We start from the raw sequence: 107,172 nt of genomic DNA, 5'->3' as shown, positions 1-107,172 counted from the left end.
GGATGGAATAGTTTGCTGCCAAATGGAGTTGACAGATATTTTTAGTTTTGTCAGGAGGAGGCTGCCCAAATTCAAAAAAGGATAGTAAAAGCTGAGGTGCCTGCTCTCCATTATTTTACTATAAATGTATGTTGAACTGAACTTCAAGAAAGTTTTCCTTTGAGACAATTCAAAGACAAACCTATATTTATAAATAATTGCAATTACTAGCTAACTACTCTCATCTACACATTTGTTAAATACTCTTTAATAAAGATAATTGCTACTATACAAAGGTTAGTGAAAAACATATCCCAAAATAAGCAGGTCCTAAAATTTTGATCCCTGCTTCTGATAATGCTACAGGGTCACCAAAGAAGAGATAGGATTAGATTGATACAAATCCTGGAGTTCTTAGGCTACTCTCTCTTATTCTGACATAATCACAGAATTTAAATGTCCTTTACTACAAAAGAAAAAAAAAAAAAAGTTTTTCCTCTTCTTTAAATTTAGCTTTCATAGAATACTAAGGCTATACTTGATTAAAAAAAAAAAAAATCATTTAAAATGGAGTGATACTATATAGAAATGTGTTCTTCATACTGATTTTTCTGAAGTCAGAAAGAACTTAACCTCAAACACTGAATTTTACATATTTTTGTTTAATTTTGGCTTTAATGGAAGTTAACACTTCCATTATCTCAATCATGGCTAAGGATTCGCCAAGCGCAATCATACAATTCTCTGTGGTTTTATTTGAGTGAGCTGGCTGCTTGATTTGTTAGCACTGATTCACCATATTCAGGGCACACTCAAGTTGTCTTGGCAGCCAGGGAAAACAACTATTGACTGCTTGCCATGTGAACTTTTGTCTAGTAAGATTTTTATAGCTTAGAGCAATGCAAGAGCCTGTCTGTCTGACCAAAACAGCTTCAGAGATACAATCAGACAAAGGATTATTCTCTTAAGAACCATAAAATGAGTAAAATAATAAAAAGATGCCATTGTAAATTACTGTCTGCCAGCAGATGGGAGTCTACCCAGGGTAATGGTGAGCCAAGCACGTCAACAAGAAGAAAGAACTGGGCTCAGATGAAATCATCACACAGGTCTGACTGGGACACAAGAGACTGTTTTACGAGCAGTTCTCTTTACCATAAGCACTGAATTTAACATTCCAACAACCAAAAAAAATCTTTCAGCTGTCATGAATCCTGATCTCTCTTTAAAGCATTGCAGGAAAATATTATCCAACTGAATGGCCAAAAAAAGCCTTTGCACTAAGGCAATGGCAATGCTGGTGGTGTTGCTAAAGGAAGACAAGGGTAAGAAATGACATTCAACCTCTTCTAGTTGTAATCCACCCACTCGTAAAAGTAAGATTTTTTCTTAGTCCTTGACATTTGAATTAAGCACTTGTTTTAGTTTTTTTCTCTGGTACACACAGCAGTCTCTACTGAATTACTTTTTTACAGGCAGCAAAGCTGTTAATCAATCCTGCACAGATGAAGTGAGCCAAGATCAGGTGAGGGCTACGGTGTGGTTTGGAACATTTCAAGTATTGACCAGATCAGCAGTGAAATTCACCTGCACCTCGGCATGCTTGCAGCATGATACAGAATGAACGTGAATGGAGTTAGAGTGTGTACACGCCAGGACATGGTACGTTAGAAAGAAGTCTTTCCTAGCTGCTGACCACTTTTTCAAGGTTGTCCTTAGGCTTCTATAAACCATCTGTGATCTGAACTGATACAATCAACAGTGGGGTTTTGTTTGTTTGTTTTCAAGCAAGCTGGAGCAATTATCTTTTCTAGCACTAACTTCAAGAAATCAAAGTGATTTGGACTTCCTTCCCAGTTTTTCTCTATCACAGCCCTGGTCAGAACAGCTGGGCTTTCAATAGTGTATTTTTGCTATCAGGGATAGCTCCAGGCTTTGGCTGCTCTCTAGATCCCTTCCATAAAGCTTTAAGCTGGTCTGTGAATAAAGTAAGTTGTATCCGTAAATTTGTATATTTGTGCATACACACAAACATATATATAATATACAATATTATATACAATATACAATAACATTGAATAGTTTTCTCCCTTTCATTGTAGTCCATTAATATTAGTAATTTTATTTATATATTTGTTCAAATAAAGGGTGTATTTATTTGTGTGTGGAGTGAGAAGAATAGATGAACTTACCCTAACTGAGAAAATATATTGCATAAACTCCTATGAGCTTATCAGTGCCTGGCAATTTTGTGGTCTTTAGCACTGGTTCCAAGTACAATAAGACATTTCTAGCACTTGATAAGGAATAAGCATTTATTTCAAGTACATCTTTTAAATATAGTGGGGAAACAGAAATCAGGAACTAGGAAATTGTTCTGTGAATAGGAAAGCAGGAATGGAAACCAGGGACTTTGAGGTGTATGAAACGGTGCTGGGTCTGTCTGGGATGGAAGTCATTTTTTTGTAGCAGCCCATGTGGTGCTGTGCTTTAGATCTGTGACCACAGCAAGGCTGATAACACACCAGTTTTAGCTACTAGTGAGCAGTGCTTGCACAGCGTTAAGGTTTAGCTGTTTCTCATTCTGCCCCCAACCACGAGGAGGCTGGTGGTGCACAAGACATCAGGAGAGGACACGGCCAGGACAGCTGACCCCAACTGACCCACTGATATTCCATACCATTTAAATGCCATCCTATGCCATAAAACTGGAGAGGGCTCTTTCCAGCGTAGCTACTGCTTGGAAAGCGTCTGGGCATCAGCCTGCTTCTGAGGGGTAGAGAGTGACTGTCTTTGCATTACTTGGTGGTTTTCTTTTCCTCTTTCCTTCATTACATTGTGCTTATCTTGCCCCTCAAGTTTTTCTTGCTTTTGCTCTTTCATTTCTCTCCCCATCCCACTGCGGTAAGGAAAGTAGGCTGGTAGCAGTAGGTGCTTAGCTCCTGGCTGGGTCTCCGTCCACCACAGAGACTTCAATCCTGCAAATACGTAACAAAATTTTTGATTTCAGTGGACTTCAGCTGGAAAGGAATTGACAGAGAGTTCACTCCAAGTGCAGAACTTCTCCTGACTAAAAATATGATGGTAAAGTCATGCTGATAGTGCCCTGGCTCCATGCCTCTAAACCACCACAGTTACATCAGCAGGGACAGTGATAAGATACAGTCACAGTTGCAGTTGTGACAATTCCTTTTTTGATTTAGATTACTGTATTTGAAGAAATTATTTTAGCTATGTGGAGAAAGTGTTCTTGGGCTAACACAAGCAATGCCTCCACAAACACATCTCTCTGAAAGCATTTATAAGGGAAAAAGGGAATGGACAAGTCTTCTTTTAAATCTTTCTGTTTCTTTGTACTGAGATCAGGATGTTTGGATATATAGCAAATAGAGGCTAACAACAAATAATTTTTTTTTTTTTTTACCCATTTTTCCAAGGCCTAGTGTAACCTGTATGGTTAGCAAAAGCTAAAAGGACACATCCCTCAGCATTTTTGATAGATTTAGGGCTTGCTCAGTTAACTGAGAGAAGATATGACATCTCTGATGATGCTGTTCTTGAAAAGCTTGTTTTTCTTGGATCATTTTTAACTCTACAGCTCCTCCATGTGGAGATCATTTACAAACAAGAAATGAATAATCCTAAATACTAGGTATTATTAATACTTTATTATTATTATTAATTGGTTTTGCAAAGGATTAGCAGTATTCTAAATATTTAGGACATTTTAAAGAGAAATTTAACACTTTTAGCCAGACTGAAGTCAAACCATTTTCTGAAAACAGATGACAGGACATCAGAATACCAAAGCTAATGCCGTGGTGTTACAATTATAGTGTTACAATTCCAATTAACATTAAAACTACCCTTTTCCCCCCCGGTTGTCATATGAAATACTGGAATTAACTTTTTACTCATGCTTAATTCTATTTGTTCTTGTGTGGCTGCATGGGAATCTCACATCTACATTTTACCTCATGCTGTCAGGGAATTTGGTGATTTTCTCCTCTGTGTTGGTGAAGAGGATCGTTATCCTAGTTAGCTAACCTGGGTGGGAAGAGGGCTGACGGCTGTATCTAGTAGAGAACAGTCTTCATATAACTGCTTCCCACACTGCCTATCCACAGCTTTCATATACTGAGTCCGATATTATTTCATGCAATATTTAAAACAATTATTTATGACACCATCCTCTCATCGTTTCAGGAGGAACAAGTGCAACATGAAGAGAAACTGTTTGTCCCCTGTCCATTCTCACAGCTGAACTGGAAACCAGCAGTGTTCTCAAAGAGACTCCAGATATCTCTCATTCCTCACAAGAACATCTGGCACGTGCCTGTAACTCAGAAAAGGTTATCTTTTAACAATTTTGACTGAATGTTTGAGGCTCAGTAGAAAATAGAATAAAATATAGAAAGGAGACAGACTTCAGATACTGCTAGATTTGGCCTGAAAGCCACCTTATTAATGTCTGATGGTCTGAACTCACTTCCACTACTGATGGTAAAAGTGTCTTTCCTGGTGCTTTTGCAAATTTTTTTCTTTAAGCTAGTCCTCAGAATAGGTAGGTGTTAGGATTCATGCTGTTAACTGTGGTCATGTTTTGACCACAGATTTTAAAACAAACGGAGCTAGCCAATTCCTTCTGAGAACAGAATTTTATAGCCTTCTGAGGTACAGCTGAGCTCAGCAAAGAAACCCTAGTCCTTCCACATTTCAGCACCATTAAAAACCCAAAGCTGCCCCAAAGCAGGGTAAGATGCTCACTGAAACATTCTCCATAACTATGGTCTATTGAACAAAAGGGCTCTATGGTTGCTCCATCAGTATGGTAGGGAGTGAGATAGGGTGCATCAGACAGGCTTCTTTCACTCCAGCATTAAGCTAAAGGAGTAATGGTTTTAATTAAATATAAACATAACCACACCAGAGAAACACTGCTGCATTCAGATGGGAGATTTACATTAAACTGTGCTGGCACACATCGGCCAGTCTGAATTCACTGGGCACACTGTATATATTAATCTGTACTTAGCAGCATGACTGTTTTACAGCTGGAAGAATTAATGAGATGCAGACAAACAGATATGCATGCAGATACAATTATAAGCAGCAAGACCTGAGAAAGAGAAGGAGCCTGTGGTGCAGAATTTGATTATATTATCTAATACACTTAGCCTATTGATTACAAAAACAGTAAAACTGTGAAAGCTTATTCATTTCCAGAGTGTTCCCACAGAACAGCAGCAAGGTATCTTTGAAAGCAGTGGAAGTGTATTAAGGAGACAATCAGAAATAACTTTTCCAGGGGAGAACTGCAGAGGGATACCTGATAGAAGACTTGCCCTTCTATCTCAGTTTGACAATCTCCCCAGCTTGCCAATGCCTGACACCTAATGCCTCAGAAGGTCCAGGTCAAAGACTGATATGTTGAAATGAGGAAATCTGTTCCCTGTCTTAACTACAGATCAGAATTAGATTGTTTATGGTTCTTCCAAAGGTTCCACTGGCAAAAACTTGATCCAGGCCAAACATAGTGGCAAAACTGCCACTGTGCAATGAGAAGAGGCTTTAGGCACTGCTGTGATCCTAGTTGCTTTAAGAGCTAACTCAGGTGCAAAATTAGCAGACTGACTATGTTGCTTTTGCTGTTGGTGGAGCTGAGGGAGGGTATAGACGTATTGGGCTTGCACTGTTCATTTTCCATCCCTCTTCGCACCCCCTCAGGATCTTCACAAAGCACCAGGACTCAGCTGTGCTTTGCTGGCCTCTCCTATCAGCCTGTCCCCTTCGCCAACACAGATCGCTTTCAGCTCCCTCATAAACTCTCAGGACTCTGGGAACGAACAGACCTGATGCTTCACGTTGGCATCACCCAGGGCCCTATTTGCCACCAGACAGCATCTATCCTATCCACATAGAAGTTAAAAGCTCACTCTATCTATGGCCAACTTTATCCAGCAAAAACATGTGTGTGTATTAATTTATTTGTTGAATACTGACACAGGCACACACATACAGGTAAAGGGTGGCTCTGCTTGAGAACACGTTCAAGTTCTGAAGCTGGGGCCTGTGACGGATTGACTTTATTTTCCTATGTACACCCAGCTAGCAGAGTTACAAAAATGTGTTAAATTTTCATTTTTGCTTAAATACACATGCAGTACTATTTAATATACTAGCTTCTGTCTAAATGCCGGCTCTCAGAGGCCCCCTTATATGTCTCTGTGTTTCCTAACCTTGTAAAGGTGGATAATAATACTTGTCTACGTCAGAGAGATGTAAGGAAGTTAATTTTGTATTTCTTTCTTTTTTTTTTTTTTTTTTTTTTTTTTTTTTAATATCCTGAAATATATGAATAGCAGGCAATGCAGAAATAAAATGCATTACAATTTTAAACAATTTATACAACTGAGAAACTAACTTCTTGTTGAATTCAGTATCCTGCTGTGTTGTTTCCCTTCCCAGTTCTACAGGCCAATAAGTGATATGCTTATAGAGAATTGTAGATAGCACCCTAGTAATTATCTTGTTATATGTCTCTTTAAATAGCCACAATTATTTTAGTTTTGAATAACTTCAGACAATACAGGGGAAAACACAGGAACGATGATGACAGAAAATTAATTACCTGAGAATTTCCTTTTCCGATGGATTTCTTTCTCTGAGATGTTTACAGTGTGCCTTTCTTCTCACAGATACTCAAAGCACACTTCTACACAGGTTTCTAGTCCTTGACAGTATATTTTCTCTGGTTATTGAAATCCTGTGGAAACTGTAAAGTAGTTGAACTCTGCTCTTTGCTATCTGAGTTCAACCAAGTATGTGGATGTTTAAGAAGGACCATTATATATGCAGAAGAATAATGTGTCTGATGATAAGGATATAAGGTGATCTTCCATTTTGGATCCTGGGTTTTCCCTGAGCCAGAAACATTAACATTGCAATCCTCTACAAAAAAAATAAATAATAATAATCATTAATAGCAAGGAAGAAAAATGAGTTTGCCCACTGCATCAAATCACTGTGATTGGTTTATTGTAATTCAGATGAAGTGTGTCCTGCCAAAGGACACTGCTGCTGCTGAGGTGAAATAAGTGCTATATAAAAAGTTATCTCCACTGAAGGAAAACAGTGTTTTTGATTTCTTTCTGTTGCTGGCTCACTCTGAATAAAGATCATGCAATTAGGATAAAGCAAAACCCAAAGCTATTGAATTGATTCTGACTATTTAAAAGATTTCAGGCCCAAGAAGGCAGGGGAAAGCAGATGGCTACAGATGATGTCCATTGTCAGTACTCATGAATGGCTCTTACCTCTTATCTTATTGTAAAAAACATCACCTGCCGCCCTGGTATAGCTTACCAGCACAGCAGATGTGGTCTGGATTTCTACAGAGGGGTTTCAATGGCTGGTCTTGAGACATCTTTCTGAAGAGGGAAAGCAGTGCAGGAGGGGTCATGGGGCATAGGGGAGCTTGAGGCAGGCTCAGGGGAAGATAGAGAACTTGTCCTGACATACCACATCTCCACAGCCTGCTCAGGCACATACTCTCAGGGTAAACCACCACTCACCTCACAACCCAAGTTCATCAGCACATCTCCTGCTCTGGCCTCCAGCCCCTGGCAGGGTCCCACGAGCCAGACCTGCCCCAAGCACCACTGCTCCCAGCCAGACCCTGCAGAACAGCCCAAATGGCTTCATCAGCAGGCAAACCGTCGTTCTCACTGGTGCTTGGGACCCCAGAGCCCCAACCTAGCCCTCAACCCCACAAATTGGCAACATGGCCCCGCAGCACCACAGAGGCCTCAGACCCGCGCCATGGAGGGTTCAGTCAGGAGATAACCCTCATGGAGGCCATGCCACTTTTTGCCCACACAAGAATGGGTGCTGTTCAACACCTGAGCTCCAGCTTCTCTTGTGTCTGAGAGCAGGTAATGCTTCCTTCACATACGTATGGAAACCCTACTTTGTGCTTCCCTGCTGTGATCTTCCAACACTGACCAAGCCTCCTGCGCAATTGTATGGGCATCAAATAACATTTCGAGCCTGCAAACACTAATATTGGGATTCTCACATTAAGTTTCTGGGATACACAAGACAGGGGATCAGCTCAGTACCTCACTGACGGCACCTGTGTGGTCTGCATCTGCTCTAAGAGCAGGGCGAGAGAAAAGGGTGGTCGGCTGCTCTCCTGCCCCACTGCTGGGCTGTTTCGACAGAGCAGTCTGCAAGACTGAGCCTGGGTTTTGCTAACCATTTCCTTCAGCGGGAAGTTTCCAGCCCACTTCAGGTCCTAGGTGAATTCCTAATTTTATTACCACCACGTTTCTGGAGAGGGCCTCCTCACACCACGTAGGCCAGTAAGACAAATAAAGGGGGTAACAAATTTCACAATTTGCACATTAATTTTTAGGGGTGGCAGCAGCAGTGACAGAGTAATGCAGTTCCTTCAGCTCAGCAGCCAGCAGACCTAACAGGACGCCTCTGTTTTCTCTCCTGACTACAATCATTGTAAGCCTGCAGGCACTGGAAGCATACCACAGCACAGACACCCATGGCAAGTAGCTGGCTGTGCAAACACTTTTATAACATGGTTGAGGAGAGGGAAGCAGGGAGGGGAACCTGAACTTCCGCTATAGCTCAGGCATCGGCTTCATTTTTTTCTTGCTCTTGGAAGTACTGCAGTGGAGCTATCCTGAAAATTCAGTCACTGGCCTCCCGCCAAGTATTTATGGAGTCAACTTTGTACACAAGATGTGAAAACTAAATAAATAAATCCTCAGGATGTCGGATATATGTTCATGAGATAACGTCTTGTCATCAAACTGACTGCAGCTCTTCTGATTTATTTTTTTATTCTTGTTTTTATACGCATATCACAGACTTTTTGTCACTGTAAAATGATCTGCGAAGTCTGATGAGAGCAATCTTCTTGTTTGTAAAGGCAGAAGCAGCCAAATGAAATCTCTCATACTGCATCTGACTCATCTTCAGAGCAAAAAAGGAGAGACTAGAAGTAACACAGCAGGAGAAACAACAACAATGAGATCAGTAGCCATTAAGTTCCTAAAGAAGCAGAAATGGCAACAGGCATTTCTGGGAAATTTTTAGTATTTCCTTTATCTTCTTATTCTTGTGGAATATCTTGTTCCCTAAAATCCATGCCATATCAACCAAGACACTGAAAAATCAACAATGCAAAACATACGACTACAAACAACACAAGAATGACCAAAGCAAACAAAACAATTCTCTCAGAAAACACCAGAGTGCACTACTGCATAGTTAAGATAATCTACAGGCAGACTGAGGAACAACATTATTGAGGTGTGGTTTGGTTTACTTCAGCACAAATGACCCATACACCGCAAATGAGCATCTCCTTAGTTTCAGATACTTGATTTTAAGTCAAACAGATTGGATGTTTGGTATTCCTTAATACCTGAATCCCTTGGTGATTTTCTCTGGGGTCAAAATCAAGCTAAATGAAAACATACACCACAAGAGGTTTGAAGTCCAGCCTCCTGTTCAAAGCAGGGTCATGGTGAATTCAGACGATGTTGCTTAGACTTTGTCCAATTGGTCTTGAAGAACTCCAAGGAGAGAGGTTGCACAGCCTCTCTGGGAAACCTGCTCCCTTTCTCACAATGAATGTTTTTCCTCATGCCAGGTCAGAACCTCACCTGTATCAATTTATGACTATCTCTTTGTCTCCTATCACACAAGTCAAAGAGCCTAGTTCCATATTTTTATAGCCTCCTCACAGGTATTGGAGGGCAGCTATTGGGTCGCCCTAAAAGCCTTCTCTTCCCCAGGCTAAACCAGCCCCATTCCCTCAGCCTCTCCTCACAGGAGTGTGCTTCAGCCCTAACCATCATGGTGGATCTTCATTAGACTCACTCCAGTTTATCAATGTCTCTCTTCAATCTTAATCGTATGTGCTAAATACACATCCTTTTACATACAAATTTTCTGAATGCATCTTGCTTTGCTTTTCTGGAGGCTTACCTTGTTCAAGCAGGGAGTATTCATGAAGTTTCTACAGAAGCCTAAATGAGAGGATCCTGAGGCAGGTGCACCACACGGCCTCACATTGCATTAGCAGCTGCAGAAGTAGGCCTGGATTTCAAGGGTCTTCCTGGCTGCAGGAATCCAGACAAACATTTTAGTGTGATGTCCTCTCTCAAGAAATTAAAGACGAATTGCACCTCCAGTTGAGCAATTTCCTTTGGCACTTACATATACGGGGAGTAACAGGTTAAACCTGCAATGAATGAAACAGCAGGTTTCATTCATTCACAAGGTAATAGAAAATTGCCCTGAACTCACCACAAACGCTTCTCAATTCATTCTTTCATTAATGAATAGCACTTTCATACCAAAACGGTAAACTGAAATGTCATGACTGTACATTTATAATGTTAAACACAGTTAAGTGGCAATGTAGCCAATACAATCACAGAGCTGTTAGACTAAGGAGGGGTATTTCAGTTAACATCCCATTTTTGTATCTACTGAAAGTACTATAATTATAGTTAACTGACTTGCTGAGGGTGCATAGCATTGCCCAATTAAATGTAATCCAAACCACACATCACCTTGGTAGCAAAATCTTCATGCTTAACTATGTATTTTTGATCCTGGATAATTTACAGAAAGCATCTGATGAGAGGTGCCTTTGTTGCACAGATCTTTGATTTCTAGTTCCTACAGTTTCAACAGTGAAGCTTCAAGAAGCTATTCCAGACAATACAATGCCAAGCATGGATCCCCATGCAGCCAAGCTCTGCTCTACTGAAATGAGATATGAGTTCCCAAGGAAATTGTGCACTAGCATATATACGTGACTTTCATCCTCTACTAAACAAAATTAATGATGGCCATGTTTTTTAGACTGTATCATCAGGAGTTATATAAAGTGTCAGATAACTCTGCTCTGTTGCCTTCTGTGTTCAATGCACATAGATAGAAGAGGGCACAGGGGGAGAGTTTTCTTTCAATGAACTGCTGAAACCTCATCTTCTCTCCTGCTGTCAGGATGGTGGCACTGGTTCCCTTTCCCTTACATGCCTCTCAGTGAAAGACATCATCTCATCTTTGAGGTCATTTATTGTTGTAATGGACACTATCACAAAACTTTCAGTCTGTTGGGTGGACTTTGTATCACAAAAACAAATTTTAAGATATTTAAAAGCAACATCTTAAGAAAACCCCCACTCTCCACTTAAGACTTCCAAATAGTTCCCAAGTATCAATCACTTTGAAGCACTGTAACAGCTTGCAAATTAAACAATTAATTTCTATGACAGAAATAATGAATAGATGTACTGCTACATTTTTTCCTCACAATACAAGAGCCTATAAAGGATAATTGAAAATACAAAATGAAGATTAACCATATTAGATTTATGGGCGACAGAAATATACACTTGAGCTTGCATTTTACCAGAATTCAAGCTGTATTTCTGCCTTGCATGTACAACCTCCTGCACTAGTCCTGCACTATTTTACTGAGTAGCAAAAAATTATTACTTGCTTTTCCTTTCCATATAATATTTTAAGAGTCTTGGGGACAGAAATGTTATTTATGTACTTGGTACAAGGCAAAAAGTTCAGTGATTGGGTAGGCAAGCTCTGGAATTATGGATTTTCAGGCAAGAATTGCAAATCTGTGAGTGAAGCTGGATAAGTACCTAAGCATAACTTTGCATTGCATTAATTGTTGAACAGCAATATAGAGTACCCTGTAGTACCAAGTTTTTCTGGTTGTATCCTTGCTGAGAAGCTCGCTTAGGAACAGAAGTTAAAAAATAGTCAGAGTATAATGCTTTGTAAATTCAACAATAGGCTATTAGGTCTCACTTTACTGTTTTGATGAGATTTGTATTGAGTGAGATATAATTTCGTAAGTGCATAGACATGAGTTACCTTTCAGAATACTTACTGAACCTAAGTGTTAATATTACTACCAACAGATCCTGACAATATGGAATTCTACAGACACGAGATTAACACCTCTAAACTGCTATGTTCAGAAGTGTACTTTTACCATAGTCTTCTATTTCTTCATTCTTTATTTTTTTTTCTTTTTTTTTTCCTGCTGGCTGAAACTTATCATTGTAACATAAATGTAATAACATTGAAAATATTAATATTCATGAAAACATGTTAACAGTGGAAAAATTACTCAGGTCTGTAATTTCTTACATATTCTACCAACAATCTCTTAAGAAACAGGTATCATCATGACTTTACACAAGTAGCACCATTTATTCAATATTGTAAGAAAGCACAGCAAACATGTTTTCAAAATTCTTATCTTTATTGTTTGCCTTAACTGTAGCATCATGTACAGCTTTCACTTCTAACAAAGCCAAGCAGCAGAACACACACAAAAACCTGCTCAAGATCATCATGAGTGGAACCTTGGTTACATAAATGCAGTACACACGAGTTAGCTTATCGTAGTATTTCAAGTACAGGTCACTCCAGTTTCATGCAGCTTTCAGGGATATTAAAAAGCTCAATTTTGGGGGTAGACAGAGAAAACAGCTACAACATTTATAGAGATGACTCATTTTTACATCAAATTCTTAAGTCTAAATTCTTAAACTACAGCAGGGACCCTTCTTCAGCAGAAAATTTTTTGCTCTGCAAAACAAAAAGAAAAAAAATTAGTCACTTTGCTGCATTAAGTACAACCAAGATCATTAGCAGACTAAGCACTTAGAGTGGCTCACGCTGCATATATTCCCATTTCTGTCAACAGTTTTCAGGTTTAGATGCCAGCTCCTGGCAGGCTACCTGAGGTGAAACGTAAGTAGGTATAAAACCAATTACTTCTGTGAGGGCTTTGCCACTTCATATCCTGGCTAAAAACCTGAGACTTACCAGACTAGCCTGTGTGGGATCACCTAGCATGGCTACAGAAACAGATGTGGAAACCAAGACAGTTTGGTTTCATATCTACATATCTAATATGAATAGAATAATACCTATAATATCTATAGATATTATATCTACAAGTTGTTTATGAACTACTTTTAAAATGTAAATGGTTAAATATCAACTAGCAGTTTTGATGAACATGGTTTATCCTGTCACAGTCTAAATACAATTCTCTAAATTGCACTTTTTATATGGGTCTAATGTGTTTGTTATTTATCACATTTTGCTGGCTTACATCCAAAAAAAAAAAAAAGCCCAAGATGGAAGGAAGGACAGAAGGGAGGAACAAGCCCAATTCAAACAGTTAAACCATAGGATTCAGACACACATTCTAACAGGAAAAATACAAGCGATGTTCACTATTTATCAACAGATATAACCACCATCTCAGTATGTACTGAGCACCTCATATGAGGCTGCGAGGGAGTCCTGACCTATTGGATATCAATGGGAGTTTAGGCTCTCCAGACACTCAGAAGTTATAATACAACTGACTTTCCTATTTTAGATTTTAGTTAGTGACCCTAAAGCCTCCTTGTCCACCCCCTTGAGAGATCCCCAGGATTAAAACAAAGATAAACAGAACTACAATAGGATTACATTTCGGTATGCTCTCCTGTGCTTCAAGACAGAGTTTTACCTGAAGCAAATCCTTAACCTCTAAAGATGCCAATAATGTAGGAGCAGAAACCATGCAGGGATTCCCAGCAATGTTCCCGTGCCAGTTTCATTGCTTCAGTTTCATTTTCAGACCCTTGACCATGTTGGGTTGGTTTTATAAGAGGTAGTATTGCAGGCTTCCCTATTTTCTTAACAGAGCTTTTCCCTGCTCCCCTCACAGAGGCTGAAGTTTTCTGGACTGACTTGTCCTGATTGGCTAGGTCTTCCGGCTCCATACCAGCAGCTATTTGCTTCATGAGAGCATCTGCAGGAGCCTTTTGGCACATGGTGGCCTTCAACACTTGTGTGGATTCGCAAGCATGAGGGAGCTTTCTAAGTTCCACGGCAATCTGATTCCAGTAGAGTTTGGGATTGTTTCGGAAAGGACGACAGACTGATGGCTTGCCAGTGTATTCACACCAGTAGGACTTGCCTTGGCTTTTGCATTCAATTCTTAGTTTCATCTCCTCATCCCCACTCATGCTCATGGTGCAGACGTCTTTGGTTTTAGTCCGAAAATTGATTTCTTCACCATTGCTTCTCTTCTTTGGCTTCAGTTTCTGTCCCCATCCTGCCACGCCACAGATCACTACTAGGAAAAGAAGGGCAACGCTCTTCATGGCGAGATCCTTGAGCAAAATGATCCAAGAAAGTGGAAGTTGTAAGTACCTGGCTGCTCACAATTTAAAGGCTCAGTGCACAAAGAAGCCTCTTTCCAGCTAGATGTAGGATGTAAATTTTTTTTATTTAAATAATAAATCACCCTTCAGTAGGCATGTGCCCATAATTTATAGCCCAAGGGAGTGTCAAATAACCTGTGAACTCCCAAGAAGGTAACAAGACAAATCTTGTAAACGCAGTTAAATACAGAACGATAGTTGTATAACCGAGAAGCACATTCCTGTCCAGGATGAACATGTCATATTTGATTTTTAACAGGTATTTTCCATTCTTCAGCTGTTTTAGAGCTATCTTCATGCCTGAACTTGTAAAGCCATGTTGAAGTAAAAAAGATAAAAGTGCCAAAACTATCTATGCAGATACGTCTGGATGATTATAAACATGTCCTGCTAATAAAAGCTGATTTGTGCAGTGGCTCTTCTGTGGATTTGCACAGTAAGGATGCAATTTTAGTACTTCATTTTGTCAGCACTTGACATACACTGTGGACACAGGGAAGAATCAACTGCACAATCTTTAAGTCACGAAAGATTTTTAGACTTGCAATATTTAAATACTTGCACGATTTAAAAATATATAGGGAATAAGGCTTTAGCAAAATAATGTAGGCCTAAACATAAGGCAGATGTTTGGAAATTTTATAATTACTGTTAATCCTTGGGTTATTTTCAGCCAACAGAACAAGAACTAGCTTATCACAGCTCTCAGCACCAGGGAATACACCCTAGGAGATGTCAAATTTACTTATTTGTGCTTTAACACATATTTGTGCTTTATCAGATTTTACTTCCACACTCCCTCCCTTTTATTTATTTATTTATTTTTAATATTTCCCTGTTTATAATAAATGAGACATAGGTAGGTCATAAAGCAAATACAAGAGAATATAAATATTTTTGTGCAGTTCTGTACTAACAGTTTCTGCAGTAGCTAAAAGCAGCAGAGCTATGGAAAGTCGTGGTAAGTCCCTTGGTGTTCAGTTGGTCACAAGGAACCCCCCTCTTGTGCTGCTGCACGACCCAGGACTTTTCTAGCTCATAAGACCCTGTCTTCTCACCTGACATCCAGCCAGCCAGAAGAATCTTGTTGCCTATCTCACACTTCATTCCAAGGATTTCGAAGTGGTACTGGAAGCACTCAAAGACCTCTTGAACGAATAAATGCATTGTGTTTACACTTTCTTATGCACAATAGTACTGAGAATTCCTGGAAACTAAAGACATTCGTCTCTTGTTCTCACTAATAATTGATGGAGTTCAAAATTACTTAAAAAATACTTTATACCAGTTTCAGATCTCTAGTTCTGAAAAGTTCTCAGGTGCAATCATGATGACAAATCAGCCTACAAGGACAAGGAGAAATATTGAAGCTTGGACTCAAGAGCTCTGGTGTACTTAAGTACTGCAGTTAATATGTTAACTGCAAACCGTTTGTCTCATTCCCATCCAACTTTTATGTCCTGCCTGCCTATGCTTCAGATGAAATAGCCCATGGTCTGTAATATCACTGGAAAACACTTGTCCTTTTATAGGTCGGGCTAGATTGCCAGCAGTGAACTGTGGGAACTGAAGGCCTAGAAAATAATTAATTCTGCTATCAGCACAACACAAACAAAGATAAGCACTAACAACTTGAGCATTTGCAGGATATGTAGGTGTTCCCCACAACTCATTAGCTCAAATCCTACATCTCTGCATAAATCACACCCTTTGTGGAATTCAGAAGCTCTCTCACACAGAGTCAATATTCTTTCAGTCCTTCCTGCTCCAGTTCTTGGTCTTTTATCTTGCATAAGCTAAAGTCATCAATAAAAGTAAGATATAGGATAAGTTTTTAGTCAGGGTAAAAATAACTCATTTTTGTAAGATTTTAACTGCAAATCTGAGACAGGTCTGCGTAGCAAAACAATTGAGAATCAAACATCAGTTAGTTAAGCAAGTTCTTTTTTATTTAAGTGAACTGGCAACATTTTCTCAAATTAAAAATAGAAGCTTTTAAAAATCTACAGTTCTGAACATTACATATACACATTATGCTACATACTGTCAATTAGAAATGTCTTCGTTTATGACCTAAAAATGAAAAAAATAAGGTTATTCCAGATTAAAGACTGGTATGACTTTCCAACATTTCTTTAAAATTATTTGAATGATTTTCAGGATTATCCCTATTTCAAGCTAGTGAACTTCACTGGAAACAGTTAAGAATACTGATATGCAAAGAGACACTATTTGAGATCAATATGCCCAATTATTTCACACTTTGTAATGTTTTACACTAGTACAATAAATACTTGTGGCTCTTTTGATTAATTCTGCTGTTAACTAATTCAGCAACACAACCGTATGCCAAAATTCAAAGCAATAATGCCAGAATAGAAATTCTAACTCCAGTTGCTGAACGTGTCTGAATTTCAATATTGGAAATCCTATTTTGAAATTATTTAACAAAAATAGTATCACTGCCCCTCAAAGAGGCACAGCTTAACAGTGACACTGTTAAGGATGTTACAGAAGTGGGTGTGAATGGGGAAAAGGGAGTCAGTGAATGTAAAGCATTCTGAAAATCACCAACATTGACATCTTTCATGCTCTTTTTGGGTACTACTGAACTCTAGAAAGCTTAGCTTTTTGCTGTATTAAGCATTACACATACTCCCAACCCTCCCACCCAAACACAGTTTCAAAACAGAAGTCTCCCTTTTAGGTCTATGCTGCAAAAAAACACTATAAATTAAATCATAATTAGAAAAAAAAAAAAAAAAAAGGAAGAAAAAAATGCAACTGAACTTTCAGAGACACAAAGAGACACTGTGCATCCCATTACAATTAAAATTTAGTCCAAATTATTCGTTCAAGAGCACCAAATAGCAACACTGATCATGCTGGTAAATTCATTTGTGAAATGTATTATACAATATTAAAATCTTAACTAAACACTCATAAGTTTTAAGAAAAACATATATACAAAAGTCTCTGTATACAAAATGTATTTTTATGTAAACGTGTATGTACTGTATTTAACGCATCTCAACAATTTAAAATAAGAACTTGACCAATTGTCAAAGGACTAAGCAAAGTCAGTTAATCTAATTAATTTATATCCTGTGATGTAAGATAGAAAGCCCAGTGTAAAAAAGTAAAAAACAAAAAACCGTTTTAATTCAAGCCTTGAACAGTGGTATTTGAGTGGCAGTGTCCTGGTCACAAAAGATCCTGTACAGTAGTTTATGGCATAACATTCAATAGTACATTTGTGATTTGCAGTGCGGGTCACATAAAACAAGTGGCTCAGTATTTTGAAGATGAATGTAAATGCCAATACGCTTGGTAGAGTAACGATACAGTCCCATAGAAGAATCTTGAGCCTCATTTCTGTAGCCTGGAAATAATTACAAAAACAAGTCAGGAAAACTTGATGAAGACACAATTCTAACGTAATTTAACCAGAACAAAGGCATAGATTTTCATAGGAACACAAATATGGTTCAATACGTTTTTAAAATTATTTTTAAATCTTACAACATTCACATTACTGAAAGCAGAATAGTCTTAAAAATAGGAAAGTAGGTCTGGAATTGACTTTAAAAGCTTATTGCTTACCCCTTAAAGTTTCCAGTATCTGTTACCACTGTTCCACAGAGCTATAAAAAAAAAAAAAAAGCAAACAAACAAGCAACACAAATCAGAATCGTAACTTTCTTTTGTCCGCAGACAGAACAGAAACAGATTGTCTAGCTATAAGGCTCATTTGGTACCAAATCTTTCTCAAACTTCCACTTATTTAATGAAGAACTTTTCAAGAAAGAGAAAATAGTTTTCTTGTTTACTCCACCAACCTCTCCTCTTACCTTTGTTTTAGGATAGAAAGAAATGTTTGGGTTACCAATTCAACACCAATCTTCTTTGAAGAGCCTAATCCAGCCTCCAATTTTATTCTCCCAAAGTGGTGTCTGCATTTGAGGTTATTTATATCTTTAACACTTGTTTTAACATGTATATCACCTCTATGTGAGGTATCTATATAAATGTAAACACACCTCATGGATCTCCTACTTGTATTTACATATCTCGTATTTATAAAGAGAGAGATTTGCATCTCTTTTTAGCAAAACAACTCAGCTGGTTTCCAAGGACAAAGAAAACTATGCAAAAGTGCAGGTGTACAGAGACCTATTCACAGTCAGATCTCCCAAAGTGTCTAAAATCCTTGTAGGAAAAGCAAGGATCATTTAAAAATAAAGAGCTTGCTCAAATAAAAATGAAGAATAAGACCCTACTCATACGAGAATCCTGGACTAAGGAACCCAATGCATGTATCTAACATAATCAGCAGTTTTTTAAATGATTTCAGTTAACTTTTCAGAAGAAAGTATTGCTTCAAACAGAATTCTTATGCCATCTTACAGAAGGCAATTTTGAGTAACTATTAAAATTTAGAAAAAGGAAGTCAGAATTGAACTAGTGGCTTTAAAAGATTATTTTATGTTAATTTTTAGCTTATTCAGGAACACTGTATTAACTATTAATCAATTCCTGAAATACCATGAAAAACATGCTCTAAACTTCAAGATTATTAACATTCATATTAAAGATTCAAAGATCAGAAAGGGACTTCTAAGGCCTGAGCAATTATTAGTTTCCTCTTATGTAAAATATCAAAAGTCCTGAAACAGTTCTTAGATGTGCCAGTGGAGATTAGTTTTGAATTAGATACCTTCTAGATTTATTTAGGGAATCTTTAAACTGCAGCACAGACAATGACAATCCTGATCAGATCACTGAAAACACTGTTATATATAAATATTTACTTTAGAAGGAAATGCGGAATCCAGATTTGGTCACTAATAAGGACTGTAAAATACACTTCTAACAAACAGTAACATGCAGCTGATGCAGCCATAAGATCTGGCAAGATTTGCAAACTTTCCATTTTCTTGGTGTTTAATCATCATTGAAAGAACAATGCTATCTTATTCGTCTGCCAGCTCTCGACCTGTATTTTTTCATTCATAAAGTTGTAAATTAAGGCACAGGGAGCTATGTACTTTAATTACAGATTACAGCCTTCCTTAAGCAACTCGTATCTTGCAAAATATACTATTAAAGTTGAGGGACACCCTATGTTATCTATAAAAAACTGAAAGTCTCACAACTAGCTAAGGTCTTACAGCACAAGAGTTGGAGACAGAAAAGAACACAAGTCTCCTGCCTTTTAAATCTAACTTAAATTTCTTGTTTTGTGATGTTACACTAACTCTACCCATGCGGAAACACCCATTTAATCTCTTCATGTTTTCTGCATATCCTGGATCATCTGCCTTTTGCACAGCAAAAGCTCTTCACTGCATCATCTAAAAAAATGTAATATAAGCACACTTACTCTGGTGACAGAGCAAATGAGCAATTAAATGCTATGCTTATTTGCAGAGTCTCTACAGCTCCTCATTAGAATTCAGGATGATCAGAAGAAAAAGCTGATTTTATAAAATTTGGCTTTTGTGTTTCATGCATTGCACAGGAAGAACACACACAAATTAATCAGTTTGTAAAGTTGCACCTGCTTCAGTCCTAGATAATATATAAAAAGATACGCTCATTACAGACAAAAAAAAAAAAGGAGCAAGAATGCATTCCACCCTATCACTTTCACCTGCCATCAAAATATTTTAATGTTTACCAATTATTTAGGGCAACCCATTGTGCTAGATAAATACCTAATTATCTGGATTTTATGTCCAAATGTAGGCAATTCCTTCGTTACGTTGCTGGAGATTATTACAATATTAATTGTTATGTAATGAAAATTTAAGAAATATAAATCATACAGCATTTTTTGTAATGAATAATCATGCAAGAAACAAATTATTAAGTGATTCACTTTAAAACGTGCAGGAAACTGGATAGGTGATTAATAGAGTAGATTAAGAAAGGACATGAAGGCATGCAGTTTCAGACTTGGTTTACCTTGTAATAACAGGATTGTGTATACCATATAAATGCTCTTTATGATAACCATTATTACCATTTTCCGTACTGTAATAAAATAAATACACCAAAAAAGACCATGTTAACTACAAGATGCACTATGTACAGTATGGCTTCCAAGACATGTACATGGATGATGGTCTTATATGCAAAGATAAACTGTTTCTGTACAGTAGAAGATAACTTTTCCTTTGTAACAATTAGGAGCTATGGAATAAGTATAACTTTACATTTTTTATATTTTAATATTCTCCATAAACTATTTATTAAGATATTCCAGTTGAGTTGGATACTCTAATATAAAGTCTGGTGAAACAAAACGTGTTACCTCTGTTGAAGTAACAAGTTATATTAAAAATATAAACCCTCCCACCTGAATAAAATAATTTTACCAAATACCAGCAAAAATGTCTTACTTTTTCATGGGTATAGTTTCGACACTAAAAAACATAAAAAAGGAGGAGTCATTAACCAGACAGTAAAATAAGTGATTAACTTTAGCTGTACATGCCTGTTTCTGCTCTACTGATTTCTGAATGTGTAATGAAGAATTATCAGTGTGAAATTTGAGAAATGCAGTGCACAGGCCAACTGAAGAATGAGTAAAACGAAGAGCAGAAAAGAAAATAGTAAAACCAAAACTGATGGGAAAATAAGTAAGAACAGTTATCATAAAGTAAAATGCCAAGTCCCTGAGACAGAGGAACTGCAATTGAAAAAGGAAAGACTGGTTAGGAATAACTAAGACAGTAAGGAAGCAAATAGTTAATTCAAGGAGATTAAAAAGCACAGTTCACCTAAACAGATAACTTAGCAAAGCTTAATCGGTTGCACATTGGAAGATATTTATATAAAGGCTGCACATAAAGCTCTGAAGACCTCATTCTGAAGTCATCTCTTGAAGCCAGAGCTAGAAATATCTACAATCATGGCAATTTAAATTCACCAAAGTCTACCTGCACGAAGCACTTTGCAGGCACCAACCCAAACCTGCAGTATTTCTCAAGAACATGCATTGCTCATCTGACAGCACAGAAGATTTAAAGATTATAGCACCTTCATGTGAGACACCAGAAAAAAACATTTAAACCCATTTGCCCTTTAGTTTGACTAGGAGTATATACTTACTCGTCATACACATCCTCTGTATCCATTCTACGATAGTATTTGGAGAGTTTTACAGCAAAAATTATGGCAGGGATTAAAAATATTGAAGAGCCTCCCAAACCAAACCAGAAGGTATTCTGAAAAGAAACAAAATCCAGAGAAAAAAAAAAAAGATCACAGCACAGTTACTAAAAGAACTCATTAGAAACTACTGTCAGTGGTCTGTGCACTGAAGCTCCTTATACTAGCATGGAACAGGACAAGCTAAGCAACCTCCACAGTCACTAAAGTAAAGAACACTTCTAAAGTGTTCTTTCTAAAGACACCACTATCTTACAGATGTAACCAAACACAAGACTGTCCAGAGATGCTCAAATTCTCAAATTCACACATGTATAATGTCTTAAGTAGTTATTTCAACTTAGTCAGCCTTGGGCTAGAAAGTGATTTTGTCTCTCAGCATTTACTAGTGTCATTTTTTCACTTTTCTCGCTATTTTAAATTAGTATCTGAGGTTCTTGCAAAAATCTGAGTTTCCAGCACTTTCTCAATGTGCTTTCTAACTTGTTAGCTGCAACCTGCTTGCATAACTAATTGTATTATCACACAGATGAGCTGAGTTATCATCAGATGTTAGAATGATGGTTTTTCAAATTTGGTTTGTATCGCCTGGAGGCATTCTGACTTGTATGTGACTCAGATAGGTTCTATCATCAAAAAAAAACACGATTCATCTACCGCTGGATGCTTAGTTGCTACTCAAAACTCAGAAGCTCTGTAATTTATGAGATGATCCACATGTACAACATGGTTCTGGTAGGTTAGAAAATTTTATGACATTATCAAGGTCAGAGTGTCTTTGACTGGTTACATACATTTACTGTTAGTGTGACTGTTACCCAGCTCAAATTGTGATACAAATAATAGCTAGATGTTTCAGGTCATTTCCATGCATGTGGTTGCTTATTTTATTTTTAATATATGCTGCCCCATCTCCAAGCTCTTTTGCAAGACAAAAGGGCCAACACTGCCCTTGCATACTGATGCAAGTCATGCTCAGTCTCCAATGTACAAGAATGATTCAGTCTGCTACAAGTCAAGTGATAAAAAAATCCATTTACCTCATTCAGGTAAATTCTAGATTCCCGAAAAGATACTTGAGAAAGTTTTTCCTCAATATTTCTTTATCTCTCCCTCCAACTTAAGTTAGAAGTGGTTACTGTTAGAAACTTCAGATTTTTATGTTTTTTCTATTTCAAGGAGGTTCTGAATCATGCAAGCTGAAAACCATCCTTTCCAAAACTTAGATTCCAAATTAGTAGTAGTGTATTTATTTCACAATACAACTTTGAAAAATATTTGCTAAGACAAGTTGATTTTACAGGATTTATTTTACAGGATTCTTGCTAACAGAAGCCGAAGTTTAATGAAAACTGAAAACAAGTCCAGCACTGGTTGATCCAGGTCCTTGAATAACTTTGGATGCGATCCTTTACTGTCACACTTCTGAATAGTCTAGCCAGAATAACTGAATGCAGAGTTATGTTCAAAGAATTTCTCACTTGATGCCCTAATTTTGAGAAACAGATAAGATTTCTTACCACAGAATCAGTTACATAGCTGCATAAAAATATATCTACTGCTGTATCTATCACATTGGCAATAGGCTTGCATGCTGCTACCTCCATGGCAATCTGAAAGACATTAAAGAAAACAGTTTGAGTTATCTAACAGATTAAAAATGAGAACCTCAAAACTTGCTTACAGCTACTTTGTTCGCAGATGACACCAAGTTAGGTGCGTGTGTCGATCTGCTTGAGGGTAGGAAAGCTCTGCAGGAGGATCTGGATAGGCTGCACCGATGGGCTGAGGTCAACTGCATGAAGTTTAACAAGGCCAAGTGCCGGGTCCTGCACCTGGGGCGCAATAACCCCAAGCAGAGCTACAGGCTGGGAGAGGAATGGTTGGAGAGCTGCCAGGCAGAGAAGGACCTGGGAGTGATGGTGGATAGTCGGCTGAATATGAGCCAGCAGTGTGCTCAGGTGGCCAAGAAGGCCAACGGCATCCTGGCTTGTATCAGGAACAGCGTGACCAGCAGGGCTAGGGAGGTGATCGTCCCCCTGTACTCAGCTCTGGTGAGGCCGCACCTCGAGTACTGTGTTCAGTTTTGGGCCCCTCGCTACAAGAAGGACATCGAGGTGCTTGAGCGGGTGCAGAGAAGGGCAACGAAGCTGGTGAGGGGCCTGGAGAACAAGTCCTACGAGGAGCGGCTGAGGGAGCTGGGCTTGTTCAGCCTGGAGAAGAGGAGGCTCAGGGGCGACCTTATCGCTCTTTTTAGGTACCTCAAGGGAGGCTGTAGCGAGGTGGGGGTTGGCCTGTTCTCCCACGTGCCTGGTGACAGGACGAGGGGGAATGGGCTTAAGTTGAGCCAGGGGAGTTTTAGGTTAGATGTTAGGAAGAACTTTTTCACTGAAAGGGTTGTGAGGCACTGGAACAGGCTGCCCAGGGAAGTGGTGGAGTCACCATCCCTGGAAGCCTTCAAAAGACGTTTAGATGTAGAGCTTAGGGATATGGTTTAGTGGAGGGCTGTTAGCGTTAGGTTGGAGGTTGGACTCGATGACCTTGAGGTCTCTTCCAACCTAGAAAATTCTGTGATTCTGTGATACTGTTTACTAAATTGTTCTCTCTCTCCCTTTCCAAATTCACAATAAATTCCAATGGGATATGCTATCAATTGAACTTAAATCTTTAAAACATCAACTCAATTTCTCAATGACTTAAGCTACAGAAAGAAGAACAAAACAAGATGCTAATGATATAATTTTGAACTAAGCAGTCTCAGTACAATTTTAGCACAAATGGTAGTTTTCAGGCTAGCCCTGGACAAAAAAACAAACTGTACTAAATTGGTATTTTATTCCAATCAATACTACTCATCCTTTCAATTCTACTTCATACAAAATTATTTTGAGAAGACAAGTTTTCTCCTTCCCATTGAGCACAAATATCTTACAAATTGAAATTACAAAACATACAATCAACGTAACTTTTCTGTTACTACTATTTAGCTCCTTTACGTTTTTAAAAGCAGCTTCTCTCAATAAAGCAAATGCACCTTACCGACTCCTTCACCCAATCAATGTATTGCTCGAAGTAGCCAACTATGGTGTCCATGTACTTTTTTGTTTCCTAAAAACAGACAAAAGTAAGTGAACCTCTATCTCCATGATAGGTTAAACAAATGTAATTAAATCAGATAAAACTTACCTGGACAATAACTAGAGAAGCATTGTTGTTTATGAGAAGCTGGGCAGCATTAACAGCGCTAATGACGTTTTTCACCTTAACCTGGAGGGGAAGAGAAGGTGTTTAATATAAATAAATCCCTTTCAAGCTGTTACAGTTCTTCTGCAGCCACTATAGATGATAAATTATTCTCTTGATACATCCATAACATCGTCTTGTGAACACCTGACAAAATATGCAATTACACTCTGCCTAAGGATCATGACCATCTGACAAAAACCTTTAACTACTAAAAGAGAAAAGTAGCAGTAGGTACGAACGGCAACTTTTCCTGGAACCTACGTAATTAGTTTATATACTAGACCACCTTTCTCTTCTGTTCTTGTTGTCTTAAGAGTAGAGATACTTTCATCTCTTGAGAAATCCAATCTTTGGGTCCTACGATAGTGGTCAAAATCACACACAAAAAAAAAAAAAAGGTACCAGAGCCAAAGGCAGGCTGGAAGCGATAGAAAACTTTGCTGACAAAAGTAACCATCTCGTTGCTTATCCTCCTCACACCTGCAGAGCCCAAAGGCAGCTGGTCTCACTATGGTGCAGGCACTAGCTGCTATTTGAATGGGACACTGGACACCCTGGAGAAGCTTCTACACAGTCACAGGCTCCCAGTGTTTGGCTGATGCTGCAGAAGCAGAAGGGTAATGACTACAATGCCAAAGAGATGGGGCCCAGTGGGAGCTGGACATTGGACAAGAGCTGGTCAAGAATGTGAATCACAAAGCTCTTGTCTCAATTGTATTTTTGGGTTTTCTTTCTTGGTTGTTCCCCATCTCCAAGTTTAGCTTTCAAGGATTCTAGAAAATAAAAAGGCTACATTTTTACTAGCATTATTAGCACCATACACGGAACTTTACTCTAGTCTATTTTATCACCTGATAATTAAGTTTGTAATTCATATTTAAAAAAAAGATTCTTTCCTTCTCTCCCCCTCCTCTAAAAGGAAGGGAATGGCAACATAGAAGAAGCTGTGCAGAGATATCTAAAAGCTTTTTACTACCTCACTGCACTACAATCTCTTCCTAATAACAGAACAACCAGAAATAGTCAAACCTGTATTGAAAATATGTCCTGTATATGGGGTAAATGGATTTAATACACAGTAAAATGCTCCTGCTGCCAGAAAAAAAAACTTACCATAAGTTCAGATGATGTCCTCTTCAGAAGCCTAATGCTCTGATTTAAAGTGCTCTAGTACAAAAGAGCGGAAAAAAAAAAGGTAAGTCATCACTAGAGGTAAGAGCCTACTTGTTGCAACACTGTATGTGTGCTTCAATTTTGTACAGATTATTTTGTTTGCAATATAACGTACCACATTTTATACAGTAACAGCAGTTATATTAACTTAAAACTAATAAATATATTGTGTTATTAACCATTCATGTTGGTGATTCAGTTACAGCACTAAGTCGTTAAAAGCTGTGTACTTGAAGACTTCAAATTAACTCAAATTAGTAACAATAAACTAGGAAAGATTTATTTGGGGGAAGAAAGAGAGAACAGTTGAAATTGGAACTGGGTGTCCAGAGTACAGCTTTGTATTTTGTGGTATTATTGTATATACAAATATACAGTATTTGTATATTGTGCAGTGTCAGAAGGGAAGAAGCACTTACCCTAGCTTTAACATATTTCTTGACAGTCAGTTTTGTAAAAGGAAAAAGAGATGAGAATAATTAGGAGTTAATTAGAAAGAACAGCATAGAATCAGAGGCCTAGTGCTTTTTTAGGAGGGCTTTGACAGGGGCAGAAATACTTTATCTGATGCTAAGATAAAATAAAAGTCTTCAAGTTATGTAGAGGAAAAAACAACAGCTAGCACGTATGAAATTCACAGCTTGATACAAATCAGTGTCTGGAAAAAAAAACATTCAGAAGGAGCCTTTTCACATCTTTAACAGCATCAACAGAAAATATTTTCCTTTGGCTCTAACTACGACTGTCAGAGCTTCAATTCCAGCACTGTTAAGTGCTTGTTAACTTCATGAAATGTGTGAAAGTCAAAACTACTTTTATTACTGAAGACAAATGGTAAGGAAAAAAGAAAATGGGTGATTTAAGATTAGAATTTTGGAAAGTTCTTCCCCGTTTCCTCTTTTATCCATATATAACCAAAAATATAAATAGGGAAAAAATGGGGCCATGATCTTAGGCAGTATTTTAAAGGCAGTATTATAAAGTAGTAGTATCCCACGTATGAGAAATGTTTATTAAATACAGACTTTAACCAGTTTAATCTTCAGTGACAATACAAATGCAACTTGTGCTTATATACTAGCAAGTTCAGCTTTCTAAATTGCATTCAAGATTCAGAGAACCATTTTTTTTTACATATATGTTTTAATATTGCTTTAATATTTTACCATAGCTTGCTCTAGTGGAACAACTTGCTGGTTATGAATCATCCGAATATTGTTTGCATGTCCTTTTAAGGCATTTTCCAGTGCTCCTTTTGGCTGCAAAAAATGAAATTATTCAGTATTGTTCAATACTCCCAAAGCTTTCAAATAAAAGCAAAAAAAAAAAAAAAAGTGAACCACAATGAAAGTTACACATTATAAACTGCATGGCTGCTAATGCTAACAACAGGCTATGACAAATGGAAATCCTCAACACAAAGGGAAAAAAAATTGCCATATTAATAATTCAAACCTCAGAAACCAAAACATATATATATTAAACTGCTTGTCTGGCTGTAACATTATCATCAGATTTAATAGAAAATTTTCACAGAGCCCACTAAGTTAGTTTAAATACAGAAGAGGAAGCACACCCCTTGCTACTCTCCTCTTCTCTGGCCCGTCCCTGGTGCAGGGGTGCCCTCCTCTGGAACGAGCATTTCTCATTCACAGATGCTCAAATACTTTTGCTGTGTGCGGCATGGACATAGCCACTAGTCATCTGCTTTCTGAAGGGCAGTGAAGTCTCAACCCTTTCAGTTGGAAATGACTCTGTGAGGGATATTTTTCCTTTTAGTGGCTTCCACTTTTCAGTCAAAAGATGAGCTTGTGCCCTGATTTTAAAGCCTGGATACCCACCTGGAGCTCACACTTGTTGCAAAACGCCATCAAAATTAAATGTATTTAGGAGAATTAAATCATTTCATCCACTTCTTTCTTCATTTTTGTCACCTCTTGGTGGCAAAAACAACTGGCTCCCTGAATACACATTTAACTCAATTTCAGAAGTAGAAGAATTTTAGTCCAAGACAAAACATAGACCTAAACCTGTTTTCTCAAAGGAAATCAGATTTCTCTGTTTTCACATCATACAATCCACTGGTACCCCAACACCACTTTTGGTTAGCAGGCTTGCTTGCCTTTCCTCCTCTGAAACTTCTTTTCCCATTTTGAGACCGCAGCCCTTGGGGAACTTAGGTACCTACAGCAGGTAACTACAGGCCCATTTCCATAGGACACAGTTTTAAGGACTCAAAAACTGCTGGATTTGCAAGAAGAGCTACCCTAAATGCAAGCCCTGGCTTGTGTAGAGATGAGCCCTCACTCAGGAAAAGGGGTTTCAAGATGTTTCATCTGGGGTACCCTAACAGTGCAGCTTTCTACTGAGAAAAACTTCTGCTGATACTCTTTACTGTACTGGCAAATAGAGAATAGGAAGAGCTATCATTTCATTTTGTGGAAAATTTACTTTTTGTCAAAATTAGATTATTTCATGAAAAGACATGCTAGTCAAATAGCAGAAGGAACAAATGACAATGCGAATGGCTGTATGAATTTTGCTTCTCTGCTTCTGTACAGTGGAAATTACTTTTTCTGCAATGCCTATTACAGCAGCGTCTACACTGGAAAAGAGAATAAATCCCAAGGCAGCACTGTAATTGAGAATGGCAATGCATCTCTCACAGTACTTGTTCTTCTCCACTGCTGCCATCCAATCTGAGAGAACCAGCCTGGTGAAAAGTAGCAAAACGTTTTCCTAGTTAGACTTATGCCTTTTTAAAGCCAGTTTTATCTTTGGGGTACATACTTCTGCAACGTTTTTCTAAGGCCCCCCTGCAGCTTTTTCCAGCTTTGCCTATTCTTTCGATAGCAGTCTGCCAGGGATGCTGCTCTGTCTTGTGATCCTCTTTCCAAATGAGAAGGAAACAAACCCTCGCCCCCTTTACCCAGTTTACAGGTATAATGGCTAAATACTAAGAAATATACCTATTGTAAAGCCAAACAGCAAAAGACCATCATTTTTAGCTGTATGGCCAGCAGGCTTTGATGCTCAGACATGCGTTCATTTCCTGAGAAGTGCTTGTGTGAGCAGTCATTTCATGTTTTCTGTTCCGAGAGATAAGGGTGCTCAATACTGTCCGTAAGGCTACAGAGCAGCTTCAGTACACTTTGTGCTGACAAGCTGGATCCACTTACCTAATAATATCTGTGGGCAATATTGCTCCTTTCTTCATAGCATGACCCCTTGGTTTGATACAATTTTTTTTTACTGTTTGCTTTTTCCAGTGTTAAAATGTACATTTAATTTTGTGCAAGGTGCCAGAAAATGCAATCTATACACTCAAAGTTAATTAATTCCAAAAGTTTTTAATGTATTCTTTAATTGATTGTTCCTGTAAGCTGTAAGAGCTATCACAATAATAAAGTAGAATTATAAAATACCCTTGGAAACCACCATCCATTTTGTAACAATCTAATATGTTGTATTGTGTTGGTTTTTTGTTTAGTCACTTTACAGATTACACTATATAGCAAGAATACACTCACTTACATACACTCTGAGAGAGAACACATTTAATATTGTATTTTTCTTTGTCTTTTATATGAAGAAATTACTTAGCCTTATCTATTCGCACTTCCAATGCTCCCTTTAGATTCTGCTACAAAAAAAAAAAAAAAAAAGAAAACCCAATCTACCTGCACAATAGATTTTCTTTTATGGAGCTATGTAAAATGTACCTTTAAAGAGACATCTCAGAGGCAATTCTATTAAGATATAACATGTTGAAGAACCTCAGCTTTCACTTTAGAAAACAGCCCCCAAAACAAAAAGTCTCCATCTGTACAACCTTCAAAATGGTAGAGAAAAAATTGAAAATGGAAGTGAAGTGTGGCCAAAGCTATTGGTGTCTGTCCAAGTCAGCAGACAACCTAAATGAGCAAGCATACAAAGTATGACTCACCCACTGTGCTTAAAGAGGATGATAGACACCATACAAAAAAAAAAAAAAAAAAAACAAACATGGGCAGACTAATCCCCATGTGAGTACAGGTCTGGCATTTAAAAAAAAAAAAAAAAAAAAAAAAGGAACAGGTGTGATCAATTTTTGCAAAAAGCTGGATTAAACATACCAGCCACTTCTACCAGTGCTGCCCTCTCCCTGGAGGAAGGATGAAAATTTGATAAATTCCAACCAGCATGGTCTCACTCTGCTGCTGTGTCTTTTTGTGATACAAATGACTGTAGTACATGTGCAGCATAACTCTCTCCCATGCCACAATGCAGCAATTTGTCTTATGTGACTGCAAAGCAATCTAGTGTCCAAACTGTCTCCCACTTTGAAATTAAATAGAATGTGACCTTGACATACATCCAAACGTATCACTTGAATATTTAGTTAGTTTAGGTGTTAACACAGCTGTGTCATTCTGCAGATTCATTCATTTGTTGTAGTTCTAGCCTTTGAGCAGTGTCAGTGTGTCTACATTGAACAAGCCCTACAAAGCAGATAGGATCTCTTTTGTGCATTCTTCCCCCTCAGTGGAGCCCCAGCTCCTAACAGAGGCCTTATGAGCTGCCTCAGTATTCATTTCATTGCTAATTGCAAAATCTTCTGAGCACTAAGTGAAAGAAAACCCACTGAAATCCATCATGATCCAAGCAACTTTTCTTCTAACTAGGACCCTAAAACGTAGACAGCGTCAGAGGAAACACTACAATGGAGTTAGCAGGCACTCTGATTTCTTAATCTGCAGTTTAACAAAGTATGCTTCCAAAGCAGAGGCTGTAAAACTGCTAACATATAAAAATCAATATTGAGCACTCTCTAAAACATAGCTCACATACAACATTGTTTTTTTAATTTTTTCCTTATGCGACAATGCACCTTCTATGTGTCTGAAGTACAAGAACTTTCCAACAGAAAGTCTAAATATTTGGCTATACATACTTATATAATATTAAAATGCCAAATTTTATGTATTATTATATTGATAAGTTAAACTTACCAGCTGGTCTGCTCTTGCTTCTAAGTCATTAGCAAATGACAACAGATCAACCTTGGTTACACTTTTATTGATCTAAAACAAGATATGAACAGTTCAGAAAGAAAAGAGTATGTTGTTATTGCGCAAACAGACTGCAATTAATCACACCACCTACTCTGTCCATCCTTTATTTCTTCAAATGCTTACTGAAGTGCTTAACTTCTGAAGTACTTTTGCTCCACTTCCCCTTCCCCACAAAAGCGGATTTTTCCTCTAGTTTTCCCATTGCTGAAGAAACATTTCATTTTAAGCTGTTCCAGTGGTGCCCCTAGATTACTACAGTCTCACCTCTGTTAAATATGCTCCAAAGTTTATCCCATCTATTCCTGAAGAGCTGAAATTCAGAAGATTTTCCTTCCCTATTTCATCCAGCAGAATGATTTTGCTGAGATTTATCTGAATATGTTCGATTCGAAGTGCTACATCTTCTGTATACTGAGAATAGAAACAAATTAGAACACAAAAGTAGTTTGCATCCAGGGCAGAGTCCTCCATACCCCTCCCCTCACATAACAGCATCTTCCTTTCAGTGGCTCATCACTTCTGTGAAGAAGCATACGAAGGGTTGCAGTAACGCAGGTCAGGATTACAGGTAACCAAAACATTAGTACAGTCGTACAGTGACAGTACAGTTGTGTGTTATTACAGCTTAACTGAAAGGATTTTATCTATGATTTTATCCCTCTCTTTTTACCTCCATAATTGGAAACATTCTTAGGAGCATAGCACATTGTATACAAGATCAACATCATTCTGATTAGAATCGGAAGAAAACAGAGCACGAAAGGCATTTATATAAAGAACAAGACCCTCATTATACACCATAAGCAGCCTTTGGTAAATGCTAGACCTTCTATGCAAGTTTCAAAATTAAAAACATTATCATCTGCACCCATAAAAAAGCACATCACAAAACCTTCCAAGGTTTTTGATTAAGACTGATAAAGAACATCTTATTTGCAAATATATTTCTTTCTTTCAAATTAGTTTGGACAGCTTGTGCCTCCTTGCAGAATGTACCAGCCTTCAAAAATATTCACGAACCCACTCATACTTTCTTTACTTACCATACTGATATTCAGAAATTCATTGATGTTGAACAGATGCTCTAGGTGAAGGGAAGTATAAATTCCTTTGTTTTCCTTGCAATCACTGTAAAAATAAAAATACATTCATCAGCCTGAAAACCACCTTGGAGACAAAGCATTAAGAGAATGATTAATGATGTTTTCATATATTAGGAAAATCAGCCTTTTAAAAAAGTTCTGGCTACATTCTTTGAAGCTTCATCTATGTAAGTAATAACTTCTCATGGTCTCAAAGATCACAGAATCACAGAATTAAGATAAGCTTTGCAAAGAGCTCAATTGCTAGCGTTCTGCCATATTATGTTAAAACTATCCCTAGTAACTCACTGATATAAGAAAATCATTTTTACTAGTGATTTGCCAGAAAATCAATGTTGTCTTCATGAATATGTGAGATTTCTGTGTATGCTTGAAATATGAAGCCTGGAAGATAACACAAAAACTATGTATAAATGGAATTCAATCTTGACCATAACTTTGCATACCTGTACACTTTTTCAAAAGTCAAATTAATATTTGGATTTTTAAAGAGCATGCCAGAAAGATAGTTTTTCCATTGCTGATTTAGTAAGTAGGGAGTATCCAAAACCTAGGAGACAAAATTCAGCAATGTTACCATAAGCCCATGTTTTCAATTCATGAATATATTCATGTGTGATCTTTTGACACATACCCACATCTAAGCTTATCACGCACTGATGGAAAAACAAGCAGAGCAGTAGATTCAACCTCTCTGGTGTAGAAAGTGAATATTAAAGCTCCATGTCCCCAAGAAATGCTGAACTGCAGAAAAAATTATCTCCAAAGGAAGACAGGCATGCAGTATTTACACTGCAAAGCCAATTAAACTAAGAAAGGATCAACGTCTCTATTCAATGTGCAAATGGAAAGTAAAAACAGATCCAAACTCACTTGAGGTGTCCCATAAGAAATAATAAGTCACGAATAACTGACAAGACCATTAAGACTCACAGGGATTCTATTCATTGTTTAATAACTTGAATTTGAATAACTTCACCTTGAATAACGTTTTATCTTCAAAGGGCTCACAGACCAGTTTTTCTACATTTCCACCTGTGACAAAAGTGAGCACCACTACAATCATCAGCACCCAGGAGAAAAGAAAACTGAATCCGACGCCACTGAAAAAGAAATATTAGGTTAAGTTTTCAAGAAGAAAATATACATACTTTGGGTAACAGTGAAAGCAACAACTAGCAGCTATAGCATTTGCAGAGACAGTAGATGGCGAAATGATGACCTAGTAGATGGCCAAAATACTTCAATTTTACAGCAATGTTCTTGCAGTCTGAAATCTCTTAAATGTTTAGGTTCTGTAAAGTTTTCAGTTTTTACAGATAAAGTTCAGCTAAAGCGGGGAGACACATTTACAGTTGGCATGCAAACTCCTTTAAGAGTTAGAAGCCACAAAAGCACACAACATTCTTTTATAAATTCAAATCTCCAGTTTTGTATTCTCAAAAAAGTTTTAGACAGATTACAGATGCAATCTTCTCCTGCATACAACAGAAATTATATTAAACCCCCACTGGGAACTTCAAAGAGCATCCCCAAAGCTGAGAAAACCTGGTCTGAGAAAATCATGTGTTCCTTGCCTCCTTGTACATCTTTTTTCTTTTGAGCAATATGTAAATATATTTAATAATAATAATAATAATAATAATAATAAAAAAAAGACCTACGAATTCAATTTACCCTTCCAATTATTTGACCCAGTTCTCATATTCTGAAGTTTCCAAATAGGTTTACACTGATACAATAACTACAACACTCATTTTACAAGACTAGATTCAGAGCTTTTACCTTCAGCTATAATCCTCAACGAAAGCACAATCCAAAACCTAAGTGCCTCAGTGGAAGTATGTTAAGTAAATATTTATGCTCTTTTTTTTTTCAGCACATTAAATTTGTAACAAAAATTCTCTTCATACATATGTTCTTCAAAATCAATTAAAAACAAAACCAAAAACCTTCTACAGGTATCTGTTTGCATATTGTTTTTCACAAATAAGTGAAACTTACGCCATAAGAAAGTTTCCTCCAGTGTTGGAAATGCAGCCCCTGGTTGTTGGAGAAGCATGTTTATCATAACCACAAGTTCCACATAGCAATCCAAGATAGTAGAAAACCACAATCAAGACCACCATGCAGCAGAGAATGAGACAACCCAGCCACCTAAGGAATAAAGCCGAAGTGCTTGGTTAGCGTGCAAACAATGTACTAGAGACCTGCAGAACACTTCAGGCCATACTATATTCTTAACAGTGCATTTGTGATTCTGGCTGAGCAACAAATGTCAGCTATGAAAAAAATGTTTTTTTTCTACACCAGCATGTATTTTGAGCCAGAACCCAATCACTATTGGATTACAGACAACTGCTACGGAAGGGTTGGGGAATAAACAAACATTACATTACAGTATTCCAAGGTCCAGCTATTGCAGGTGGCCCATACTGAAGCTTTAAGGACTCCACGTGGAGCAAACAACGAATCAAACTCCAAACTCCACTGAGCCAAAAAGCAATTTGCTCAAGAAGCAACTGCATTTTTGAACTGAATGGCTCAATTGAATTTTCAAAATGTAGAGAGAACTTGATGAGCTGGAGGACTGCAATAAAAACTAGACAAAGTAAACAGTATGAAATAAAAAGCTTTGTGCTGCAAAATGAGATTACTATTCAATTACAGAAGTCAGATAGGTCTCAATTATAAAGAATAAGTAATAGAAAGAATACATTTTCTCAAAGTGTAATTGACCCATGCATTCGCAAGGACAATTATTACATCAGTAGGAACAGGCGTAAGTGCACAAAGATTTACCAGGTGTGAAGCAAAATCTCTGCTATTACTACTCCGCATTGCAAAGGCCTGCAATAAAAAGGCATTGGCTCCAGGGCCCCTGTGTCCCTATGCTCTCACAACTTACCTGCAACTCAACAAAAAGAAGCCCCAAATAAAGAAGTCACCACAGCGTTGGGGGTAAACTGTTTTCCTTATGCATTACATCTTCTGACATCTACCCTTTCTGGAAAAGATTTGAAGGCCTGCAGTGTAGAAACCACCACTTGCTCCGTACAGGAACAGCACCCTGCTTGGTTAGCTGTGATTTTGAACAGGGCTTACAGAACATTAAAATATTACACAGAATTAACAGTAGGTAGGACTTCACTCCTGCCTTATTTCTTATATAACACGTTCATACCTGTAGAAATCGTATTGCTCCACTAATGGGAAGTAATCTTGAACATATGCTTCACTCTGTGTAAGATATATTGTCAGATCTGCTAAGATCTTCTGAACAGGGAGAGTTTTTGTGAAGCTGCTGATATTCGAACCAATGGATTCCAGCACATTTTTGATATCTAAAAAAATAAACGTGTTACATTATTACAGATTAGTAGAATAAATTTACATTCCATCTATGCATTATAAAATGCTATTAAGCCTTTTTGCACATGTAACAAGGCAAGCCATGAAGACAAGCGTGAAGAAAAGACAAGCAAGCAACAAAAGCATTTAGCTTCAAAGTAACGCAATGGCATTTTAAACACACACTTTATTTTTAGCATTCAGTTTAATGATGAAAGATGTAGATGTCGAGCAGAGTTTTCTTTCCTTTTGTTACAATGAATGTGCCACTTATCTAGCCAGCTTAAATCTTGCTTTTCGTGCAATATTGCTAGTGGTAACACTGAGTGAGACAATTAGCCACTAGGTTTATGAAGGAGAAGATCAAAATCTATTTAAACTTCATCCCTTGGGAATACAACACTGTGAAAGAAATTAGACTGCCTATATTGATAATCTATAATAGTTACCTTCAGTCTTATTAAAAAAGATTACTTAAATTCATTCCAATTAGTTAGCTACATTCGAGATAATGATCAGTTAAGCCAATTTTTTTCTCAAATTATGAACAAATCTTGTGCTCACAATTTAGATACACATTATTTAGATACACAGAGACGATTCATTGACTTATTATTCTTTATTTGTAAAATGCAGTTTCTGTCTATTCTTCCCCTTTCTTTGAACTTGGAACATGCTGAAAACATCAAGACGTACAACTATAGGTTGCGACTTGGTAGTAGGCAGCACCCTCATCTTTCTCTGACAACTGGACAAGATCTGTGTTTTGATGTTTACTCTTCCAATTAAGCTCAACCAGGTACCAAAATGTTCTTTTTTAGAAAAATTTACAAACTAACATGAAATTTCTGTAGTAGAAGTATTGTTTTTGTTTGTTCTGTAACTCAAATTCATTTGTTATAAAAACAAAAAAGTACAGATTTAATAAATGGATACATTAAGATGACCTGTCCGTGTTTATGGATATCAGCAGTTATGGTAAATGAACAAATCTGCATTAGGTTTCCTAATGAAAAGCATCACATCACACTCTTAGAAAACAGGCTCATTTTCGGCAAGTTCACACAGTATACTATGCTTGTATACATACTGTGTTTCATGTTGCCAAAAAGAAAAAAAAAAACAGAATGAAAAACTTACAAGGAACAGCTGTATATTTATGCAGAACAGGTCCACAATGCAAGAACAAAAATTAAAACAGATTAGTATACATACATTATATACTATATTTCAGTCAGTGTCAAGTGTCCAGGTACTGTCAAAATCCACAATTTAAAGTCAGAATAACAAAGTAGTTAAGACAGGCATTTAAATTAAGGCACATCTTTTACCTCCCCTTTGTCATTTGCTACATTTTAGTAAAACAGCAGGTAGGATCAGGGTTTTTTTATTCATTTGTTTGTTTGTTTTTTTAAAAAAAGCATCACATTCCTGAATATAGCATAGACATATTAGTCAAGCAAAATTAGGCTTGCAACCAAGCAAAGGTAAAGCATAAGTTTCCAGTTGGGACCTCATGATTTCTCATTATTTGAGGAGTAAAAAGCCCAACAAATAGAACCCCTACATAAAACACCATATGGACTATTTTTAGATTTTATTTTGGGTCTTCATTCAGACATACTTGCTCTTTATGCTATTTGTGGCACCAAATCTTAAAAGAAGTTAAATTTTGCATTTCATTTTTAATGATCTTTAGCCCGGGAAATACATCATCAAAAGAAAACAAATGATCAGTAATTGATGTAAAAACATCAGTATTAAACAGCTAAAGTGAAAAGACAGTTTCCATTGTCCTCACCTGATAAGATGTTCTTAGTTTGATTCACCACTAAGTCTGGAGTATCATTAAATGCTGCATAGCCCTAAGAATAAAAATTGGAAAAATTATAATTATGTTTCTCATTGTCAAATTACTTGCAATTTTTTTCCTTTTATACAAGGATTGAAAGTTTATACATGGTTAAAATGTATGTGGTAATACTATGAAAAAATATATTTTATTACTGCACATTAAAGCAAATTATGAAGTCAGGTGCATTCCAGATTTGGTTTGGACTCCATCATATTCCTTATAAATTATCTGAATTTATATACACATGCATTTGTCACAATCATATCGAATTTTATAGTACTTTTGCCTGTCAGATCTAATTCATGCAGAACTGAGAATGCACATGAAATACCTTCTCCCTGCAAGTCTATACCTTCCTAACATGAAACGTGTTTTACAAACAATGAAATCCATCTATCTCTGTAATCCATTTTCCTCAGTGAGAAGGGGAGAGAAAAGATAAAAAAAAAAAAGCTGTGGGGACCAAGCTCAGTAGCTCAGCTGGACAGAAAGGAGAAGCCACTGCAGTGGACACCTGAAGCCTTTTCCTGCAGGCCTGATTAATTCAGCAGCTTGCAGGGGTCTAGGCCTCCAACACGTAGCCTTTGGTTCAAGAAAGTGCCCTTCTGTTACTCACAAATGTTTTCAAATTGCTAGTTTATAAACTGCTCAAACTATGCTATTTCTGATAGGTGAAAGGATAGGTGAAAGTCACAGTATTTTGTAGACTTGCAAAAATACCAATAGTAATTGCCTTAGATCTGTTGCACCAGACTTAAGATCAAATACACACATAAAAAATTAAAAAATATATATTTCAAGATAGTTGGGATTCCAATACATCCAATTAGGAGACCAATTAGGAGTTTTATTTTTTTAATGTAAACTAAAAATATAAAGTCTGCAACCAGATCCACATTTCTGCCTTTTTGCTTTTTAAGGGCTCTTCTTTCAAGCAGACAATTAGCATAACAATTTTGAAGTGTAGTATCCTGGGGATGTAAAGCACCACAGTCATATATTTAAATATTAAATCTTGGTCAAACAATGGAATAATGAGAGGTATCTACCATGAGGCAAGATAAAGTGGGAACAAGAGAATTCTGCTTGAGAAAGCCAAGGGAAAACAGGTGATTTGTAAGTATCCCGGTTTATTTATTAAGCACTAACAAGCTTGTCAGGAAACATACCTTCTGAACCAGACTAGAAAGGTCTATTTTAAGGACATCGTTGACCTTGGCTAGCTGTGAGCTCACTCCCGGCAACTAGGAAACAAAAAGCATTCTTCAGTCACATCAAAGTAGTAGTCTTGCTACTTTACTAATATTTCAAATATAGCAGTGAGGGTAAAGAAACTAGAAAGCCCATTTATAACAGAATCTTTCTAGCACACCCCTGAAACCTTTGTTGTACAAAAGTAAAGTTTAACTTGAGCATTTTCAGGAAGAACAGATTATTTTGCAGCCCATAGCAGCACTTTAACGTAGCTGCTTGATACACATTTTATTCTCTTCTTCAGAGAAGATGAAAACAGTAACTGGAATTACCCAGAAACACGGAATAAGTGAAGTTCACGTATCTCACAAGTGACAGCACACTGAACCATCAATTTGCAGAGATATTAGTGGGCTTATTCAAGGCAATCACTCTGCAAGTCTGAAAAATATTCTCTTACCCCACTAAAATTGGCATTAATGTTCAGCTGATTTAATGAATTCCTGATGATATTGCAAGTTGAGGCGGCCTGTGCTGCAGAGCATGCAGAATCATTGAGGGTGTTGCTCAGGTGCATTTTAACATCTGTCAAATTTGCATGAAGTCTCTCGGTGCCTTCCTGCAAAACCTCAACAGAGACGCTCACATTTTCCAGTGCCTCCTTCGTTTCTCTGATTGCTGCAAGGATGAGATACAGTTTTTAAAAAATCTTAAGTTAGAAACTAGATACAGGTAGAGAAAGTATACATGAACGTATAAGCACTATGAGCTTCTTAAAAATACTGATTTAAATAACCTTTCCATCCCTCCCAGAAGAACCCTCTAGCACAGAATACATATTTCTTGCAGATAAAAATAAATCACTTATATTTTCCTACAAACAAATTAATGAGCTCAAGCTACTTTTATTGAGACTCTACCCACTTCTCAGATTATTCTTTTCTCCTCTTTCCCTCATTTTTCTAAACCAGAGGATTTTGATAAAGAACTTTAATGCTTGGTTATTAGAAATCAAAAGAAAGCCCATATCCACGTGACAGTGTTTTCAACATGGCGGTTGTAATCCAACTCAAGAAATTATGTAGCTGCAAGAGGAAAGGAAAAGAGATCATGTTGTAATGGCCAAGCATTAACCCATGTTAACACTGTATGCTTTCAGATTTTGTCCCAACCACACAAAACAAAAAGAACACTAAACAGGTGTTTTAAGACAAAAACCACAAAGATACAACTAAAAATGCACAAGTGTACAAAAATAAAGCACATTTCACACAACACAATCTTTTTTTTTTTTTTTTTTTTTTACCTTTGATAGCCCTTTCCACTTTGACTTCAAGACAAATAAGAGAAATAAAGCAAAAAAGGAAAATGGTGACGAATGAATGAGAAAGAACTCAATAAAGAATTTATGAGTTAAAAAAAAAAAAAAACAAACACTAAGTGACTCAAGTTTAAGGATGCCTTTCACTTTTCTCTCTGAAGTGTGCCTGATTCCTGAAAAAAAAATAAAACCTTAAATAGGGGAAAAAAAAAAAAAGTATTTTCTTTAAAGGAGACAGAACTAAGCACAAGCAATGCTAAACTTAGAGGTACGATCAAGAAACTGTTGGCACTCTCATAGTAGGCTTGGCAGTGATGAGGCCAACGTTTGTTCATTCACTGACCTGTCAAAGGCTAACCTGCAAAGACCTACAGAGAGATCTTAGAGCACAGCTCTCCTAGTCTCCCTTAAAATCAATGGAAAGGGACAACCACCTGAATAGGGAATACAGATTTCATCTGTCTTCAGTGACTGCTGAAACTAGGTATCAACAATGGCACCTGATTTACTTTTTAAATACATTTATAAATCTTAGAACATCAGATATCCTCAGTCTAAAAGCAACATGACATGTAGAAAAATGGTAAGTAGAATCATAGTACTGCATAAAGCCATCCCATGCTGTGAACTGGAAAGATGACGCCTGTCTTGCCATGGCAACTGAACATTAATACAAGAATATGCACATCTTTACCTCCTGCCATTGTCAAAGCTGCATCAAGTGCGGGACGCACTTCTTTCCCCAGCTGTTCTTGAACTCTGCTACCAAGCAAAGGTCCAACATCTGTGGCACGGAGAGATGAAAAAACGTTACATACTAGTTCAGTTTAAACTACCTCACAGGTGCTATCAGACTGAACAAAGGATAGATAAAGTATTAAAATTTCTCGAAGGCCTGACAGTCAAAATTCAGTGACAGAAGGATCACACAAAAACTCAACTGTCCTTTAGTTAGCTATAGGCTTATAAAGGACAGCATTACATCAAAATACAGTGGAAAATATTCAGTAGCACTTGACCATATACATAAAGACCCATACAAGTCTTACGAAGTGTGGCTGAGGGAGCTGGGGTTGTTCAGCTTGGAGAAAAGAAGGCTCGAGGGAGACTTTATTATACTTTACAATTACCTTAAAGGAGGTTGTATCAAGGTGGGGATCGGGCTTTTCTCTCGAGTACCAAGTGGTAAGATGAAGTGGAAACGGGCTCCAGTTGTGTGAGGAGAGGTTTAGAATGGATTTTAGGAGAAATTTCTTTACTGAAAGGGTTGTGCAGCATTGGAACAGGCTGCCCAGGGAAGTGCTCACCATCCCTGGAGGTCTTCAAGAAATGTGTAGATGTAGAACTTAGTTGCATGGTTTAGTGGTGGACTTGTCAGTACTAGGTTGGACTAGATGACCTGGGGGTCTTTTCCAACCTGAATGATTCCATGAATATTCCAATAGACTACAGAATCTGTATTACATTACATTTACTACTTTTTTTGGAAACAGACTTTTTCCACAAGCTACCTTAACACAGTCTCACATCTGGAAAGGAATTTTGTGGCATACTCATTCACTACAAGCTACGGTTTTGTAGTGCAAGAGAAAGAAGTAAACAGATTCTTTTCCTTACTCGTTCCTCATGCGTCAAGGTCACCCAAAGCCTGGACCTGCCAAACACCTCTGCTGAAATCCCTTAAGCACGTTATGCACGTCTGCCAGTCACTGCTCCTCACATGCTGCATTCAGCTCTGGTGCTCATGGCACCAGCTTCAAGCTCACCCAGCACTATCCCCACCCTCCAAACCCTCCTGCCTCACTGCCCGCAAACACCAATGAATCTTAGTTCAGCAGAAATGAGAATGGGTGTGTGTGGAAGACAGACAAGTGCAAGAGCAGAGATTGGTGAAGCATCTTAACACAACATATCCTGTAGGTGGCTGCTGGGTCTTCTCCATTTTCAGGTTACAGTAAACAGCTTTTTTGGCTTTTGCTCTCGATGAGATGGGAATAGTGAGTGGTACAGAAGCATCCATTACTGTCAAGACTGTCATTTCTAGCTTGGGATGAGCTTTTTATCGAGCAGAAAAGACTTTTCAGCATTTCCTTAGGGTGGGCAAACTGAACTCATCTACATTTCTCTCGAGGTTTATGCTGCTGTTGATTCCCTTTGAATGAAACCCTTTTGTCCCCACGTATCACACACTTAATTCTGGTATCCCAGTACTATACAAGAAAATAAAAGCTATCTTTATTTATTGATGAGCACTCTTATCACAGAACCAGCTATGTTCCTGTTAACTAACGCATTAAACAGGCATTGAGAGTAAATAAATATTTAATTGGAATTTTCAGTTTGCAGTGCCCGGGAAGCTACAAGCTAGTATTTGAAGTGCAGATGTCAATTTATTTTTAAATTATTATTATTATTTTTAAAGACTTAAACATGTCACACAGCTTTTTAGACTAGAGTGTTCTTGGCTAGAGTTAGTTAGGGAGATGTGCAACTACCACTTCGGCTACCATGCTTTAGTAGCCTTTCACAGCAGAGACACTTTGACCTGAAGGTATGCCAAGCTGCCTGCATTGAAAACTATTTTTAAAATGGACTTTAAACCTACACTGAAGGATAGATTCTAGGAATGATAAATCAATACATTTGCTTCCAGCAGTCCTGTTTCAAATTAGTTTTGGTATTTTAGTATTGCATTTCAGTCTGAAACGCAGACCTGTACCCAAGTTGCCATGTTTATTAACACATGCTAACAATATGTACTGAATTCTAATCTGTACTGAATATGATCACCCTTTTCTATTATCATTGTTTTTGGAAAGTGATGCTTAAGTTCTAAAAAACATCAGAGGTTTGGTTGTTTCTGTTTATTGAGGCATATAAAAAGGTGATGCTGTGTATCATGACTGCACTGAAGGAGAAGGTGAAGCAGTTGTATGTCAAGTTTTATCTCTCGCTCTTCAAGTGCTCATCCTGAAATGCCAAATACACTAAGCAGCTTTGGGAAGAAGATAAACGCATATCTCAACTTCGAGCTGAGTAGAGGACAAAGCATAACAACAAAAATAAACAAATGCAGAGATCTATCAGTCATTGTAACTGTGGCAACAGCTAGCAGCTCTCCTCTTTCACATTTGGCTCCACAGTCAAAAACCGAGGAATAATACTCTAAAAAAGCATTAGGTATTAGTGGTTACTGAACTATAAAAAGGAAAATAAAATCTTAGTCTGACTTACTGTATAAGTGATTTAACAAAAGAATTATTTCAGAAAATAATGTGCATTACAGCAGCTCCAAGACAATTTATATGAAAAGAATCTTAGGTTTTAGCCTCATTTACGATTAAGAACAGTAATTATGTTTGCAAACTATATTCTTACAACTAAAATTTCACTTTGCATTATGAACTGTTTACATTATCTTATCGAAGGCTTTAAATACACATCACTAACTCCCTTTAAATCAAAAGTACTTACTATTTAGGTCAGAGAGTGCTTTATCCTTGGTTGTGTTGTACTGGCTCACCAAGTAGTCAATTTGCTGAAAAAAGATAATATGGAAAACTATTAAAGTAATTGGAAAAAAAAGTAATGTTTTCAAATGAGTCAGAAATTGCCACACTGAAACAATCCAAATATTTGTGCAAACCTCCCAAATCCTAGAGCTCTGTTTTCAGTTAACTAAATATTTTAAAACCCTGCTTAGCAGAAGTGCACATAAAAAAGATGCAGTTAATCGGGAAGTCTACGCAACTGGAACATCTCTGGGGAAAAAGATTCAGCTTAAAAGTGTTAAGTACCAGGAACGGTGGCCATATGAAGGTTTCAAGTCAGGCAGGCACGGTAAGTTTGTGCATGTCTTCACCTCTCTTACTTGATTTTTCTAGTGAAAGAGAAAATTTCTCTGGAAATGAGAGACATGCAACAAATTGATGGGATGGTAGCTTTGAAGAAAATTCACAGTCCTGACTGGCTTTTACCTGGGCAGCTTCTCAGAGCTTCTCTTACAGAAAGGAGCTGGTCATTCTGCCTTAATGCAAATGTTTTTCATTATCCACAAATGGATTTGGCCCAGTCTCAAGCTTTCAGTGGAGTAAAGAAAAAAAAAAAGACACAAACAAAACACCACCCCCAAAACAACCCACACATCATACAGCAGTGCATGTAATTAAACAACAAAGTATCACACAGGCTTTTTTTTCACCAAAGAAGAAAAAAAAATCATAGCAAGAAGGCTTTAGTTTTTTAAGTGGGACAGCATTAGGCTGGGCTGCTTTCCTAAGCTAACTCGAGAACTAAAATTTTGGAGGTCTACAAGTTTTACACCATCTCCAGCAATGTCACAGACAAAATGTGATTCAGTGTAACTACCAGCGGTATCACTCAGTACTCATGCTGTCTGCTAATCTTTCAGGCAAGAACTCTTTACACATGACTTCATTTTTCAAATCCTCTTATGTTATACACCTCCTAATCATGAGGCAAGGACATCAGTTAGGATTTCAGAGTTCTATAGCCAATGAATTGAATTCCACAACCTTTTCAGCAAACTGCAGTCCTTCTCTTTTCCTCACGAAATTCTTACGTGTACTTACCTATACATGATACCATTGTACCTTCTCTGTCAAAATGACTTTTGAGATATATCTGATGATTACATAATTAAGTGCTATCAAGTCTAAGAAAGAAAAATTAGTAATCCCACATATTAACTAAAAACCTGCTACATATCTGAGACTTTGACAAACTCCTGGCATGAATGTTCAAGTCCTGACATTTAAATTCAGTAATTCAGGTGTTTTTTATTAACTTTTAAACTAGTGTCTATTTTTTTCTCTATTAAGATAGCTTCTTCTATGTAACAAGATTGTCTACGCTCACAGTGTCATGGGCACTAATCACTCTGTGAAGAGACCAGTGGGTTCTGAAGCAGCTGGGTTACATCTTTGAGTGCAAACCTTCTTTTGGCACCTCCAGGCTCACGAAAGGCCCTCTGTCTCAAGAGAGATATGAGATGTGACCTCTGCTTCCTACCATATACCTGCATCACCCTCCTGTCACACCACTATGCACAAATTAATAATTGTATACAGAACAACTCCAGATACGGAAAAATTTAAATGTCACTCCTCAGATGTCTCCTGTTCTCATGTAGTCCTGCCAGCAGACAAGCAGTTTGTGGGGTATGGAAGCCCAGAATTACTGTAATTGGGATGCTCCCACACCCACAGTGTGAATACCAGCTATTTCAACTTTAACAGCCACATGGAAGAAAAATGGATATACTAGTAAATTAAATAAAGGCAAGATACTACAGCTGTAGGACATTTTTCCTCCCAAAACATAAAGAATTGAAATTTGTATAGGGGGAAGTTTACAAGTCTAAGCATTTATTTTATTCTTTTAGTGCAAAAAGCTACTGCTTTTGCAATGTCAAGGGAAGCTTGACAGCAGAAAAGAGATAAACTTTTCAATACAGCACAGTACCACATTGGTTTAAAGAAAAAAAAACAGTCAAAAATAATTCTGGAATAAAGTTACCACAGTTCATTCCCAGAGCACACATGCCCAAAAGACAAGCAAACAGGAAACAACACAGAATCCAAGCTTTCATGTAATACATTTTTTTTTTATTAATGTGTGTTGCTTTTAAAATCACATTTTGTCAAGGATTTCACCTGCTAGCAGTCTACACTAGTTCAGGGAGAGGAAAAGAGGTTCACTGAACAAGCATCACTCTAATAGCCTCCAGCAGTCCAGCTCAAAAATTGCTCACAGAATGTTTGCTCCCAAACATTAACAGTTACGTGAAAACTTCTTACCTCACATAATTTACTCCGTGAGACTGACACACAAAGAACAGACACCACACTGCAGGTGTAATTTATACCCAACAGAAAGAAACAATAATTATACTTCTTCCCTCCCACCCTCATTTCCCATAAAGAAAAAATTCTTTACCGCTGGGGTGTCGTTTAGGAAAACTTTCAGATCTTTAAAATTACTGTTAACCAGTTTCTTTGCTCCTCGGACTTGACTAGTTAAGTGTTGGTTGGCGGCATATGCACAAAGTACTCCAATGCTACAAAAAATACAGTTAACAGATATTTATTACTGTGAATGCCCATTATGACATTTTAAAACAGAATAAATATACAGGAAAAGAAAATATAATCAAAATAATGGTCTCCTCCCTATGTTTACATCATCTTTTTCTTGCTATAAAGTTCTCACATCCACCACTCAGTGGAGCAGAGGAATTAGCCTTAAGGGCAGATATGGTACTACTAACTCAAATATAGAAAGGGTAAAGCAATGTTAACCCGAAGTCTCAAGAAGTTTTTAATTTATAGCCACTTACCATTTGCATTGATACTGTCAGAAACTGCGAAAGTGTGCATAGCCTAGGTAAATTGTATGAGACTTATAAATGTTGCACTTCCACAAGTACCATTAATGCTGACATGGCTACAAGCAAATGTTCATAAAATAGCTACGAAAAAGAATATTTTACATTTGGAAACTTCAGCAATTTTTACTCCTAATGGCCCTATTTATTTACATAATTACATACATCTTTTAAAAGGACATGAATAGACCCTATTAACTCTAAATATATATATAAACATTTCCTGATGATAAAACAAAAGGTGGAAAGCAAGCTGCTATATATATATAAATAATTAGCACTGCTGCTAATTATTTCCTATTTGATCATTCCCACTGTAAAATCCTAACCATAACACAATAGATTTGCACAAACATTAAGTAAAAAGGCAATTAAAAATCCCATGAGAGGCTCCAAAAGCTTTCTTAGCATACATAATACTTAGGGGTTTAGTCTAGTTTATGTGTAAAATAAACAGAAGGATGAATTTTGGTTTTAAACGTCTCATATCCACAACAGCTATCCTGCCAGTTGGAAAAGCATCTTCTGCAGTCATAAGCAGCAGAAGATGAATACAGCAGCCTGAGGTAGGAGTGCAGTAGTTACAGGCTAAATACAAACCCACTCGATGGCTTTAGCACTAACTTGGTGTGGGCTTTAACTGGTGGACAGCACAGAACCCCTCAGCGCAGGCATGGCACATCCCCAGAGGGGCAGCACTGCTGCATCACAGGCTTTTCTGGACAGCATGTTTGTTCAGTCTCTTAGCTTGCACTGCAGTGTGACAGCTCAATCCTAGCGATTAGAGAGGCAGGATCATGAGAAAAACACATGATGGACATCCCAGTGACAGAAGGCACTAACACCGATGGCACTGTACTCCTCACAAACCGACAAACTTCATGTGCTGGCATCAAGAAGACCTAGTATTTTTAAATAGGTCTTATAGAAAATCCATACTAAGCTCCCTAATGGGCAAAGTTAAGAATAAGTAAGAACAGTTCTTCATCCAAACAACTTACGTTCAAAGGAAGCCATAACATAGGCACTCAAATGAGAAGGGGATGGTGGAGAGAAAATGAGTACCTAAAACAACGTGATGCATAAATCCTGGCAAGACAGGATCAAACACACTGATGAGGCTCATCTCCTCATTTTATCCTAGGTCCAAACCCAAAACTTTATCTTGGTTTTCCTCTTTTAGCTTTCCCTGGCAAGGTAGAGGCTTGTTCTCCCAGCAAGGCCGCTCTCAAGTGCAAGACCTTTTGCTGCACTGACAAATGCTCAGAAGGCAAATTCAGGTTTCAGAGCGTGATGCAAGAAGAGATGGCAAGGCTACACGCAGGCAAGACAGCTTCTGCCTGTTAGAATTCCTTCGCTGATGTTTCTCTCAAGATCCACAAGAAAAATTCAGAACAGGCTGACAGAGTCTGACATAAAGGGAGAGCCCAGTTTCACAGCTCTGTCCTTAAAGCTGGCTATCAGCTCTCCTCCGAGAAGAAGTCACTAACCAAGGGCCACCGACATTCACCTGACTACTTAACTAACAGCAAGTGGCACTGTTACATTTCCAACAGGGCCAAACACTCCAGCAGCCTTTAGTTACCACCTGTGGAAAGCGAATTTAGGAAGCGTAAAATGCCGTGAAACCGAGCAACTTGCAGCGTAAGCAGAAGAAACAGCAGCAAGCGCTCTGCAGTGCGGACACACACCATTTATCATTTCTCTTCATTCTCCAGGGATGGCAATTGTCTCAAAAACGTTCTAGAAAGATAGTCAAAGATGGTTTTCCCCTTTATTTTTCCTCTCCCCCAGATCTGAAGAAAAACGACCTGAAGCTATCAGGAAAAGTAAACATTTGTGTATCGCTCTGCGGTCCGGGTTTATAATGTCATCTTTGTTCTTCGGCCAGGCAGCGTTTTTATGCCTTTTCACTGTTATGCTCGCAGACCAGAAAGGTCAATTTCAAGCTAACAAAACAGTACTTTGTGAGATTTGAGCACGATCATTTTTCTCTTCAGTCTCCTACATAGAAGGAGTGGGAGGACACCAGACGGGGGAGATGCTTTAAATAACTAAACAACTGTAACTAAACAAATACCCAACACGGGAGAGGAAAAATCTATCTGTGCTATAACTGAACCTTGAGTCAACATTCAATAAGCAGCTATAAGGAGAAAGGCATAAAGAAGCAATAAAGCGGACATGCCTTTCCTACAGCAGATTAGAGAATCGTTTGAGCAGGCTCCTTGGGAGTCAGACCTTCCGTGATCAGCCTCTTGTCAGGTGTCACCAGGGGACATAAGTTACTAACCCAGTTGTTGGGGGGAACCAAGCTTTTTCTTTAGCTGTGGCTCCTAAAAAACTTTCAAGTCACAGAACGGAAACACTGGATTGATTTACATCTTGGGTAAGTGCCACCTTCCTCACTACTAAAACTGAATACAAGGAAATAATGGGGAGAGATTTCTGTACCAACCTGCTCCCCAATTCTGTCGATTAACGTTGATTTCTGGGTTATGAGCAATGTGCATGACCAATCCCAGAGACCTTCAATACAGCCCGAAAAAGGTACTTGTCAAGGTACTAAATACCACCTCCATTCCTTTGGACTTAGCTTCCCCTAGCACATCAGATGTGACAGCATCCATGACTTCAAAACGAACTTACGCCGCCACCACCTCTCTTGGAAGGACAGAAAAGGGACCATCTAGTAGGCAAACCACCATCTGGGACTGACACATTTGATATTGGTACCAATACCTTGTCTTTATGAGGTAGAGGAATTAATGGAATTACATTCTTTCCCTCAGAAAATGTGTTTGCCTAAGCTTGCTGACTACTAGGAAATAAAATTAAATAGCAAACCTGTTCCTAATTTCTGTGCAACAGAATCCTACTTTGTATGACAATATCCATACATGAAAACCAAATTACCAAAAAGCATAGCACGTATTTCTGACTCAAACTACCGAAAGAGGTATTTCAAATGTAGAATGCCTCTACTGGAGAATGACACATGTAAGTTTATTTACTTCAAGATAAACAACTGTATACATAATCATGACTTCTGACTTGCCTCTGTTCCTTGAAGAAACCCCACTTCAAGAAGTACACCTTGCCTTCAGAAAGCAATGCCAGCTTTTTGTTTGCTTTATTTTAAAAGAGAGCTGGCATCTTTGCCCTTCCTTTGCACAACTTCTCAGTAGTCTTAAAACCTTATCGTAATAACCAGAGCACTGTCAGTGGAAAAGTGAGAAGAAATAATGTTCCTCGTGAATAAAATCTACTAGCTGAAATCTCCTAAATATCTACATTAACAGCATGCACAGGGCAGTATGAACTTGCATGCTGACTCATAAAAAAGACTTCTTCATATTTCCAGTATTCAGGAGTTGTTGCCTGTAAATACACCAACTATTGCGAGCTCAGTGTTCAGCATCTTTCCCCTACTCATACTCTCCTACTGTGCATTTGACCTGACCTCACCAGCTAAGGAAAGACAGTTTGGATCTGTCTTTCAGACCAAAGACTGAAAAAATAAAGAGGAAAAAAAAGAAGAAAAAAAGAAAAAGAAAAAAGAAAAATGGCTCCTGCTTCCTATTGTTCTTCTGTGCTTTGATCCTTTGAATGAGAGAATCCCAGCATGGCTGGCACTGCAAGAGAGAGGGAATGGAGAGGAAGATGCAGCCAATACATTTGGGCAGTACATCCTGAACAAGCCCATGCCCTAGAAAGCCCTCTCTTTCCCTCCAGCATCCACGTGTTCATTCCACCGTGGGTCCTTTAAAGCAGAGCTCCACTGGCGGAGGTGTGGTTTCAGAGCACCACAAGGGATGGCTGCCTTCCTAAACACATCTCTGGGAGAAATATTTCAAAGGGAGACCTCCAATGCTGCATGAACTTCATATTCGAACGAGAGGACACATCTTAGTGATTTCATGGCACAGCTTGATGTACCAGTAACAGTGGAGATTATTTAAGCTCTTGTTCCTTTGGCTATGTCTGCAAGTAGCCATAAGCATTTGACTTGCACAGGACTGAACTCTTTTATATTAATGTCACAGCTTATGCATGAAGCCATGGCACAGCTCTTGAGATGTGTGGCTTTGGGAAAAACAGGTAAATCTTCCAACTAAGCTGAAACTGCAACTTGGGGGAAAAGTAGAAAATACATCCACGTGGAGAGGGTGGGGAGGGAACGGCTACCAACAAGTCCTTTTGTCTTTCAGAACAATGGCAAGGAAGCTGACATGGTTTTAAATAGATCCAGGCATGGCATCTTCTCTTCCCTTGCTAAAGAAGATCTAGGAAGGGCATCAGCCTCCTGCTTTGTGCAGGTGTGTAGTGGAAATCTGAGGGCTAGACCTGCCTCAGCCGGGCTGGGGTCATTGATATTACCTGTGTAAAGCCTGTCTTGCCTTGCGCAGCACTCACAGCATTAGAGACTTAGCTGGGGAGTCGTATGGGATTATCTCTGCCTGTGGAAACCTGCAAACAGAGCTCAGGCCAAGCCCTCCCTTAGGGTAGGCATCTCACACTCCTGATGTCTGATACAGAAGAAAAATAAACAAGGATGAGTTAAAGGAGCAGCTTCCCTAGTCCTGGAAAGCGTGTTACTGGGGATCACCAATCACCCATTCGTGACATGGGGAGATGCAGTTGCCATCCTGGGTGTGCTTAACAGGAATAACTGGCAGCAAATGTTGGAGAGACTGACGGGGAGATTCAGTTGTCAGGCAGCAGCCCTCAGGCATCATAACCAGAACACAGTGTCCTGAGACATGACACAAAGACATCCCTGCAGCTCCAGCATGCTGGTAGGTAACTCATAACATTTTCTTTGAAGCACCACTGCACTAAGAAGAACTCTCCTCCTGTCATCATGGCAAGGATGTATTTATCTCCTGCTTCACCTGCTACCTACCATTTGGCTTTCTGGTTTTCAGAATACGTAAGTGTCATGGATTTTAGTGATGCCCGGGAGAAAAGAGAATGATCCAATACTTGATATCAGCCAGGTCTACATTCGAGCATGAGGAAGGCCTTAATTCAGCATAACAGACAGCAGTAAAATGAAAAAGAAGTCAAGGTTACAGTGAAGTGACAGGTTATGCCCCACCTGACTAAACAGCCACAAAGTACAAAACAAAGACTTGATTTTTTTTTTCAGATAAAATCACAAAAAAAAAAGAGCAGGTGAAAAAAAAAATGAAGAAGCTGAATGAAAATTAGAAAAAAAAAAAAAAGTAAACAACATATTTTGAAAGCATCTACAGGGAAAAGTCTGGACAGCAGCCCCTCATCACCCATTATCAGCTCCTAAGGTTAGTAGGATTAAAACGTCTCTAAACTTGGGCGTTTTACAGCGAGTACGTGCATGGCTTAAACAACTCAATCAGTGCCCAAAAGAAAACCCGTTAATCTGAACTTATAAAACAACCTAGAGGTCAACAAATACTAAGAAAGGTCACAGTAGCTTTTCTCACCACTACTACATGACCAAGAACAAAACTGTAGGATGTACCTTAGGGTCTTTATGGGATGGCAATTGGACATAGGACACAGGATCTGCTGTTCAGGAGTTCAAGGTAACATTCTGCTATTGCCACCTGGAGACTGGCAAAAGCCTCGTTTGTCAAATTCAAGCTTTTTTTTGTTTGTTTTTTTAACATTTCATATCTACATTCCTCTCAAGTGAATACATAATGACCTGAGGATATCAATGGCAGCAGCACTTTTATAATGCAGTCACATTTTCTTTAATAATAACAGTAATGTTATTTAATCTAATGAAATTACTTCTGCACCTGTAGGCTAACACAGTAACATTATAATGTCATATGACACTGCAAAATTAGTGCTATACCAAGCTTCGCATTGTGCTATTCCACTTGCCTTATTATTAAAGAAGCAACAAAAAGAAATGTTGCAAAACAGCTCCTCTGACAGTCAGCATTTTTCTTCTGTCTTTGATGCATTTCCCCACCACAGTTGTCACAGCAACGACACATACAGAAGCAAAGTCCCACAAGAGGCAGTAACAAAATAAATAGCAATCCCAAGGCTGCGGAGACTATAAAACCGATTTCATAGTAGATGGCCTGTAATTCAGACAAAAATAGTGGTAATAGCAGGTATCACACAGTAACTGCAATCAATACAGAGCAAATTAATAAAAAGTAAACTAAAGGCTAAACCATCTACTGAGTTACTGAGGTTATGGACCTGGTGTTTTTGTCAATCATCGACAGCTTTTCCAACAAAAGGATACATGACATTGCAGACACCAACAGCTAACACTTGGTTAACTAGAGTATTAAGGAGGTAAGCTACAGGAATGAATTTGAAGGGAGAAATATGCTCACATGAAATGAATGCAAATTGATTCCACTGAAATAGGTTAAAAATGAACACATTTGCTTTCCTGGACCACAACTCTAATGTTTCTCACATCTGTTTCCAAGAAGCCTCCATAGATGTCAGCAAGACTGCCTAGATCAACACTTCGTTTGGGGGAGGGAGGGCACTTTGTTCTCTTTTTTAATCAGTTACGAGTGGAAAGATTCATATGAACAGCAAAGGGAAGTACTGCACTGGGTGACAGATCGCAGTAGCAGAGCTTTCTGCAAACTGTAGAAGAAAAAATTGCTTAGGGACTGAAAACCATAAAGGAGTGGATTTTAGGCTCTCTCAGGTAAAGACATTTATTCTGGTGCCAAGCAGCTAAACAGCAGCAACTAAAAGGGTGCTTTCAAAGCCTGGAAGGAATGAAAGGGAAGCGTGCAATGCAATACTCTAACTAGCTTTCACGCTGGAAGCAGTGCAAGCGCTTGAGGTCTGTGAAGCTGGGCCAGGCAGCCCTGGCACAGCAGCATGCAGGGTGATGTGGGTTCCAGGGGGCAAGCTGTGAGCCCTGCAAGCTGAGAGCTCTGCTGCAGATACAAACCAACATGCCCAGACCCCGAGCGGGCAGGCGGGTGTCCCTGTGCAGAGCTAGGCAGTGTGGTGTGAACATGCTCCAGTTGTTTCTCTTGCCTAATAAATCTCTCTTCTCTTATTTTCTGCAATTTTAGGAAAACTGATTAGCACACCAGTACTTTGAATCCTCTTGTTTTACAGATCTGCCAGCACTGGGGCAGGTTGGCAGTAGAAGGATAAAAGTGGGGCTGCGTATTGTCCTGCAAAAGAAGTTGCAATTTCTCACAAGCTATCATGCTCCACTTCCAGCTTTACTGATGCCCTTCCTCACAGTCCCTAATTACCAACTGATCCAAATACAGCGACCATTACCATTAGCAGAGTTGCAAATTTCTGACCTAATTACCAATTCTAGGATGAAATCTAGTTTTTGTGTTGTTGTTCTTTTTTTTGTTTTTGTTTTTTTAATCGTCATTATTAATAACTGCCAGTTAACTGCTGAAATCCCTTCTGATGAGTACAAACTAGATGCTTGGAAGAAGAATTTGGCTTTTGTTTGGAAAGAATTATAAACTAACCCACAAAAACATTCTCATTCTCTTTTGTAATTAGCTGAACACTTCAGAGATTATTCTACAATGTACATTTTAAAATATGTTAGATGGAAAAAAATACTTAAAACAAGACAAAAAACAGCTATGGATGTTTTAATAGGAGTAGTGCGTATCGACATTGTTAGTTTTTTGTGAAAGCTGCACATCTACCAGATAACACATTACCTGGAGAGTCAGGACAACATTTTCTGGCTGTGGAAGTCAAAACAAATGGAGAGTGTGTATAATACACAGGCAGCATGCACAAAAACAAATTGAGTAATGAATAATTAACCACGATCAAAACAATTAACAACACAGAAACAATAATAAAAAGCTACCGAGGTAAAATAATGTATAGAAGCACCATTAAATAACCACAGAAAAGAATTTACAATAAAATATAGAGGCAGATCATTTCTGGTTTCCTTTGCAAGTAAACAAAGGAATCTAGGTTTTGTCCAACACATCTCAGAGCAACACAGACTGGTTATTTCCGTACCAAACATCTGTTTCCTGTAATTCCCAACAAATCTCATGGAAGAGTAGGCCAGGGATTGCGTTACTTTGTGGTTTAATGATTTCTTCAGAAATTCCACCTGCCATAACTGATCTGTGATATTCCTGACTAACATTTTCTTTTCAGTGCTGATTTTATTTTGGCAGGAGAGCAGCAGTTTCAGTAGTGGTTTTGGGACCCTAACAGATTACACAGAAAATTCACCCTTACTTTCAACTAATTACAGAGATGTTTATTTTAAATTACGCAGAAGTAAAGAAGAACAGGCATTCGGGAAGGACTAGGGAAATGTATTTAACAGATCCCTAATTCACTTCTCATCCATATTTCAAAAAAACCCTGAAAGCTAAATATTCAAGGACAGGAATTTCCGACAAACCTGATTTCCCCTTTGTTTTCACAATGAAAATTGTAGTTCTTGTATTTTTCCTATTCATCTCCACATGCCAAGCTCACACCTGTTAATGCTATCCCTTTTGTCATCAGCAGAATAGAAAAGTGGACTAGCTAAAACAGCAAGACCCCTCAACCCAAAGGCTGCCATGTGAGAATCAGAAATGTTCTCAAGTTTTGGGGAAATTTTTTATCAGCATCACACACATCTTTATGAAACCTCTGCTGTACAATGTGTTTAAAACACGGAAAATTGTATTTGGTATCTTATTTATAATGGGAGGAAAACAAATGCTTATAGTCCCTTAAAAATATGGTACTGAGTAGGATTTTGAACCTTTTAAGCAAGAACACCTCCCAGCAGAACTGAAGCCATCGCAGCAGCAGCGTGCTGGCTCTGTGTGAGCACACAGCAGCTGTGCTCAGCTGCTAGGTTATCCTGGCAGATCCGTGTCCCTGCCAGGGGATGGTAAGGCATCCGCGGTAAGAATCCAGCTGGGAACACGGGGACACACGGCACAGAACTGGGAAGGGCCTCCTGGGTCACTAACACATTCTACAAATAGCTTGACATAAAAAAAAAAAAAAAAAAAAAAAAAAAAGATCAGGAGGAATGACAGCAGAAATTTAACAGGATAAATGGATAAATGGCAGAAGCTGTTCTTCTGTTCTTGCTACTGCTTGGTGCACTGGCGAGTCTTCTTCTAACATGCATTTATACATGGCCTGTTTCTGTGCCTCTGCTTCTGTGATAACACCATCTTTTGCCCAAATAGCAGTTTTCTCTTCATATATATTTATAAGGAGTAAAGATATCTCTTATCAGTGCGTTTCCTAAGCTAAGCAAACTCTTCCAGTCTCCTCTGAAGACCTATGTGTTTCCCAGATCATCCTAATAAGGATGAGCCCATCCTAGTCTGAGTTCATTCTTCCTGAATTTGAGCAACAAAAACCAGAGGCAGTATTTGCTATTACTTACACCCTTCAGTGATGTTCACGTTTCCCTATCCCTATTGGAAGCTCATCCAGAGGTACATATCCACAGCCATGCGTACCTCTTCACAGCTACCTCTCTCTGATGCTTCTGTCTCCTGAGGGACTCTCTATTTACCCTGATTTAACTTCTCAAATTTGTTTCAAAGTTTCAGGTCAGAATTAGGACCTACATTTAATGGCCTAAATCTGTTTAGTTCATAAGCACATCTGATATTGTGTTTGTCACCCTATAATCACACCATTTTACCAACTGCTTTCACCAGAGAACTCCAGCTGTTATTAGGCTCAAATTTCTCACAACTTACATAGCATTTACTTAACACTACACTGATGCTCATGTATAACCACCCATGGTCTAATGTTTTGTCCAAAGACTCTGCCAACCAAGTCCACCTTATGCTCCTCGCAAGGAATGCAAGCACCATCTGTGTTGCACCACTACACAAAGCCCCACCAAACAAGCCCGTGGAATTGGCTAGAGTTGCTTGATGTACTACAAGAACAACACCCATACACTCAGATGTCATGCAGAGTATATCAAACCACTGGAGTAATAGGCTCGCTGTCATAAAGACGTGGAAGCACAAGGTCTTCCCACTTCAAGTTTTTCTTCTGCGTTCATGTGTCCCTCAATACAAGAAGAACATTGAGGCCCTGGACCATGTCTAGAGAAGGGCTACGAAGTTGGTGAAGGGCCTTGAACGCAAGTCCTATGAGGAGCGGCTGAGGGAACTGGAGTTGTTTAGTCTGGAGAAGAGGAGGCTCAGGGGAGACCTTATTGCTCTCTCCAACTACCTGAAAGGAAGGTGTGGGGAGCTGGGGGTCACCCTCTTCCCAAATATAACTTGTTACAGGACCAGAGGAAATGACCTCAAATTGTGCCAGGGGAGGTTCTGGTTGGAAATGAGGAGACATTTCTTCTCAGAAAGAGCAGTCAGGCATTGGGACAGGTTGCCCAGGGAGATGGTGGCATCACCATCTCTGGGGGTGTTTAAGGAAAGGTTGCACCTGGTGCTTAGGGACATGGTTTAGTGGGTGATACTGGTAGTAGGGTGATGGTTGGAGCAGATGATCTTGAAGGTCTTTTCCAACCTTAATGATTCTATGATTCAAATCCCAAGATCATTCAGCTCACCTGATTCAAGGCAATAGCTTAGTGCCTTTGTGCCAAGTTCTACACTCATCTACCTGACAGGCACACGATCCTGTAAGTAAATGGGTCACACAAAGTGACTTGTTCATTGCGTGGTCCCAGTTAAGATTCCTACTGCAGGAACTCAACCAGTGATGCTGCTTCAAAGATGGGTTGCTGTCCTTGAGACCAGCCTAAAATCAAATCCAAGTTACGTTCTACCTCCTCTTGCTACCAGATATCCTAAGGATTTCAGCTGTTACAAGAAAACCACAAACCTAAAGAGAGAATGGAGAATATACTTGATGTGATTACCATACCACATAAACTATAATATAATTTATCAGTAGACTGTGGAAACTTTCTGAGGACAATAGCTGAAACTAACATGAAAACTGAGCAGTAATAGCTTTCTCTTAAGCATTTTTAAATAGAAAACACATTCTTCAATACAAAGGGGTTTCAATCTTTGCACAATAAGCAGCACAATCACATTACAGCTGGAACTTATAAGGGAGCCCTAATTATGTGTAGTATTTTTACACTGACTTATGAAATTTCCTTTGTGACATTTTGAAAAGTTTTGCTCCCACATTATATAAGAAACAGTCAGTCTTGTTATTCTCAAATTTCACTCTTGCATCCTGTTGTTCTAGCTTTAAAATACTACTTAATATTTTAGAAATAAAACTGAATTCACCATTATTTTATGTAGATACACATAGACAGTTTACCTTTTGATAATCGCCCTGTGTATTCCCAAACTTCTGCTGTGCTACTTTTCTGATGAGATCTGAAAATAAGCAAGAATATTCCAGAGTTTTAAAAAACATAAATTACAAAAAAGGGGGAAGGAGGATGGCATGACTTCTACTCTCAGGCAGACAAGATGCAATTAAGAATAGACATCAACAGGATAAGCAAGCACATAAATGTTTCCATAAACTTGTCTGGTACCAACATTTTTAATCATCTGTGCATTTTAGGAGATCACAGGAAGAAAACCAGGTTATCTATCAATTAAATCCCACTGAAATGCAGTGAAGATTTTTCTGAGGTCACCCTTTGTACCTTAGCAACATTATTAAAAGTTAAGCACAAACTTATCAATTACTTGGACAAAATTCTGGGCTTCAGCTTTGCTTCATGTTTACGGCATACACATATATATAGATACATAGAAACACAGAATTACATACATTATATGCAAAACAAGCATGATAATGCTTCTTCACAGAACAGCACAAGGAAGAAGCTCCTTACCTTGCCCACTTTATCCCAATTTCTATTCTTTCATATTTTGGGGGGTCCCTGGACCAACAGACCTTGCATGAGAGTACACAACGCAGCCAAAAGAAATCAGAAAGCCCAACGCACACCAGGGTACTCCAAGCACAACTGCATCTCAAACACTCATATAACACTCATATCTAACTTATTCACAACATAGACAGGATACAGCAGCCACTCAAGGAAATGAGGTAGGAATTTAACATCAACAGCTCCACTCAACGTTAGAAATGTAGGTCCACACTAGGCCACACACAAACAGCTGCACTCAGATGTGTGGGAGAAATGATGGACTGAACTTCTGGTTCCTCTGATGAAGACGAAGCACATTAGGAAGGAGTTCTCTGCCGCCATGTTCATAAAGAGCTGGGCTTTATGGTCCTATCACTAGTCGCCCCACATGGAGCTGAACCTGCTTGAGAAAAGCCTTCATACAGCCTCTTATTCTGTGGGTCAGTAAAGGACCTATAGATTCAAAAAGAACCATTCACCTCTAAAAAACAAATCCAAGGCCCCTCAGAATTTGCTGTAGCACTCATGAAACATTCAGATGCTGTTCACTACTCCAGTTCTGCATGTCTCACAAAAACAACCCCCAGGAGAACAGCTTCCACAGCCCTTGCTCCCCAGCACCCTGCAGAGAGAACAAGTACTCGATGGTCTGTGAGTTCAAGAGATCCTGAGAAGTTCCTCCCAGAAAACCCTTTCAAAGGGAAGAGAAAACACAGCAGCAGAGCAACGCCTGCTGTTTTCAATGTACCAAGGAAAACATTCCCTGCAAGGAAGCTGTTGCCACCAAGACTGCAAATTAAAAATTTAAAATAAAAGCCTGAAAATGTATCAGAGGAGCACCAAGTCGCAAATCATCCACAGATGGGAGGTATATCTGAAAGAAGGAGCACTAGCAGTAGATCAAGGACCCTCTATACCAAAGACAACCTCATTTTGGAAAGACTAGACATAAACTAGAAGATTAGGCTGAATCCCACAATAATAGAAGTAAAACCAAAACATAAAACAGCAGCCCAGGAAGAAGAGAGGAGTTATAATCCTCGTAAAATGTTCAAGCACAGCTACTAAACACCTTGAGAGTCGGGAGACTGCTGGAGAAAAGGGCACATACTGCTCTGTGGGCAGCACACACCTGATCCACAGCTGCTGCTCTGAGATCTCCCTCACCTTGGGGCTGGCAGAGGCCTCCCTGGGCAGAGATGCTCACAGCATCCCTGACAGCACGCGGGTTTCTCGGGGAGTTTCAGGAGGTATACACAGCCAAATGAGGCAGCACTGCACAAATCCCCAAAAGATAACTCACACTGGCTGTGTTAGGCAAGTTTTTTCTTCTGCAGCAAAGGCAACATTTCTTCTTAGTTTAAATCTATATTTGTTTAAATCTATATACCTTCCAAGCAAGTAAATTTAAGAAAGGTTTGGTGCATGAAATATGTAATACAATGAATTTTCTCTGCAGCTAGATTTAGCAAGCAGAAGAAAAGGGCTAAAATAACCCTTTTGTTTATATACATATTCAACCATTTAACACCATGAAACACCCAGCTTCTGCACCCCTTAGCCACACCAAAGGCCCAGCTTCTGCACCCCTTAGCCACACGAACTGCTACAGACTGCCTGCAGGACAAAGATGGGGGCTGATTGCCCAGGGATGCTGCAGCATCACCCTCCTGGCCTCTGCTCCACAGCCCTGACTGCCAGCCTGCTTCTGCCTTGGAGCCGCCCTTGCAGTGGGAAAGGGTTGGACCCAGACACCTCCAGAGGTCCCTTCTCATCCAAGCTGTTCTAAAATTATCCTACAATAATGCCAACTTTTTATCATAAATTATTTAACAGTGGGGTGACAGCACTGCCAGGAGGCATGTAAGGAAGATGGTTTTTATTATTGACAAAGGCTTCCTTTGATACATTTCCTATTGTGAATCAGTACAAGCTACAATTTAAGAAGCAGTAGCCTGTCCTGTTGAATAAAAAGTGAGTTTTTAATCAGTTCTTCTACTTGAATGTGTTTGTTCCCTGTCATAAATGAAAATAAGATGTTTTACATAAAGTTTTACACAGATACATACATTTATGGACATCTGTATGTGCGTGTGTGTATACATAAAACTACTGAACAGAACCACAGAGCAGTTGAGGATGGAGATCACCCAGCCCAAACCCCAGCTCAGAGCTGGGGCACCTACCACAGGTTGCTCAGGGCTATACTTAGTCAGGGCTTGATCATCTTCAAGGACAGTACCCAACATATAAAATAAATACATAAATATATATCCCAAACCCCTCTCATTACCTGTGATACACTTAATTTGCTCAACGTATTCCTGATTCACAGCTGTTATTTATACCCTTTCCATATTTTATACCCTGACAGTCAAAAAAAAATGACAGAACTGGAATACACTATGACAAACTGGTGCAGGAAATGGCACTTCGTGTGTTTATAAAATTTGGAGGCTCTAAAACCTTTTAATCAGAAACTAAAGCACCTTTAGGTTTATAGTAAACAAGAATGCCTGAAAACAGGTACACGAAGTTCCCACATGGATTTCATTAGGTATTAAATAGTGAGAGAAATAACGGGTTTCATGTCATACACACCACGATGACTACTATTACACAGCCCGTTTTTTAACTCAATTTCAGAATGTGAGTTTTCCCTGCTGAATAAAGACTTACTACTTACATTACTTGGTAAAGATTTTTTTTTCCAGAAGTAATTTGAAGCTTCAGGGTGTTTTTCTCACCAGGCAGCACACAACGGTTGACCATTCTTTACAATGAATTTACTATTTCAATAGCCCTCGGTATCAACTGTTAGACGTATTCCCAGTTAATTCATTTCAAATGAAATGTGGAAGTCATGTAAGTATTCCCATAAAAAAAATACTACTGGCTAAAACCAAATGTAAAATTACCTTCAGTTACCCACCTCCACATCTGTAGGCACAAACATGCCTCAGAGTTTTTCAGGATCAAGAATTTCCCTCTCAAGTTGCATGCACATTTACTACAGCAGTGCTCAAAGGTTAAGTGGGGGATCACCCTGTGCCCCCGTGTAAAGTGTGCACCAGAAGCATCAAGTTTTCACATATGGCTATGTAGCTCACTGTAGCACAGTGCAGAAACACCTCAGCATACGTTTAATTCACTCAGCTACACAATTTACGTTTGCTTTTATGAAGTGCCTTTTTTCTAGCCTAGCTAGTCTCATCTCTAGCATTCAAATATGTTTTTATTTAAAACGGAACTAAGGTTACTCCACATGATGCTATTCTGTGTCATCAGCAGAGTACCTCACAGCTGATCTGACACCTTGAATGTGATTTCTGTTTCAGACATAAAAGCGCTAAGCAGGTGTGAGAAAGAGCAGTGTCCTCTATTTTCAAATTAACTGGATTACTTCTGAAATTTTGGCTTGACCAGCTGCACACATTGTTTCACAGGACCAGTAATCTGAAGCTTTAGCACAGAACGCATTTCATCACTGGGGTTAAAGAGATTTACCTTGTGAGGCTCATTTACACGGCTAATTACATTACTGCGTTGCACTGTCTCCTTCCTGCTCTCATCTCACATGCGAAATGCTATCTGCCCTGGTTAAATCTAACCAGCCAGATGAATTATTCATTTACCAATGTAATTTGTCATGAAGAAACAGTCCCCACCTCCTGCGCTGCATGAGGATCGTGCACATAGGCCCAATACTGTATTTCTCAGACAAGAAAATGAGGTTACCACTAGGCCTGCTTCTTAGAACTACTTGACAGAAAACAAAAGCAAAAATAACACAGATTTAAAAATAAGCTCTCTGGCTATTAAGTACCAACATAAATTAGTTATAAAGGCTTCTGCCAAGAAAGCTTTTCAAATCTAGGTGACAAGAAAACAGCTGGAGTAAAACCTTTGGGAACACTGTGCTTGATCTTCACTCAAACAATTCCATTGAGCCAGTTCGGTTATAGTGCAACTCCTGCATTAATCAAATTATGCCAGAAATTAATTTATCCTTTTAAGCATAATATAACATATTAGGCTTCTATTCTGAAAAAGACTTCAAGCAAACCAGTAAGTACCATGACTGAAGCATTCAACTCACGCTGAATGGAGATCTTCAGAACAATAGGGGAGAATTATATAGATAATACACATGATAAGTTAATAACTGCTTTCATGCCACCTCATTCTAACTCATATCACAATATTTCATCCCACTCCCCTTCATCTCTAACAGATAAGAGTCAGTGGACTATGGATTCACTGCACAGTTCAGCGTGTTTCTGAATATGGGTCAGTTTGATCCCATTTACTGTCATGAAAAAATAGCAATAATTAGTCTGAAATTAATGAATTAAAATAGCTTCAAGCTTTTTTTTTTTCCCCTCTCTAATTATGACACAGAATAAAAAACAACCCTTGCAAGTCCAAGAAAACCAGAAAAGCTTGATAATGTCTGGAATGTTATATGAGATAAAAATCTCTTGGGTGTTTTATAGCAAGTTTTATCGCAAGCTTACTGACATTTTAACATACTTGCTTTGACCTGAGCACTCAGACAAGTCAAACGCTCTCAGAGACATGGTCTGATTTTTGTGTGGTCCTGTGCAGAGCCAGGACTTGGACTCAATGATCCTTGTGGATCCTTTCCAACTCAGGATATTCTGTGATTCTACAATTTCAGTCCTACAACGATCACGCAGCTCTGGCTCCACTGCAGGGCTAGGTGGGAGTTCAGAAATGGTGACAGCAGGAGAACCCAACATGCATATTGATGCACAGTGTCCTGCCATATTCCTCACCCCATGACACCTTTCCTCTTTCTGCAGGGCAAGAAAACTCACTCTTTATATGAGATAGGAAGTTGCGGAGGTGAGGAGATCTTTCCCCAAGAAATACATACTAAATTGCCTAATTATTTTAATTTCTCATTTCATCTGCAATGCAAGTTTGACTTTTCACCCTCTTCTGCCTTCAGTATGCTGCTTCCTCTCACCAACACCATTATCTCCCATTCTCATTCCCTCACTTTAATTGCATGGTGATCAAAAGCAAGAGAAAGATGCTACATTCCCAGCTTATCCTGGACTACTCTGAATCTGTATCAAAATCCAGCAATGCACAAAATGAGACAGAAAGCAAATATGTAGTAAGTGCATGTAGTAAGTAATCATGGCTGAAAGAACAGAATGCCTAGAAATGAGGCTTAGCTTATACAGTGAGGGGTGATGTGAGAGGGGTCAGGCTGCAATATGAAATGGCTGAAGAGACGGATGAACAGCTGTGAGCAGCATCAAAACTGTAGGAGTGGTCTAATCTGGGTGAGTTTTAATCAGAGCGCAGGTAGGACCAGGTGCAGTGCAATTGCTGGAGATGTGGAACTGCAGGGCAGCCAACAGCTGCCAAGCACGCATCCTGCAACAACAAGGATGTGAAATATCCGGGACTCTCTTTACACCCTACTGACAGAAAACAATTGTTATATGGAAGAAATTACACAGTGGTGGATTAGATAAGTGACAGTATGAATTTCATTCATTCACAGAAAAAGTTCCCTAATTTCCTCAAAGCATGGATGAAAGGACAGGAGTTCTATAAATTTAGCTTCCTCAAGGTTGTTATTACTCAGGAAGACCAACCAAGTAATTTTGTCTTCCACAAAAATGTTCTCAGACCTTACAGCTACCCCAGGCTGAATTTACCACCACCACCGCCCCCTTTTTTTTTCGGTGCTTTTCACGAACATATGCGGACAATGTTAAAGAGCCTGGCCAGAAAATAAATTTAAAGTTAATATATATATATATATATATGTATATATATATATATATATATATATATAAAAAGCCACAGCCACAGTATTGACTGTTATACTACATCTCTAAAATGAAAAATTTCTCCTTTGAAAATAACCTTTGCAGGGACTTTTTAGCAGTTCTTTGCTACAAAGAAACTTCTGTTCTTGCTGAAGTTTTGGAAAAAGAACAAAAAGAGAGAAGCCTTTAGAAAAATCTCTGCTTAGGAGTTTGCAATAAATTTGCATATATCATGCAGACAGAAAGTCAAGTATAAAGCTTTGAAGAAGTATCTGCACAGAAAGTGCATCGTCTCATTTTCTGAACACAATGAAACTTCTGTAGAGCATTGTTTGTGCCACTGCAGCTATTTTTTGCCATTAATTTTGTTTGTAGTAGCTACCTAAAGTTCTCTCTAGGCCACCATCTGGCAAGGATTTACAACAGATTACAGGAAAAGATTTAACTTGGTACACTGTATATGCTTGTCTGTTTGAGCATACTGCAGAGCAATTTCTTGATAGTTCAAGAGTTGTGTAACATATTGGACTTGTAATTTTTATCAAAATAGTAAATACCTTCATTATAGAACAATTGTGGTTTTCCTGCTCTTCACTTCTCTCAGAAGTTCCCACAAACTGATGGAAGCACAGAAAATCCTGTCTCTGTATTGCGTAACCTGAATTGTTGGAAATATGAGTGCAGATAATTGGGAGTGACACGCTGGCACCCTGCTGGTACCAGCTTTTACTTACCTCAGTAAGTGGCTTTCTGCAGCTTTACTGTGATTTCTCAGCATTTCCTCTCTTTGTTTTTCCATTTCTGCAAGGACCAGAGTCTTCCACATGTTTGATAATGGTGGCACACACGATGGTTCAAAACACTATAAGAGATCACCCCTTCACTCAAAAAAAAATCAAAAGTTGCTACTTTGAAGAAAGGCTTCAGCTTTGTACAAATACAGGTGTCAGCTTTCATCTTTTGTACCTGAGCATTCTTCAGCTGCGTTAAACACCCAAAGCAATTAAAATTAACTCTTTTTAGATGAGAAGAAATATATCTGCATATTAAAAAAAAAAAAAAGCAAAGCAGGATTTGGATATTGTTGTTTGTGTTTTTTTTTTTTTTTTTTTTTTGGTGACTGATAAGAAGAGTTTGTTGCCCTGGAAAAGACAATCTAAGCAAATTGTCAGAGAAGAAAAAAAATGAAAGGGCTAGGCTAATGTTGTGTAATTATGAAGGCCCATAACAAAGTAAAGCAAAGTCAAATGCCTGCTCTTCCAACAGCAGGCAGCATCCATACAGTATCTCACATTAATTCAAATTGCTTTATAAAGATGACGAAGGAATTAAGACTCCTCACAGGCTTTTGAGAACATTACTCCAGTAAGTTCAGTAGAGGGATGGTTGGACCAGATGCTCTTGGAGGTCTTTTCCAACCTTTATGATTCTATGACCTCCTCTCTCCCTATACATTTCACAAACTGCAAGTTAGAAGAGAGAATGAGGTTCAACACTTTGTTGATAGAAAAGCTTATACAAATAAAATGGAGGGGCAGGATGGGCAACAGAGTAAGTGCCACTGTGGGGCCAGGAAAAACATGGAGTCTTGGCTGAATGGCCTGAAAACCCACCTGATGTCTGCAATCAAGGAAAACTTTCAAGGAGGTTCACACATGATACACGTTACCAGAGAATCGGCTGACCCAAAACCTATTCCGTCCGGATTCTCACCATATGAGATGTTGGCAGGTATGCTCTGGAAGTCTCAAACAAGGTTTCATACTTCAGTGTTTCAGATTTCCTGACTACAAGTTTGTTACCAGAGGGAGGGACACAAACTACTCCTCTCTTCATGTGGTGCATTCTCAGACTGCAACTGCACACTGGCCTCTGAAAGGGAAAACTTGGGCTGATGCTCAACATGCTTACCTCTTTGCCATGAAATACTACATGGTTGGCCAACCTTTTAGAGATGCAAAGAAAAATGAATGCACAGAGAATTTAAAGAGTTTAATTCAGTGTTTTACTGTAATTGCTGGTGCATAGACTCCACACTACGTTCAACAGAAATAGTGCTACCTGCTCGTACACACTGCACACAGTAGTACTGCCTGTCTCAATACATGCATTTTTAGGAGATGGTACCTTTTTCCAAAAACAAGCTGTAGTGGGTTTACGTGGCAAGGTTTTGGTAGCAGGGAGCCATAGGGGTGGTTTCTGTGAGAAAGATCTAGAAGCTGCCCCATGTTTGGGAAGGGCCCCATTGTTTTCCAGATCCGAGCCAATAAGCGATGTTGTTTTGCGCCTCTGTGAGAGCATATTTAAGACAGGGAAAAAACGCTGTGCCACACAGCAGCCGGGAGAGTCAAGGGAGTGGGAGAACAGCCTTGCACCAAGGTCAGTGTAGAAGGAGGGGGAGAGGTGCTCCAGGCGCCGGAGCATAAGTCCCCTGCGGCCTGTGGTGAGGACCATGGTGAAGCAGGATGTCCCCCTGCAGCCCATGGAGTACCACGGTGGAGCAGGGTTCCACGCTGCAGCCCGTGGAGGAGACCACGGTGGAGCAGGTGGCCCTGCACCGACGGAGGCTGCCGCCTGTGGAAGACCCCTGCCGGAGCAGATTCCGGGCCGGACCTGTAGCCCGTGGAGAGGAGACCACGCAGGAGCAGGTGATCTGGCAGGAGCTGCTGCCCGTAGGGGAGCCAGGTTGGAGCAGTTTTCTCCTGAGGGATGGACCCCGTGGTACGGACCCATATCTGGAGCAGTTCTGGAAGAGCTGCTGCCTGTGGGAAGCCCACGCCGGATCAGTTCATCAAGGACTGCATCCCGTGGGTGGGACCCCACAGCACAGGGGACGAGAGTGACCGAGAAGGAGCGGCAGAGAAGAAGTGCTGTAGACTGACCATAACCCCCATTCCCCGTTCCCCTGCGCCGCTCGGGGGGAGGAGGTGGAAAAGGGTGGATGGGGGGGGAAGGTGCTTTTGGTTTTTTTTTTCCCTTTGTTTTCTCACTTCTCTCGCTTGTTAGTTGTAGGCAATAAATCTTACTATCTCCTTATGCCGAGTCTGTTTTGCCCGTTACAATAATTATTGCGTGATTTTCTCGTCCTTATCTCAATCCTTGAGCCCTTTTCACATATTTTCTCCCCATTCCTCTTTGAGGAGGGGGAGTGAGAGAGCGGCTGTGGTGGAGCTCGGCTGCCCACTCGAGCGGAACCACGACACAAGCAAACAAATAAGAAAACACACCACTTCATTTTTACCTAGAATGATAAGCAAATGGCAAAGTGAGTGCCTATGATGATACCATCCTGTACCTTGCACTCCTTCCCTCCTTGCAGCCACAGCCGCTGGATCGGGCTGCACTCAGCCCTCAGCCCTTGCACTGCTGCAGGGATCGCTGCTTCATCGGCCACTTCTGAGCAGCCTCCCCATGGAAAATAGCGCAACTCCCTCAAGCTCCGCTCAGGGTTCATTTTCATTAATTTCTCACTTCTGTCTTAATATTATTGAAGTTATAAGGCCGGGCTAGATGGGGCTTTGAGCAACCTGGTCTAGTGGGAAGTATCCCTGCCCATGGCAGGAACATCGGGATTGGATGATCTTTGAGGTCCAGTCCAACCTAAACCATTGCATGATTCTAAATTGTGAAGCTGAATTGTCATTTTTCAATTACTGTAGAAGCATGGATTTGTCCCAGGCACAGCTGGCACGTAGCATTAAATGAGATCAGGGAAAGCACTCAGGATACTGTGGAGAAAGGATTCCAGGTGTTCGTAAATCTGAAAATCTTGCATTAATCATAGGTGCTACAGTGGTTAAAACTGACTTGCATATTGTCTACCTACTACCTGTGTCTAAAAGAACTGTTAGTGTCTGCAACCACATTTTTCTATGGTGGCTCCCAGCAGATGATCTGTTTAAGCCTCCCCAGAACCTGTCTCCTCCCCATCCACAAAACATCCTTTACACAAGCAATCTGTTAGGTAGTCTACAGTTTTGGAGTAGTTTGTGGAAAAAAAGAACTATGCTCCTAACATAAAAAGCATACTTTAAATATGCTTTTTTTTTTTTTTCCTTCTCAGAAAGTATTTCAGTATTATTCCTTGTTTACATATGTGTATCATCAAGTGGAGCATCTCTTGACTTCCCAGCATGAAATGAGCAATGATCTTTTAAACGCTCTTTCCTTAAGCGTATGTGAGTGGGCAGAGAAAAGAAGATGCTAATTTATCTTGTATCTTCCTGCTGTTCAGTATTCCACAGTATTTCTAACCTTAGACACAAGGCATCTCTTTCAACGTATACCCCACAAGACTAAATAAAGGCGCTCTGTAAATCCCCCCACTTATTCCAGTTCTACCCAAACCACTACCACTGCTACTTGCTGTATACAGCCCCTACCACCGAAACCTGCATTTTTGATAAACACGCTTTGGCTACCACCTTAAATTTGTGTCACACTTCTAGCCACAGCACTAAGAAGAACAGTACCAGGACGTGGTGAAGGCAGTGACTACATCTCACTGAAGCTGTCATTTCACAACCCAGCTTAGCCAATTTAACAGCTACCTTACTCTAAGGCTTGCTCTCCTTCCTGCTTGCCTCCTGCACCAGCAATTGCATCTGTGCTCCCAGTCCAGCTCCAGGAGGCAAGTGTTAAGAAAACCAACCCAGGAGCATGGGGGGTAGCTGTCAAACAGTAGCTCAGAAAAGCAGTACATCACATCAGCATGGTTCTGCGTCTGAAATAATACTGAGAACAACTTTGCACAACTGGAAAAAGGTTTTACATTTTTACAAAAGGTTGTAATTGTTTTGGAAACCTGAGCACCGTACTATGCTGATGAGCTGCAGCATCTGCACGTAAGCCAGAGCTTGAATGCAGTTCTTGGACATGGCCAGCGCCTCCAGAGTCTCGGACCTCAAACCAAAAGGACATCACTAGCCATGCACGGCTGTGTTTAGCTCCAGTGCTGCAACACCCAGACACGCGTGCATCTCATGCAGGCAGTGCTGAGATGCTTGTGCAGATGAGGCAAGGGTGTTAGTGTCAAGTATCGTATTTAGTCTACTATTAAACTGAAACTGCCAAAAATGGAAAGGCTTCCTAAACCTGTCCTGTTCAGATACTAATCGGAAAACCACAGATGGTTTATCCTTTCTCCTTTGCACAGATGCTTTTTTTCATACAGGAACCGTGGAAGACTTATTAGTAACAGGACACAAAAGCAAAGTGGAACTGGACAAGCAAGAAGTAAACTTCTTTGCAAAAAAAAAAAAAAAAAGTTTATTTTATACGAAAAATAAAAATTTTGAGTTTTATCTGTGGGGGGTGATAAAGCCTTTTGATGGTTTGCTTTAGAACCTCAACTCTAACACATCTGATGTATTAAATTCCCCACAATATCCTCAGTGTTCATCCAACCTACCTCCAAGAGGGTTTTACTTATGATTTTTCTATTACAGCTACACTAGCTAGACACAGTTTATTTTCACATAAAATTGTGTGTGTTTTTTTTTAACGTCAAATATATTACACTTGCTGAATACACTCGTGTGGGATACCAGTTTCAGAGATAAGGAACACAAGACTAACTTGCTAAACTTGATTTGCAGCTGCTTTAAAAGACTGACCAGGCGAGGAAAAGGGAAGAACAACAGGGGTCAGAGCCAGGACTCGCACTAAAACAGACCAGCGCTGCTCTTCAGTCAGATCCTCAAACTGCTCAACAGGTGAGACTCTGCAGACAGAAAGAATTGAGGGATGTAGTCCAGGTCTCAACACAGCTTGCTGTTCTTCTTCCCCACAGATAAACAGCACACTTAATGGTATGCTTTGCCCAGGAAGTAGATGCACTCAGGTTTACATGAAAGCTTTCCTCCCACTTCAGCAGGAACAGAGCAATCCAGACTAAAAAGCAGAAGCTGGAACAAAGCAGTTGTAATTTAAAGCAAGTGGCACAAGAGTCCAGCAATACGCTCAGATACAATACAACAAGGTAAACATGCCTTTAAGTTTTTGCCTTATTTCATCCAAAAAGAGAAGGAACTTTATTCCCAGCTTGTTTCTTTTGTGAACTCTTCACGCTTTAGTTACAGGACACAAGCTGTGAAAGTGAAGATTTGTTGTGCACGTCCTGCTGGCAAGTGGAATCTCGGATTAAAATCGTCTTAACGGCAACTAACAACCAGTTTCCAGGGGAACAAAGACAAAGCCACGCTAAGATATTCAGAGCAGCCGGACCCATGCCCTTTCCACGCTAAGTTCCCACCTGAAGGTCTCCAGCCCAACAGGTGACACGCACCACGTCACAACCATCAGTCAACTTAACTCTGCTAATAACTTAATGCTTCGCTGTGCAACAGATTCTAAGTAGGACAGAGGCTTGTTTGTGTAGATGTCCTCCTAGCTGGGTGATGCAAGCAACCTGCAGTTTTCCTATTATCTATGTACTGTGAGCGATGCTGTTAACAGTAAAGAATAACGATGCTCTATCCTGCACTGTCTTCAACAACAGAAACAGAGAAAGCAAGGCACAGTGAGGCTGAAGAGACCTCCTGTATGAGCATCACGTAGCAATCCAGTTCAAACAGTCCCTTCCACTCCAGTGTATCAGCAACTCATAGAGGAGGCTGCCTCCCTTCTTAACAGCTTATGCTGCAGAGTAAGTGACTCCCATTTACACCAGCACATCATCCAGCGAGAGCCAAAGTATTTGACTGATGGAGTTGAAAGCAGAATCCATTCACAGGCACTGAAGCATTGCAGGCAGATATCCTTGTTCATTTTTTAAACTCATTTCCTGCCATACCCAAGGAGCACAGCGCTGTTCTTAAAGATCCAGCATCTGAAACAAACCAAAAGAGCTCCAGTTCCTCGCCCAGGCTCTGTTAGTGTGCTTTACTCAGGCCCTACGTTTAATCCTATTAATAACTTACCCATTAAATCTGAACTTAGATTAAGCTGTATGTCTGCAAACCTCATGGCATGAGCAACATGCTTAATTAGAAGCTGTTTATCAAATAATTACTCAGATTTAATTAACAAATACAAAAAAAATCAACTATTTTGTTTTAAAATTTGAAAGTGATTGCTCTATTTAAAGTAACTAATAAGAACATTTAAATAATTTTTAAGACTTAATAGCAGGCAAATGAACAACTTAAGAACAATTTTTCCCAGAGACTCTCATGTACTTCATGTTTTGCTTTAACCACAAGCTATAAAGCTCATGCTAGTTTTATTTCCTAAAGGCTTACTTGGTACTGAAGGACTGTAGATGTTACACTGTAACATCAGAGTGCTACTGCAAGCACAAAAATGACTTGCAAAGGCAGGAATATCTACATGCAGTTAGACAAACCTGTCACTTTTTTCTTTTTCCTCCTAGCTAAGCGTACTAAGAGTAGATTGGAAAACCAAACATTAAGTACTTCCAAGTACTAGGGAAAATATATAAGACTACTAAGATCAAAGTTAGAAGTGAGCGATGCAGAGTCCTGCCTATGAATCACGTTCCTCCTCTATCTTACAGTCACATGCAATATTCTGGGGCATCAACCTGGAACTAACTCTTCTGAAGCACCAGACCAAGTGGGATGACAACATTTGGAATTAGAAGCATTGAAAAGGCTTTCTGTGCACACTTGTGATTATGTTTATTTTCATCTCTGAATCAGAACTAACTCTATTTCAAGTTGGCAGTTGAAAAAATCCAACATTTCAAGTATGTGACTACACCATTAATACATGAACGTGAAAATAGAACAGCATATGGCAAAAGAGATTAAAGGGATTAACCAATTAAATGGTATGACTCAAACTGACATGATCCGCCAAATCTGCATTTTGCAGCGAGGTGTGCAGGGGCATGGGAAAAGGACTTCACCTAAGGAAAACACTGAAAGCCAAACTTCTAAAAATAACTTCTGTGGTTAAGAGAGTCTGCCAGGACACCAGCAGGAATGAGATGTGCGAGATGCTCAAAACTTACAAGGAAAGCAGAAGTGATTTACTTTCGGATGCCTCCCTTCTCTTTAATGCTGGATTTCACAAACACCTACTTACGTGATGCAGAACTTATCACAAGCAGTCCCATGTGACTGTAATCTTGATAGCAAACCGCATACTCAATTATTTATATATTTACGCCACATAATATTAAATCTGACACACAAGACTATAGATCAAATTCCCATTACTATAAAGACACCATAAATATCTCACTGACTTCAAGTTTCCATAATCAAAAGACAGCAAAATATTCAAGCAGGCCTTCAGACCCCACAGAGGCCTTTTTCAGAGAGCTGAATGCAGACATTAACCCTAGCGTATGGGGTCTCACGGGGAGGCAAACAGTTCGTCTGCATATTGAATGGAAGGAAAGAGGCCACAAAAGCAGAGGCACCTGGAAACAGCTCCTCCAGAAGGTGACACCCCATCAGCCGCATGCAACTGGCCTCGCTGCACCTCGTGTAAGACCTGCCCAGAAGGCAAGTTTTGCAGGGAGCAGACCAGGCTTTCACTTTTTGGGTTAACGTCTGGGACTCCAGGAGTTTGTCTAAACACAAGCAATTCATTCAAGTTCATTTGACTTCTTCCATAGCTATCGAAGAAATGGCAAAAATACCAGCAAATAATAGTTGACGAGCATCATACAGGTCTTTAACCAAAGAAGTTGCTTTTAAATCCTTTAGTAATTTAAAATCTTAACATAATTGTATACACTAGAAAGTAATTTAAGCTTCTTTTATACACAGTTACAGCTAAAACACCAAAAGGAATCAGTAACAAGCCAAAGCCATTCTTAGGTTATTAAAATTTCACCTCAGTATAATTTTAAAAGCCAGTATTATACAAACACATTAGCATTTTCTTTTAACAGCTAAATGAAACAAAAAGCATGCTGAAAATTGACATTACTGCAACTATAAAATCCACAAACACACAGATCCCAAAAGCACGTTTCAAGCAATGCAACCTCGATAAGCACACACTCTTCTGATATCCCAACATTCCCTTCAGAAGAGACAATTTAGTAAGAAAGGAACGGGGGCTGGGAACATAAATGCAGTTCCAGTTTTCACTTCGGCTCACAAAGGAACAAGAAATTGCATGCCTGTGTAAAGGAACTGCCCTTATATGAAAGTTGACTGTTGATGCAAATATGGAAACAAATGAAGTTTATTTCAAGTTGCTAAGTTTCTATGATCCTTCCTAGGCTACATCAATAATACTGTGCTAAATAAATAAATAAATAAATAAATAAAGCTTGCCACAATATGAAAATCCCAGAGACCTGCCTTTTAAGAATTTCATATTAAACAGAAAACAAGTTATGCTTTACTCTCACCCCATGCTTCTGAGCATAAATAAGTAAAAAAACAGTCAGGAAAAATAGGCTCAAATACATACATGACAGCTTTGAGATATGAGAGAAAAGTACTGTGAAATTTCATTAACATTTCATTTTCATTAATAGCCTCCAACTATGCACAGCAGAAAAACGTGTTGTTTTATAAGGAACTGTACACATTCCCAGGTCACATCATATGCTACTAATCAAGCCCTTGCTATCACATGCTTCCAAATTATGGTCTTGGTATCGGTAACAAATCTGAACATAAAATTACCAAGTTTATCGACTTACCTTGAGGAAAAGGATTGGGCTGCACTAAATACAGGAAAGCGTGGACTATTTTAAACAAAATTCCTATTGGCCCGGGTTCGTGGTATGCACCTGTATCATACGTCTTGGCAGGTACAAATCCAAAATCCAAAGTCCCAGGAGGCGGTTTGTATATAGGCTGCACCTCTGAAACAGTACTTCCACAAAACAACAGCAGCAGCAGCAGACAGAGTTCCACAGCCATGGCTAGCAGTATTCATAAAATTTGAGGTAGAGGTATTTGTCCCACCAAACCTAGAAATCTTCAGTACATTCACTCGGGGGTTAGCTTTCTAGGCAGTAAAATGCTGGTGTCCTCACACCTTTTATTCTTTAATGTCTTCTTGTCCTGGAGTGGTATAGAAGCCTCTCATGGAAATGACTCAGCGCACCATCTCTGGAAAAAAAACACAAAACAGCTTGTTAAGGTGTGAACACACAAATAAGAAAGTGCAAGATACCTGCAATTTTCTGCATAAGTTGAACATATCGGGTGTAAAACCAAGCTTGGTAGGACAGAAAAGAGGAAAAAAAAAAAAAAAGGACTGAAGTTTGTGAATCAAATGGTCTACTGCACACACTGTACTTGAAAGAGGGATAAGTACAATTATGCATAGTTCCAGGTCAATGAGTTTTCAAAAACAAAGCAGAGCGCTGGGACAGCTCCAAGAGAAACAAACACAATTAAAGGTACAAACATACGAATTGTAGCTCTGACTAAACACAGTATGCCATGCGACAGTAACTGCAATGTGTGATTAACCACCACCTGCTGTTACTCCAGTTGATGGCAATTATTGGCCATATCCTTTGGGTTCTTTAATCTGTAACTTTCCAGTTTGTAGGACTCCCATTTTCCTCCCCATGCACGACCTAGAAGAGGGCATCTCTGTGACACCTGTTTCACAACTAAAGCCAGAGACTGTATCTCAGTTTAAGCCCCCATTCTTTTAACCATAACTTTTCATCACTGAAAACGGGTAAAAAAAATAATTTAAAAATACAATAAAATCCATCACCCTCCCAGAAGATAACTGTGTGTGTCAGCCATTACTTTCTCTTAACTCCAAACACTGAAAGGTTCTCCTTAGGAGCTCGAGCAGTCAACAGTTGTTATTAATTGCTTGCTAAAGCTGAGTGCACTAAGGTGACTTTGGCTGCTTACGCATCTTTAAGAATGTTGTTGAATCGGCAAAATCACAGCAGTTTCATCAAGTGCTTCTTAAGAAAAGTAAACAGGAACCCCTCAGGTTTCCAACAAAACATCTGGACCAGAACGCCACCAGTGGGGACGCCTGGGGACACACTGCCCCTGACAAGATCCCTACTTCAAACCGGGGAGCCCCCAGCACAAGCTGCCTCTGCTCAACAAGCCTCTGCTGCCAGTTCCAGCAGCGCTGCCCGATGGAAATGTTGTTCAGATCACTCACTTGCAGAAAAGATGGCAAAGCAATGCAAACACCTCTGGCCTCAGCCAGCCCAAACTCATGCCAACATCCTCACTTGCGAGGTGCTCCCAGGTCAAAGGGTCTGAAGACAGAAACACTTCCACAAGTTGGTAGCAAGGTGAGATTTGGTCCCTCCCACACCTTACAGTCTCTGTAACAACAAAAGCTGCCTTTCCAAAAACTGTAACGACTTGCTAGAACGAACAATGTGGAGGATTCGTTCTCTGCTCTGTCCTGCGTGCACAAGATAGAGCAGCATCAGCAAAGATAAGGGCCTCAGGAATGCAAGGCCGGATCGAAGAATGAGAGACAGTTTCGTTTCCCTGAAGCCCAGTCTAGCTAAAAACAAAACCTCACAGCTATTTTTTCCCCCTATGGCTAGTGAAAACCAAGAAAAACACTAATAATCCTATGAATATCAGAGTTACCAAACCTTATTGAAAAAGCCAATGTTAGCAACCATATGTATATGAACACAGAAATGTAAAAACTTAGTCATTAAACCATGAGGATTTCTTATCAGAAAGAGAATGTTAAGTTAAACAATAATGAAAGAAATAACCAGCTCCAACATATTATTTTTCTTCCTTTAATCTTTTCTTGTTATTAGACTTTTTCAGCCTAGAATACATTTTTCAGCAGAAACGACCAGAACTAAGTGCAAAAGATTTTCCTCTTAATGACAGATCAGTGGCAGTTGTACAAGCTTAATAAGATAAAGCTCAACTTGTTTTTCCTAAGAATTTGGATGCCTTCTGAGCCAAGTTGAGCGTTCTGGAAATTCCTAAAGAACCACTCCAATATCCCAGCAAGCCTGAAGCTCACACAAAGTAACTGAGCCTTGACCGCAAAAGTCAAGGAAAACGATACAAAACTGTACAGAAGACACCACACGGAAATGTTTGTTAGGTGTGTATACAAAAGGTAAAATTGGAAGGGAAGTTGACCTAACATAACTGATGTCTTAAGGCAAAGCTAGAAGACTGCACATTTTCTGTAGTGTCTTCTGTTATACCAGAGAAATAGTGGTAGAAGAAAAAGTATATACAACTTCCTTTAACTTAAAATATGATTATTATATTTTTAATAACAATTTAAATCGGACCTAACTGTACAAATAGTTGTCAAACAAAGCACTGTCAAAATGCCCTTCCCATTCAGGAATATCATCACCATGCCTGGCAGAAGTGTAAAGTCAGACATTAGCTGATACAGAATCCTGGCAGTTTTAAGACAAGGACACCACTAAACTTGCAAGGACACTACCTATACTGCAGAGACAAACAATATCCTGCTGAACGGAGACAGACAGCCACCTTCCTATCACAAACACACCACAGAAATCTCCAATTCTACATAATTTTCAGTTAAGCTTTCATAAAGTTCAAGATTCTTCAGAAATCAAGAAGGTGTCTTGTAAGGAAGAATCTGCAGAATTCTTACCAGGCTTTCTCCCTTTATTGGCAAATAAATCACAATACACTTGGTACAGACAGTCTTATTGAACAATTCCTCTAGGCTGACACCAAGTCTTCTCTAAACTACGTAAAGGTTACATTAATAATGAACAGAAAGTTGCAGAAACACTATTAAACCTATAACTCAGAATACCTGTGAGCATTCAGGTATTCAACCTACCTAAAAATAAGTCAGGTATAAAAACCTCCCAGCAGGTATCCTCATCTTGAGATCTGAAACAAACACATAGCTTAGCCGGGAGCATCTTAGTAGTTAAATATGCTAGACAAACAGCATAGAAAATGAAAATCAGTTCATGAAGTTCGCATTTGTGAGAACTGCAAGCATGACATACACACAAGCCAGAAATGTATGAAGAGAAGTGGATAGCAGCTTATGGTAATCTTCCTTGCAGCATGTGGCCATCTCATTTCCTCCAGAACAGCGAGACATCACTGCAGACTGAGCTGTAGTAACGCCTGCCCAGCTCCCCAAGTTCAAGTAAACAGCGAGTGACAAGAAGCTGTGTCAACCTTTCAAGTGTTTCCATTACTGAACTGTCAAGGTGTGTGAAATGAACAAGGCGTTCATTTCATGTTCATTTCATTAGTTTTGACTATAGAATATATACACATATATACCTGCTAACTACTTAGGATACATAGCAATGAAAACTTTCATTTATTTTCTGCGTGGTTTGCAAGCATCCATCTTTAGAAGACTGGAGCTGTTGCTTTTTATTCTGCAGCTGTCACTTAAGCATTCTCCACGCACAAGTCACTAAACTTAATTCCTGCTTTTTTAAAGCACTACTTGTGGACGACACCATCACTGCTTTACCAAGTACGCTGCAGTATTATCACATCTCCAATATATCTTGCTTGGTATTAAAAAAAAAAAAAAAAAAAAAGCAGTATTTTGCAAAACCAATAAAGCTTCCGCAATGCCAGTGCAAGTTTAAGATGTGAAGAGGAGACGAACCAAGAGATGCAGAAGTTCACTATGTGCCTCAGCGATCCATCAACTCCAAGGAACTGAACTGAGAAGCAGCATGATGTCCAGCTCTTTGTTTCAACGGCACTGGCCTCCTCCTATTTAACATTGCAACCCATGCACATACGACGCTGCAGTGCAGTGATGCGAACTACGATTAACCCTGCGAAGTGAAACTCAATCAAGCAGAGGCTCGATTGCTGAAACTCAACGTGGGAGCCTCCTGGCACTGACCCGGGCTGGGACAGTGGAAGCAGGAGTTGTCTGCAGGAAGCCCACCCCAAGGCTGTATTTCTTACATTTCATTAGTCATTTGGAAAGCCATGTCCATAATCCCCTTCAGGGTTCCTGTGAAAGCAGCCACCAGAAGACCTGAAGTAAGGCAGTCACACAGCAGGTAGCTACAGCTGGCCTTTGACTCCAAGGTGTGTATTTAAGAAAAAAAACAACAACACACAAACAAGGCATAACACAGCAAGCCAAGCTGGCTGCTGTCAAGGTAAAATGGTGCAGTTTTCTGTTACAAAATCTCTCCAAAGCCTTCCAAGGATTACAACCTGTTGCCATAGGAGGAGTAAGAAGCAAACAAGCTTAGTAAACACCAGAGGCTGCAGAACAGAGTCCGGCAGCACCAATAAAAACCAAACAAAATCTACACCTCAGGAGGCATCCAACATGATTGCAGGATGCTCAAAACAAAAAAGTGTTCAGGTCAGAAAGAAAAGGACATTCGGGACCCAGGTTGGCTTTGAGCAGCTACCTACTTCATAGTCTGAAATAAATACACATCAAAATTAATTAATTAATTAAAAACCAAACCCCACCGCTTTCACAAGTCACAGCACTTTACAGACAACAGAAAGAGACGCATAAAAATAAAATCCCAAGCGAGTTATCTCCCCCAGAAGATCTGCAGCTCTGATTTTTAGCTGACCGCCTACACGTGCTTTGTTTGCATGGACCAAACACCATCAAAAACACACAGCGTGGTTTCCAGTGGTGCATTTGCACTAGCATTCCTCAAGCGTTCCCATGTGCGAGCGCTCCCCGGCATCTCGTAGGAGATGCTGAAACACCACGCAGCCATCCCAGAGAGGCAGCTCTTCGGCAGAGCTGAAGTGAACGAGGGCGCAGTCTGTGCCCTATAGAGACCACCGAGGGCTCAGTACGTGCCCTATAAAGACCACCGAGGGCTCACCTCTCGCCCTATAAAGACCACCGAGGGCTCACCTCGCGCCCTATAAAGACCACCGAGGGCTCACTTCGCGCCCTATAAAGACCATCGAGGGCTCACTTCGCGCCCTATAAAGACCACCGAGGGCTCACCTCGCGCCCTAGCAGCACCACGCTCGCACCGCAGCCCCAGCTTATGCTCGAGCCCAAGTTTCCCCCCGGCCCTCCCCACGGCTTCTCACCGCAGTGCCCTCCTCCCCGCCCCGCCGCTCAGCCCCGGGAGCCGCAACCGCCCCGCACCGCGGGCACCTCGCGCTCCGCCGCCCGCCCCGGCGGCTCCCCCGCTGCCGGGGTACGGGGAGGAGGGGGCGCAGCCCCTGTAACCCAAAGGGCAGCCCCGGCAGGCCCAGGCCCTCACCGCAGCGCTCCCCCCTTCCCCAAGCCGACCCCCAGAGCCGGCGGCGGGGACGGGCGAGCCCCTCCGCCCGCTCGCAGCCACCATTTCCCCGCCGAGCCTCCCCGCCGCGGAGCCCCCCGCAGCCCCTCCATGAGCGCAGCTCTCCCCACGGTCCCCACCGCCCTCCCGGGGCAAGGGGCTCTCCCTGCCCGCCGCTCTCCGTCCCCTAGCAGGGAAGGGCAGCGACCCGCACCGGGGGACCCCTGCCTCGCCCCACCTGCCCCTGGGGGTGGGGGGGGACAGCGCTGCCCGGAGCCCCCTCCTCAGGCTCGCCGGGCACTCACCGGGCGGAGCGGGGCCGGGGAGATGGAGGCGACCGGGGCACGGCGCGGCTCCGCCTTCCTGAGATGGTGGCGGCGGTGCCGGTGCCGCCCATGGATGGCGGGGGCGGGCTCTGCCCCGCGCCGGGGCTGCGGGACCACCCCGGCGGGCTGCGGGAGGAGAGGGGAGGAAGAGGAGGAAGAGGAGGAGCGTGAGGGGCTTGGCCCCCAGGGGAGAGCCGGGGGGAGGCGGAGGGGGCTTCGCCGTGCCGCCGCCGAGGGCACCCCGGGGGTCTGGGCGGCCCCCAGACCTGTTGCTGCTGCCCGGGCTCTGCAGCGATGTCTCTTAGGATCCCCTCCCCCCCCCCCCCCCCCCCCCCTTTTTTTTTTGGAGTTCAGGCTGTTTTGCGCTTCCTATCAATTCCATCCCTTAAGGTTACTTCCCTCGTTAGCTGCTGTAAGAGCGTCTCGGTTCACCCCTCCCGGGGATGCCCTTATTTCCTGACAAGGTTATCGTGTCTTTTGGGACCGTGGCCATGTTCCTAAGTGACTTCGTTTCTCAGCCCAGCGATTTATTGGTAAGACAAGAAGCTCTTCTACAAGTAACAAGAAGCTCTTTTCCTACAGTAACACACACACTTTCCTCATTTGTCCTCTGTGATTTTATTTGCAGCCTGGATGTTTCAGTGCTGCCCTCCCCATTGCAATATCAAATCACAGAGCCATCTAGGTTGGAAGAGACCTCCAAGATCACCGAGTCCAGCCTCTGACCTAGCATTAACAAGTCCTTCACTAAACCATATCCCTAAGCTCTACATCTAAATGTCTTTTAAGGACCTCCAGGGATGGTGACTCAACCACTTCCCTGGGCAGCCTATTGCAATGCCTCACAACCCTTTCAGATTGTAAGATATGAAAACGATTCCCACGTCTCTTACTAGGCTCTCCATCATGAATTGAGGCAAAGCAAGCAGCTGGACTGGAGGTCCAGGATCATACGGGCTCCTTGGAGAAACTTAAAACGCTGAAGGAGAAGGCACTTATTCTCCCATTTGGCTTTATGCACTGGCAGGTAGAAAGAAAAGGAGGTTTCTGCTGTGGCAGGAGTCTGTCTTGCTAAGGCAAGTTTGGCCAACTCTTGAACAATTTCCCTAGGAGTCCTATTCAACATTGTTGATTTTTACCTACAGCTCAACTCGGGACATTTGCCAGCACTGCCCATCAGAGAACAAGTTGCCACGTTGGCTGTGTGCAGAACACACAACTGTTCAGACCAGGGCAAATCCTGGATTTGTTCAGCAGGAGGATACATAGCGGTACAACCCCAAACGGGACAGAACAGCACAAAGCTCAGCAACAGACTCTTGGCTCAGGTCTTCCTGTAGTCTTCATATACAAGCAGCGTGTCAAAGAGTGGAAATGGTGTAGTTTTGGAAAGACACGGAACATCTTGACAAAAGGACAAGTGTGTTAAATTAGCCAGTTTGTCCAGAAGTACAGCTCCTTTTTTAAACTCTAGATGAAAATTGTTCTAAATACAAGAGAATATTCCTTCCCAATAATGAGCCGTGTGCATCCAAACTATTAATCTGATGAACTGGTGGATTTGATTCCTTGCTCTTGTACAGTGTTAGAACAGAAAAGCCAAGACTCGTTGCCGCTTGACTGATTTAAAATTGCAGAAAGAAGGCATATAGCTATGACAGTAAATATCAGCAAGAGTGGGAGAGTATGCAGGACTTGAAGACAATGTGGAAGAGAAGACCATGGAATGAAAGGTGAGGATATCAAGACCTTCTGGAGCCAAGGACACTAAGATTTATTTTTGGATTACTAATTAATACAAGTACTAGGTTTACCACAGGTTAATGGTAGTAAAAGGCAAAGATATTAAGGTTTTCTTTTGGATTACTAATTAATATGAGTAAAAGGTTCACTCCAGGTTAATGGTAGCTACCACAGGATTTGTAAGTGAGAAATGGCTGTAGTTTGCATAGACAAGGACATGCAGCTAGAGTTACAGGAAAAAGATGCTGGCTTTCACAGAAGATTTCAAACTAAGCTAAATCAAGACCAACTCTGTTGATGGAGGCATTTCTTCAGCAGACTAAGCCAATACCAATTTCCTGATGAGCATTATCTGTTTGTACTAGCTGTCCCACTTTTTTGTGGTTAGGGCTGTTGATATAAGAGACCTAAAGCTTTCCAGGTCTTTTATAATCTGAGTTTCTTTGTAGTATTGGTATCCAGACTGAGACAATGAGTTTGTCTCAGGTCTCTGGAAGTGATAATTTATCGTATTAGGTACTGGAAATGTGTTTTCTGAATAGCACCTGGTTAACATGCCTGAGCTCATCACTGTGCAATGGTACATCAAAGCGTGACCTCTTCAGCTGCCTCCCATTGTGTTGCTGGCAAACCCAAGTGTACGTCTGGCCTGAAAGTGCTCTGAGCAGCTGCTGACCTTTCCTTGATGTTCCTTCCGTGCTAACTGTGTGTCAGGGAGAGGTGGACAACTGTAAAGTGGGAAATACTGCACCAGTGTGTGGTCCTTGCCTTTGCTCCCTGCCATCCAAATCACAGCGGGAACCACTTGGTTGGCTGCACATTTACCTGCTTGACATTTGGCTGGGGGCACTGCGAACTACTTGCTTTTATAAGATTTGCATGCACGCTGTAACGCCGTCACATTAGAAAAGTGGAACATGTAAAAACTGTACACAGTGTTAGCAGGTTCAAAAACCGTCAAGAATACTTGTTTTCCAGGGACTGCATAATTTATTTTTTTTTCCTGTGGTCCTTTGTGTCTCAGTGCAATGGGACTAAAAATCATCAGGCTGCCCTCTAGGATGATTCTTCATGGCCAAAACTTTAAAATGATCTCAGCATTCAGAACTGTGCTCAAATTCCCAGGACGGCCAAAGCCCTAATTGCTGACATTGGTGAGGAAGTCTGTCAAACCACAGCACAGTAGGTGCTAAGGCCGTTAAAAACCTGCTTATACACATCCAAAACAGGAACAGCTGTGTGAAAGAAAACCTGCCCTGTACTTGCTGGTGCTGAGCATTTGAAAATCTGGCTGCATATCAATCATCTCTGTTATCTCAGAGGAAAATCCTCAGATAACAGGAAGATACACCAGATTTAGAGCTTAACTATAAGCTGTATCATGTAATTGATTTTTAAGTAGAGCTCGTGATTAAAGGTCTATTAGATAAATAACCTTTTTCATTAGTTGGGGTTGTGCTACGTAGAGTAGTGCCTGAAGAGAGCTAAAATCAGAATCCCGACCTTCTCTGCTCCCCAGAAGAAAAAGATTGAGGTCAAAAAAGGCACAATATTGTGTTTAGTCACAATATTGTGTTTAGTCACAATATAAGGCTGTTCCCTGAGTGCTTGTTCAGAGGGAAATGTGTGTGTGGATGTGGGGAGAGAAGCAGTGCACCTTCCCTGCACTGGCACTGTGGAGAAAAGTGATTTATGCCCTTTGCCAAGAGCCTGCCTGGGAGTGAATTCTGCCAACATCCCCAGATGAAACCAGTCTACCTATCCCACTCACCACCTTGCCTGGCTTTCCGTGGGTTATAACCTCCAAGTCCTTCCCTGTCCTCCCCACCATGCTTTCTGCCCAGCTCTGCCCTCCCTCCTGCTGCCCGATGCCATGGCTCCCTTCATTTCTGGCTTAGCCCTTCATCTTCTGCCAACCCTCACAATTCTCTGATGCTGCCCTGGCAGCACCTCACAGCTGCCCACATCTCCCTCTCCCTCCTCCTGCTCATCTCCCTGTCCCCCTTGTGTCTCCCTTTCTGACATCCCCAGTTGCATCCCTCCCTGTCCTTAATTCTCCTGCGGGATGTGAGGCTTAAAGGATTACAGTCTGTGTGAGTTTGCAGTCCAGACTCTGCCGACGCTGGGAAAACAGGGGACTGGGGTGACAGAAGGCAGGGAAATGTCAGAGGACAAATACATTACTCTATTAGTCATCAACCGCAGAAATCTTGAAAGAAGGATTAGGATCCTTGAAAATGGTGGGAAACAGAGCACAACTGGTGTGTGCTATAGCCTGCCATGTATTTGCTTAATTTCTTGCTCCTGAGGGAAAGTAAAAAAAGGAAACGGACGGTCTTATCCACATTCATTCTCAGATTTAGAAAATAGCATGACATTTCATCGTAGACCTTTGATTCATGACAGTTTATGATATTATCTCAGTGAGGCTCGCCTTCATCCGAAGGGAAGATTTATCCCGCTGTATATCACTTTACGATGCCTTCAGAGTCGATGCTTTGTCAGCTACACGTCTTGCCATTACACTCTGCTGTGCCCCCTCTCAAACTGTGGTAGATCTGCATGACAACTCGTCAAGCAACCTAAAAATTGCATTCATTTCTCTTCATTTGAGGGAAATCTCCACTAGTTGCTCCATCAGGTTTCAGAGCTAAACGAAGATAGGAAATGACAAGGATTACATGATGCATGTGCTCTGAGCTTGTCGCTTCTTTTATGAGCTCCTCCCAGCCTGTCTTGCCATCATCTCCATGTTTTATTTTTGCTTGCAAGCTTTGACGCGTGGCATTCTGATAAATTAGTATGTCAGGAATGCTTGAAATTAAAATGAAGAAGGCACATCTCCTTTTGGCCCTGGAACAAAAGGAGCATGGCTTGGTTCTGGTGTTGTCTGGCAGAAGACTGGGGAGAAATGGTCAACTGCTACAGCATATCTGGGTTCTTCCTCCAGCACGTTGTCCTCCCCTGGTGACACAGAGGGCTGGGATCGCAGCTCGCAGGACCTCTCATTGCAGGAGCTGCATGTAACCAGCAGTCTGAGGGAGGATGCGGCCAGGAGAGCTAGGACCCACGCAGTCCGAGAGGCAAGAGAGGCTGCAATATACGCTGTAGACAAGCTGTTCATCTAAGAGAGTAACTGTGTGTCAGCAAGAGCAAACCACTACAGAAATAATTAATCAGCCAAACCAAGTGCACTCATGAAAGCTAGCACAGAAGCAAAGTCATTGATCTCAGTAGACAGTTGTCAGGAATGAGAAGATCAGTTTTCATCTCTGTGTGTGACCCTGTGATAAACAGAAGTCCCTCAAGTGGGATGGGTATCCCATGCTTCCCACAAAACGTAATCCTACCTTATGAGCTTAGCTGCTGCAGTGACCTTCTTTTGTCTGTCTGCTCTGGAGTAAATTCTGCCTGACATAAGTAAAGAAGATTGGGAGAAGGTTATTTTTAATATCAGTATGGAATATCTGTACCGAAAGAAAGTACAAGAAAGGGAGGCACCGATTCATTATGTTTTCAGGGAGGATGACACCACCACCTACAACATCTTGCAGGGAGAGCATAAACAACACACATCACAGGATTAACCTGACAAGGCCCCTTCGCTCTAGTTTCTATTATTAACTTTACAACTAGTGCAAGTCTCCTCAGATGAACTATGTGAGACATTTATCTTACACAGACTATCTCAGCTGAAAATTTATTAATAAGAGGCCTGAGTTTTATACGTCCTTTACAGAGGCATGTTGGGTATCTGATCATTAGGTTTTGTATGGACTGGGGAACAATTTATCTCGTCCAGGCTTCTGGTCTAGGTGGTGAGCTTCTTCCTCCCTCTCTCATGTTAAATTGCACACTGAAAAGAAGCAGCATTTCTGTCCCTCCCCATCCCGAGGCCCCATTTTCCACTGAGTGGTTGGGAAGGCAGCCTACTATCCACAAGCTGTTATCATGCAAAACAGATGTGCAGCTTCTTCTCTTTGCCACCTCACAGCTCCCTCCTCAGTCTTCTCAGGGTTGGCACAAAAATCCTGATTTGGGCTGAGCAAAAGAAGATTGCAGCCTGGATTACAACTTGCTCCGAGCATAAATGCCATTTTCTCCACTATAATGTGAAAGATTCTGTATTTTTATTTTTATTAAGGAAGGTGTTTTCAGAATTTTGTGGAGAAGATGGGAATTTTTAACTAACATTCTCGTTAATTCACTATTTCCTGTATTCAACTTCCCTGCTGATTAAAGTATGAGAGACCAAGAAAAGGAAAAGCATTCCCACTGGTCAAGCAAGCAAGACACACAAAAAAGAGAAGCTGACCTTTAACTCTGCTCCTTTGCCTTTATGCCAGTCAGAATGTCAAATGATTTTCCATATTAGAGGTATTTCATGGCAACATAAAACATTTGGGGACGGGAAACATTTATAGCATTGGAGGACACCTGAGGTTTGCTGCCCAAAAGCTGAATTGTGGTCTTAAAATCTAACCTGAGCAAGAGGCAGCACATAGCTGTATTGGTGCAGACAGCACAGCAAGCATCAGCCTTGTGCTCCAGGAGCCATGGTGTGCCTCTTGGATCTGCCCTGATGCAGGCTACAGCTTCCCTCCCTCTGTGCTTGAGATCACTGTCATGCTGTTTGCTCTCTGCTCAGGTTTCCAGTCTCTGGCTGCGTGTGTATTAGTTCACACATTGTCCCCAGACTGGCACAGTCCAAGGGACAGTGAAGCCTCCGGTGCCAGGCAGGACGTCGTTTGCTTGAGCACGTCCTGCAGGCTGCACCCTTTGCCCCGGGGATGGAAGCCCATGCAGGCACAGAAAAGAGGGACATTGCACACAGTCTGAGAGAAACAACGCCAAACTTTCATCATGGTACTTAGTCATCACCTGCTTTCATAAAAAGGACTGCAGCAAGTCATCCATTCTATGGTTTGCACTATCTGGTGAAAAAAGGAATAAGCAAGTGTAATTTCATGAGCTCCTTGATTCATAGTTTGTATTTATTTATTATTATTTTTTTAAGTCAGAGGCAGCTGTTCTGATCACTTTGCATGCGTATGGGAAGTCGTGAGAACTCTCATACTGTTTTCAACATCAAGCTCATCAGACATGGAAGACTTCTGGAGAGAGCTACCTCAGTTTCAGCCAACAGTAGAACTTTGTTGGAATAAGAACTGTCAGAATGTCCTTTTATTCTCATTACTAACAAACAAAATTTTAGCCATCATCTCAGTTGTCTAGGATCAGCCTCCAGTTTTGTTCTTACTCTTGAACAGCCTCATAATAGTGATGAACAACATAGTACTGAGCAATACCAGAGGTGTGGTACCATTCAGTGGTGATGCTTGTCTTAAAGTCTACCCTTCACATCTTGGTTCAGATCTTCTTGGTGCCTCTCAACCTTTATGAAATTATTTTAGTCTTTCCTATGAGCAAATTAAAGCTGTTATGATAGAGCAGCAAGATTCTCAAAGACATTTTGCAGAGCAGAACTTTGATGTTTTTCTGTCCTTTGGTGAATTAAGTATTAGACAGAAACACATTACAGAATATATCTTAATACCCAATGGCACTGGTATTGCCTAGCCACTTAATTAAATGGGTGCCTGTGTTTGGATATTGTTGGCTCTCGCTGCCATCAAATATGGTGCAAGCATCCACTGTAGAAAAGGAGATTCCATGCTTGGAAGAGGCAGTGGTCTACTGTGGACATGAGATACAAAGGAAGGAGCGAGGGAGCTTTGTCAACAGGGCGGATTCCAGCTAGAAAGTAGCAGTATTCTCTTCAATGTGTAAAGCCTACCAAGCCTACACTGCGGCTGAGGTGGAAAATGTCTTTCGAGAAATCTGGTAGCTGCTGTTTATTACTCTAATACTTTTTCCATAAATCTGAACCCGACTCACGTTATGGCAGTCTTTCTGTTCTTTAATTCCCTGAACATTGAGTTATGACATTTGAAGAGTTGGAGGGCTAATAGACTGAGCTGGGGTTGCAAACACTCTTTCCCACTCCTCTCACTCATTTAACTCTGCATTTCACCCTGCCTATCATAGAAAGGCCTTGCAGGATGATCAAGGCCATCTACCTGCCAGGCAGATAATTCCCATAAGCTGACTTTATGTTGCTTTGTTGTATCTAACTTTGCATGTCCAAATTATAGATTTTTTCACTAAATTTAAGGAAAAGTTTCTCAAGGCTACCAGATTTCACTTCCCGTTGCACCATGCACAGCCTTTGCCTCTGTACAGGCTTAAATATTTGCTTTTGCAGATTTGTAGTGGTTACCCTCTGCTATTTGTAGTAAGGGAAAGAAAGAACTCCCCAAATCATATTTCAGTTGAAGAAGTAATCATTCTGTAAAAAGTAAGCCACAATGCACTCTAGTAAGACTTATTAGTTTATGTATTCTATATGAGCTTTCTGAGGGTTGATGAAGTGCAAGCAGGCAATTAAAAAGTGCACATCAGACGTATTTTGAGCTTTCTTTAGCAGCTGTTTCATATTACCAAACATGCACATTGCAGGCTGGTTTTATAATTGTATAATTCAAGTAGCTTGCAGAGTATCTCAATACACTGAGCAAAACCAAGAAAAACACCATGAAAAGGTGTGCTTGGTAATTCTACCTAACAGTTGCCAAACCAAGAGCAGAGAAATCACATGAAAAATATTTCCTGCCTATGTGAAATCTGTGAAAATTCCCAGAAAGACTACAAAAGACTATAAAAAAAAATCCCAGAAAGACTACAAAACAGAAACCTGCCATGGGATGAGAATGTGCTTTACATCACACCCAACCAAGGGAGATATGCTGTGTAGCTGTCAGCCTAATCTGAATTCTGCTGGACATCACATGATACTAGTTTGTAGCTGCTGACACAGCATACCACGTACACTTGAAAAATCATTCCACTTCAATTTCCAGCAGAAGATAGTTTATAATATAACCACCTCCCTATGTATTTTCTGCAGCCACTTTGCAACATCTAAAAGACAGTGGATTGAATATGTTGGCTTCTCAATCAAAACCAAAAGACAAGTTTCTTTTTTAAAACTGAAGTTCCTCTGTGATGGAGGAGTTTTTATAACTGGATGCTTACAGATTTTAAGTATACATTTTCTCACCAATTTTAGAGAGGGACAAACTCTTCTACAACATTCTTTGCTGCCGAAGCAGGATTTGCACTGCTACCAGGGACTGCTGTGATGTTTGGGAGCTACAATTCCTCTCCGTGAAATGGCTCAGCTTCCCCAGGCTCTCAAAACTCGAGTTATGCCTTTGCCAGATTCACAATGGTCTCACGTTTGTTATTTCTCTAAAAAGAAATAAAAAGGAGGAGTGTGTCCAGGGCTGAAAAGCTTCAAATTCATCTTCGTGGAAAACCTATGTGCTGAAAAGCTGAGTTTCACTTACTGCTTAACCAGGAGCTGTCTGTCGCAAGGCTTGAAACAAGGCTAAAGCCTCTCCTATGACCTATCTGCCTCCTTCTCCCTACCCTTGAGAAAAAGCCTTCACTTGCTACACTTTGGTTAACCAGTTTACAAAGAGGGTACAATAAAACTTGCCTTTATCACAGAGTTTTGTTAGCATATATTTCTGCAGTGCCTCTGGAGTGGAGCCCTGTTTGAAAAGCCCTGGACAGTGCAGTGAAACGTCTTGGGAAATCAGACTTGTATGCTGTATTTAGAAACGACTTGTCTATTAAATGAGATCATAATTGGTTAAATTGCCTGGTAATGAAGGAATTTTTGCTCTTCTTATTAGATAAACAGTGTGGGTTTTTTTTATTGCAAACAGTTCTCATCTGTCTAAATCAGTTCCAGGAAACCCTATAATGTCAGTCACTATTAGCATTTGGAATAGCATTAAGAGATTTATACAAGCTCATATTAATCTGTCTAGGCTAACCTTTGTATCCAGGCTGCCTCAGTTGCTGTATTTCAAATCTGCAGAACGTCATTTCTTCTCAGTGGGCTGGAAAAGGTTTAGTCCAGATTTAGCAGTGCTTTGATCGTGCTATGAAGTCATTCTGAACTCATCTGTGACCAAAAAAAAAAGAGAACAAAAAACCCACCAACATTTATCTGGAGCACTTTTATATCAGTCTTATATCGAGTTGCTTAACCAGTTGGAGAAAATTTTTTGCCTCTCTTTTTCTCCCTAGAAGCTGCTACAAGTTAAGACAGTTAGCAGTGTCAGGAATATTACATTTCAGAAATACATCGTCACAGAAACAGAGAAGGAAGGGTCCACAGCTCCATCTGCCCCTGCAAAGTAAGCATGCCCAGAGCACTGTGAGGCACTTGTCCAACCTTCAGCCCTGCACCTCCCATGAGGGAAGATGCATGAGTCCCTCAAGCAGCCTGGTCCAATGCTTAATGATGCTCATAATTAGAAAGTTTTCCTAATATCTAACCTAAAAATTCTTTTCTGCAAATTGGGTTCTGTTCTTCTCATCCTACCCCCAGCGGACATGGAGAATAATTGGTTGTCATTGTTTTTATCATGCTGAAATACTAGACCATGTGCTGGAACATGTTCCCATGTCCTTCTCCTGCTCTTCTGCTTTCTGGATCAAAACCCAGTTCCTTCAGAATTACCCTAAAAGTCTGGTTCTCATTTATCTCTCCTGACCTCCCTCCAACTCTAGGGTGTCCAGTAAACATGTAGCTCACTTGTGCAAACATGTGTGGCCAGCTGAGGACACCCCTCCTGAGGGGAACAACCTGAGGACTCCACAAACCACACTTACAATGCTTCTTAGTGTGCTCTTTAGTGACTTAGGAGTCAGAGTGTTGGGGGTTTTGGGTTGATTTTGTCACCAACTTGGAATGCATATCATACAAAGTTATTGTAATCTCTCTTCATTTATTTATTTATTGGTCTGCAAAAGGGAAACGAAGATGTTTGCGAAGCACATGGCTCCTTGGGGAGAAGATGCTATTGAAGTGCAAAATAGAAATGCTTGTGTATCATCACTTCTGCTAGAGAAATGCCTGTGTTTCTGGCCCTCTCATCACTTAGGCTAGCTGAAGCAGGCAGTTCAGAAAGCTGAAGTCACCAAATCCAGCAGAGTCATTGTAGGATTGACACTCGTGGTGTCCCAACCTGGATCTGCAGCGTGCTGTCCTCTTGTCAGGTCCCTTTGTTTCCATTTCCTCTCCCGGCTCTCGGCAGCAGGGAGCATGTTTCTGTTCGGATGGCACCAGCACGGCGTGAAACACGGCTGGAAGCGAATTCTAATTACACTGCTCCGTGTGCACCTGGCACAAGCTTTGGGACCATTAAAACGTGCCATGGTCACCAGCAGGAACGGGATGTGGGATGAGTCTGTGTAAATGGCTGTTGCTATGTTTCTGCAGTGCATATTAAAACTCTTGACTTTTTCCCTTTTGAAATTCCTGGCAACGATGCAAAAGTGGTTTTGGCTTTTTTTAAAGCTTATTTGCAGCAAAAGGTTATAATAATACAACAGCTTGAAGCTCCAGCAAGATTTGGAGTCTCGGAGGTAAACAGAACTTGTTCCAAGTAAAAATGTGCCAAAATGCCTGCTCGGGGCTGCGACCAGAGCTGGGTAACAGTGTGAAACAGCCGAAGTGAGAGCTGACCCTGCATCCAGGGGTGTGGGTTGTGTCCCTGATGGGGGTCCCAGGCTCTGCTCCAGCATCCTGGACCAGCGGGAGCAGCCTGGTGGCAGGGAAGTGGCTGGCAGACCCTGCCCCTACCCGCAGTGACTGTGCTGCTGAGCCTTTGAGGAGGGAAGAAGGGATGTAGATGATCCTGGAGGGATGGGGGGAAGAAAAGTTGATGTTTCTGCCTGTTTGCCGGCTTGCTGTTTAAACACACAGGGAGACATCTGATAAATATTTAAGTTGCACCAATTTATTTAGTGCTGTACATGTTTAACAAGATGAATACTAAAGAGGCTAAATAGATTAAGATTTCTAAAATGATTGTGCCACATGTGCCTTTTTACTTTGGGCCTCTGTGCAGCACAGATATTTCCACCAGTGTAACTGTCTGTTAGTACATTAATAAACCCGGCGCTTTGAAACCCTGACAAACATACCCTGCACTAAGGTAGCCACGCTGCAATGCATCCACGGCTATCTGCAGCAGCAAAGCATCTCCAGATCGGGCCAGGCTGGAGACTTTGTGCCTCTGCCCTGGCCATCACCTTGAACGCCTCTAGTCTCACCTTGAAAGTATTTGCTTCTGCACAAAGACTGCTTTATGTTTAACATTACCCTGGCACACATTCACGCTAGTCTCACCATATTATCAAGGAAATATCTGTGTACATACACGGATAATTTGATCCCTGTGTGTTTCTGTGCCAGTCACGTGTGGTGGGATGCAAGTTTCCCTGCGGAAGATTAGCCTGTGTACTTTGTATGACGGATAAAGCCTCGCTGAATCTCGCTTGATTAGTTCTCCTGTCCTGACCCTAATACAGCGGTAAAAATATTTAATGGCCTGTACTAAATTAAGTAACACCAGACTATGACTCGAGCATGCATGACTAAATCTAGTTACCCCCAAAAGAGAATGGCTTAGGTAAATACACTGTGAGACCGGCTTGCAAAGGAAGAGTCGCTCTTGAATACTGTATTAGTCATGAGACATAATCATGTAGGAGTCCTCTGGCAGTCCTAAGCTTTTGTTTCAGATAGTAGAATACCCATTAGAAATGAAATTACAGCATCAGCATCATCCAGCTTTTTTTCCTTGTTGTTCTGATTGACAGAGAGCCTGCTTGCAGCAGGGCACTGCACAGCTACCATTGCCATCAACAGGAGGGCAGAAGCCTAGAAATAGGGATTAGCCACCATTTCAGGCTTCCAGCTACTCCCCCTGCCACACCAGAAGAGAAGCTCAGCTGGGATCAGAGCATCGCGGTTACAAAGGCACAGGGATCCAACTTCACGTGGGTCGAGATGGGATGAGAACAAGGCAGGTCTTCTTAACAGAGTAGCCAAAACTGAATGTTTGCTCCCCGGCTGTGAACATCGCTCAGATAAAGCTGGGGAGAGCTGGCACCACCAGCTCCCACCGAAAGATGGGGCAGAGCTGCTGCTGCTGCTGCTGGGGCTGCTCCCCCCCCCCGGTGCAGCTGAAACCCTTCCTAATGACAGCGGTTCCCACTCTTGCAGTCCATGACTCTTGTAGGGTTTTTGCTGTCCCTCCCAGGCTTCCATCTTTAGCAACTGCCTGTTTTGCCCATGTACTAATACACTAACAGAGGAGGGAGAGGTTTCCACACTGTCTGTTGAGTTCTCATTTGAGCACAATTGTTGCAACAAAAAAATAATCTTAAAAATAGTTATAAATTATGCTATTGTTTATGAGACATGCAGTCTATGCACCCATATATAACAAGATTTCTTATTAGATGCATTTATCCTCATTCTGTCATCCACGCAGTCTTTTTCACCACTCAAGTTGCATTTGACAACTTGTTTATCCATTCTGAAGGCACTGGACGAGAGCTAGCTTTCCACATCCAGAGCAAAATGTTCATCACCTCCAAACATGTATCACTTCCACTCAAGATGCTTGCTGAAAGATTTAACCCCTTCATCAATTCTTAGACAGCTTTCCAGAAAGGGACAGGGCTTCTGCACTTCTGCATCTTCTGTATCTTCTGTAGGTCTTACCAACGTGCAGTTAGAGAAAGTCTGTTGAGGCTCTCTCAACAAACAGCAAATCTGGGAGGGAGTTAAGAGAGGGCCAGCCTTTGCCAGTGAGGCAATAAAAAACCTAAGGGGAGGCTACCAAAGCCACAGTGTTATTTTATTTGTGGTGGCAGGAGACATGATGGCACAGGCTCAAACAGAGACCTGAACACTGGTGTCAGCCAAAGGAAGGCACAAGCCTACAAATAAGCACCCCAAGCTAACCGTGGAGCTCAAAGGCAGGGTGAATGGGGCTTTCTGGCCCTCTGCAACTGGAAGAGTATTCAAAGGAGTTATTTTCTCTGAAATTTGCAAGACTTGATTCCTTTCACTTACCGAAACATTGAAGGAGTGGGGGCTGCATGAAGATTCCCAGCTGTGTGGCTCTGTTTTGAGAAGGACCAGCTCTTCATGCTCCTGCTGGGCAAGGGTTATCTGAGGCTTCCTCCATCAGCCAGACCACTGCAGTTAGCACAGTAGAAAGGTAGTAGAAGGACAGCGATACAGAGAAAACTACCTGCCTAATGCCTCCTGTATTTTCAATCGTTTTGTGATAAATACAAACATTGTGAGCTACTGCAAAGCCATTTACAAGTATGAAGATGAAAAAATCAGGGTAAATTTGTGCTGCTTTTGAGTGGAGATTTCAGTAGCATACAAATGCTTAAAATGCTCGCTCTCTTGCTGTGAATATCTTTTTTTTTTTTTTTTTTTTTTTTTTTCCTAGTCCTGGGGTGAATTGCAGTATGAGATATAGCCTTTAGAAAAACATTAATTAGTATTTGCAGTCTGCAGAGTCTAGCTGGAGCCAGCTGTTCTTTTAGATTCCTCTACAGCACATGTCCATCTCTGAGATTTTATGAACAAATTAGACCATGTTTTCAGCAGTACACAAAGAGGGCACACATTTTATATGAATTTACCTTCTAGCAACCGGAGGTCAGTGTTCAAACATCAAGCACTGGAAGCCCCCACCCATACAGCCACAGAAAAACTCTCATGATGAATGAGGGCAGGAAGGGAGAAGGAATCATCAAAATAAAATTCCCACATTGCCAGCCTGACTTTTTAATGGCTGCTGGGACCTGTACGTGCTCATGTGGCTTAGAGACCTGTTTTGAGAGCTGTTGTCAGGCACTTTCTGGTACGTTTTCCTCTGTTTCAGAAGCAATGGGTCAGAGTTACTAAGTATATGTGCATTATTTACACATCACTTCTGTGCAATTTCCATCATCCAGCTACAAAAAAATATCCAAATTCAACAGTACACTTGCCTATTCATTATGCGTAACTTCCCAAGGCTCAGAGACACACTTCTGGCCATACTTTCCTACATAACATTCCCTCCCTCCCCTCCCCCCCCTTTTTCTTTTTTTCATTTACTAGTATATTCCTTCTTTGCCCTGAAAATATATATAATTCATTTGAATATTTTCTGTAGAATGCAATACTAATGGGATTTGAGTTTTGCTGATAAGGTTTAAAGTTTCAGGTTCCATAACTGATATTCATACAAAACCTAGTCTCTGGGTTTCAAAACAGATCCAATTCACAGCGCAAAGCAGCTTAAATTCACAGAAATAACAATGTTTAAAAGAAAAAAATGGATAAATGTCACCCATGCAATTCCACAAGAATTCTTCCCCTGCAGGAAGAATTTCGTCTTTCCCAGGAAAATGACGATGCTGCAGAACATGAAGAAAAAAATGTCCATCCTTGGTCTACCTGCTGCAAGAGTCTTGCTTTCAGTGTTCATGGTGTTCACAGTCCAGTCTAACCAGCTTAAAGGGGAAGGTGACATACTCCTTTCTGTGTTTTCGAGCAAGATGCACCCTGAAGGCACACACACACACAAAAAAAAAATGAGTTATTTTAGTTTCCTGTTGCACAGAAATAGAAATCTTTTTGATCAACCTGGAGCAATCTCTCGGTATTTTTGAGGCGCACAGTTACACTATGCCACAAATAAATAAATAAATAAATAAATAAATAAATAAATAAATAAATAAATGGGCTATGAGTCATCTCATCCTGTGTGTCTATCTTCTGTGGCTCAGTGGAGAGATTTGAGTTTTATTTGCACTCGTGTGAAGCATCCATTCAACATGGTAGTCCATGTCATATGTGCCCTCTCCACTCAATATCCCTCAGTTACCTATAAAGGGTGAATAATGCCTTTCTTATGCCATTTACTCATCAGAAAGAGCTTCTACTTCTGTGAATCCATTCTGGAAGACAGCATGGACTTGTGGCATAAGCCTGCCTCTTGTCCTCCTACAGCAAAGATGCTTGGCACAGAGCCTCAGGCCTATGGGAGCTACTAATAACTCATCCACCTATTTCCATCTATATCCATTTGATCATAACAGAAATTACAGGTTTGAACAGCTTTGCCTCTGGAAAAGATAGCTTGTCACTGTCAGCAAGCCATCTTCCCTTTCTGCTACGCTGCAGCTGTAACTAGGAAATCAGCAGCAACTCTTCGTTTGGATGTGGTGGTTTTACCGTGCTGGGCAGCCAGACCCAGTACATTGGAAGAAGCCCACATTTGGCCTACTCTAGAGGTCTGTCCATTGGTACTTTAAAGGAGGCTGTAGCAAGGTGGGGATTGGTCTATTCTACCATGTGTCTGGTGACAGGACAAGGGGAACGGGCTAAAGTTGCGCCAGGGAGGTTTAGGTTGGATATTAGGAAGAACTTCTTTAACGAAAGGGTTGTGAGGCATTGGAATGGGCTGCCCAGGGAAGTGGTGGAGTCACCATCCCTGGAGGTCTTTAAAGGACGTTTAGATGTAGAGCTTAGTGATATGGTTTAGTGGAGGACTTCTTAGTGTTAGGTTAGAGGTTGGACTAGCTGATCTTGGAGGTCTCTTCCAACCTAGACGATTCTGTGATTCTGTGAATCCACAAAGGACTTCTTAGTGTCTCTTCGGACAGCCAAGTACTACTTTATTTAAGGCCACATGTCATATACTCTCTTCTGATTATTCATATGTCTTCTTTTCTTCCTTCTACCAAGTATTGGCTTTCCAAAAGAGAGGAAATCTTCAGGTAAGTTTTTATATTCCATGGCTTGTCTCTATTCTGTTCAAAGATGGATACAGTTTTACATACCTTTATGGTGAAGGGTCAGGTTTATTTTCCCAAGACCTTCCACAATCTGTCCTCCTCTTCTGTCTCATTTTCCTTCAGAAAGGCAAACTGAAGCATAAGTGATCAATTATTTCCCTGAGCTCAGGGTCTGTCTGGGTGTAATGATATTAGAGGTGATATATCTGTATTGAGTTGTGAACATGTCTTTGTGGGTTAGCTGGCCTTCCATATTCTACTATATTCTATTTTGTGGGCTTAGTATCCCTGTGGATCCATCATAAATCCCTTTCCAAGGGACTATCTGAATTTCATTTTAATCAAGAGATGGGTATACCTGTTCTGTTTTCTCCAAGTCACAGTTTAGGGCAAACACTGTCCTTGATGCTCTCAAAATCAAGGCAACATTTTATTTTTATACAGCTGTTTTACACATCCTTTTATACAGTGGTGCCAGACCCCTCAAGCTTACTCATGCTAATAGCCAAAAAAGGAAATAATGACATCTCTAAGCAAAGATAATTAAATGGCATGATGCCTGCATCACTATTGGACAGCCACATTGGGCTACCTTTATTCATCAGCACTTACCTATTTTAAAAATAGAAACCTCAGAGAAAATCCTGCCAGAAGTAACTCTCAGAACTTTTTCTGGCAACAGTAGTGTTTTGTATTTTGAGCTGGACATCAAACAACAACTGGATAGGATACCATATAAACCTGGAAGATTTCTCCCTGGAGTCCTTCATGAGTAGTCAAATCCCAGCTCCATATTTCTGTCATTGAAAATCTGTGGGGATTACGTGAGCTACCTCTTGCTTGCGTGTGTGCAAGTGTCTTCCCTGAGCATTAGAGCTATCAGGAATATTACAGGGCCTGAGAAACGAACACAGACAAATCCAGAAGGCTGGGTCCAAAGCAATCTCCCCTGGCAGAATTCCAGCAGCTTCATTCTAGCACTGCAACAGCTTGTGCAGTGCCGGCTGATTCTCCCTGCAGAGTTCAGGTTTCCAACATATGGTGGCCGTAAAAAGGCACAAACAACTTGCAGTAATTGTGTGAGAGAAAAATCAGCAGTAAAAAAATGAGAAGATCAAAGAGCGAGAGATTATTAATATCAACGCCAGGTGTTCTGGAAAAAAAAAAAACAAAACAAAACAAAAACAAACAAACAAACAAAAAAAAAACAGTCCTGAGCAACTGGAAACAAGAAGTTCTTGAGAACCATTCCTGGGCACTAATTCACATTTATCCCCATCCCTTCACTACTGGCAGTGGAAACGGGGTCTTCTGAAATGCTGCTGCTGCTTGGTATGCTCAGGCGCTGTACTTTTCTCTAATGATCAATGCTCAGTACCACAGCTGTTGTTTTTTTCTCCTGTAGTTATAACACTTGGGAAGACCTTTCTGATTCTTCACTGTCTTGGCTGAATTGTGCAACAATCCAGAGTGAAACCCATAAAACTGCTAAATAATTCCCACATGAACTTTTCGCAATGGCCTTTGCTATTCCAGGGCTTGACATTGCATTATCTTAAACAAAACCATGGGGATGAGCACTGCTCTGCTTTCATACTCTCTTAAGAGTGTGTCCTAATAAAGCTGTCTGAAATTAATGAAATGTTCAGTTTGCTCGCTTGGAGGAATATTTGAGAAACAACATTCATCTCAAGCAATGTTACTAAACATTACATCACTTCTATATGCTAAATTTGGTGCAGTGGTACATAAGATCTGGAGCAGTTCTGCTTTCTTATCCCTAACTGTATCATTCAAGGATGATGTAGAAATCATAAGGTGAGGAAAGAGTAAGACAATCTTCAAGGGAAAAGACTTAGATTTAAGAATTCCTGGATATACATTACAGAAGGAAAGAGTATGCTTTAATTAAAATATAAAGAAGAATAAAATATTAATGCATCTTAGAAAGCAGTGCTAAATAAAGGATATTGTGCCAGAATCATCCTGAAAGAATAGGACTTAAAAGTACCCCACCTAAATGCCCCATCATCTCGTGGCAACAGAAGCTGATGCATAGAAATGCTGCACTGGCCAGTCAATGCTCACCAACAAAGCCCAGGCATATAGGGACAGAGAAATGCAGAACTGCAAAATAAAAGCCATTTTAGAAAAGTGTTCATTGTATTATCAGATTATGATTAGCTGCAGAGAGCTGTATAGAGCTGTAAACTCAACTTGTGACAACTTTTCAGTCAAAAAAAATTGTTCTGCAAGCAAATGTCAGCTAACCTTATCATAAAAGGCTCTGTTCTAATTGCTGTCTCAGAACGAAGCTGCATGCATAGCTGGGGCAACACTCACTAGTGTGCTCATGACAGAGATGGGAATTAGGAGTTTTTCAGTTCTTGCTACGATTGCTTTTAATAAGCTGATATAATTACATGGTAATACTATGCGAAAATACTTCTGTGGGTTCTCTGCAATAGAGGAGGATTTCACCCTGGGAGAAAACATTTGGTTAAAGTGGCAAGTCTTATTTTTTCACCACAGCCCTGCCAGTCTCACAACACTTGCATGTACTCAATTTCCTAAGGCGTGAACTCCTGGACTCTTCTAATTGCATGAAAATCTACAATTTATGTATTTAATTCAAAGAATAAACCTACACCTCTTGAGGTTACAGACAAAAGCTTCCAAAAATTAAAAAAAAAAATAAAATCACGTCTTGGAGGTCCAGGAAAAGAAAATGGAAGCCCGAATTTGATAGTTTTTGAGTCTCATGGTGTGTATTGATCATGGTGCTTCAGAGAGGGCTGGAACCTGCTCAGAGATTCTGGGCACGGGAGATGGGCTGAAGGGTGGCTAATACCAAAGCCTGGGCTTGAGCCATGCTTGCACATTCCCCTGATGAAGTCAAACATGATGACAGTAAAGCAAATTGCTTCCTTACCCCAAGCCAAAAAAGCAGGGACGTGCTTTCCTGAAGGAAGGCCCAGCTGTATTGGTCTTCTTGGCCTTGTTCCTTACTCCAAGGCAGATTTTGGGTCAGTGAGCTACATTCTCTGTACTTCGTTTCAAGAATTTCTTAAGCGGAAACAGTCTTCTGTGTCCCACTGCGGGAAAAAGTGCTGCTGTGAAGCTTAATTGAGATTTATTATTTTCAAGATTATTGGCTGAAATGTGAAAGCATGGTATTGTATTTGTACAGGGATTTATTGCACATTTCAGAAAGCAGAAAGGCTTGAGTGAAAGCTATTATGGATTTTGGGGTATGTTTTAATATGCGTATCACTTTCAGGCAGACAAGCTTTTAAGTAGTGCTGGTTGTTTGCTAGGGAAATTGCCTAGGGGGAACTACAGTATATTTCCTAATTAATTACTTCAGATTAAAGGTATCTTTAAATGCTACTGCATTGAAGGGCAAGTTATATCGGTGCTTTCAACTTACAACCTAGGAATTACTGATTGAATTTGTTTTAATTAGAAAAAGTCAGCTAGAACTGAGGAGCTGTCCCACATCATTTTAAAGATTCTTGTGGATTGCAGTGCCCTGGAAATTGCTATGATTTGCCTTAGAAATGTGCTGGTTTTTTTTTGGTGTGTGTTGTTTTAGTGTTTTTTATTTATTTATTTTAAAGAAATTATTCAACTTTATTATTTTTTCATTAGATGTTATTGACAAAAGTGGGTTCTTTACACTAAGTTAGCACCACATACAATACATTCGTTGCACAGGAAACCTGTCAGGGTGAAATATGTTTCTGATTCTTTGTGGTCTGCTCATATTCCACTGAGAGCAGAGGCTCAGAGACTTAACTCCTTGCCTGAAGTATTTTATTTCAATATTCATCCAAAAGTATAACATCCAAATCTTTGAAATCTCACTGGAAGTGCAAATGTAAAGATTATTGAAGTGCAATGGAAATCAAGCATAGGTTGTGCCTTTCATCTCTCCTTCACAGCACTACATCTAGGATTTCATATCAAGATAGTGACTTTGTAAGTGGAGCTGATATTGAATCTTAATTTGCCTGCTGCGGGTCTTGAAAAAAGTGACTTTTGATTATCTATAATCAAAGCCTCAGGGTCCCAAAGCAAAAACCATTAAGTGATATTTATGGCTATTAGCACCTCAGTAAAAAAAAGTGACAACCTCTACAGACTATGAAAGAGATCTATTTCCTAAGAGTATTCAACAGCTTAAATAAAATCCATTAGAATTTAAATCCTTTTAAAGTCTAGCCCAGACACAGTGCAGTTGGCCATGCCACTACATGGGAAGTGTCCAAAGTTCACGCTGACAAAGACAACTAAATGAAAGATTTGCTTTGTCAACCATAAGGTACATTAATAGGAGCATCGCATGGAAGGGAAATAATTATTCAGTTGTTTTTGTTACCAGTGAAGCCTCATTAGGAGAACTGCCTTCACTTTGGGGGACAACACTTCAAAGACGCAGAAAAATTACAACAGTCAAGATGGTCAAGAACAGGCAACACCAGCCTTCCACTAAAAATGTTATTTTTGTCAATTCCACTAAAATGTTGCTATGAAGAAAGTGATTCACTGTGCTCCTTATCTTCTAGGGTTAGGCAAAAAGGAAATTAGCATGTTGCAGGCTTCCTCTACTTTTGTTCTTAACATGTAGCCATCAAATAAAAGATAGTTTAAACTGATGATCCAATATCCTAGTGGCAAGTGAGGTTTTACTCAAGTGAGGTCCAGGAAATGACAAGTGACTCACCTGAAAACTAAGTTTCAGAGTCACCACTACTAGGAAAAACAGAAGGAATCAGTGAATTTCATCTCTGTGTGACAGAAGGGCTCCTACCCAGGAGATGGGGTTATCCTTTGGGCACCCAAGCGTCAAAGGTGGACGGTGTTGGTGTTAAGGAGGAAGATATCCACATATACTGCCTCAGCTGTGTGCTGCTCCCTGTCTCCAAGCAGGTGAAGGATGGGGACAGAGAAGCAGTTGCCACCCTCATCCCATGTTGAAGGTCACTACGGGACATGACCTAGCCCTGCTGATTTTGACAGGAATTTGCTTTCTCATATCTCATCACTGGACATCGGGACACCACAAGACACTTCAGGGGTTTATCTAATTTCTTTCCACATGGTACAACTTTGCACAATGAATCATGAGAGATTCTTACCAGATTCATATTGACCCTCTTTGTGGGCACATCAAGCAGGCTAAACACCGCAGTACACACCAGCCATTCTTCCAAACATACCAGCAGTTTCATGGGGACTCGTAGGGATCCTGCCACATCAGTATGAGATGTTTTCATTCATCTTAGATCCAATCCTGGGCACAGAAACAAACAAAAATCCCCCCAAGAAGCAGCTAACAGAGTCATTAGGCACTGGGATTTAGAAGAGCTATCTTTTGAGCAGGGAGAAAGGAAACGATAGATCAAACCAACTACAGTCATCCAGAATTTTTCTAGGCAAGTAATCAGATTAGGTTTTGTTCTTTCTAGTACTTGAAAAGTAACACGGTGAATGGAAAACCATAAATTTGTCAAATCATTTCAAATCAGTGCATTTCCCTTCAACAGTGCAATACACCGTAGGGTAAGAAGCAGCACATGCCACACACGTTGACTTTCATGAGGTTTTTGATGCTCTTTTACCACAACAAAAGTAAGATTCTCAGGAAGTCTGGTCATGGCCTATTGCCATTCAGTATTTTTAACCAGTAGTAGTATGCTGGTGCCAGAAAAACTAAAGGAAGGGATAAAGGACTGGAATTCAAAGCAAACTTAACAAAGTACAAATAGATGGTAGGGAAAAAAAATACCCTGAAGCAGCTCTAACACAGGATTTTACATTTTGGCATCACTACACAACACTGCAAGCCCAAGTTTGGGAACAACTTAAGCAGTTCCATAAAAAGTACATAGATCTTGCAGTGCATTCAGATTCTCCTAGGTCCAAAGCAGCACGCTGTCTGTTTTCATGAAGTAAATCCCATCCCAGGATTCAGTAACCAAAAGCTGGCTGATGAAATCCTCTGGCTCAACTCAGCCCCACGAGAAGGCACCAGCTGGAGCTCTGTGCCCAGCTTCTGCCTCAGGACGAGCACGGGACAAGCAGACCACAAAGAGGAGCTGAACCCATTTGGATTGTTCAGCAAAGGAGCCTGAAGGGAAACATCAAGAATCTCAGCTGCCAAGGATGGAAGAGAAAACGAGAGAGGGGGGAAGAGATTAAATTCACTCTCTATGCCTGCAACATACAAAAAGTAGGGGATTTAAATTTCAGTAAGGAAGATTTACTTCACACAGCAGAAAGCTTTCTACAGGTAATATCACCACTTACCAGTGTACATATTTACTGTTCAAGAAGGTTGTGGAATCCGCCATTTAAGACTGAGGAAAATGTCAAGCAAACATCTATCAGGAGGTACATGAATTGAGCTCTGTGTTAGACAGACCTGAGCTAGAATAAAGACCCCTATGCAGCTTTTGATTCAATGAAGAAGGCTTGATTTACAGGGTTAAAAAATAAAATAAAATAAAATCTGACCCCCAGTGCTTGATTTTGTGATGAGCCTACACAGAAGAAGGAGGAAGAAAAAACAACAGAATAAAAATGAAGATCCAAATTACGGCATTGCCTCCCAAAGCACAGGCAGCTGCTCTAGTCAGGGCACAAGGCTATCTACTGTAATTCTTTAAAAGCGGTGACTGGTTCATGTTTTAGGGCCAGGCTGGATGGGGCTTTGGGCAACCTGGTCTAGTGGAAGGTGTCCCTGCCCATGGCAGGGGGTGGAACTGGATGGGCTTTAAGGGTCCCTTCCAACAAAACCATTCTGCGTAGGTATGGGCAATGCATTAGGCCAACATACGGCCTACCAAGGTGAGTAGCTTACAAATCTGCAGCAGTGGAAGGGCTGGAGCTGCCATGCTTGTAGGGTAACAGAATCACAGAATTTCTAGGTTGGAAGAGACCTCAAGATCATCAAGTCCAACCTCTGACCTAACACTAACAAGTCCTCCACTAAACCATATCCCTAAGCACTACATCTAAACGTCTTTTAAAGACTTCCAGGGATGGTGACTCCACCACTTCCCTGGGCAGCCTGTTCCAGTGTCTAACAACCCTTTCGGTAAAGAAGTTCTTCCTAACATCTAACCTAAAACTCCCCTGGCGCAACTTTAGCCCATTCCCCCTCGTCCTGTCACCAGGAACGTGGGAGAACAGACCAACCCCCACCTTGCTACAGCCTCCTTTAAGGTATCTGTAGAGAACAATAAGGTCGCCCCTGAGCCTCCTTTTCTCCAGGCTGAACAAGCCCAGCTCCCTCAGCTGCTCTTCGTAGGACTTGTTCTCCAGGCCCCTCACCAGCTTTGTTGCCCTTCTCTGCACCCGCTCAAGCACCTCGATGTCCTTCTTGTAGCGAGGGGCCCAAAACTGAATGCAGTACTCGAGGTGCGGCCTCACCAGAGCCGAGTACAGGGGGACGATCACCTCCCTAGCCCCGCTGGCCACACTGCTTCTTATGCAAGCCAGGATGCCGTTGGCCTACTACAGATGTGCTACAGACAGTATAAAGCTCAGCATTTGCAGAAGCTATTTTCAAGCATTTGTTTTCCAATGGTCAAAGTTATTCACAAGCCCAATTTGTTTTTAAATTATAAATATACTCCTTGTAGATCATCAGCAACCATATAAACAACACAAGCTTCAGAAACCTCAGTCTGCCTTGCGCTATCCCAAGGTGGGCAGAAGCAGAAAATCACCAGCAATTTTATCTGTGAATAACATTATCCTGAACAATTTCTCTTCAAGACACCCGGAAAGGCTTTCAAATGCTCCACAATATACTAAACAGATTTAAGAGGTTTCACATGGCTTTTAGGCCACAGCTCCACATTAATTACAGAGTTCTGGTTTATAGTCATTGCAGAATTGTGTTTGAAGGTTACCAGGTGTCCTCATGCTTGCATTATCCAGAAGGGAATTCATAATGCTGATAATTTGATACTTTATCTCACTGCTCACCACAGGCTACTGACTGCTGCTTGGAATTTTATGGCAAACACAAAGCCAGCAATTGCGTTTAGAGGAAGAAAAGGTTTTTATAATTACTACAAAAACAAGACAACCAACATTTTTTAACAGTTTAAGAGCCTTTCCCTTCCACAATTAAATTTCTGTGAGAATATTTCCTTCAACAAGACAAGATTTATCCAGTCATCTTTTAAAAAACAACAAAAAAGCTACAGGTTATGGCCTGGATGAACACTAGAATAACCAATGAAAAACTGACATATCCAAAATGACAGAAAGGGGAGCAGATTGAAGACCATACTCATTTTCTTGGTCTTTAAACCATAAGGAGAACTTAGAAAGTGTAAGTATAGTGCGAACTAAGTATACTGTGCATTGTCTCTTACTAACAGGTCTTGTTAGCAAGGCTTCCTACTCTCAGGAGCTGCTCACACCAGAGATAAAGCAGAGGTTACCTTGCTCCTTACAGTGGTTATTTGAAACTGTGTAGTCTTTTTTTTTTATTTTTTAGGATTTGCAGTTTTGTTGGGATATCAAAGAGCTCAGCACAACATACTGTCCTCAGGCACACTGGGACAAAAACCCACATTAAAATTCACATAGTCCAATTGCAGTAATGTTTCATAAATTAGCCATATCACTTAAATAGCAATAAATAATCAAAAGCTTCAGAATAAAAGCTGAAACCTACTTCACATAGTTTTTCCTGATTATTACTTTTTCCTATTAAAGACCCATGAAGCAGAGTCATTTTGTGAAATTGACTTACCTGCTATTGTTCCTAGAAAGAATCACTGATTAAATATACTCCAGAGCTTTGCTCCTTGCTTTTAAGAAATGAATGCTTGACATGAAAACTGGCTAGAGAATTGTACTGGGTCTGGCTGGGATGTTAACTTTCCCTGCAGCAGCCCATACAGTGCTGTGCTCTGCACTTGTAGCTGGAACAGCAGTGCCTAGCACAGTAAAACCACCACAAGAACTTATTCCTGCCTGTGTGGAGGCAGGACAGAATGTGGTCACTAAATGGCAGAGCAGGCAGCATGAACCACTGCTACACAATTAGCTCTCCCTGTCCAACATCACAGTCATCTTAAGTGACTAAAGACAACTCAAATTTAGTGATCAGCCTAACAGGTGGGTGCTCTGGTACTGTATTAAGGACGTTGTCTTGAATCAGTAGCTAGTGCCAAGATCTGTCACTGCAAGATTCGTTTTCATTGCAGATATGCCTTGCAGGTGTGCAAAGCGCAGAGTGTAACTGACCTGGAAACAAGGTCCCATGGCTTCGAGGTTAGTTATTTGCACAGGATACCTCAAGAACTGTTTCTAGAAGAGATGAGTTTAGCGAAACTCCTGGTGCCCTGGGTATAGAAGGAAGTTGGCTGATGGCTACATTACTAACTTTGACAGAAACATCAAGTTCAAATCAACTCTGCAGGCAAACCCTGGACTGACAGTCCTGACACCAGGACCGTACTTGCTAGCACCAGTTCCAGCACCCTCCTGCTCTGACTTTGTATGCTGAGCTGAAGAATGTGCTGCCCAATGCTGCATTTCATTGCCCCACTTCTCCGTAAGAGACATCACTTCCCAAGACTTATTTCAACCTATTTTAATTACCTATTTTTAACTGTCAGCATCAAATAAGATCTAGTAACTTGTGAGCTACCTTGGTATTTATTTTCAAATGGAGCAGAGGATATAAGCACCTGTCAGGACTGGACATCACAGAAAGGTACCCTTTAGGAAATTCAAAGTAGCCAACAGACGTGCTAACTTCATCACTACTTCTGACCAACAAACTAAGTATAGATGATAATCCAACATAAAATCTGTTTTTTTTTTCTTTGAACACCAAAAATTGCTCTATGAAAATATACTTTTCTTATAACACTGCTCTCATATCAACAATTTGAGATAATCAGTGATATAAAACCATGAAATTAATAAATGCACCATAATACCGTATTTGCCTATTAAGACAAGGTTTGTTTAGCAGACAGCTTACAGATGTGGATCAGTCACCTTAAAAGATGAGAAGCCCAGGAAGTGATACTGCAACCCAGCTGTTTGTACTCTCAAAACAAAAAACTCCTTTCCCTACCCTGGATGGGATGCACGACACTCTCCAGAGGTAGACTGTAAGACAGAGTTGCCTGCAATTAAGAGTGAAGCCTTGGCTCTGCTTGACAGCTTTACTCCACTACAGAGGAGTAGAGGATGGAAGAAATAAACTACACAGCTTTAAATGGTAGCTGTGAAATATAGGTGGGAAGACGTAAGCACATATTTAATGCTGGATTAATTTCATTGCAAACATGTCAATAGGTAGTGTTTTGGCAAAACCGAGAAATACTTTCAAAAGCTGTGGTTGTTTTATATTTTTTTTTCTGTTATTAGAGTTGCAAGCTTGCTAAAGAACATTCTTTAGCTCTTTGTTTAGTATTTTATTATCTTTATTTAGTATTATACATTCACAACCCAGGGTCTTCTATCGGCAGTGTCTTTTCTACAGCACAGTAACAAATGCTGAAGTCCTGAAAAATCCCCCCCAAAACTAGTTAGGCTCAGCCTCAATTGTCATGGCAGATAAAAGATACTGCTTTCTTAGAGAGAAAAAGACAACAGTGATGCATTAGGCATTTCTGAGAGCCTCTGAAGCCTAAGCATCTCATGCCATTACATGCAGGAACGTTTTCTTGAGATAGGCACGGTCCCATCGCACTGCTTTCAGTGTTTATGTTACAGTCCCTCTCACACAAAACTATTTGCTTCCTCGGGGTCAGTGAAAGTAGCACAGCCCAGATGCCTGAGATGAAGCAGATAGTCTGAAGCGCTATGAGAACACATTGTTTAGCAGTTGTGAAGAGCCCTTCTGAACCCATGATTACCCAACTCTGACACAGCCGTACAACTCCCAGCTTATTCACAACGGAGTAACCCAATTGGTAAGACAAAGTGTTGCAATGTTTCAGTTTCACAGTTTGACTACATTTGCACTAAAATTAAGTTGTACTCAGTCTCAATTACAACCACTGAAGATTCATAACTGTACCCCAAGAGCTCAGCTGAGCTGCAATAGCAGCCACAACCAAACAAATTCTGACTTTATCAAGTCACCTGAAGAAGTGTGGTGAAAATTAACTTTTTAATAAATAGTCAGAATATACAAAGTTTCATACACACACACACACAAAAATAAACCACCAAGTTGGAAAGTTTCAAACTCTCAATGAAGATGCAAGCACTTGTGAAAACAACATGCTTGTGACTACTGTAAAACTACTTTGCTTGAGGGGAAATTCTGCTTGGCTGCGGAACATCTGAAAGGCTTCAAAAGATTAATGAAATAATCCTATGGAAAACTGTTGTTACTTAATGCTCCCATAATGAATAATC

General features: G+C 40.3%; 2 protein-coding genes across 10 annotated transcripts; both read right to left on the bottom strand.

The window, feature by feature from the left end:
• Window positions 1–13,583: 13,583 nt before the first annotated feature.
• FGFBP2 (fibroblast growth factor binding protein 2) lies at window positions 13,584–14,210 on the bottom strand. The gene has a single exon (XM_032186077.1). The coding sequence runs from the start codon at window positions 14,208–14,210 to the stop codon at window positions 13,584–13,586; it is 627 nt and encodes a 208-aa protein (XP_032041968.1).
• A 3,012-nt stretch (window positions 14,211–17,222) lies between these two features.
• On the bottom strand, window positions 17,223–79,315 carry PROM1 (prominin 1). Of its 9 annotated transcripts, none has more exons than XM_032187333.1 (30): window positions 79,261–79,315; window positions 73,430–73,844; window positions 57,418–57,476; window positions 53,829–53,855; window positions 52,027–52,232; window positions 45,702–45,822; window positions 43,218–43,281; window positions 40,438–40,527; window positions 38,883–39,100; window positions 38,398–38,472; window positions 37,175–37,238; window positions 36,514–36,522; window positions 35,207–35,366; window positions 34,027–34,179; window positions 33,002–33,125; window positions 32,469–32,572; window positions 31,963–32,047; window positions 31,184–31,330; window positions 30,857–30,928; window positions 27,032–27,124; window positions 26,285–26,302; window positions 25,806–25,859; window positions 24,633–24,713; window positions 24,486–24,554; window positions 22,967–23,059; window positions 21,387–21,502; window positions 20,675–20,698; window positions 20,238–20,306; window positions 17,874–17,914; window positions 17,223–17,652 (listed from the first exon to the last, which is right to left on the bottom strand). In XM_032187333.1, the coding sequence occupies exons 2-29, from the start codon at window positions 73,650–73,652 to the stop codon at window positions 17,896–17,898; spliced, it is 2,637 nt and encodes an 878-aa protein (XP_032043224.1). In that variant the 5' UTR covers window positions 73,653–73,844; window positions 79,261–79,315; the 3' UTR covers window positions 17,223–17,652; window positions 17,874–17,895. The 9 variants fall into 9 exon arrangements, with proteins under 9 accessions (XP_032043224.1, XP_032043223.1, XP_032043225.1 ...); XM_032187332.1 differs by lacking the exon at window positions 79,261–79,315 and adding an exon at window positions 79,194–79,254; XM_032187334.1 differs by lacking the exon at window positions 79,261–79,315 and adding an exon at window positions 76,534–76,574.
• Between the last annotated feature and the right edge of the window lie 27,857 nt (window positions 79,316–107,172).

The sequence above is a fragment of the Aythya fuligula genome, chromosome 4 (assembly GCF_009819795.1).
Source record: "Aythya fuligula isolate bAytFul2 chromosome 4, bAytFul2.pri, whole genome shotgun sequence".
Lineage (NCBI taxonomy): Eukaryota > Metazoa > Chordata > Aves > Anseriformes > Anatidae > Aythya > Aythya fuligula.
The sequence above is the reverse complement of the archived record's forward strand: the minus strand, read 5'-3'. Positions and strand labels throughout refer to the sequence as shown.

Coding starts and splice junctions, on each gene's coding strand:
- PROM1 (XM_032187333.1), bottom strand. CDS start 73,652: ATGGCTGTGGAACTCTGTCTGCTGCTGCTGCTGTTGTTTTGTGGAAGT. Junction 43,282..45,701: donor TCCTAAACGACACCCCAGCG/GTAAAGAATTTT, acceptor ATCTTTTTTCAG/CAAATTGACTACTTGGTGAG. Junction 32,048..32,468: donor ACTTTTGAAAAAGTGTACAG/GTATGCAAAGTT, acceptor TTATTTTTACAG/TGATTGCAAGGAAAACAAAG.
- FGFBP2 (XM_032186077.1), bottom strand. CDS start 14,210: ATGAAGAGCGTTGCCCTTCTTTTCCTAGTAGTGATCTGTGGCGTGGCA.